This window comes from Crotalus tigris, unplaced genomic scaffold, assembly GCF_016545835.1.
Source record: "Crotalus tigris isolate CLP2741 ecotype Arizona unplaced genomic scaffold, ASM1654583v1 scf7180000018550.1270297659:1495590, whole genome shotgun sequence".
Classification (NCBI taxonomy): domain Eukaryota; kingdom Metazoa; phylum Chordata; class Lepidosauria; order Squamata; family Viperidae; genus Crotalus; species Crotalus tigris.
Window position 1 is genome coordinate 775,884 of NW_024097073.1, and position 121,896 is coordinate 897,779.

At 42.1% G+C, this 121,896-nt stretch overlaps 4 protein-coding genes across 14 annotated transcripts in view; 2 read left to right on the plus strand and 2 right to left on the minus strand.

Moving 5' to 3' along the window:
- The window catches only part of LOC120312977 (gap junction gamma-1 protein-like), an 11,413-nt gene extending 4,093 nt beyond the window's left edge, over positions 1 to 7,320 (plus strand). For 2 of the 3 annotated variants that reach the window (XM_039354394.1, XM_039354395.1), the window contains exons 2-3: positions 3,566 to 4,714; positions 5,610 to 7,320. In XM_039354394.1, coding sequence (XP_039210328.1) covers positions 3,583 to 4,714; positions 5,610 to 5,617 — 1,140 coding nt within the window. In that variant the 5' untranslated portion in view covers positions 3,566 to 3,582 and the 3' untranslated portion in view covers positions 5,618 to 7,320. The remainder of the gene's footprint in view (positions 1 to 3,565; positions 4,715 to 5,609) is intronic. The other variant, XM_039354393.1, reaches the window with a different exon arrangement.
- Positions 7,321 to 16,690: 9,370 nt separating this feature from the next.
- INHA (inhibin subunit alpha) lies at positions 16,691 to 21,536 on the minus strand. Its single transcript, XM_039354325.1, has 2 exons — positions 20,915 to 21,536; positions 16,691 to 17,979 (listed from the first exon to the last, which is right to left on the minus strand). The coding sequence occupies exons 1-2, from the start codon at positions 21,204 to 21,206 to the stop codon at positions 17,234 to 17,236; spliced, it is 1,038 nt and encodes a 345-aa protein (XP_039210259.1). The 5' UTR covers positions 21,207 to 21,536; the 3' UTR covers positions 16,691 to 17,233.
- Positions 21,537 to 28,994: 7,458 nt separating this feature from the next.
- OBSL1 (obscurin like cytoskeletal adaptor 1) lies at positions 28,995 to 105,474 on the plus strand. 6 transcript variants are annotated; one of them, XM_039354396.1, is made up of 32 exons: positions 28,995 to 29,248; positions 30,865 to 30,924; positions 32,270 to 33,347; positions 39,947 to 40,216; positions 41,607 to 41,867; positions 45,120 to 45,425; positions 46,763 to 47,038; positions 47,822 to 48,097; positions 49,314 to 49,586; positions 52,058 to 52,330; positions 55,323 to 55,595; positions 58,752 to 59,024; positions 60,033 to 60,305; positions 65,695 to 65,973; positions 66,430 to 66,702; positions 67,475 to 67,750; positions 70,007 to 70,282; positions 75,355 to 75,630; positions 76,779 to 77,054; positions 79,791 to 80,066; positions 87,081 to 87,356; positions 89,117 to 89,383; positions 90,428 to 90,697; positions 91,277 to 91,543; positions 92,742 to 93,008; positions 93,680 to 93,792; positions 94,036 to 94,189; positions 95,805 to 95,966; positions 100,847 to 100,951; positions 102,982 to 103,248; positions 104,106 to 104,375; positions 104,816 to 105,474. In XM_039354396.1, the coding sequence occupies exons 3-32, from the start codon at positions 32,306 to 32,308 to the stop codon at positions 104,821 to 104,823; spliced, it is 8,154 nt and encodes a 2,717-aa protein (XP_039210330.1). In that variant the 5' UTR covers positions 28,995 to 29,248; positions 30,865 to 30,924; positions 32,270 to 32,305; the 3' UTR covers positions 104,824 to 105,474. The 6 variants fall into 6 exon arrangements, with proteins under 6 accessions (XP_039210330.1, XP_039210331.1, XP_039210332.1 ...); XM_039354397.1 differs by lacking the exon at positions 90,428 to 90,697; XM_039354398.1 differs by lacking the exon at positions 70,007 to 70,282.
- Positions 105,475 to 106,745: 1,271 nt separating this feature from the next.
- TMEM198 (transmembrane protein 198) lies at positions 106,746 to 121,618 on the minus strand. 4 transcript variants are annotated; one of them, XM_039354403.1, is made up of 5 exons: positions 121,505 to 121,618; positions 114,316 to 114,566; positions 112,518 to 113,093; positions 108,422 to 108,609; positions 106,746 to 107,194 (listed from the first exon to the last, which is right to left on the minus strand). In XM_039354403.1, exons 2-5 carry the CDS (start codon positions 114,476 to 114,478, stop codon positions 107,048 to 107,050), a joined length of 1,074 nt encoding a protein of 357 aa, XP_039210337.1. In that variant the 5' UTR covers positions 114,479 to 114,566; positions 121,505 to 121,618; the 3' UTR covers positions 106,746 to 107,047. The 4 variants fall into 4 exon arrangements, with proteins under 4 accessions (XP_039210337.1, XP_039210338.1, XP_039210340.1 ...); XM_039354404.1 differs by lacking the exon at positions 121,505 to 121,618 and adding an exon at positions 121,208 to 121,492; XM_039354406.1 differs by lacking the exon at positions 121,505 to 121,618 and adding an exon at positions 120,281 to 120,373.
- Between the last annotated feature and the right edge of the window lie 278 nt (positions 121,619 to 121,896).

Here is a 121,896-nt window from a genome sequence, read left to right on the forward strand (position 1 = left end):
TGTTTCATTACTTCCAGATGACCCTGTTTATCACCCAAGTTTTCTGATTGCAGATTAAATGCAACGGGGATTAAATGATTACATTTGACTGTTTCTAGATCTGTAGAATAGATCATACCTACTGTTATAAGCTGTATGTTTAAATGTAGGTAGGATTTACACAGAACTGACAGCCAGTGAGCTCTCATCCTTTAGTAAGATAAAAGAAATTACATAGTTGGAGTTTTCATGCTTAATGCAGTGAAAAGCCTTCCCTTCCCAGGCACTTTAAACTAATTTGATAACTACACTGTGGTTACCCAGTTGTAATATCCAGTCACTATATTGGGAGATACATGATGACTCAGATATCTCTTGCAGTGATTGCACATATCAGTCGATTGAAAAGAGATTACTTTGGGTGGGGGAGGGGAGGAAGTTACAAGTGGAACTGAGATAAACTAGAACAGTGATGGCGAACCTTTTAGTGACCAAGTGCCCAAAAACTGCCCCCCCACCCTGGTCCCTGCTCCACCCTGCCCACTGGGCCACCCACCACTTCCACTGTCTCCCACAGATCATCCAGGCAGCCCAGCAGTGCCATGGCGGCCACGCCCTCCGCCCATGTCCCGCACCAGCATCTGTGTGCGATGAGGTGCAAGGATAGAGTCTTGTCCCCGCTGCCTGGCTACCATGTCCTTGGTTGCGCTGCTTCACATGGGCTGTGCCCAGGGGCGACTCCTCCGGGAGAGCTGCTGGTGAGGAAGAGGCCATGGGAGGAGGTGGGCTAGGGAGACAGTGCGTGTGCCCACAGAGAGGGCTCCTGGTGCCGCCTCTGGCACCCGTGTTATAGGTTTGCCACCACTGATCTAGAACTTCATGTGACTGGCAAAGTCAAGGGTTTTGATTGTCTTCTTGGTCAGGTCTCTACTCCCATCTGAAAACTTGTTTCACTGCTTTGGGTTTAATTCTCAAAGAGATTGATGAAGGTGATGGAAGCAATAAATAGAGCATTAGGGAGCCTGCTACCTATGATCTGGGCAAGCAAGCATCAGTGAAGAACAGAACTGTGCCCTAGGATTACAGTTACTGCTATGTGGCATCCTTTTATGGGTACCTCCCTTACTTCAGGACACATTCATTGTGCATGAGCACTGGAGCGTCATGCCCATCCCAGGCTACCCGGATGTGGCATCCGTCCAACAACTAAGACACGCTCACTCACAGAAGGAGCTTTTGCCAAACCTCTTTCATGGATTTTAGGGCTAAATGGACAGTGAAGGAATAGGAAAAAGAAAATTCACCCTTGCAGTTAATTGCTTCTGTCCAGTTTGGTTGACTTGCTTCATTCACATCTCTTCAGCCTTCTGTATGAAGTGTTGTGATGTCCACTTAGGAGTTTTTAGGGAGACGGTGTCCATCTGCACTTGTTCTGTGCAAAAAAGCATCTCCTGGTATTGTTGGGGAGAAGGATAAAAATAGCTGCAAGGGGAAAGATTGAAATTGACAGTGAATCCAGCCGCAAGAAAACTTAAAGGCACTTGAATTGTGGCTTTGTTTTTTCCTATAGAGACAATATTAATTTGGGAGAGGAAACTTAGGTGAGGAGTTGAGGAGAGGTGCCTTTTTCTCCTAGGTGCCATATCCCACCCAAGTTGGATCCCTTGAAGTTGCCAGTAGTGATAGAAGATTTTTCAGATACTTCATTTGACCACAAATTTGCCTTGAGCCGAATCTATGAACAGTGAGAAAAGAGGGAAGGAAAAAGCAATTGCTTTCTGAGTCTGTTCTGAGGGGTGATAACTTGCCACCTTTTAATCAATGTAGGGTAGTCAATATATGTTAAACTGGTAGGAATTCATGGCCAATTTTGTATTTCTTGTCTCTTTGCCTCTATAAATTCATGTGTTTCTATGTGAACGTGTGTGTGTGTGTTCATATGCATGCTGGTACATATTTAAAAAGTAATGTATTCAATTGCTGTGGAGAATGTATGGTGTTCAACTGATAACAGATTAGAGAGGTTTTCAAATTTGAAGTTAGTTTTTTAAGGAAATGAAATTAAGCTTGATGTCATCTGGCTTCAGTGGTTTCTAAAGGCCTGGGGAAAGATGGGGGAAAATCCACTTTCAGATCTGAGCATTTCCTCATCTTTTAAGTAGAAGTTGTGTTTGGATAAATATTGATTGAATACTTTGCTTCTAAAGGAAGTTTAAATATTATTTTATGACTGCATGATTATAAATAAAATTAGTCTGGTATTTATTTATTTATTTATGAGACTTATATACCGCTTTAAGTGCAAGCACTCTCTAAGCGGTGTACACCAGTAAGCAATGTATATATATATTTACATTGCCCCCAACAATCTGGGTCCTCATTTTACCTACCCCGGAAGGATGGAAGGCTGAGTCAACCTTGAGCCGGTGAGATTTGAACCGCTGACCTGCTGAACACAGTCAGCTAAAGTGGCCTGCAGTACTGCACCCTAACTGCTGCGCCACCTCGGCTCATATTAAAATTAGTCCATGCTGGTGTAGTTTTCTTGACAATGTGGAATTTTGTTTTTCAATATTGGAAGCTGTTTACTGTTAATTTGTTCCTGGATGTGAAGTTCAATGAATTTTGTGATTCTTGTTAAAAATCTCACATCATGTGGTTCCACTGAAGTCTTGTAGTTGGTGGTCTCATGATCTTATCCATTAAAAAAAATCAAATCTGAGGAAAAGGTTTGGGAAATCTACTGTAGCATTTGAATGCAACTGATTTGCCTTTGGAAAATATGTACTTGAAATCAAGACTCAAGAGAGCAAGTATTTTTAGTTCACGTACATGTTCTGAAGCCCATGAGGATTCAAAAAAAAAAGTTCAGAATCAAACTTGAATTTCCTGGGAAAGTTTTTTTTTACTAGCATTTGAAAAAAAAAAATCTTGAAGTTATTGCTTACAATAATATATAAACAAACAAATACTGTTTTGGATCACATGACTGATGTTATGTAATTTTGTTTGAAGGAAGGAAGGAAGTTTTAAAGTAGAATAGAAAAGCTACGTATTTCCCTCCAGATGTTAGAGAAGAGGCTATACTTGAATAGCAAGTGCTGCTGGTGAAGGCACCCATGCAGCATTAGACAAGTACTGTTGTTTCATCCCTGTTAGGGATTAAAATAAAGTCTTCTGGAATTGTGTTTTGTCAGAGAAGGCAGTAGACCAAAGATTCATAAGCCCCATTCTCTGCTGACATCACCCTGAGCATTTCTCTGAGATTCATCAACTCTGACATTTCTGCAGTTAATTCTTATTATTGTGGGCAGGGAGAAAGGAAAAGACTAGAAGGAAAAAATAATGTCTTTGTCCTATACGGATCATAAGGATCATAAGGCTCCCTATTGCTGTCGTTCCAGGATTGCTCTGTTTGTGTCCATGAGCGTTTTCTTTTTATTTTCTTATCTCAACACTTTATTATTTCCAGGGGTGGGTGGAGAAGAGTGAGGAGAGGGGGATCTTTCTCCTGACCTCTAGAGTGGAATGATATGACAAATTCCTCTCAGTTTAACCTTTTGCCTATTGTGTTTCTTGGCTGCAGGCCTACGCTGAGCCAAGATGAGCTGGAGCTTCCTGACTCGCCTCCTTGAGGAGATCAACCAGCATTCAACCTTTGTGGGAAAGGTGTGGCTGACGGTGTTGATTGTCTTCCGCATTGTCTTGACTGCTGTCGGTGGCGAGTCAATCTACTACGATGAACAGAGCAAGTTTGTCTGCAATACACAGCAGCCAGGCTGTGAAAATGTCTGCTACGATTCCTTTGCCCCCCTTTCGCATGTCCGTTTCTGGATTTTCCAGATCATTGTGATAGCCACACCCTCAGTAATGTACCTGGGCTTTGCACTGCACCGGATTTCACACCAACCTCCTCGAAAAAGCAGGGCACCTGTGGTGCGACATGGTGCTGCCCGGGATTATGAGGAGGCCGAGGACAATGGGGAGGAGGACCCCATGATCTTTGAGGAGATTGAGCATGAGAGGTCGGTAAAAGAGCCTGAAAGCCAGAAACATGATGGCCGCCGGCGTATCAAAAATGATGGTCTGATGACAGCATATGTGCTTCAGCTGCTGACCCGTTTAGTTTTTGAGGTGGGCTTTCTGCTGGGGCAATATATGCTCTACCAGTTTGAGGTTAACCCCTCCTATATATGCAAAAGCAGCCCCTGTCCTCACATGGTGGATTGCTTTGTTTCTCGCCCCACTGAGAAAACCATTTTCCTTCTCATCATGTACGCAGTGAGTGGGCTCTGCCTGCTTCTCAATATCTGTGAGCTCTTCCACCTAGGCTTTGGGGGGATCCGGGATGCACTCCGTGGCCTTAAGGACGATGCTCTGCCCCCAAAGCCCCAATATGCTCAGAAGGATCCCTCTGCACCCCCAACCTACCACTCTCTGAAGAAAGAGCCCTCCAAAGGCCAACTGGCCAAGGAGAAATTGGGTTACAGGGAAGAGAGCATGGCTGCCGAGCGTTACCCTGTGGCATCAAGACTCCCCAGCCATGAATTGGAGCGACTGCGTAAGCACCTGAGGGTAGCCCAGGAGCATCTAGAAATGGCTTTCCAACTGCAGCCGGAGGGTATCGCCAGCCCTTTGCGAAGTAGCAGCCCAGAATCGAATGGATTGGCTGCGGAGCAGAATCGCTTCAACTTGGCCCACGAGAAGGAAGGGGTAGCTTGTGAACGACCTAGTGGTAAGTGGGATGAGGAACAAGCTTTGTTTGGAGGTCAGTGCCAGTGTATTAGAAAAAGTCAACCATCGATGGGCAAGAATGGGACATTTTGGCAGGAGCCCTTATTCTGAGTCTGAATGTGGTTATATTTAAAAAGCAATTAGTGTGAATAGTTGGTTGCTTGGGGCTGTTAGCCGTTGGTCCACTTAGTTCTCTGAACCAAACGTGCCTCTAAGCTCTCTTTGCAGTGTGCCTGGGACACTGAACCGTTTTTCTCATTAAGTGGTCCTTCTTAAGATGGCGAGTGGCATGATGGAGGGGGAATGATTGCGGTGGTTTTAGTGGTGTTTTAAAAAATTGCATCAGTAATCTGTACACTTCTCAGAATTTCTCCTTTTTTTCCAAGTAATTTTATTAAAGACTACCAATAAAGGGGGAATATTTGTCGCTCAGGGTTGAAACGAGGAGTCCTTGGTGCTCTCTAAGCTTGGTTGTTGTCTTGCAGACGGGTCATTATCCAAAGTAGGTAACATGATGTTACCTACTTTGAGTAGTGAAATGTTTGCAAGACAACAACCAAGCTCAGAGAGCACCAAGGACCCCTCACTGAAGACTATAATGACAGTAGGACTTCTCATAATTTCTCCATGAGGTTTGAATTGCCAGCTGTTTTGCCTTTTCCATAGGTTCAAATTATATCATTTGCTAGGACAGGCATGTAAAGTCTGGCATAGAGAAAAAAAAAACATGGATGGATGCTGATGGATAAATCTTACCCATTGTATGGTGTGACAACGCAGAATCGGATATCCCCACAAAAGCTGGGAACCCCCAAAAAGTAATGAAGAGTGGGCAGCAGGATCTGTTCTTCAGGGATTGGAGTGAGAGGCTAAAATCCTTGTCTTCTTATTTCCAGGTCTCTGAAGCATTGGACAACTGCTTGTCCCACAGTTGACAAGAAGAAGTGGAGAGAACTGAAAGCATGTACATAAGTGCACATAAAATAAGCCTGATGTTTGGAAGTACCCTGATGGAAGAGTCGGGGGATGAGAATATGCTTCGATCCTGTTTCTATGGAAAGAAAGCAACAAGGCGATGCATATGAATCACCACTTCCCAGATCTGGCTGGGCGGGGCAGCTGTAATGATTACTTTCATAAGTCTTTATATGTGTGTCTTTTTATGGGGTCTAAAAGGGAAACTTTTTTTTTTTTTTACTTTTATACATGTTGTACAGGTACTGCTGTTCTACCAAGGGGGCATTTTGTCTTTTTTTTTTTTTTTTCCACCTCTTTCCAACGGTACTGGATTATTAGCTACATAGCAATTGCCTCTCCCTCTTTATACTTTGTGTTATTTCAGCTCACTGTACATAAGCGGATATCTCCAACTTCCCAGGATTTTGCACAGGATTCATCTGCGCACGTGGACTCCCTAATTTTTGGTTTCCTCTTCCTTGACCACCAGATAATGGAAGAGATTGGTGGTTGGGCCAAAGATAATTCTGCTGCATTCCAAGATGCTGACTTATGAGCCGCGTCTGCCTTCCTTGCCCTCTGTGGGGGGCTGTGCTCTGTTCCTCCTGAATGGCAGGGGGACCCAAGTCACGTTTTGAGTCATCTCAGAGACAGACATGTTTTTTTTAAATGTTTTTTTAAATGTTTTTTAAATATAATTTACCGGAACGGTTCTGAATTTTTGTTCTTTTATATGGATGTATAATATATACAGTTTATATATATATATATATATATTTGGTAAAAAGAAAGATTTTTTTATAGCAATCTTGATGTCTTGACTCTATTTGTAGGGGAAAAAAGTAATTAGTAAGAAGGTTTGCATAGTTTTATGGATGATTAGGATGTCTTGGTTGTACTCTAAAATCTCAATGAGAATTGCGAAAAAGATGTGGATCCCAGCAAGTCAATAAATAATGTAAGCCAGGAGAAGGCATTGTGTATTTGCAGCTGAGTTAAATCCTTAAAATATTTGGGACTTTCCAACACCACAGGACCGATGCATATATATTGTTGGAGGGTTAATAATTTGGCTTAATTTCCAGAAAAGAAAGTAGATAGGTTGTAACACATCAAAGCTTAATGCACCAATTTATCTTATTATCTTTATTTTTTTATAAAAAAGTCATGAAGTGTGCTATGAATTTTTGAGTAGGTTTATTAAGATGGAGGGTTTAATTAAGATGGAGCTGGGATGTTTTAAGAAGTGCCTTATCCTGGGTCAAAGTTTTGGCTAATTTAACAATCATTTCTCAAGGAGTGTTTTGCCAAAAACTGAGAGGAGGCAAAATTCAGTCACCTTATTGCCAGGCAACGGTATAAGAATATAAGCAGTGTCCTGTCAGATAGGACCTTTGCCCCGCCTTCAGCAGTCTCCTCACAGTGGTCAATCAACTGCTCAAGAAATCCCATAAGTCTCTCAGCAGGTGGCCTTAAGGGCAATAAAGCGGTAATCAAAGCAAATAGCCATTAATCTCCCTGACTTTCATGTACTGGTCCAACTGTTTTCTGAAACCAGCCAAGTTAGTAGCCAGCACACATCTTGTGATAGCAAATCTTAAAATATTGAATTATGTGTACTATTAAAAAAAATCCTTTTGCTGGTCCTGATTCTTCCAGTATTCAGTGTCTTCCTGACAGAGAGGAAGCAGGAAATGGGCCCAGACTGAAAAGCAGCATTTAAGGCATAAGATGTCGGTCCAAGATAGTTTTCTTGCAAAGTTGCTTTGAAATTGCACCTGTGGAAAACGATTGCCTTCCTTCATATGATGCCTGAAGCCAAGTGTCTTCCTGATGCTCTTTGCTGTGCTCTAGCTGAGAAGTGACGAGAGCATAAATCTTGGGTCTTCAAACTTGGCCCTTTTATGACTTGTGGATTTCAACTCCCAGAATTCCTCAGCCAGGCACGCTGTCTGAGGAATTCTGGGAGTTGAAGTCCACAAGTCATAAAAGGGCCAAGTTTGAAGACCCCCAGCATAAATGATTGTTGCAGGATTGTATTGAGCTTAGGGATGACCACTTATATGTTACCCATTTTAATCTATATATCTTGGGGGTTCTCAAATTTTGCAGCACCTAACTGTCAACTACAGGTTTCCACAGGCAAAGTGAGAAAGAAAGCTCAGAGTGCATTTTTACAATGCCCTAAATTTGCTTGTGCAAGTGTGATCGATACTAAATAGTTGTGCCCTAATAAGTTCCTGGAGCAACTTGCTTAGTTAATAACTTAACAGTCTCCCCTCATGGAGTATTATACAGGTAGTCCTCAATTTATAACATTTCATTTAGTGATTGTTTGAAGCTATGGCACTGAAAAAAGTGACAACCGCACATTCAATTGTTGTCCCTATAGTCATGTGATCAAAATCCAGGTGTTTTCTCAATCTGCTGTTTTGGGGATGTGTTCTACCAGCTCAGTGCTCCCCAGGAAATGTAGCTGAAATCATGTTATTTGGCAGTTATGGAAGTCCAGCACATCTCACGGACATCTCATTGTGGAGGCCAAATTACTGGAACTGTTCTCTCTCTCACACACCTTTATAGGGATGTGGCTGGATTGGGTTCTGGGCTTCATGCAAAGAGAAGAGGTGGGGAATTCAAAATTGTTTAATTCATATTTTCTTAAAACTACCTTGTGAAGGTTGGTCCATAAATTATTTCAGTATGCTATTAAATCTGAATTGGAATGAGCCTGCAGAGGAAATAGTGTCTGAAAATGAGAGAAATGAAGCCAGGGTTCAACTTACGTTTATAAACACTCTATATCCGTATATCACCTATATATCTACTGTACAGGTAGTCCTTGACTTACGATCATAGTTGAGCAGAAATTTCTGTTGCTAAGTGAGGCATTTAAGTGACTTTGATCCCATTTTACAACCTTTTTTGACACAATTATTAAATAAAACCACTGCAGTTGTTAAGTGAATCATGCAGTCATTAAGTGGATCTGCTTCCCCCATTGACTTTGCTTATTGGAAGTCAGCTGGGAAGGTTACAGAGGGTGACCACATAACCCTGGGACAGTGCAACCATCGTAAATCCACAAGCTTCCTAATTTTGATCATATAACCATGAGGATCCTGCAATAGACATATGTGAAAACTGGACATGTCATTTTTTTCAGTGCCATTGTAACTTTGAATGGTTACTACCTACCTACCCACCCACCCACCCACCTACCTTCCTTCTGCTTTCAACAAGGGAAATTTCACCTACGAGCCATGTTGGATCACACTAGATCAGGGGTGTCAAACTGCCGGCCCGTGGACCGGATATGTCATGCCGAAACCGCGCCCACCCCAGCTCTGGCAATGGGGAAAAAGTTGCGATACGTCACAACATGTCACGTGACATTGCGAGTTTGACACCCCTGCGCTAGAGGGTCTTCTGCTCCAACATGTAACCCAAGGGTCAGCCTATTGCAAATATGATCTCCAAGGTCCCTTCCAACTTTATTATTATTATTATTATTATTGATCATCGCACAGTCAGCCAGATGTTCAGACTGGATTTGGCATTTTGTCTACCTATCGAGTCCTTACCCAGACCTGGGATAGGCAGATGTGGAGGTTTGATGGTATTACAGATATCGTCGCAGGATGGAAGCAGTTCCTAGTAAGGCCGCCTTTTGCAATTGACTAATAGCGAATTTGTCAATGCCAATGGTGTTCAAGTGGTGCTCCAGTTGTTTTGGGATTGCACCCAAGGAGCCTATCACTATTGGTATTACCCTTGCTTGCTTTTGCCACCGTCTTTCTATTTCTATTTGTAGGTCTTCGTATTTTGTTATCTTCTCCAGTTCTTTCTCTTCTATTCTGCTGTCTCCAGGCACTGCCACGTCCGCTATCTAGACTTTTTTGTCTTTCTTATCGACAATTGTTAAATCTGGGGTGTTATGTTGCAGGTGCTTGTCTGTTTGAATTCTGAAGTCCCAGAGCAGTTTAATTTTATCATTTTCTATGACTTTCTCTATTTTATGATCCCACCAGTTTTTGCTTACAGGCAAATGATATTTTTTGCAGATCTTCCAATGCACCATTGTTGCTACTTTGTCATGCCGCTGCTTGTAATCAGTCTGTGCAATCTTCTTGCAACAGCTTACCAGGTGGTCCACTGTTTCTTCAGCTTCTTTGCATAGGCGGCACTTACTGTCTGTTGCTGTCTTCTCAATTTTGACTTTATGTGCATTTGTTCTTAAGGCTTGGTCTTGTGCAGCCAGAATTAGTCCCTTGGTCTCTTTCTTCAATTTTCCTGCCTTTTTTTAAAATAATAATAATAATAATAATAATAATAATAATAATAATAATAATAATAATAATAATAACCCCCAGTGAGGCACTACCTGAGGCACTACCTTGACGTGGTTGTGGGGCTTGTGTACTCTGAGGAAGATGAGAGCTATGCCAGAGGTTCAACCATACTGGACAGGTCTCATCAGAGGAGTCAGACAAAGAGTGTCTCTCCCATAAAAAATATGGTGAGACGTAAATTTCAGAATGCCATACCGGCTCGGACGTCGCCCGGGTTAACAAGGTCCGCACTAGATATTGGAGTTCCTGGATATCTGGTGAAAAATGGGTTACAGGACTCAGGACTGTTGGCTGAGCAACCAGGGCCAGCAGCTGCAGAACTACTGGAAGAAAAGGTGTTTACCCGTCGCAGATACACAGTGATGGAAAACAAAGAAATAATGATCTGTTACTACAGATCAAGTCCAACAAGACGAATTGCTGCTCAACACTGTCCGTATATATAGCCAAGATATTGTAATGGAGTTTGGCTTGGACAAATGTGCTACACTTACTATCAAACAAGGAAAAGTAGTGAAAACTGAAGGAATCAAGATGCCCCACGAAAATAACATTAAGAATCTGGATGAGGAAGAGTACTACAAATACTTGGGTATCCTTCAAGCTGACAACATCAAGCACACTGAAGTCAAGAAAAAGATTAGAGGTGAATACATCAAGAGAGTGAAGAAGATCTTAAAGTCCAAACTCAATGGAGGAAATACCATAAAGGCAATCAACACCTGGGCAATCCCAGTCATTAGGTACACAGCTGGAATGGTGGACTGGACTCAAGCAGAACTAAAAGCAATGGATAGGCAGACCAGAAAAATAATGACAATGAATCATGCCCTTCATCCACGCAGTGACATTGATAGACTTTATCTACCAAGGCAAATAGGTGGGCGTGGAATGCTACAAGTACATCAGATGGTTGAAGAAGAAAAAATGGCTTTGGAAGAATATCTGAAGAACAATGATGAAGATGCACTGAAATTAGTATATCAGGAAGGCTTACTAACTACTGGAGAGACCAAACTGGCCTACAAGAAAGACCAAATGAAGAACAGAATAGAGGCATGGGAAGACAAAGCACTACATGGCCAATACATGAAAAAAATAGCTGGGAAAGCAGATAATAATAAAACCTGGCAATGGCTAAGAGCAGGAAAATTGAAGAAAGAGACCGAGGGACTAATTCTGGCTGCACAAGACCAAGCCTTAAGGACAAATGCATACAAAGTCAAAATTGAGAAGACAGCAACAGACAGTAAGTGCCGCCTATGCAAAGAAGCTGAAGAAACAGTGGACCACTTGGTAAGCTGTTGCAAGAAGATTGCACAGACTGATTACAAGCAGCGGCATGACAAAGTAGCAACAATGGTGCATTGGAAGATCTGCAAAAAATATCATTTGCCTGTAAGCAAAAACTGGTGGGATCATAAAATAGAGAAAGTCATAGAAAATGATAAAATTAAACTGCTCTGGGACTTCAGAATTCAAACAGACAAGCACCTGCAACATAACACCCCAGACTTAACAATTGTCGATAAGAAAGACAAAAAAGTCTGGATAGTGGACGTGGCAGTGCCTGGAGATAGCAGAATAGAAGAGAAAGAACTGGAGAAGATAACAAAATACAAAGACCTACAAATAGAAATAGAAAGACTGTGGCAAAAGCAAGCAAGGGTAGTACCAATAGTCATAGGCTCCTTGGGTGCAATCCCAAAACAACTGGAGCACCACTTGAACACCATTGGCATTGACAAATTCGCTATTAGTCAATTGCAAAAGGCGGCCTTATTAGGAACTGCTTCCATCCTGCGACGATACCTGTAATACCATCAAACATCCACATCTGCCTATCCCAGGTCCTGGGTAAGGACTCGATAGGTAAACAAAATGCCAAATCCAGTCTGAACATCTGGCTGACAGTGCGATAATCCGTAATAATAATAATAATAATAATAATAATAATAATAATAATAATTATTATTATTATTATCGATCATCGCACAGTCAGCCAGATGTTCAGACTGGATTTGGCATTTTGTCTACCTATCGAGTCCTTACCCAGGACCTGGGATAGGCAGATGTGGATGTTTGATGGTATTACAGATATCGTCGCAGGATGGAAGCAGTTCCTAATAAGGCTGCCTTTTGCAATTGACTAATAGCGAATTTGTCAATGCCAATGGTGTTCAAGTGGTGCTCCAGTTGTTTTGGGATTGCACCCAAGGAGCCTATGACTATTGGTACTACCCTTGCTTGCTTTTGCCACAGTCTTTCTATTTCTATTTGTAGGTCTTTGTATTTTGTTATCTTCTCCAGTTCTTTCTCTTCTATTCTGCTATCTCCAGGCACTGCCACATCCACTATCCAGACTTTTTTGTCTTTCTTATCGACAATTGTTAAGTCTGGGGTGTTATGTTGCAGGTGCTTGTCTGTTTGAATTCTGAAGTCCCAGAGCAGTTTAATTTTATCATTTTCTATGACTTTCTCTATTTTATGATCCCACCAGTTTTTGCTTACAGGCAAGTGATATTTTTTGCAGATCTTCCAATGCACCATTGTTGCTACTTTGTCATGCCGCTGCTTGTAATCAGTCTGTGCAATCTTCTTGCAACAGCTTACCAAGTGGTCCACTGTTTCTTCAGCTTCTTTGCATAGGCGGCACTTACTGTCTGTTGCTGTCTTCTCAATTTTGACTTTGTATGCATTTGTCCTTAAGGCTTGGTCTTGTGCAGCCAGAATTAGTCCCTCGGTCTCTTTCTTCAATTTTCCTGCTCTTAGCCATTGCCAGGTTTTATTATTATCTGCTTTCCCAGCTATTTTTTTCATGTATTGGCCATGTAGTGCTTTGTCTTCCCATGCCTCTATTCTGTTCTTCATTTGGTCTTTCTTGTAGGCCAGTTTGGTCTCTCCAGTAGTTAGTAAGCCTTCCTGATATACTAATTTCAGTGCATCTTCATCATTGTTCTTCAGATATTCTTCCAAAGCCATTTTTTCTTCTTCAACCATCTGATGTACTTGTAGCATTCCACGCCCACCTATTTGCCTTGGTAGATAAAGTCTATCAATGTCACTGCGTGGATGAAGGGCATGATTCATTGTCATTATTTTTCTGGTCTGCCTATCCATTGCTTTTAGTTCTGCTTGAGTCCAGTCCACTATTCCAGCTGTGTACCTAATGACTGGGATTGCCCAGGTGTTGATTGCCTTTATGGTATTTCCTCCATTGAGTTTGGATTTTAAGATCTTCTTCACTCTCTTGATGTATTCACCTCTAATTTTTTCTTGACTTCAGTGTGCTTGATGTTGTCAGCTTGAAGGATACCCAAGTATTTGTAGTACTCTTCCTCATCCAGACTCTTAATGTTATTTTCGTGGGGCATCTTGATTCCTTCAGTTTTCATTATTTTTCCTTGTTTGATAGTAAGTGTGGCACATTTGTCCAAGCCAAACTCCATTACAATATCTTGGCTATATATACGGACAGTGTTGAGCAGCGATTCTATTTCAGATGATGTTTTTCCATACAGCTTCAGATCATCCATATAAAGGAGGTGGGATAGTCTGGCAGATGTTTTTGATGTTTGATAGCCATGTCCTGAGTTATTCAGTATTGTTGACAGAGGAAACAGTGCAATAACAAATAGTAATGGTGATAATGAATCTCCTTGAAATATTCCTCTCTTGATATTAACCTCTCCCAGCCTCTCACCATTGATCTGCAACTGTGTCTTCCATTGTGCCATCGATCTTTGCACAAATTTTCTGATGTTTCTACTGACTCCTGTTATTTCTAGGCACTTTATTATCCAATCATGTGGCAGAGAGTCAAATGCCTTTTTGTAGTCAATCCATGCCACATTCAGGTTGGTCTTCCTTCTCTTGCAGTTTTCCAAGATCATTTTGTCTATTAGGAGTTGATCTTTTGTTCCTCTGCTATTGGGGCGGTTTCCTTTCTGCTCAGGTGGAAAGAGATTGTTTTCAACTAGATGCTGTTGTACTGCATCAGCTACCACACCAGTTAGTAATTTGAAAGTTGTTGGTAAGCAGGTAATTGGCCTGTAGTTACCTGGTGTTGCCCCTTTTGCTGGATTTTTCATTATTAGGTAGGTTTTCCCAGTTGTTAGCCACTTTTCAATTTCTCCTCCTTGTAGTATATTGTTGAACTGCTTGGCAATGAGTGGGTGTATAACAGTTAGATGTTTCAACCAAAACCCATGCAGTTCATCTTCACCTGGTGCTGACCAATTTTTGATTTTCTTTGCTCTTTTTTCTACCATTTTTGTTGTTATTACTAGTTCTTTCATTTCAACTTCTGTTTTATTTGCATCTACCTCTTTTAACCAAGCCGCATCCTTGTTGTATTTCTTTGGGTTATCCCATATCTGCTTCCAGAACTGCACTGTTTCTTCCTTGTCAGGTACTGACTGATTCCTTGCAGTTTCTCCATTGATGGATTGGTAGAAACGTTTCTGATTGGATTGAAATTGGAGGTTCTGCCTATAGTTTGCAATTCGAGCTTCATATCTACTGATTTTCCTGGCTATAGCTGTTATTTGTTGCTTTATTATTTCCAGTGCTTCCTTGATCTTCCTTGTTTCTAAGTGGTATTTCTTGATTAGGTATTCTTTGGTCTTCTTGTTCTTCAGCTTCTTTTCTTTCATCTGTTCTAGCTTGCTTGCATGTGATCTTAACTTGCTGATCTTATTTTCTAGTCTAACCTTCCATTTTTCTGGTGCACTGTTTGTTTGTTTTTCTTCTTTGTTGATTTTGCATCCCAGGTATTCTGTTATAACTGCAGCTGTGCTGTACATTAGTTGGTTTGTTTCTTGCAATGAATTGGTGCTTATACTTGATATTGCAATATTTGCATCTTTTAATGCTTGTGCTAGCTGTTTCTTTGGAACAAGCTTCAATGCAGGTAGCCTTATTCTGTTGTTTTTGTGCTGTTCTAGATGCTCAGTTATTCTTTGTTTCAATTCTTTTATTTCTTTAGTTAGAGGGTTTTGTTCTTCCTGAGGAAGAGGTGCCTGGTTTCCAAATGAGAACAGTTGTATATCTCTGCTGGATTCCTTCACTGCCAACTCCCCCTGGTTTGCCTCTACATTCTGAATTACTTCTGGTAAGGCTTTGATTTCTTTGCCCTGGGTAAACCTTTGCAGTTCGTTCAATTCTGTTTCTGTGAATACTTTATTTCGTGTTATAAATCGGCGTTGATCTGCTAGTCTCTGTTCTGTTATTTCTGATTCTGGATGTTGTTCTTTCCAGAACTGGTGCATTCGTTTTAGATATCCTCTTCTTGTTGGACTTGATCTGTAGTAACAGATCATTATTTCTTTGTTTTCCATCACTGTGTATCTGCGACGGGTAAACACCTTTTCTTCCAGTAGTTCTGCAGCTGCTGGCCCTGGTTGCTCAGCCAACAGTCCTGAGTCCTGTAACCCATTTTTCACCAGATATCCAGGAACTCCAATATCTAGTGCGGACCTTGTTAACCCGGGCGACGTCCGAGCCGGTATGGCATTCTGAAATTTACGTCTCACCATATTTTTTATGGGAGAGACACTCTTTGTCTGATTCCTCTGATGAGACCTGTCCAGTATGGTTGAACCTCTAGCATAGCTCTCATCTTCCTCAGAGTACACAAGCCCCACAACCACGTCAAGTATTATTATTATTATTATTATTATTATTATTATTATTATTATTATTATTATTATTATTAGGGAGAGAGCACTCCTTGACTGCTGTTCACCCTTACAATACCTTTCCTACAAGATAGACCACAGTGGGGTAGCCTTCTGGCTGTGAATCTGTACCCTACTTTCTCACAGCTTTTCCAACCTGCCTTGCATTCTTTTTAAAGTATGATGACTAGAACTGCATTTTTCTGTGTGCTCTTCCATGCATAGAGGTTTTATTACTTCCAGCATAACCTACCAGAGTTGGGGACAGGAATAAGACAGTGCTTACCATGTAGTAAATTTGCCTCCTCAGTCCTTTGTTCTTATACCTGCAAGAAATATTTTTTGATCATCTTAGGGAAGGTATGGGTGATGTTCACCCGATGCACTTACAATTAATGAACCGTGGTTTATTCAAGTGAGGCTGGGTTTGCACTGCCATGCTAGGCTGAAATGTGGGGGTGTACAGGGATCTCTGAAATGTCAGGACAGTGTCATTCTGCGCTGTTTGTGAAATCCTGAAAGGGAAGAAGAATGGCTCCTTTGGGCTCTGTCAACAAACATTGCTTTCACTGAATTGGGCAAAAGTCAATGTCTGCCAGGGAGGGGAACCAAGATGAAGGAACTCTGTACAGTATTTTCTGTTCATCTGCCTTGGGAGCCATCTATTGACAAAACTTGGTATTACCTGCAGAATATAACCAGGCTCCAGAGTGGAGTTCAGTGGCTGACTCTCATCCTGTTGTGTCTGCTCTCCAATGCTATCTGGGAGCTTGAAGCCAAAGTGATCTTCTCCCCGGCTGCTTCCTTCTCTTCAACAAATACCTTGAAACTTATCTGCAAGAATTTACACTGAAATACCCGCACCTATACCTTTTCAGGAATGAAAAGTATTTTTTTCTGATATTCATTTAGTAAAGTGAGCACAAAGTGTCCCAGGAGTGGTATCTTTTTTAAAAAACAAACAAACAAACAAACCACTACAGAGCAGCATTGCCTTTCTTTTAGAGAATAAACCTTTTATTTTAACTGTCTTTGTTTTGGAAACAATTTTCTAATTAGGCTTTTACAATGATTGCTGATTAGGAAGCAGTTTCATAAAGCAAGGGGACTCCTACACTCTGGCCACCCGGCCACATTCTGATTAAGGATACTCTGTAGCTGCAAGCAGGGCTTCTGTCAGCCTCCAGACGCTCACCCCATCCTCAGGGCTTGTTTAAACCAATTGAACTTCTATTGCAGCCATCTCAATAGTGAAATTGAAATTTTCCTCCTTGGGTGGAATATTTATCCAGTGACAATATCTAGCTAATAAAATCTTAAGGGCAGATGAGATGTGAGTCCTCCAAATCTGGCTGCGAAGGCCAGTCTTCACATTGAAAAGATAAGGCGCTGGCAGTATTAAGCCTTGAGTAGAGGTGCTTTAGCTCTGGGTTCATATGAGGAAGATACCTTGTTGCAGAGGGAGTGAACAGATCTGAACAAGGCAATGGTTTTCTGTTAGGAGAGCACTATATTGCTAAAGCTGAGTTCTTGCTACATGCAGACACAGTCCTGGGTAATTATGTTAGGCACTGTTTCATACCTGAAGGAGTAGCCACCATCTGAGGTGGTACGGACCCTCAGAGACTGCATTGTGCCTGGCAAGGCAGCACAACAATTCTGGGAGTTGGGAATGTATGTGTGAGCGCCAGAACAATTTCCATGACAGTAATAAAACATAAAGCTGCTAGGATGCACGATCCAATTGTCCCATCCTAGTTCTTCAAAAGAGATGTTGATGGAGGTGCGGTGGCAGTTGGGATGGGCCACAGCATTGTGCTGGAACATTGCTGTGAGATTAGCTATGATTCTTGAGGGGCTCTCGGTCTGGTCCTGTGCCTTGGGTTTGGTGGTTGCCACAAGGAAAGGTATCTTTGCAGCATCAGCCACACAGGGGCAGCCTAGGCAACGAATGAAGAGCACAAACACATTCTGGAAAAGATAATGGAAGAAGGAGCTTCTAAAATGAAAGGCGGTCCAGCCCTCAGAAGCTGGCACTGCCATGGTAGCTAGTGGAACCTGGCCTTCTTCAGAGAGCATCAGTATCTCTGCCTCTGGGGAGGAGTTGTTGGAGGCAGCTTCTAAGGGGCTGCTCTGAACTACTACAGGGCCTGTGTAGAACCACAGCTGGACTGATGTCACCTCGTGACTCAGGATATGAATTGAGGATTGAAAAATGTAGGTGAAAACTCCCCTATGCTCTGGAAGCCCATCTGGCTGAAGTCGCTCACAGAGTACACCTGCAAAATAGGAGAGGGATTAATGGGTCTCAGCATTACATACGGTAGGCTACCATTTCTCCTAGCCTGGAAGAAGAAGTGAAGGAAGATGACTTTGTAATCTCCTTCCTCTGTGTATGTTTGTGTTCAGCCCTTACTTCATAGAGCATTTTGCTATTGTATTGATTTAGATCTATCACTGATTTTGCACATACCTGCTTTGTGTTTGCTTCAGCATTCCTTGACAAGACAATTGCTGGGTTTGTATAACTCACTAAGCATAATTTATTAAAAACCTTTTATATAATAAACCATAGTACCTGGACTCACATCTGTAAATCATTGTGTACCAGGCCACATTTCTGGCTTCACCCAAATGCTAAACTAAAACCACACAGATCAGATTATGGCTTTGCAGTTGGCTAATGTGCACCATTTCCTAGCTATCTAAAATGTTAAAATGGAAAGCTGATTTTCAAGATGCCCAGGTGCTGTGTGAACAATCTGCTAATATTCCTAGCCTGCTGTACCGAGGCAAGAGGTTTTTACAATGAGCATCTGGCCTTATTTTAGAAAAAGAACAGGTATTCACATCTGATGCTGAATAGATCTTAACACGATTGTCTTAATACTGTAGGTAAATATCTGCAATGAAGTTAAAGCTTACTCATGCCATGCCTGCAATAGAATGGCCAACCATGCAAATTATAAAAATTGGTGCCTGGAAATAACAGTATTCTTGTGACACATTTGAAATTGTCTTTATTTGCTATATTGAATATTGGCAAACTATTTTGTTCCTATTTCTGCATTCCGGAAACCAACTGATAACTCCATGTTGCCATCTCTCCCTCTCTGTCTCTCCCCCCCCCCCGCCGCCTTTCTCTCTCTCACACACACAGACACACACACATTTTCTCTCTTTCACCCAAAGTGGTCAACACTGATCCCCAAGAGTTGATGGGAGTATCTAAGGGATTGATAAATGTCTTGGATCAATAGGTGATCAATAAATGATGGAAGATCAGTTGGGGTCAATTAAGGTCTATGCCAGTCGTAGTCCTCAAGGTGAGGTGGCTAGTAGTGGGACAATATTACCTGGGATTGGATGGTCAGCCACCAGTGAGAATAGTCTTGTTTACTCTATTATTTATTGTTGTAGTTGTATTCATAATTATTCATAGTACTATCAGTAAATGTAGTATTTATTAAATTATTTTTATGAAATAAATATTTGGAGGTCAATGAACAGGTCAGAAACTTCATGAAAGACTCAATGAACTGAAGAGTTTGGGGACCCCCAATTATACCATCTACATTTATACCTTTTTTTCCCCTCGTCAGTTCAATTGTGTCTGATTCTTGAAGACTGCCTGGATAGGTCTCTGCAGTTTTCTTGGCAATGTTTCAGAAGTAGCTTATCATTGCCCTCTTCTTAGGGCTGAGAAGAAGTATCTAGTTCAAGGTCGGTCACCTAGCTGGCTTTCATGGCCAAGATAGGGCTGGAATCACAGTCTCCTGGTTTTTAGCCTGGTTCCTTAACCAAAATGGCTCTCCTCTATATCTTTATCAATACCTACACTGTATCTAGTTCTGTTCCTGTGTCCTTTGCTGTAGCTGAATATACTTTTATTAGGGCAGGTACAAAAAATTCAGCTCTTTCTTTTATTAGTTTAATAACTGGCTGGAGTTGCTATATGCTTATATTGTAGGAGGAGAGCAGTGTTAAGCTGTGATAGCAAAAAAATCAGGATGAAACTGATACCACCTGTTCTGACTTACCTATTTTATTAAAAGGCATAAGCTCATGCCTTTTAATAAAATTTGTTTTTCAGAAAAGATGCTACCAACCCTTTTCTGATTATATATTTATAATGTGACACAATAGCAAAGTCTTGCAGTTGCAGAAACTGAATCCCATACAATATTGCCTGACTTACTGTTGAAATTTTTCATCTGTATATTAATATATATGTATTCATAATGCACACCTGTATGTTAATACTAAATAAATACAAAATAAAGCACTGGGGAAGCTAGAGCTGCCAAAACTGGGCTGCCAAAATCTGGACAGCCACTAGATGGCAGAAAAGAGATACAGAAAACCACAATTTCTTTCTTCCTGTAAAATGGAAATCTGGAACTCAGATACAGCAACACTAGCAAAGCTGTAAAAGAATATGTGTATGTGCAACATCTCATTTCCTATTCAGACACAAACCCACGTCAATAATCTGGATTGGGGGAAGTTGAGATCTCGTTCAAAGGTATATCTTAAGGAGGCAATTCTACACACAAGCACCTTCAGAATCTAAAATAGTGGGTTTATGTTAGTGTAACAATAAGCTTAGGTTGCAAGTTCATTATGAAGTCACAGTAAAATATTACCTGCCTATTCTGAAGTAAGTCTCATTGAGTTCAGTAAGACTAACTCTCAAATAAAAAAATGCAGATTGTGGTTGAAACAATATACTTTATTATCTGGAAATAAGTCCAACTGAATCCAATTAGAGCTATATTTAAGGTCATATAAAGATCTCTGGTTAATTGTATTAAATTCAGTGGGACTTCTGAAAAACTAGAAAAAAAATACTAGGATACCTGAGAGCTCCCACATTCACGTCAGCTGGATTTGAATTGCTGAATCTAGCTTAAATTTCTGCTATAGCTGGAATAAAATCAAAATGTGTGTGTGTGTGTGTGTGTGTACATCTCTGGCATGAAGTTCACTGCTATATGATTTGATAGAATCATACAGTTGGACATGACCTAAAAGATCATCTAGTCCAACCCTCTGTCTGTGCAGGATCCACAACTTGACTTCACTATTTGTTCCTGCATCTGTTGAAATGGGTTAGAATGATAAAATAATGATTGCCCTGTCTTCATCAGGGCACTTTTTCTATTCCTTTGGTTTTAAATCTCCCAGGACCCCTTGAGTCATGGTTCTGCTTACCTTGGATTGGGAAGACAATCACTTGGGATATGTGTTCTTCCTCCAAGCTGCGAGTCTCTGTTGTGTCCAAGGCATGCCGTCTGTGAAGCCCCCTTCGTCCCTCTTGGACCTTTTCATTTTGGGGGACAGGACCAAGGAAATCCAGGAAATGTGCCTTGACTTTAGCCAGGATGAGTTGCCTCTCAGCATCCCTGTTGCAGCCAGCAACAGCAGCAGGACACAGCAAAATCAGCTGCAGGATCAGCATGGAGTTCATCCTGGTCCAGATATGCAGAGAGCCTGGATCCATCATATACAAGGGAAAGATATGCAGGATGTGTGAAGTTCTGGCAAAGAAAAAAAAAAGTTCTTGCCTGCAGGTAAGGGCTCAGGCTGAGGCACTGTTCCCAGGTATTGCTTGGTGGTTCAGAATGTGTGCAGGGAAGTTCTGCCTTGTAGATGAGGCTGTCTGGCTCTTCGGATGAATCTGCCCAGCTCCTTCTGCCTCCTGATTTCTTTACTGAGCCAAGCTGGGGCATGATGGCATTGAGACTATCTGTCACTGACGCAAATGTCTGCTAGCCATGAATATTATCTCCTGGGCAGCAAAAACACAGGAGACTGTCTGGAATGCAAGGACGGTGTTGCCTAGGGGACAGGACCTGGAGCAGAGTACTCTGGAGGAGAGATGGACGTAGTCCCCAAGTTGTCAACACGGGAGCAGTAACAGAGGGGTGATTCTCCTTAGTTTCTTATTGGACTGTCTGAAATTCAGGGCTGTCAAAGTGTTATTTTCAGTGGGGGCCTGATCATTCTCCTCCATCCCAGGCAGTTTTCAATCTAGCTCTAAGTCATTCATATAACATTAAATTCTGCATCAAAGACTTAGTGGGCAGTTTACAAATGTTTCACATATGTGCACAAGCTCACAATTTGCAATCCAGACACTTTCCCTCCCTGGTTCAGTATTCAAAAGGCTCCTCATGCATTGGAATGACCTTTAAACATATATTTGAAAGATATATAAATTCTACCTATGATCACACTGAGTAAGGATGTAATATGGGTGTTACAAAGCAATAAAATTGCTTGTGAATATAATGAGATATTTGTATGATCCTAAAAATGAAATGACACACATCTTAAGGCTGCCCTTTCAATCATTGCTCATGATTATAAATTGCCTCCTAGCCTGGCTATATAGGGTGTCTAATCCTAAAAGAGAAAAAAAAATATCTTTGGTTGCTTTTGTAACCCATTTTTTTATTGCCTCAGATTATTGATTTCTCTAACTCAGTACTGTACTGTAGGGCTAACATCCAGTTGCAGAAATCTGGATAACCAGACGACACCAAGCAGATATGTCTCTGAATTTCTCTGTTCCTATTTAGTGATCTTTTCATTTTTTGACTCAAGATACAAAAACCTTAAACTGGACAGGGTGGCCTAGTGGTTAAACTGCTGGGCTTGTCGACTGGAAAGTTGGCAGTTCAAGACCCGAGTATCATATGATGGGGTGAGCTCCCAATCGTGCCCTAGCTTCTGCTAACCTAGCAGTTTGAAAGCATACAAATGCAAATAGATAAACAGGTACCACTTTGGTGAGAAGGTAACAATGTTCCGTCTGCCTTGGTGTATAGTCATGCCAGCTACATGGCTGTGGAAGTGTCTTTGGACAATGCTGGCTCCGTCAGCTAGGAAATGGAGATGAGCATGGCCCCTAGAGTTGGACATGACTGAGTATGTCATGTCCGTTACCTTTTCACAGAAACTTTAATTATTTATATCACTAGTTTTTCAGTACATGAAGAAAGGTCTTTTTAATATAGATCTTCATCTGCACTGCCCAGAGTCAGGACCTGGGACTTTCAGTAGCTAGGAGCCTGTCTTCTTTTGTACTATATAACTGACTGAAAAGAATACATCTCTATATTATTTAAATGCACCCCACCTTTTTAGGTTTTTACCCAAGCCAAAGAGTCTTCTGTTATAGCAACTCCATCTGTCAAAGTTAATACAACTCTCAAAGCAGAATCTCAGTAACTGTTTTAGTCACCTTCATAAGGAGACGCAATCCGAATACAGCATTAAACATTTGGTACAATAATACACTGCATTTGGGGTAGAGAAGTTATTATTAAATCACCTTTATGAAGGTCCACAAAAGATAAATCTTTATAGTCCTTTTTAAATGTTGATAACTCAGATTACAGGACCTGGTTTCAGATGAGAAAAGTTTATCATATAATTGTGGCTATTTTAGTGGCAGGATCACAATCAGATTAGGCATAAGGCACCTCAATCAAATATTCAAAATAACTGAGTATGCTTATGCAAGGCCCAATGTACTGGCACCAGTAATTGAAACTTCTCTGGATATCCACCTAATATATGGATGTATGATAGATGGAAGGAGAGATGCTTTGGAAAAGATCTGAATCAGTATGAATAGTGCATGAGGAGCATGAGGAGCTTATGGATCATTTCAGTAATTCAAGGAAAACTATGCTTTTTGGTGGTTTCATTGATGAAAATTCATAAAGAGGGTTCTTCCTTGATCTGCATTCCTTGATTTCTCACTACAGAGTAGGCCCATGGCCTTCAGCCCTGAAAGTAAAAAAGAGGAGCTGGAAAGAGAGGAGATGGATGGTTAGGGTGAAATGCAGCCATCTTTGCTTTCTTATGCTCAGTTTGAGGTAAGAGAACCTGACCAAGACCCTTTGAAAGCACTTGCAAAGAGGTTCATGTATTAGGTCATCCAGAACAAAATAATATATTGTCAGCATAGACGGGACAATTAGACTGACGAGAAGAAATTAAATAATTCAAAGCAAATGAAAGGGAACCTACACTGAGGCCTGAAATATACAGCTGAAGACACAGGTTGGGAGATAGAACTCATTCCATACAACAGAAAAGAATCAGAGAAATAACTATATCCCGAATCATTGCCCTAAGAAAAACCTCAGGTGAAACATTAATAGTTAATTGATAGTTCAAGGTATCAGATGTAGCACAGAGATCTAATCAGACCAGCATTGAAAACAGATGGTCTGCTTTGGCCATGGCTGATCGTTAATAATATGAGTCATTGCTAGTTTGGTACAATATCCCATGCTGAAAACCTTAAATTTGTTTGTGAAATTGTTGATGGTAATGTGAAGAAGGAATTGAGAGAAAGCTACTGTTTTAAGGGATTGAATAAGAACGGAAGGAGAGACACCAGATGAAAACTGAAGGACTGTAGCTCTGTATGCCTTTTTAAATAGAGGATGAAGATAAGCATCTTTTACACTATGTACAAACTGGTTGAGATGCCTGGAAGTTGTAGTTTAACAAACCATCTGGAAATCCACAACTTCCCCTCCCTATACTGTAATAAATGAACAAATCATTTTTGACTCATTTTTTTCTCCACTGGGTTCTCTTTATCTAGTTTTAGGATATGTGGAGAATAGATCATGTTTTAAGACATATTTTTATAGAAATGTTGAAAAATCAAAAGGGTTCACAAACTTCTAAGCTCTATATGTGAAAAGCAACACTGATAATTGAACATTGCTACATGGGAAAGCTAACATTACAGTATTGGTAGTGTTCTCCACTTCTTTTCTCTTTAAAACTGTGTAAGTACCTCCCTGGTCTAGAGGTGCAGCATGAGGACTAAGAAAAGGCAAATAAATCAGTTGGCAGAGCAACACAACCCAATGGAAGCAGAGATAATAACTCAAATTATTCTTGCAAAATAGAGTTTATCTGCACTGGATTCTGACTGAACATGGGAGGATAGAAGCAGCTTTATGTTAGATGTTACTGCACCCTAAAATTATTGCCACAATTCAGGCAGGACCCGTCTTATGGTTCAGATAAGAGTTATGTGAAATAATAATAAATAATAATAAATAATCCTAGTTATGTTAAAATCTCTGGGCCCTTCAGAAAAATAAAGCAAGGGTGAGGGAGATGCAGATGGTGGTAAAGTTGCCTTAGGATTTTATTGCATCTAGTCCAGGGGTCGGGAACCTTGGCTCTTTTATGACTCATGGACTTCAACTCCCAGAATTCCTGAGTCAGCATAGCTGACAGGAATTCTGGGAGTTGAAATCCATGAGTCATAAAAGAGTCAAGGTTGCCAAACCCTGATCTAGTCCATCAGGAAGTAACAGTGGAATGACTGATTTCCTGGACACTGGTCAACAGTAACATCAGACAACACAGGTGTCATATGAACATGTTCCCACACAGTTTCCTCACCTTTTATACTTCCCTGAATTCAAAGAACCACAGCAAACAGCAGAATCAATGATAACACTCCCCCCCCCCCAGTATGTACAAGAAAGTATTAACATTTCAAAGCCACAGAGTCTGAAGTGGTCTTAAAGAGGATCAAATTCACAGAATTTGAAAATTGTTAGAGTGGAATTAAGCCATTAAATTCAATCTTCTGATCGTTGCAGGAATTCAGACAGAAGTATCCCAGAGATATACGCTCTCTAGTTTCCACATGAAGTGAGAGGGAGGGAATCATCTGCCTCTCTGGGCACTTGATTCCACTGTCATATTGTTCTTACTGAAAGATTCTCAATTTGGTGTCTGATGTTCTGTAATGTAAACCCAATATTTCACATCCTTGCCTTCTGGAGAACTTTATTACACGTGGCTTCCTCTTAAGTCTTAAGCAATTTGATATTATATCCCCCCTCTATCTTTTCTTAAGACTAATCTTTCTTATTTCTTTCAGTCTCTCTTCACAGGATTTTCTAGTTCCTTAATCCTCATTATTGGCTAAACCTTTCCAATTTGTCTGACTGCTGTTTATGAACAATGCAGATTATAGCAGTCGTTTTCTTTCTGTAATTTGGAAAGTATATATCTATAACTAATGTGGCTGAACATATAAGAAGTAGCTCTGCAGCCAAATTACACTCCTGACAAGCACATTCATAATCACTTTTTATATGTGATTTTCAAGCCAGCTACGTATCCAGTTAATTGTCATGCCATCTAACCTAAACTACCATGCTAATCAAAATACCATGGGATACTTCAAGTACTTTGCTGAAACCAATATATAACTGCATCCAGTTTTGGTCACCATGATGTAAAAAAGATGTTGAGACTCTAGAAAGAGTACAGAGAAGAGCAACAAAGATGATTAGGAGACTGGAGGCTAAAACATATGAGGAACGGTTGCTGGAATTGGGTATGTCTAGTTTAGTGAAGAGAAGGACAAAGGGGGACATGATAGCAATATCTCAGGGGCTGCCACAAAGAAGAGGGAGTCAAGCTGTTCTCCAAAGCACTTGAAAGCAGGACAAGAAGCAACAGATGGAAACTTATCAAGGCGAGAAGCAACCTAGAACTAAGGAGAAACTTCCTGACAGTTAGAACAATTAATCAGTGGAACAACCTGCCTTCAGAAGCTGTGAATGCTCCAACACTGGAAGTTTTTAGGAAGAGACTGGACAGCCATTTGTCTGAAATGGTATAGGGTTTCCTGCCTGAGCAGGGGGTTGGACTAGACCTCCAAGGTCCCTTCCAACTTTATTATTATTATTATGTTTATAGAATTTGCACCACTTATAATGGAAATTTGTATCTAATAAAAAAATCAGATAAGGCTAGTCTTGCAAATCCATGCTACAATAATCTTGATGATAACTGCATTCTTTATGCAATTTCTTTATTATTTGCTCTGGATTTTCCCAGGAATTTATGTCAGATGGACTGGTTTACAGTTCCCCGTATCATTGTTTCTCTTCTTTTTGATGATATAGATAACGTTTGTTCTCATATCTGTCTGATATACACAAGCAGACATTTTTTGTCATCTCAAACTACTTAGGAGGTTTTTATGAAAGAAAGATAATATAAGCCTGTTGCAAATCTGCGTTCACCTTAACACTTTGCTTGTCAGAAATGGTATCTTGCAGAAGAATCAGTTTAGAAATATCCTGACATTTTAAATTTGCTTGGTTTGTAGGATGTTTTTATTCAAATGTATAAGTTTTCAACTGCAGTCAAAGGTGACCCATTTTAAGGAAAAAAAATTATCCTATTGTGCTGAATGCAAAATCTTTCCTCATTTATCTCTCCTTGCAAAATCCATCTATTTTTTCCTGGCTATTTTTTTCTAGAGAAATTACATCTACGAAGCGTTGAAAAATATTTATAAATAATAAATATAAATTATTTATTGATAATACAAATAAATAAATATCCTGTCCTAATTCCATGCTTTGCCCCTAAACTGAACATTAACAGAATGCTGCTGGAAATAGGTTCCTTATGGGAAAAAAACAGAAAACCCCCCCCCATATCTTGAGGAACAGAGAAAGTAAGTTACAAATAATCCTGGGAAGAATATTTTGTTTTGGTAGCAATGTATTTGTTGATAAAGTTTGTAACATGAAAAGAAAGTGAAGGCTACAATTGACTGAATCTGTGAAAAAAATAACTATCCTTACACAAGTCAGTCTTGCTGAAATAGCAGTAGTAAGGTTTGTGTGGGGTGTGGATGTGTAGGTGTGAGTGGGTGTGATTTCCATTTCTGTTTTAGCTGACACTACCATCTCCTTGGCCATTTCTTCATTCCAGTCTTTGGTAATGAAATATTTTCTGCCACACTAGTGCAGCTGTGTGAGTTATAACTGGTCCACTTTCCTAATTATACAGGGACAGGGACACTCAGGAGGCTGAGATCTGATGACAAAGAATCTTCTAGTACTTCTTTTGTTGAGAAACCATGCTTGGTAGCAGCATTCCAAGCCTAAGGGTTTGCTGCCAATTTTTGTTACCACTCAGGGCATCATGGCAGGGCATCTGGGAAAGGAAATGGAAGTTCACAGACCCAGCAGTCTGATATGGAAGATTCAGGGTACCTTCCGGGGTAGGTAAAATGAGGACCCAGATTGTTGGGGGCAATGTAAATATGTATATACATTGCTTACTAACAGAGGGATAGAATCAAGATCACGTGAAGTATTAATACCACTCTTCAATGCCTTGGTAAGGCCACACTTGGAATACTGCATCCAGTTTTGGTCACCACGATGTAAAAAAGATGTTGAGACTCTAGAAAGAGTACAGAGAAGAGCAACAAAGATGATTATGGGACTGGAGGCTAAAACATATAAGGAACGGTTGCTAGAATTGGGTATGTCTAGTTTAACGAAGAGAAGGACAAGGGGGGACATGATAGAAGTATTCCAATATCTCAGGGGCTGCCATAAAGAAGAGGGAATTAAGCTATTTTCCAAAGCACCTGAAGGCAGGACAAGAAGCAACGGGTGGAAACTAATCAAGGAGAGAAGAAACCTAGAACTAAGGAGAAACTTCTTGACAGTGAGAACAATTAATCAGTGGAACAGCCTGCCTCCAGAAGCAGTAAATGCTCCAACACTGGAAGTTTTTAAGAAGAGACTGGACAGCCACTTGTCTGAAATGGTGTAGGGTTTCCTGCCCGAGCAGGGGGTTGGACTAGATGACCTCCAAGGTCCCTTCCAACTTTACTAATATGAACACCGCTTAGAGAGTGCTTGCACTTAAAGCAGTATATAAGTCTCATAAATAAATAAATAAATTGGTAATCCTTAGGAGCTGCCTGGATGGTCAGGTACAGATATTAGCCTGTCACATTGTGGTATGATACTGGGACCAGAATTTCAGGCCATTGCAGGCATACTACAAACTAATAAAGGAGAATATTTGTCACTCAGGGTTGAAAGGAGGGGTCCTTGGTGCTCACTGAACTTGGTTGTTTTCTTGCAGACTAAACTATGTAACATCTAGCACTGATGATGTTACCTAGCTTGGTTAATGAAACGTCTCTAAGAAAACAACCAAGCTCAGAGAGTACCAAGGACCCTTCATACTACAAACTGCTTTGAGATGGGGAGGGGGTGACCCTGTTCTTCCCCCTACTCCCTTGTCTTGAGATGGGCTAAGCCTGAGGCAGCTTCAGGGCTGAGGGATGCCTGCCTGTGCCTCCCTGCTGGGCTCTATACTTAGCCATGTCCCAGCCCCCTCTTATCAGCCCGGTCATGTCATCAGAAAGTATTTTTGGGGACAGCAGCTGCAGGCATTTGTAACACTTCAGCTTTGCTCCACTCACAAACGCCTGGGGAGCAGGCAGAAGAAGACCAGGGTGCTACAGCATACAAGGGGCAGAGAGCAGTTGGGGTGTATGAGGAAGAGTGGGCAGGCAGGCCCAGACTGATCATGGAACAGGAAGGGATAGAGAAGTATTGAGGAGAGCAATAGGAGTTTAGACTCATGAATGATTGAACAGCTGGACATCATCTGACAGGACCAGGAGAAGCAAGAACCGGTTGACTGAGAAGGCGGATACACAAGGTTAGTGAACCCAGAGAGAGAAGCAAGGGGTTCAGTTGGGAGACCCTTATTAGCTTGTGTCCCTATGCAAATAATGGGATTAGGAGAACCAAAGTTGTCTAAGAGGGTGTTCTGTATGCTTCTGAGTGATGAGAGCCATACAATCGATAACCAATCCTGGTTGCTGAGTAATGGAACAAAAGGAAAATAGACTTTGGGGTACCAAAGGAAACAGACTACAAGCATGGTCCTCCCATACCAGAAACCCAGTCTTCCTCTCCATGAAGTGGCTGCCATCCTGAGCAGCTTCTCCTTGCTGTTACCTGTTCTTATGTACCAAGAGCTTACAGGGGAATACTAGAGTCATCTCAGTGAGAAGTGGGGGAAAAAGAAATTTGTGTTTCATCCTGCTGGAATTCTCCCCCTCACTTTCTCCTGGAGAGGGGGTGGGTGGGCTGTGTGGCAGTGAATGGCAGCCTATTATCAGCAAACACTATTTAGAGCCTGATAAGGGAGGAATGCATGATAGGGCAAGTATGTTTGGCAGGCTGTGGCGACAGTTGGGCAACTGGATTCTCTCAGCACTGGGATAGCATTTCAGCAGGAAAGGCAAATTGGGAAGCCCCTAATTAAAATCTTACATTACTCTGTCCCTCATTAAGGGTACTGTTATGTTCGCAGGTTGGAGGCATTAAGAGGAGATGTATCATGTAACAACAAGCTTTTTTTAATTGTTCACTTTCACAACCAACAACAGCAAAAATGGCGTGCAGGCCTTTTATAGTGTCCTAGCCCCGGACAGCGTCAAACAATGATTGCAGAGGTTGTCTCCTGCCTTGCGCATGCGTGCAAGGCTGAAGACAACCAGTCTGGTCCTGGGCAGCTTTTGGTCTGCCCAGGACCCTTTGCAACATTTCTGAGCCTGCTGAATGCTTCAGCAGGCTCAGGACATAACAGGTACCCTGTGCAACTGTCTTAGTTCTCACTACTTAGTTCTCTTACTACACACAATCATACAATATTAGGAATCTAGTTCATGCAAACGCTTGAAAGATGCTGGGATGGTGGCTGAACTACAGATCATGCTTCCAATATGATTTCCTGTATACACAACATTTTTCATTAGACCTCCTTCAGGTCTACTTTGCAAATCAGAAATTTAGTTTGCATTCTTCTTTCTGGTGGATTGAACAGGTGCTGTGTTGAGATGGTCTAGCGCATGGGGTGGGCAACCTAAGACCAAAGTAGCAGATTAGTTAAAGGGGTTGGACTAGGACTGGAGTAATTCCTCCTTATTAACATCTGTTACAAGCCACAGTGATGTCAAAATGTTGTCCTGAACAATTTTGTAACCTTAAGTTACTTGTGGCATTTACGCAATATATCACAAGTAATTTGACTGAAGAGGTCACAATACTTCATTATGGAACTACTTGCTGATTTTAGGTCAATTACTTTCAGTTCAACACATTTCCCAGGGATGATGTGTGCAGATTTTTGTTTAAAAAAAGGAAGCCAATTTCCCATGTAAGTTGCCTTGAGCTTCCGGAAATAAGGTGGAATATAAATCTCAAAAGCAAGCAAATTAACAAATAATGTGGTCCCTCAGCCTCTTTTGTTTGTTTGTTTTTTTGCAGTCATTGAAATCCATCTGAACACAACTACTGAAAATCGACTGTATCATCTGACATTCTGAGGTAGGAGATACCTAAAAATGTAGTGTAACCCCTATAAAGTTTTAAAATGAAATACATTGGCTCCCTCAAAACCCGGCAAAACAAAAGTGATTTTAAAAAATGGCCCTGGGTGTGACATGTTAACTCGCTGACTCTGCCCTCATGGCAGCCCTCATCTCTCTGAAAACTAGGAAGTATAATTCTTGGGTAGCTTCCAGAATTGCCCACCACTCTGGCTACTAATGTTGATGAAGGTAAAGAGTGCCTTGACATAGCTGAAGAGGCATATATTGACAAAAGAGACAGCCACTTTTATGCAAACAGAGAATTGCACCGAAGGTGATAGTTCTGGCATAACCTTGCCTCATGCTACTGGGAAGCAGCTGCAAAGAGTTGAGCAAAGGAGACTTAGTTTCTCCCTATTTGTTATCTTATTTTCACCAAAGGATCTATTTACTATAGTCCAGTGATGGTGAACCTTTTAGAGACGGAGTGCCCAAACTGCAACCCAAAACCCACTTATGAATCGTCGAGTGCCGGGTGGGTGTGGCCCATTGGTTGGGTGTGGCCCATTGGGTGGGCGTGGCCCATTGGGTGGGTGTGGCTGTGGTAACGGCAGACTGGGTGGGACTAAAAAGTTCAATCAATCAATTCCAACTTTGCAAGATCTTTTTTTCTCCGCAAGAAATTGAAATTGACTGATTGAACCTTTTTTTTTTCCACACGGCTGCCTAAAGTGAAAAGGTTTTATAAAACCCAGCTGAGGGCCTAGGACTGGGGCGACGGCGCGCGTGCCCACAGAGAGGGCTCTAAGTGCCGCCTCTGGCACCTGTGCCATAGGTTCGCCATCACTGCTATAGTCCCATTTCCCAGTTTTAAGATATAATTGTCTATTAACACCATGCAGATTTGCCCAGCTCAGCTGAGATCAGCGCAATGCATCAAAATGTTAGTCTTACAAAAGGATTCTGTAAAATAAGAATACAGTATGTGGTGGGGTTATCCAGGGGTTACCATTTGTTGCAGAGAGGGCAGTGAGAGTAGTAGGTTGGAATGGCTCTGGACTTCCCTTGATAATAGTTGTGCAATGGCTTCACTAGGTGCCCAGCTTCCGACTTAGTCCAAATTTTACATGGTCAAGGCTGAGTAGCAGTGTGATTAAAGCCAGAGTTAGAACTTTATCCAGATATGCAGGAGAGAATGGGGGTGAAGTGTGAAGTGATTATGTGTGCCAAACTGAGCTCTGAACTGTTTTCTCCATGTGGTTTACTGTTCTCATTTCATCTTAAGTGAGGATAATGACCTCCTTCTTTCAACCCTTCCTCCTCCTCCAACTATAACTCTGCCTTGATCTGATTCTTTATAGGTCCCTGACCTGAGCTGTATCCTCCCTCGGCTGGCAATGGATGCTTTTGGTGGAGCTCCCCGATTCCTTACCTCTCCTCGTACTTTCTCAGTCCAAAGTGGCACAAATGCCATTCTGAAATGGCAGGTGGCCGGGGAGCCACGTCCCACCATTGTCTGGGAGAAAGACGGCTCTGTGCTGGAACTGCCCTCTGGCCGGATGCTTGTTGAGGTGAACGGGGATGCATACAGCCTGCTGGTCTCTCAGGCTGGCCCAGCAGACAGTGGCCGCTATGTGTGCAAAGCAAAGAACAGTGTGGGTGAAACCTACGCAGCTGCTCTGCTGAAAGTGGAGACAGAGTCTGAAATGAAACCTAATGGAGGTCTTGAATGTCAGCCGCCCGTCTTCCTGAATAGGCCTGTCTCGGCATGCGTGACCCGGGGAGAAGATGTGACATTTGCCTGTAGGGTCTCAGGGCAGCTTGAATGGGAAAAAGATGGACGCAAATTATCAGACATCTTTGAGAGTAGCCATTACAAAATGGATGTAGAGCCTGGGGACTGGCATTCTCTGCACCTCTATAACGCCCGATTGGCAGATGCTGGGGTCTATGTGTGCCGAGCACAGAACAGCTTTGGGGAGACCATGGCTGCAGCTGTGCTCCTGATAGACCCCATGCCAGGCCTTCCTCATAACGACCCATCTCAGGGGGCTCCCCAAAGCTGCCATTTCAAGAAGCCACCCGAGTCAAAAGAGGATAAGAGGCATCTACATCACCCTGCACAGATTGTGTTGTCTGAAGGCAGGCAGAATGGAGAAGTGCTTCCCAGCTTCCCCCCTACAAAGTCTTTTACTGTGAATGAAGGGAAGCATGCCAAGTTCCGCTGCTACGTCATTGGCAAGCCCAAGCCGGAGATTGTCTGGCAGAAGGATGGGAAGGTGTTGTCTGCTGGAAGGAGACATCTGCTCTATGAAGACAGAGAGGGCTACTTCATCCTTAAAGTGCTGTACTGTACAGCACGAGATTGTGGACTCTATGTGTGCACAGCCTGCAACACTGCTGGCCAGACACTCAGCGCTGTGAGACTCCATGTCAGAGGTATCCATCCAACGGGGAGGAAAAAGAGTGGGGTGGGGATGTGGGGATGCCACTAAATCTGCATAAGAACACATTGACCAGGTTCGCATATTAACTTTAATTGACCTGGATAAACGGGTTCTGCAATCCCAGCCATGTGGATGAAGTTAGTGGATGAAAATGGATGGGCAACTGTAAAGGAAAGAATTGTTTGGGGGACATGCCTGCCAATTACAAGAATGAAAGAAAAATATGTAGGCATTGCTTGAAGGGCATGCCAAAGCATAAGCTTGAACTAGTTTATAAACCAATCCAGCCCATGATAGATTAGATAACCACAAGAGGAATGGCCAGACCACTTATGAGAATGGGAACAGGCCTAGAGCAAAAATTTCTCAGATGGATCACAAGATGGGTTTCAGACACAGCAGGGAGCCTCTTCACCTTTATGAAAGTGGCAGGATGGCAAGCAAAAGACTTGGTTGGGTCCTGTTACTTACTCGCTGAGAGATCCAAATGGTCCTTGAGCTCCATTCTTGAGTGTACACTCTTTGCCAATAACAGTACCTATGAAATGCAGAGTGGTTTGGTCCATGCCAGAGGAGGTGGACAGCAAAGCTTTGCTCTCTCTCTCAAGGGAAGGAACATGGCACGTGAGATAGCAATCATTGATAACAAATTGGCTGGACAGGGTTCCTTCTACTTTGGGTTAGGAAGAAGTCTTGATTCTTTCATGCAGTGGATATATGTAGAATCAACACATGTGAATTTGGAGACCAGCAAGTAGGTAATAGTCTTCTCCATCTGCACTGATTCTGTTGTTGACTACTATGGCTTAGAGAAGGGAGGAAGGAGAGTTTGCTGGCCAGCCAAGTAGAAGATGAGTTAATGAATGTTCCTGGATTATACAGTCTGGAGATGGAGCCCAGTACAACTGAATGATCTTCTATGTTTAATACATGGCCCAGTTTTCTCTTAACTGTTTGTTCAGTATGTGTAATGGAAATATTATCATTGTGTGATGTACCACCAGCAATCAGAACAGGAGCATTTAATACTGCATCTGCTCTTTAGTTTGATAGGAATGGGCTACTTGCCTCCGTGCAGTGAATGTAATTTGATTTAATTTGATTATTAATTTAATTTATTTAGCCTCCCATCTCACAAAATGCAACTCTGGGCGATGTACAAAAATTATGAAAAGAAATATGCCAGCAAAGGGATGATAAGAATGGACACCTAGCAATGGAGCAATCTGATCATATATTCAGTTTGTTGGGAGCCCTGGGCCTGATTTTATAACTAGGTCTTTTGGGACTTCTGGAATATCAAAAGAGTGGAGCTAATGTAATGTAATTTCTGGGGGGAGGGAGGAAATATTCCATAAGGTAGACACCATGTCAGAAAAGGCAAGTTCCTGGGACCCACCAAACACAGACCTGCAGCATGCCTTCTCTGCCAGAACTTATGGGGTAGGCTAATGTAACCAGGGAGAGGCAGTTCCTCAGATAGTCTGATTCCATTACAATGCAGGGCTTTAAAGATCAAAACCAGTACCTTGAACTGGAAGAAGACTGGTAACCAATGCAGCTTGTGGAGTAGAGACATAACATGTGGTATTCTAAAAATGCACATAACTGCCCTTGCTGCTGCATTTTGTACCAGCTGAAGCTTCTGGGTACTCTTCAGGGGAAGCGCCATGTAGAGCCAATGCAATGTAGGCAATCTGGAGATGGCTAGGGCAGGAGTGAGTGTACGCAGTGTCTGCCCATCCAGAAAAGGGTACAACTGGTGCACAAGCAGCTGTGCAAAGGGCCTCCTAGCCATGACTGTCACCTGTCCTTTGAGCAGGAGTCATGAGTCTAGGACAGGGGTAGACAACCTTGGCTCTCTTATGACTCATGGACTTCAATTCCCAGAATGCCTGAGTCAGCATGGATGGCTCAGGAATTCTGGGAGTTGAAGTCCATGAGTCATAAAAGAGCTAAGGTTGCCTACCCTTGGTCTAGGTCTCTAGGAGGACCCCCAGATTGCTCACAGGGTCTGTCTGGGACAGTGCATCAGAGATGGCAAATCCTGGAGTCAGTGGGGCCCACAGTTCAAAACCCTCCAGCCTTGCGAGGGTTTGGCAGAAGCCCCTTGTTCCGCCTCGAGTCCCTCACAGCCTCCAGACATCGAGATACGACATTCATGGCTTATTTAATTTTATTAAACAATAGCTAAATCTACTAAGTTTTATTCAAAATTTAATTATTTTTTCCCCTGCATAAGCCTATGAGAGCCAATGATACAAAACAGCAGAACTACTCAACTTGCTAGCCTTGGATCTGGAACATATTTTTTTTTATTCAAAGCAGCTTATTAAATATTTGATACTGTGTTTTAGAAAAGTTTATGCAAAATTGCATTTAGTGTCCGATTTCAGACTGATGAGAGAGTGTTGTTTAAGACACGGCTGCTATTCAACCACTGACAGGCTCCTGAGATCGCCCCTTGCCTTCAGGACTGCCTCAGTAGAAGAAAGGATTCCAGGTTTAGCTGCTCTGACCTTCAGCTTTAGAACAAGTCTTCAGAAGGGCAGAGATCATAGCAGTTAAGAAGATGGGGAAAGACAAGAGATGGGATATTGATGGAACCGAAGGCAACTGGCAAAAGGAAAGAAAATAGGGTTATAAAAATGCTTTATCATTGTGTACGATATTGATAGATGGATTTCAGGCTCTTTGCTTTTCCAAGAGAGTTGCTTGGAATTCATGAACTTTGCAGAAGGTTCTGAGGAGAGCAAGAGGGGTGATAAAGCGGATGGACGGCCACGTGAGGCTCAGAAGAAGCAAGGTTTGTTTAGCCTGGAGAGGAGAACCACAGGAATCAGTTATATGTCAAAGGCTGCTCTTGGCAAGGAAATCAGCTGTTATCTAAACCTCTTGAGGGTCAGACAAGAGAGGAGATGGACTTAAGTGGAAAAAGAGGAATTAAATATATATTTTCTGCCTGTAAGAAGAGTGACTCAGTAGAACACCATACCCAGAAAGCTGGTAGCATCTGCACTCAGTGGAGCTTTTTTTTTTAAAAAAGAGGCAAAATATATTTCATGATGGGACCCTGTGAAGACAAAGGGAGGGAAAAAAATAGAGAAAGGATAGGGAGGGAGGGAGGGAGAGAGAAAGAGAGAAATGGCAGACTGTTAATAGAATAACAGAGTTGAAAGGGACCTCGGAGGTCTTCTAGTCCAACCCCCTGCTCAAGCAGAAATCCTATACCATTTCAGCCAAATGGCTGTCCAATCTCTTCTTAAAAACCTCCAGTATTGGTGTACCCCCAATTTCTGAAAGCAAGTGGTTCCACTGATTATTCTGTCAGGAAATTTCTCCTCAGTTGGTTCTCTCCTTGATTAGTTTCCATCCGTTGCTTCTTCTTCTGCCATCAGGGGCTTTGGAGACTAGCTTGACTCCCTCTTCTTTGTGGCAACCCCTGAGATATTGGAACACTGCTATGTCTCCCCTCATCCTTCTTTTCATTAAACTTAGACATACCCAATTCCAGCAACCATTCCTTATACGTTTTAGCCTCCAGTCCCCTAATCATCTTTGTTGCTCTTCTCTGCACATTTTCTAGAGTCTCGACATATTTATATATTAACTTATTTATTTAAATTTAAAATTATTTACATATTTAACTATGGTTTATTTATATTGATCTAAGAGATTTGTGTGGCCACCCATCTGCATCTCTGCATGGCTCATAACAACTGATGGGGCTGTATGCATAGCAGCAGAAATAACTGGGCCTCCAAAGCTCCTTTCAATGATTGAATGAAGAAGTATTTCTCAACCTTGGCATGTTGGCTGGAGAATTCTGAGAGCTGTAGTCCATACATCTTAAAGCTGACGAGGTTAAATATTCCGAATACACTTAAGCATTAGCCAACGGAGCTTTTGTTTATAGCATAGGCAGTGCAACCAGCACATCAGTAAATAAATATAGGAAATTAAGCTTTAGCTTGGCCTTCTCTGAGAAATGCTAATTTCCTGTAGGGTAATATTATCCAGTATCAGATGAAGTGGTGAAGGCAGGTAAACCTCTTCTACCTTATCTCATCTACACACTCAACATGCTATTTCCAAGGTGATTTTGCTCTTCTAAACACAGTAGACCTCTTGATGAATTCTAATTGTCACACCTGAGGATAAGAAAAGTCGCTCATTTGGGTCTCAGCACTTACATCTACTTAACCCTCAACATTCTTGATCCTGGAAATTGGAAGGAAAAAAATGGAAATGATTTCTAGTTCAATATAAAGCATGCTGCTTCCCACTCTGTAAATCTGGAAAGAGACTGACTACACCACAGGTGTCAAACTCAATTTTATTGAGGGACGCATCAGCATTGCGGTTGCCCTCAGGGGGCCGGGTGGGTGTGGCCAGAGAGGGTGCAGCCTACTGGATGGGCGTGGATGGAGTGGGTGTGGCCTACTGGGTGGGCGTGGCCAACTCTACATCTTTCTTGTCAAGGTTGCCTGTGGAGGCCTGGGCAGGAGTGGGACAGATCTGAGATTCTCTGGCAGAAGGGGATGGGACCAGGGCAAGTGCCAAGGCATGGTCCACTGATTGAGCCTCACTGTTCCTCTCAGGCCATGCGAGGGGGGGGGGCTTATGGAGCTAAGACTAAATGTGTTTCAGCATAGATGGCCACCACAGATTTGTACATTGGCTCCCAGCTGGCCTGCGCCAGGGCCAAGGCAGCGGGGGCCATTCCCTCACTGTTTCCAGTATGGCTTCTCGGGCCACATGAAACCACTTCACAGGCCGCATCCGGCCCCCGGGCCTTGTATTTGACATGTCTGGACTATACATTGTTGATTAAGGGAAGGGCTTCCGGGACGGAGGAGACATTTTTTCAGAAAGGCTTAAGCCTGGCGCCTCTTTTTTAGAAACAAAACCCCTGGGCTCAGTTGTGCCATCTAAACAACTGCCACCTGTCTTTTCAATGATATTTGACATGGCTCTTCCCTGCAATTTCATCTCTGCACTCTGATCCTTGGCTTGCTGAAGGGGTAGACAGGTGTCCCTAGCAGTGGGCTCCAAAGAGCTGACAGTATGGCCCTTGAGTGCTATAGATACCACATGCCACCTACTTAGCGCTCTGTTCTTGCTCAGAATAATCCTTTGGAGGAAGGCCACCCACTTCTACAGCAAACCAAGGCAGGGCAGGCATTTGCTCCATAATCCTTAAACCTTAAAAGTTAAAATTAATGGCATTAAATGTGTGTGTGTTCATATTCCTTTTGTCAGTTTAATGCAAAGCATTCTAAAAGAAAGAAAATGCCCCACCATTCCTTAAAACAATTAAGTTTACTCTTACACCCATCATCAATTTTTTTTCTTGTTTGATAGTAAATTATTAGGTAAAGACTATGGGAGATGGCTACAGCATTTGTTAGGAAGCGAAGGTATCTTTTTAAGAAAGATCCAGTATTAATTAAGCCTGTTGATTGCTCCTTGTGGGCAAATCCTACAGGGCTTAGCTGAGTTCATCACAGCTTCTCAGGAGGGACTAAACTGTGGATAGCAAATTCGTGCCAGAGAAACCCATAGGAAATGAGAACATGGATTTCTGGAGGTACAAGAAACAGTAGCATCCTTTTAAATAGGCTAAGAATGCTTTCTAATTTATTTATATTTATTAAGAATAATAAAAGATAAATCAAAGGAAAGAAAAAACTGCTTGAAACAGGGGAAAACAGGAAAATTAAGAAATATAATGACCTCTAACCTTCTTTTCAACAGATAGCTACAATTTTATAATCCTTCTTCCCTCTTAAATATAGAACTCCTTCAGCCTCTCATTTAATCCAAGTCTATCTTAATCTTCAAACCCATAAGCCATCACTTCATTTCTTTCTTTTTTCAGCAAAAATCCATATAAGACTTCCAGTCTTTCAAAAAAAAAAAAGTTTTTTTTTGTTGTTTTTTTTCCTCCAACCAAACAGCTTGGTTTTGCTGTTTTTGCAAGTTCTGACATTTTCACAATCCATAATGGGGACTTCACTGTTCTTCCATCATTGTGCATATAATAAAATCTTGCTGCAGTTAAATAGGCTAAAGGGGTTCTGACCCTGACGAAGTCGAAAGTGAGAGGGAAATTACAAAATAGAATCTGGGAAAGCTTAAGAGTTGGAGGAGAAGGGCTGGGCTAGCAGTTTAGGGAGTCTAGGGATAGAGGACTTTGTGTATACAGGCAGTCCTTACAACCATTCGTTTAGTGCTGTAAAAAAGCGACTTACCTATTTATGATCATTATAGCATCCCCATGGTCACATGTTAAAAATACAGATGCTTGGCAACTGGCATGTATTTATGACAGTTGCACTGTCCTGAGGTTACGTGATCACCATTTGTAACTGTCCCAGCTGGCTTCTGACAAACAAAGTCAATGGGAGAAGATTTGGTTAATGACCCTATGATTCCCTTAACAACTGCAGTGTCTTTTTAACCTCTATGGCAAAAAGGTCATAAAACAGGGCAAAACAACTGCCTTGCTTAGCCTCAGAAATGTTGGGCTCAATTATGGTTGTAAGTTGAGGACTACCCATGTGGAGCCTTCCTGGGTCTATCTTCCAGAACCCCAGCTACGATTCCAGGCACCTTTGATGGATGTCGAAGTGATGGAACATCAAGATGCCATCTTAGAATGCCAAGTGCCTCTAGAGACAATGCCTACAGCATGGTACCTTGAAGACAAGCGCCTGCAACCCAGTCCCAAGTACCTGATGGAGGAGCAGGGCCTACTAAGGCGGCTGACAGTGCGGGATGCCCGGGCCGATGATGACGGCATCTACTTGTGTGAGATGGAAGGCAAGGGCCGCAGCATTGGGGAGCTCTCTGTGCAAGGTGAGGTGTTTGAAATAATGTTTATCAATTTTGAAATAAATAATTAGAATACATTATCATAATTTTACATGCAAAGTCCTTCAGGTATTACACTTCGTACCTGGGCTCAGCAGTTCATCACAAGTCTGTACAAATTTAATCTTAGTTCAGCTCTCAGATCGATTTGACAGCATATTCAAGACATTACTTGGCTAGAGTAAAATATTTATTGCAGATCAGAGTAAAATCTCAAAAAACAACAGTTAATTGCCCCGAGAGCCAGAGATGTCAATATCTCTGCTCTTGAAATCTAGGCTTTCTCCTCCTGCTCTTCAGGAGTATTGAATATTGAGTGGGTTACTTGGTGGTTTCAGAAGAGAGATTTCTTTATTTAATGGATTGCCAGCCTCAGCCTTTACATACTGTACAATAGGATTATCCTTTGTTTGAAGAACCATCAGAGGACAGGGCTGTGTTTGAAGCTGTCCTTGGATATGAAGGCCTGTGCAGTCTAAACTCAATGCAATGATAAAGAATCCTATCAAAGCAGGAGCTTTGACGTTAGTAACTAGGCAGGAAGATTCAGCAGGCACATTAAAAAAAAAGCCATGTTATTAACATGATACAGTTGTGAATTCCCTGTGATAAACCAAAACCAGAACCTTGATTACATGTGGAAAAAGGCTCTGGTCTTTGCCATCCTAAGCAATTCACCATTGTGTTTCATGCTTCTATAGTACATCATAATGTACTATAAAACTCCAACATTTAAATGGTTACCAAGTAGGTATTCTCTCTATATAAGAAGACCTAACAGAGAAATATTATATATCTGTTATAATAATATAAATCACAGTCCTTCTTTTTGGCTGTTAGTAAATGGCCTACCCCCGTGGTGGCGAATCTATGGCATGCATGCCACAGGTGGCACGCAGAGCCCTCTCTGTGACCACGCATACCGTCGCCCCAGTCCTAAGCCTTCAGCTGCATTTTATAAAATCTTTTTGCTTTAGGCCTCCGCTGCCGTGTGCAAAAAAAAACAACAGTTCAATCAATCAATTATTCAATTTCAACTTCTCGCAGGAAAAAAAAAGATCTCACAAAGTTGGAATTGATTGAACTCCCACCCAGTCTGCCGTTACCATCACAGCCACGCCCACCCAATTGGCCATGCCCACCCAACTGGCCACACCCATCCAATGGGCCACACCCACCCAATGGACTAAGCCTACCCAGCACCTGATGATACATAAGTGGGTTTTGGGTTGCAGTTTGGGCACTCAGTTTCTAAAAGGTTCGCCATCACTGGCCTACCCTAATGTGGTAGTGACTGCAACATGTAATCCTGCTGACAGCTAAGTGGCATTTAGGTTTCCATTCTGATAGTAATTGAGCAGACTCCCTCCTTCAGGTCTCATTGTGAAGCGCTTGCCACGAAAACTGGATGTGATGGAAGGAGAAAATGCAGCCTTCTATGTGGAGACCCGGGAACCTGTGGAAGCACCAAGTTGGGGCCGAAATGGGCAAGAACTGGTTGAGGCACCACATACGCTCATCAGGAGCTTTGGGAAAACACATATTTTGGTACTGGTACACGTGTCACGGCATGATGCTGGAGTCATCACTTTCATGGCGGGCGACTCACAAACCTCAGCACAGCTTCGTGTCAAATGTGAGTAGAGAGTGGAAATGGGACTATTGAGGAAGGAAAGGAGGAATGATTATTTAGTTTATATCATGCTTTTCTGCCTAGGGGGTCATTCAATGCTTTTATTTGCTTTTGACATAAACATTATTCACCAGATGAGTCTCTTACTGGGGACTTGCAATTATTTGTCTTATCCTTTATCTTAGATTTAATGATGCCTGATATTTGGGACAAAGGAGGCTTGCCATATTATATTACAGAGATCTACAACAAATTTAGATTCATATTATGCTCAGTTATTTAGACTTGGCAATGATCTAGTTTGATCAGAGTTCTTTTAGAACTGATGTCAATCAGGACAGACAAATGAAATTATAGTACTGCCCTGTACTACTGCATTGTGCCAGATTGTTAAATCAATGTTTTATCTTTAGCAAACATATTTCCAAAGCAATCTCGTGCTCATGGATGCCTCTGCTTTTGCTACCTCCTAAACTGGCATGGACAAGTGCAAATTATGTCTGGCTGTACATCAGATGCTTTTTTTTTTTTTCAGTCATCTTATTTATCAGGCCTCTACTTGTGATCAGATTCCTGCTGATGACTTGTAGCATCAGCTGCTGCCACAGTATAGAAGATACCTGACGGTTGTCCTAATCCATGCTTAGAAAGAAACCGCTCAAAGGCCCATATAAACTGAGACATCAGTCTACTGAACATCTAAGCAATGAATGGAAGCATAGTAATAGGGCTCAGTCTTAAGATTACTAAAATGTGTTTGAATATTCTAGTTCTAGAAATTATCATCTACCACAATTGTTTTTTCTTCTTCATATACGCATTGTTTACAACAATTGGAATCTACATTCTCCTCTCCTAAGACCATAGGGTAAAATCGAATTTTGCAAGGTTATACTTAATGTAATTGATTTTAGAATCCATCAACAATATCTGATCTTTACATTTTCTTGAAAGTGACCTCAAATTAAAATTTCAGGGATCCTTTGAAAAGCTTGAGAATTTAGAAACATAAAGACCTGGCTTTTTGTCATTTATTTATTTATTTATTTATTTATTCATTCATTCATTCATGCCTAAGTCTCAGGTTCTTACTTTGTTTTTACATCCATCCATCCATCCATTCTCTCTTAGAACTGTTCATTGGTTCTAGGTTTCCGTGGTTCTGATTATCTACCTCAAAGGAGAATGAAATAACTGTTGGACAGCTTCCTCCAATGTAGTGTCCTCCATTTATGTAAAACTATAACTCCTATCACATGCAGCCAGAATTGCTGGTTGGGGATGATAGAGGAGGATTTCAGCCTAAAACAGCCTGAGGCATTGAACTGGAGGAATGCTGCTCTAGAATCTTAATGAGAGGGTGGGTGAGAAGGTAACAAGAGGAACTCTTAGCTAGTTGAATAGACTTCTCTGGTACTGCACGTCAGAGAACATATGCATCTGTTTTTCAGGGACATTTACATATGGTAGGTGTTCCATTTATATTTTTCCAAATGTAATGTTCTGGCTGGAGGGCTGGAGGGCACTCAAACAGCAAAGCACAGACAAGGAAGTTGGATCAACCAGTCAGCGTGCAGGACACGCACCTGTGCACAATGCACAGTTGGGATGTGGGAGGAGTTTGCATTGGCCCATTGGCAGCCATCTGCAACCAATGCTTACCTGACAACCCTTTTGCAGCGTAGGCAGTTGCAGGCAACTCTAAATCAGTTTTAAAGAGGTCAGTATCTGAGTTCAGTAAGAATAACTTTTGATCAAGAGTTCTTGTACTTGAAATGTTTTGGGAACAAATTCATCATGGATAGAAAGGTGTTCTAACTCCAGCTGTCTTTGTTATCTTTTTTTGCTGCCAGTCCAATAATCTTTCAACTTCTTGCTTCCTCAGGAGCACTTGGGAAGTTCACTTTATTGCTAAAATTAAAGTATATTCTGACAAACTGCATTCTAAAGGAAGCTGTCCAGTATTTGCATTTCTCTTTAATAATGCTCCATCCATTTCCCATGTTCAGTCAACATTCTATTAAAAATGATCTGCATACTTTAGTTTTCCTCTATTTACATATAATTTGCAGTCATTCTATTTTACATGCAAAATCAACTAACTCTGACATATTAATTTTGGAATTCATATGCCTCACTGCAGGATGCAATGTACCTATCATTCATCACAAATTGTTCAGTTTCTCAGCCAACAATATGGCAATGACTGCATATAAAATTAAATACACTTTTATGTCCTGATGAACATATTTAGAATGTCACCACAAGCATTTTTTTATATACTTACAGTAATACATCAGGCAACCTAGGGGACATCTCACTTCCTTCTGTTATTTCCTGCTCAGTGTTGAACCATTTGCTAAATCTTCAGTTTATTATCACACAAGCTTTACTTCTATCATACACTGCTATTATCACTTTTAGAAATCAGCTTTCATATATGTGCAACTCAGTCTACAGTTTAAACCTAATCATTTTATCATATGCTTCTTTAAATCAACAAACTATAAATAAATTTCTTTTTTTTACTTTCATAACAACTAACAATTGAAACTAGCCATTTAATTAAACGAATTATACTCAATATTAATTATATTATAACCACCTATATAGCTGTGAGATCGTGTCTCTATAATGTGGGAATTGGCCACTAAAAGTTTGCTAGTGAAAACTTGGGGGATCTAAAAATGGGGTTATGCATCACTTGTAGTTTGCATACTGCGGCACAGAAAGATTATTTTCTGCTTTGAGTCAAGCTCAGCTCCCGGTGACGGCATTCTTATGTCCCTGTAGTTTTCTTGACAACCATAAGGATATGGTACAGTTAGCTGCAAAGACTTAGTTCTGACACATTGTCTGAAATTAGGAATGGGCTGGAGGAAAGCTATTAATCTGAAAGAGATTCTTGTGAATATGGAAATTCAATGGGACGATGACTCACTTTTTGAAGAGACTGTGTCCAGCCTGTGGGTGGGATTCTACTCACAGAAACATATTTATAATTTCTGGATCCTCCTAAAGCCAACTTTGTCCCTAGATGCCAAGCTTAGGTTAACAAGCTATGATTAGTTATCTGTTTGGGACAGAAATAGTCCAGTCCCGGATATATTTGATAGAACAAATCTACATTTGATTGGCTATTGTAATATGTTGCACTTTGCAGATATTTCAGAAGTTTTAATTACTCCACAAGGTTGATGGGGATTAGGTGGTTATTGCAGGAAGAAGATAATGTAAAGGATTTCTTGTCTCTAGGTGCCAAAAGGATTCCACCAAGTGCACCCGTAGAAGTAAAGATGTGCACCACACGTAGCAATGCCGCTCTCCTGATGTGGTGCCCACCACCAGATCTGCATCATAGCCCACCAAGCAGCTACATCCTTGAGAGGCAGACTGTAGGAGAGGCTGAGTGGGTGCCTTGTCTAACCACTGATGTCGCTAGCATGGTTGAAGTTCCGGGGGATGGCGTGCCCCAGGAGGCTGACTACCGTTTCCGTGTATGCTCTGCCAATCAGTATGGGTGCAGTGAGCATGTGGAATTCCCAGGGTCCGTGCATCTTGGTAAGCCTCCCTGCTCCTAAGAGGTGGGCTTCATCTTTGCATAAGAATGGGTGTTTCAAGCATTTCTCTCTTCTGATTTTGGTTGCTTTGTGACTTGTCAACTGCTTCTTCCTCCTCCCGCTGCACTAGCTCACTAGTCTGCTTTTCCCAGCTGGCTGTTCTTTGCACCTTCTTACACATTCAGGTTGCTGAATGCCTTCCTTTTTGTTTTGTTTTTTGGAGTTTGAATTTTACTGGAATAATTTATTCTGTATGCTTGGCTTTGCAAACTGTGCTAGCCATGTGTATGCACCCACTATTGAATCTACAATCAGCAGGGTCTGTACAACTGCTAATTTTAAGCTTAGTGTTGTGGTTCCAGCTAATGAAACATTTCAAAGAACTTCCAGGCATTTATTTTCCTAAAAGTCTTTTATTGTTACAAAATGTCGGCACAGGCACAACGGAGGGATGCTAGGATCTAAGTTCTCTTCCTCTGAGCAGTTAAATTATCAGCATGTTCCTTCCCTAAATTAACCGTCATATCTCACATTATCCAATTAGTGTGAAGGTCAAATGTTTTCTTCCTCTTTCTTTCCTGGGCTTTACCCCCAACGCCCCTTCTGTTCTTTATTAACCCCATATTTACCAGACAATTCTGCATATTGTCAAAAGCAAGAATATACATTATTTGCAGCATTGACACTTAGATTTATAAATCCAAATGACTAGAGTCATCATAACACATTAGTCTAAAACTATAAATGTATGGCTAAGAGACTAAAAAATATGACCTCGATGGAGATATACTAGATCTGTTTAAACCTCACCACAAGAAGGCTAGAACTACTTTTGTTGAGAGCAGCTATAATCACCAGAATCTTGCAAGTTGCAAGATTTGGTAATAGATCTTGCATATCTCTGTCAAGATTCTTCTCTCTGCATAAGTATATACAATGTAGGATGGTTACAGCTTCAGCTTGCATGTGGTTACATGCATTGGCTTTTTTTAATTTATGTGTAGTGCGTATAAAAGTGGGCCTTGAAAGAAGTTCCATAAGAGAGAAGTTCCATAAGGTAACAGCCAGGCAAACAAGGTTTGAGTCTAAGACAAGAAAGTGGTTTATGAAAACGGTTCAAGCAGACTGCTCCCTCCCCCCCACCACGTAAAGATAAAAGAGGGAGGAAGGGAAGTATAGTCAAACTTGCAAGTTTTTGTTACTGTGGCTGTTCTAATAAAAGTAACCCTAGGCCTACATGGTTTCTTGGTCTGTTTCTTAGTTTCTTTAGTCTGTTTCTTAGCATGGTCTACCTTGTAGGGCTGACATTACTCTCCCAAACTTTGACTGCTCTTACAGTGCCTAGAGCCCATGTAAAAGAGGGACTGCAAGATGTGATGGTTTGTATCAATGAGGATGCCACTTTTTCAGTGAAGCTTTCAGCTCCCATGTCTGGTTGCTGGTTCCTCAGAGGGAAGAAACTGGCAAAGGAAGAGGAAGACCAGCAATACCACATCATACACAGTGAAGTGAACCACACATTGCAGGTCAAAAATGTGCAGTTATCTGCCAATGGCTCCGAAGTGCGATTTGAAGCCAATGGTGTGAAAGAATCGGCAGTGTTACATGTGCAAGGTGAGTTGTTAACTGGTCCCGAGAACAGATCAGTAATTGGAAACTCAGAAATTATTACATGTATTTATTTATTAAATGTATATGTTGCCCATCTCACTGTTGAAGCTACACGATGGTACCTACATTCTAAGAACAGAAAGAGGACAGAGTTATGGCTGTAATATAAAAAACAGAGATCAGCAAATCCCTCTGTTTTCCTGTTTTCAAAGAGTAAAAAATTAATCCAGACTGATGCTTGGATATAAAAGGCATTTTCCCCTAGTAGCAATAGCACTTAAACTTATATACCGCTCCATAGTGCAATCTGGAGCAATCTGGGTCCTCACTTTACTGACCTCAGAAGGATGGAAGGCTGAGTCAACCTTGAGCTGTTTGGGATCGAACTCCTGGCTGGAGGCACTTAGCTTGCAATACTGCATTCTAACCAATGCACCACCCTTGCTCATTTTATGTTTAGTCTAATTAGAAGTAACACCCATCCCTGTGGTTTTCAAATTGAATAAACAAAATACCGTGAGATCCAATAGTGTATTTCTATCTGAGGTCTGACTTGCCAAGCTGGTCCATGCTTTTCCCATGACTTGCTTGCAACTATGATGCATTTAGCTGCAAAGGCTGTGTGAGAAACTCGGTGTTTACATTTACTGTATGTTTGCCTTCTTTGAATGACAAATAGTGCAAAGCTTCAGGGACATTCCAGCATATATGTAAGAGTTTCCTAGGTGGCTTGGAAAATGGTCAATGCTTATGTATAGATTTTACTTGCAAAAGTATTGCTTTCAGCCCCACAGGTACATATTACTCCAGTGCCTGAGGCCAGGCGACTCCGAACCCTTCTTCCTGGGATGCCTCTGCTTCTGGAATGTGAGGTTTCCATGCCTGATGCCCCTGTCTGCTGGCTCAAAGATGGGAACCCTATAGCCTTGGATGATGGTGCTTGTGTCCAATCAGAAGGGTGCATTCATAAGCTGTCGATTCCCTCTATCCGCTCTTTGGACTCTGGGACGTATACATGTGATGCCAGGGACGATGCCATCAGCTTCACTGTGACTGTAGAAGGTAAATGAAAAGAAAAAAAAAAACACTTGATTTTAGCAGGGAGGTTTTGTTATGACCCAGATGGTCAAGGCAAGGCAGGCCTTTAGAGAGTCCTTTATTGCTCTCAATAAATGTTCCAGCAAATGGCCCTCCAACAACCAGTAAAGCTCACTCTCACACTATCCTGAAGACAACCACCCTCAGTCCCCCAAACAGCAGCCCCTATATTACAAAGTAAGTCCACAGAATAAGAGCACGCTCACAGGGTAAGGTCCAGGGTTCCAAATCCAGCCCATCTGGTTAAGTGAGTCCACGAGTCACACTGTAGTCCACAAGGTAAAGTCAAGGCACAAGACAAATGGCAGTCCTCAGGGCAAAGATAAGGTACAAGCAAAGGCAGTGCTAAAGGCAGAGCAAAGCAAACTGCAAATAGCAGTCCACAAGACAAAGGCAAAGTCCAAAACACAAGGCAGAAGGCAGTCCTCCTGGCTAGGCACAACAAGTGGCAAAAAGCAGGCTTCAAGGCAAGGCAAGATGCAAAAGGCACAAGTCAAAACTGGGGGAGTGTAAGCCAAAATAAACAAGTGTTCCTGCCAAAGACTCAGTCCCCACAGCTTCTCCTTAAATCACTCCATTTCAGGTGTTCCTTGTGAGGAGGGGCAGGGTGACCTTCTCCCAAATAGCCTCACAGCCTTTCTCTGAGCTTGCCTTCCCTTTGCTCTCTGTGGCCTTGCATTGAGTGGAGGAGGCAGCTGTTCCTCATCAGAGTGGATCTGTTGCCTATTAGCAGCACTGCCTGTCAGCAGCCAATTCTCCCCTGTGACTGTGAAGGCAGGTAGCTCTCTATCTGGTTGACCACTTCCCCCAATGCCTGAGGGGCCTGGGACAAACATGCCAAGGGAGATATGCCATCCCTGTGGGATGGTCCCAGTTCCAACTCCTCCTCCTCCTCCTCTGAACCAGGCTCCGATGGGGCCATGACAGGTTCATAGTGTGAAAGTACACCTTCTTTTATGGAGTTTAGTGCCAAAGATAAACTACTTGATGCTCCATAAGCTTTTGAATATAGCTGATCCCACATAAAATAATATCCATAGTTTTCTGCCATTCGACTATTAGAGTTTAGCCTGTAATCAGATCCTTTCTTTCCAAATCTGGAAATTCAGTAATGATTCTGAACTTGGTAGCATTTGGTTCTTTCACAATATTTCTCTCCCCCCCCCCCAACCCATCACAGAACCTCCTGTGAAGGTTGTTCACTCCAATTCCAAAGAAGCTCACAACTACAAAGTTGCGGATCGTGTGGTGCTGTCCTGTGAGTTATCCCACCCTGATGTCAGTGTGCATTGGTACAAGGATGGAGAAACTGTGAAAGAAAGCAAGGACCTCCTGATGGAGAACATAGGACCTCACCACCGTTTGATAATCCCCTCAGCCCGGGTTCCAGATACAGGGGAATTTGTATGTGACATTGGTAGAGAGTCTGTCTTTTTCAACATCATTGTTGCAGGTCAGTAGCCTCTCTAGATGACAGAAAACAGTCTAATTTTATCCTTGTTGTTGTTGTTAATTACGAAGTCGTGTCCGACCCATCGCGACCCCATGGACAACGTTGCTCCAGGTCTTCCTGTCCTCTACCATCTTCTGTAGTCCATTTAAGTTCACGCCTACTGCTTCAGTGACTCCATCCAGCCATCTCATTCTCTGTCGTCCCCTTCTTCTATTGCCCTCAATCTTTCCCAGCATTAGGCCCTTCTCCAGTGAGTCCTTCCTTCTCATTAGGTGGCCAAAGTACTTGAGTTTCAACTTCAGGATATGGCCTTCTAAAGAGCAGTCGGGGTTGATCTCTTCTAGGACTGACCGGTTTGAATGCCTTGCAGTCCAAGGGACTCGCAGGAGTCTTCTCCAGCACCATAGTTCAAAGGCCTCAATTCTTTGGCGCTCAGCCTTTCTTATGGTCCAACTTTCACAGCCATACATTGCAACTGGAAAAACCATGGCCTTGACTATACTTACTTTTGTTGGCAGGGTGATGTCTGTGCTTTTTAGTATGCTGTCTAGATTTGCCATAGCTTTCCTCCCCAGGAGCAAGCGTCTTTTAATTTCTTGGCTGCAGTCCCCATCTGCGATGATCTTGGAGCCCAGGAAAATAAAATCTGTCATTACTTCCATTTCTTCCCCATCTAATTTTATCCTAATTGTACAGTTAAAAGTTATACAAAAGAATTCTGCTAAAGTCATTACTGCTCTGCCCAAACTCTATGATTTGTAAGCGTCTATTGACTCATGAAAAATCTTGTAAGACTTGTGATACTTCAAAACTAAGTATTTCTAAGCAGAGTGCATTTTAACAAAGGCGTGGAAAAAGAATATATTTGCTGTATTTTTCGACTTCGTTTCTAATGAAAAACTTGCCTACAAAATCTATGGAAAAATGAAATAACTTGCTTTTGCAATGCTGTAAGCAAGGAGTGATTTCTAAAGTCAGGAGAATTTGTGCCTATAGATCTTAGCAACCTGGAGTCCGGTGCCCAATTTAAGATTTTACAAATCTTGGGCTTTTTTTGAAATGGCCTAATGCAATTTCCCTGCAGATGTGAGCTCTGAAATAATCTTTTTTACCACTTCTTTCTAATGGAAATGGTGTCTCTTTACCTGTGTGTGTCTGGGGGGGGGGGGGAGGCAAATAGAAACCCCTTCAGCCACAGTGTTGTTCTAAATCAGTGTTTCCCAAACTTGACAATTTTAAGGCATGTGGACTTCAACTCCCAGAATTCCACAGCCAGCGTTGCTGGCTGTGGAATTCTGGGAGTTGAAGTCCACATGCCTTAAAATTGTCAAGTTTGGGAAACACTGTTCTAAATGCTTAGCTTGAAGCTCAAGTGAAGCAGCTACTGCAAATGCCTGAAAGCCTTCCTTTAAAGACTGGTTACTTTGTTCCCTTTAGGTGGAAGCAGGTACTGTACAACCTCTTAATCAAAGACAAAAACTCCTGCAGGCAAAACCAAGGGAAAGTCAGGGCCGAGTGCTAATGTAATTTTTTTTACAAAAAAAAAAAAAAAGCATTTAACCAACTTCATCAAGAGCTCAAAGAGCCTTTCCTATGCGTTTTGATTCAATGTCTTTTTATGATGTGATACAAGAGCCAGGGGATATAATTTTGAACCCAGTGGATCTAAAAGCCTGAGGTTAATTTAATGCAAAAGTGTTCTCTTGCTTCAGGAAAGGTTTTTTGGGGGGCCTTTCTCTGCTTTCCTCACCATAGGCATACTCTGACAGCACTCTTTTACTGCCCTATTCTGATGAGGCTGCCTTTGACGTGTCCCCAGCCTTTGAGTGAGGACACTCAGTCGCTGCCCTTAGTAACGTTAGTGTTAAAAATGAACGTTTCTCCTCTTGTTCTGGAATAGTCAGATAGAACAGAAGCAGCTTAAGGATGCGATGCAAGTAGGCCCTGAGCAAGTTTCCACTTGCACAGATAGAGTGGTGTGGTAAGAAGGTACCGTAATCAAATGTAAGTTTGTTGGTTGGGTTATATTGGAGGGAAAATTTTGTGTTTATTATGGAAGAATGGTTGTTTAAAAGAAATATACACCTCAGCGTGGAGAAGATGGATAAATTACATGTAGAGTAAATATGGGTTAGAGTTGATATGGGATTAAAAAGTATTATTTAGATTATGAATAATTTTTAGTTTTTAATTTGGAATTGCTTATATTGTTATTTTTTTTAATTTGCTTAAATTTGTTTTGTATTCGAGTTAAAGCACATTATTGATTTTGTTATTTGTGTAGTTGGATAAGTTTATTTAGAATTTGCTTGTTTATTTGTAACCCTGTAACCAGCTCTGGGAAGTGAGGGGGGGAGGGAGGGAGGGGGTTATTTTAGGGGGGGATATTGTTAAAAACTTGTATAAAACTTTTCAATTAAAAAAAAAAAGAAGGTACCGTAATCTTCCCAGCACTTTTCTTTGTTCCACAGAAACTCCTGTCCACATTGTCCACTCCAGCCCTGAGGAAGCCCACACCTACCTGGTCTCAGAGCGTGTGGTGCTGGCCTGTGAGCTGTCCCGCCCCAACGCCCCTGTGCACTGGTACAAGGATGGGGGAAAGGTGGAGGAAAACCAGGGCCTCTTGCTGGAGAACGAGGGCCCACACTGCCGGCTGATCCTTGCCTCTGCCCAAGTTCAAGATACAGGAGAGTTTGTCTGTGATGCAGGCGATGACTCTGCCTTCTTCAACATCACTGTCAGAGGTTAGAAATAGCCCTTCTGAACATACCTTATTTATTTATGTAGAATTACTTCTCGTTTTTCAACTTTCTTCAGTTGGGACTCAAGATACAGTACGTGAGGTTCCCTAAAGCAGCTTTTTTCAACCTGCAGATGAATTACGCCTGCAATTCCTAGAAAAGTCAGCATTTCTGAGATTGGGGAAAGCTGGAAAATGAAATCTTCCTACCAACCGCTGGGTAGACAGCCCAGTTCTCTTTTGCTTTGGTAAAGAGACATTTTTTGGTTGTTTATTCCCCTCTCACAGGAGAGTTGGGATATACCTTTGTTTGTTTTATGTTACTTTTCTGGGTTTGTGATACTCGGAGGCACTTGTGATTTATTATACCTCAAAAAGTTGGTTTTTGTTCAATAGAATTGTGCTGACTTCAACTATAGAGATGAACTTTGATAAATATTAAATTAAAATTCCAGGTGTTTATCCTCATTGGAAGGACGTTCAAGAAAGGATCATGCAAGCTGTCCCAGGAAAACTCCTCTGGAAGTGCTGATTGTGCTTGTCTCTTTATCAGTCATGAGTACATGATACAATCTTATCTGATGCAGAAATGTGGCACAACATCACACTGTGCTATAAAGATGGTTTGATCCAGGCTAGAAAACTCTTCTAATTAATGACCCTCCTGTTATGAAAAAAATGGTCAAATGGTTAAAGCATCAGTCTAGAAACCAAAAGGCTGTGAGTTCTAGTCTTGCTGTAGATATGAAAGGGTGACTGGTCCATTCACTCACTCTCTCAGCCTAACCCACCTTATAGTATTGTTGTTGCTGTAGGGAAGAGGAAGGAGTATTACATATGTTTGCTGCCTTGAGCTATTTAAAAATAACAATAACGGTGGGATGAAAATAAATAAAATATCTGAAGCTGCATTATGCTGAGATATATTTTAGTCTGTCCAGGGTAGTGATGATGAGCCCTTTGGGCTTGGTATGTCAAAAATTCAGAAAATGTCTTCCTTGACTCTACTGGGATGTCTTACACACTCACACACATAGACACATACCTGGACAGACAGACAGTCAAAGGAGGCCTCCCCAATTCTTTCCTCTATTCTCCAAAAAAGGGAAAACAGTGGTTCCAGGAAACTACAGACCTATCAGCCTGACTTCAATACCTGGGAAGATTCTGGAAAAGATGAGCAACAAATCAGCGAACACCTAGAGGCAAACAAAGTCATAACCAAATGCCAACATGGGTTTGTCAAAAACAGATCATGCCAGACAAATCTTATTGCATTCTTTGACAAGGTGACAAAATTAATGGACCAGTGAAATACTGTGGATATAACGTACTTGGACTTCAATAAGGCATTTGATAAAGTAGACCACAATCTACTACTTGAAAAGATAGAAAAATGTGGATTAGACAGCATCACCACCAGATGGATTTGTGACTGGCTGACCAACCGCACTCAGCATGTAATCCTTAATGCATCTACATGGAGGGAAGTATGCAATGCAATATCCCAAGGCTCTGTCTTAGGCCTAGCACTCTTCAACATCTTCATCAATGATTTGGATGAGGGGATAGATGGGGAAATCATCGTATTTGCAGACAACACCAAGCTGGCAACAATAGCCAACACTTCAGAAGATAGGCTTAAGATATAGAAGGATGTTGACAGACTTGAACATTGGGCCATATCTAACAAAATGAAATTCAATTGTGAAAAAAAGTAAGATTCTACATTTAGGCAAGAAAAACCAAATGCACAGGTGTAATATAGGTGATACGTGGCTCAATTGTGAGACAAATCTTGGAGTCCTAGTGGACAATCACTTAAATATGAGCCAGCAGTGTGCTGCAGCTGCCAAAAAAGCCAACACAGTGCTAGGCTGCATTAACAGAGGGATAGAATCAAGATCATGTGAAGTGTTAATACCACTTTATAATGTCTTGATAAGGCCACACTTGGAATACTGCATCCAGTTTTGGACACCACAATGTAAAAAAGATGTTGAGACTCTAGAAAATGCACAGAGAAGAGCAAGAAAGATGATTAGGGGACTGGAGGCTAAAACATATGAGGAATGGTTGCTGGAATTGGGTATGTCTAGTCCAGGGGTAGGCAACCTTGGCTCCTTTATGACTCATGGTCTTCAACTCCCAGAATTCCTGAGCCAGCCATGCTGAGGAGAAAGAAAGAGGTTTCCATGCTGAGCCATGCCGGCTCAGGAATTCTGGGAGTTGAAGTCCACGAGTCATAAAAGAGCCAAGGTTGCCTACCCCTGGACTAGTCTAATGAAGAGAAGGACAAGGGGGGACATGATAGCAGTGCTCCAATATCCCTGGGGTTGCCACAAAGAAGAGGGAGTCAAGCTATTCTCCAAAGCACCTGTGAAGGCAAGACAAGAAGCAATGAGTGGAAACTAATCAAGGAGAGAAGCAACCTAGAACTAAGGAGAAACTTCCTGACAGTTAGAACAATTAACCAGTGGAACAACCTGCCTCCAGAAGCTATGAATGCTTCAATACTGGAAGTTTTTAAGAAGAGACTGGACAGCCATTTGTATGAAATGGCTTAAGGGGTTGAGCTAGAAGACTTCCAAGGTCCTTTCCAACTTTGTTACTCTTTTATTATTCTGCAGGCCCTCTGGAAGTCACCAAAGAAAGCCCTGCTCTAGCGGGGGCTGTGGAACCTCTGAAAATCAAGTGAGAATGCTAACCTGATTTTTGGAGACCTTGGAGGCTGTGTGAGAGCACTTCCCCCCCCCCCCGTAACTTTCAATAATTCAGAAGGCCTGGTGTGTCACTAAAAATGACATGGTGTGTTATAAGTTTGCCAACACCTCTCTAATGCAATATATCTTAAGCAAATTGGGAACTCTTCAGAGCTTCATACTGTCCTAACTAAAGACGCCAGGGTTTAAAATGGAAGTTTGTCAGACAAAATAGATTTACTGCTACTGAATTGTGGCCTTTTCCCCTCACATTTGTCGTCCTTTCTGTTCCAGAGCCACCTGTCCAAGTGGTGTGCTCCAATGCAGACGAGGCTCACACATACTGGGCTTTAGAAAGAGTAAGTCTGGCCTGTGAGCTGTCTCGCCCTACTGCTCTCGTGCACTGGTACAAGGATGGGAAACAAGTAGAAGAAACGGAGGGTCTGCAGCTAGAAACTGAAGGGCCTCATCACCGCCTGATCATTGCCTCAGCCCAGGTGCAACACACCGGAGAATTTGTATGCGATGTGGGAGATGATTCTGTCCTTTTCACTGTAACTGTTTCAGGTCAGTGTGATTTGACTTTTTTTCCCCTCACTTGAGGATTTAAACTGTATTTTCCTTGAAAAGGGAAACCACAGCAGGTGGTTACTCCCAGCTAAGCCTGGCTGACTCAAGCTGGGTTAGACATATTTCAGATTTAGATGGGGAACCACAGGGAAATCCTAGGGCTTACTAGGAAGCTGCATAAACAACCCAGATGAAGGGATTAAGAAACCATTTCCACTCTGTTGCTAAGAAAGTAATGTACAGTAGGTGTGTTGGGTCCACAAGATTTAAGTTTGATTTGAAGGAGACTACCTTAAAAAAAAAAAAATCTGTGGTGCATGCCACTTTAGAGATCTATTGTGTTCTGGAATTCAGACAGGGCTGGGCATTTTTGTAATTATCATAGTTGCATCTCTGATTTAATTCACCAGACTCAAGGGAGCTGATGCTGCAGGAAGTTTCAGCCATCTTCCTCTTTTCCCAGGCATTTAGTAGACATGGCTGAGCAGATTACAGCAGGGGTCATCTTCTTTAGCTTTCTCCTTTGAAATTGCTGTCATTTCTTTCCTACATTCACTTTATTTGTGGCTGAATCACGACAGATACTTTTCTCCACACTTTAGAACAGTGGTTCTCAACCTGTGGGTCGGGACCCCATTTGGGGTCGAACGACCATTTCACGGGGGTCGCCAAACAACACAGTCCGCCATTTTCCCCCCTTTTCCTTAGCTGTGCTACTCCCTTTTATTCTATTGGCTTTTGAAAGCCAATAGAATAGACTCTCTTGAATAGAGTATAATTCTATTGGCTTTCAAAAGCCAATAGGAATTGTCCAGGCTGTCTCTGCCCTGCTGAGCCTGCCAAAAGTCCCATTCTGCAAATGGTGCTGCACCAGTTGAGTAGTCCTCGACTTACGACCGGTTGAGTAGTCCTCGACTTACAACCGGTTGGGGGTCGCGGCATTAAAAAGGTTGAGAACCACTGCTTTAGAATGATGTGTTGGGTTCTTGGTGCTCCCTGACCTTGGTTGTTTTCCAGCAGATGTTTCCATTACCAGGCTCAGTAACAAAAAGGTCAAATCAGCTGTCATTGGACACAGAGAGATAGACCTCATTTACATGCCATTAATTGATGCAACCAAAAGTCAAGGAAAGAAACAATCAGCTCATGACGCATCCTCCCCAGCAACTGACACCCAGATAAGCAGGAAGTAGCACTAGATAAGCAATCAGGAGAAAAGAACATCCTAATCAAGGAACAATCAAAGAAGAAACCATGCTCCAACAGCAAGACTGGCAGGGCAAGGTATACAGTATATATAAACAGCCACTCTCCTTCACACTGATGGTACTACTATCTAGCCTGATTATGAGACATCTGCAGGAAAAAAAACCAAGCTCAGAAACCACCAAGAATCCAGCAGTTCAACCTTGAGCTGCATAGATTCTCTATTATTGGGGCTTTGATTTGTTGAAAGAGTTGGATGGACTGTTATTTCATGAAGGTTGGTTTTGGAGTGATAATTCTGTGGTTTCTCTGGATTTGTGGCTATGGTTTAACTTTTAAGGTAATCTTTGCTGTGTCAAGTGAGACATTTGGGACTTTTGTTGTGGACATCCAGTATCTGGAGCAAGGCGACCTTATGTCAGTAACTTCTTTCCTCATCCTTGTGGGTCAGGACTACTGGTACTGTGTAAAGCACTCTTCATAGGGCTGTTTCTGAAGACCACATACCGGTAGAAGCTATGCAGCGAGTGGTCCAGAATGCAGCAACCTGTTTTTAGCTTGTGGATCTCAATATTAGCATAGTCTGAGACTTTCCCTGACTTTCTGTTGGCTTCTGGGTGCAACTCCAAGGGCTTATTTTGGCCTTAAACCCTTTTATGGCTTAATGCCAAGGTACCTGATCTACTGACCTCTCCAGCCTGATTCAATCCACCTCAAAAGCAAACCAAATAAAAGAATAACTTTCAAAGGAGTTTGTTGGCAATTCTGCATAACTGACATAGAGCTAGATTGCCTGCCACATAAAAATTACATTGCCATAGGGCTCAACTATAATGAGGTATCTGCTTACTCCATTTATTCCCCATTTATGTAATAGTTTTGTCATACTAAAAACAATCATTCATCGGATCCAAATTTGAGGGATCCAGATTTATTCTAGACTTTTTGAAAATCTAATCAGATCTGTGCAGAAATGTCAGCTAGTCTTTTTATTCAATTGGACTACCAGATCCCAAATATTAAAAAAGGTCAGATTTGCTTATTAATTTGCATATTTTATTTAGCTCCAAATATCTTCAGTGCCCTGCATTCATCATTGCTCCATCTCTCAATTTTATGTCTACCTGTCTGCTCTAGATTACTAATCACTCTGAGCCATAATGACAAGCTTTGCATGACACTTAGGCCAGGGAAAATGGAGATAGGTAGCTTTTGATTCAGCATGTTGTAGGAACTCAGCCCTTACCTTAATAGGTTGTCTAAATCAGATTTATTTGGGTGTAATGTATTCTGACAGTGCTGCAGTAATTTAAAAGTCCTTGTTAAGGGTTAAGCATACTATGAGAACACATTAAATATAAGTTGTTCAATTTTTACTCAGAATGTATGCTTAATTGTGTATAAATTATTTATTTATTTATTTATTTATTTATGAGACTTATATACCGCTTTAAGTGCAAGCATTCTCTAAGCGGTGTACACCAGTAAGCAATGTATATATATATATTTACATTGCCCCCAACAATCTGGGTCCTCATTTTACCTACCTCGGAAGGATGGAAGCCTGAGTCAACCTTGAGCCGGTGAGATTTGAACCGCTGACCTGCTGAACATAGTCAGCTAAAGTGGCCTGCAGTACTGCACTCTAACTGCTGCACCATCTCGGCTCTTTTTTATAGTTCGTAAATAATGATTTACAACAATACAGGAACCCTACCAACATGTCCTATACTGGGTTTCAAACTCATTGCAGCAGGCATCTCTTCTCTTATACTGATAAAAAGCCAAACTTGTAGATAGATAAATAAGCTTAATTTGCAGCAAAACACTTCCATTTCAATTCCAGGTGTGTGCGCGCATGTAAGTAAGTTTCAGGGAAGGGGAGAACACGTTTCATAGTCCTATTTCTACTGATCCTCATTCATAGAACGTATTCTCTTCCCATAGACCATCCCGTGAGGATCATACACTCCAATGACGAAGAGAGCCACGCCTATCAGGTTGCAGAACATGTAGAATTGTCCTGTGAGCTTTCTCGTCCTGATGGCCCTGTACATTGGTACAAGGATGGAGAAGAGGTGGAAGAAAATGAAAGGCTCCTGCTGGAGAGTGAGGGACCCCACCGTCGGCTGGTCATTCCTTCAGTTCAAGTACAAGATTCTGGGGAGTTTGTGTGTGATGCAGGTGGTGATTCGGCATTCTTCAACATTACCGTCACAGGCAAGAGAATTATTTTATCTTACTGAGCAAAGGCCATCTTCATGTTCTTTCATTTCTTCCCCTGCCAAGTACCTTCTGGGGGGATTGGCTTACAGCTCTTAGAATTTACACTTCACAGAAACAAAATTTGTGTTTGGTTGGGAGTTATGGAAATTAAAGTCTAGTGCATCTAGAGGGCCCTGGGTGATGTGAGCTGCTGCACACCAAGTTGTTTCAAAGGCTCCATGGGTGCATTTTGGTCCGAAGAAGAGCTGAATTGGTCCCTGGTTCACTTATACAGTGCCGTGTTTCTGATGAATGATTAAACAGAAGCACATAGGGACTTTGTAAATGAGCAGAACAGTTGTGCTTTCCATGTTCAGTTCTTAGCTTCAGGTAATTGGTGGTCACTCAGAGATATAATGACTATGAATGTAGGACTTGCACAGTAAGCTATTCTGCGTCATAAAACAGCCTATCTTCCACTGGTTATCTAATCCTTCCACAAGACTGTTTATGTTAGGTGCCCTGCCCGTCACAACAACCCTTGTCAATTAATATCACAAACTGATTATGCCTTGTGAAAAGCAATTCTTCCCTTTGTTTTCTCAAGCCTCCTGGTTCCTAATGGTTTCAGAGAGTGAGCTTCATTTTTTACGTTATGGGAAGGGGTGAATATTTTCTCTAATATTTTATCTCCCTTTCCGCTTCGCACAAAACAACTTTCAGAATACAAACATTGCCCTGGTGCACCAATTCCTCTTTCCTCCTGGGTTTTGTTCTGGTGCTTTCTACTCAACTACAAAGGATTGCAAGCAGGTTTCCCCCCCCCCCAGGTATTTTGGACTACTGTTCTCATTAACCTTTATCAGTACGGCTATGGATCAGGAATTGTGGGAACCGCTTTGAAAAAAAATATCTGGAAGGCACTGGATAGTCTTCCACCAGTGGGAGCCATTTTCTCTAATCTATAGGTCCAGAGTGGCTCTGAAACTCATTCTGGTTTCTCTATCTCCCTTGCTACTGCAGAACCACTTGTGCAAAGTGTGCAGTCCAATGCAGAGGCTGTTCATGCTTATCAGACCTCGGACCGTGTGGTGCTGACCTGCGAGCTGTCATGCCCCAATGCCTCTGTCCAATGGTACAAAGATGGGGAGGAATTAGAAGAAGATGAAGACTTGCTGTTTGAGAGTGAAGGACCCCACCGACGACTCATCCTTCCTTTAGCGCAAGTGCAAGATACTGGCGAGTTTGTGTGTGATGCAGGTGGTGACTCTGCTTTCTTCAATGTTACAGTTGTAGGTCAGTAATGTACCATGAACTGTCCTTTAGGCCAGAGATCCCCAACCTTTGGGGCACCAGGGACTGGTTCCGTGGAGAGAGTTTTTTCCACAGACCGGTGGGTGTGTGGTTTTGTATTCTGCCTGCATCTCACGCATGGGGCTTTGCTTGTTTTGTGGACCAGTTGGTGGCATGCCGTGGCCCGGCACTGGTCCATGGACCGAGGGTTGGGGACCCCTGCTTTAGATCCATTATGATAAATTAAATATATTTGCTTTGAGTTACACTGGAAGCTTGGTTCTGATCTGCCATTCAAAGGAAACAATGCCAAGCTAAACATAACCAGTTCTCAACTTATAACCACCATGGAGACCAGAATTTCCATTGTACAGCAAGGTGGTTGTTAACTGAGTCACACCAATCTTACTACCTTTTCTCCCCATGGTTCTTAAGCGAATCACTTACGGTTGCTAAGCTAATAACACAATTGTTAAGTGAATCTGGCTTTCCCTCCTTGACTTTGCATGTTGGAAGCTGGGTGGGAAGGCTACAAATGGTGATCACTGATCACATTACCTGGGGACAGTGCAACCGTCATAAATACATGCCAGGTGCCAAGCACCCGAATATTGATCAGGTAATCATGATCCTAAGTGTGAAAAATGGTCATGTTACTTTTTTTCAGTCTCATTGTATTTTCAAACCATCACTAAATACAGAAACAGGTAGTCGAGGATTACCTGTATCTATCCATATACTTTTTTTTTTTGAGGGAATGGGAGGAGAGGCAGAATAATCAACCATTCTCATCTGCTGAAGACATGTATGAAAAGTGCTGCAGCAAGAATAAAAGGGATAGATTCAGATTTCTATTAATTATGCCTCTAAAGAAGGGGAGAGCAACAGGAACAGCAAAGGCCTGGGATATTAACAGGAGGAATTAAATAGTCCAAAGAGAGGTTCTGAGGCTAGTAAGACAATTGCTTACACAACCCCAGTAAGAATCCTGAAGTGATGTTTTGATGTTTGCACTTCAAGTTGCCAAAAACAGCTTCCCTCACCTCACTTCCCTCTCCCATTTCTCCCTTACCTCATACTGCCTGACACGATACCATGTCCTTCTGCTATGAAATCCTGTTCTCAGGAATACATATTTAAAAAGCAACTATTTTTAAATGCAGAACCTGTTAGCTGTAATTGAATAGTCTTAGTAAGGATGGCAATTCTATCTTGGGAAGCCATACATGAAAAAAAAAAAAAAGAATCCAGAAAGGCAGAAAGCTATGCATGGAGAATGTCTGCCTGTCCATAAGAAGGAAAGTGTTACAGCACTGCCAGGAGAAAAAAAGATTAGTCTGTTGGTGCCCTAGCTGGTGTAGTGAATGAGGAAGATGACCTTGGTGGAGATACAGCATGCAGGAATTATTATCTAGGCAAAAAGGAGCTGAAATATTTGTTTAAGTTCAGAGTAACTGTATCACATTTGGTAGTAGCTCAAACAAAGACCTCCCTAATTCACTGAACTACAACAAGGAGGAAGTACAGCACAATCGGACTTGCACAATTCTTTTATTATAGCCGTTCGCAATGAAAACACTTTTAGCCTTCCTGGGGAGTTAATTTCCTGGCTGGTTCTCCTTAGTGAGGCTGACAGCTGGGTAGATTGCATAGTCCCAGCCTCCACTGAGATTGATGATTGCATTTATAGCCTCCTGTATTTTGCCATGTTCAAGGTGGTATATATGAGGGTTTCCCTTAACGTTTTCTCTATAACAACAACTCAGTGAGGTAGATTGAAGTGAAAGAAACAGACTAACCCAAAGCCATCCAGGGAATTCAGTGGCTGAGTGGAGACCTGAATCTGCATTTCCTCCATTCAGATCTTTAAAAAAAAAAAAAAGAAACTTTATAATAATTATCAGAATAGCACTGGCACTCTTGGTTCCCCTCCTGGGGCTCCTGGTTCCCTTGCAACTTGTTTAGATCAGGGGTCCCCCACCCCCGGGGAACCTAGTTGGAACTGGGCTGCATGAATGGCAAGATTGGCGTGCATGCATGCAGCTTGACTTGCATGAGTGTCAGGCCTGCGCACATGCATGCACAGCTCGACTTGCACAAGTCCAGCTGCATGCTCATAAGCATGCCCGCCAGCCTGTTGCTTGCACAAATGAAGCTCTGTGCACGTGCGCCCCGGCCTGCTGCTCATGCAGCCCGGTTACCCTCTCCCCCCCCCCCCGCTGGGCCACCAAGCCACAAAGGTTGGAGACTGCTGGTTTAAATGGTTCTGCTTTTTACCTATTCTTTGGAGTAAAAGGTAAAGGAGCCCCTGTGGATTTTACTCCCCTAGTTGTTGCTGACTCTAGGGGATGGTGCTCATCTCCATTTCAAGGCCATTGAGCCAGTGCAGTTCGAAGACATTTCCATGGTCATGTGGCCAGCATGACATTACGGAGGCTGCTATCTTCCCACCAAAGTGGTACCTATTCATCTACTTGCATTTGCATGCTTTTGAACTGCTAGATTGGCAGGAGCGGGAGCGAGGACAGGAGTTGACTCCATCATGTGGCACTCAGGTCTTGAACTCAGGCTGCTGGCTTTCCAGCAGACAAGCCCAGCATCTTAATCCATGAGCCACCACACTACCCCATTCTTTGGAATGCAAAGTATATATTGCATTGCATCTGCATATGTGGTTCTTGTAAAATAAGGATAACTTTAAGGAGTGGATGCCTAAACCTGCTTCTTTCCTGTTCCGTCCACATTGTTTTTGCTCTGTCACGATTTCTGAATCACAAGCAGGGCTAGCACAGTCCTGAGCTTTAAATTGCTTTAAGAGACCTTCAAGCTATAGAGCAGAATCAAAATACTTTCAATAAAATAGCAGTTAACTGTGATCCTCTCATGAGTCATCCAAGAATCTGAGACAGAGAGAGCTGGAAATATTTACATGATATTTACTGAGAAATTTAAATGAAAGAACAATGTGTAATTGAACATGTATTGGAAGATAAAGAGATATTCATGAGAAAAGAAAATTAAGAAATATGAAAATAGCCGAAAGGAATACAATTTGTACATATTGTATTTCTTGCCATATCTTTGTGGCCTCGGAGAGACTGAAAATTTTAAATTAAGAGCCTGTCCTTCCAATGTTTCACTATAACATCAGATTTATGCACAACAGGGGCCTGGTATCATTCTCCATAGTTATGGCACACGCAAGGGCCTGGCTGAGGCTTTCTTGTGTCAATGGGGGTGGTGTGGTAATGCAACGTCTTCATCAGACTCACACATGAGCTTTCAGAGACCAGCACCAGCTGCCCATTTACACAGTGGGGTGGCAGCTTTACTCCCAAGTCTGTTATCAAGGAAGAGCCCAGTTCCAAATGCTTGAATCCCCTTAAGTCTCTGAAGGTCAAAGCAATGGAGACATTTCTTGTTCAACATCCCACCCAATCATTACAAAGGTGCATTTTTCTCTAAAATCTTCCCTCCATCTCCCAGTTGCCAAGCTGTGTGGGGAACATTGGCCTTTCAGGCTTAGTGGGTTGAATAGAATGGGAAATGGATGGAAAGATTTGACTAAAGGTCATATCCTTGAAAGTGCACATCCTCCGGCACTAAATAAAAACAAAACCCCAAAGTTTTCTTCATCTGTGGTCTCTAGTTCCTATGTCTGAGTAATTGTGCCTTGATTCAGCTTCCTATGCCAAGTCTTAGTTGGAGGAATTGGAAGGTGTTTTATTTCCCATAAGCAAGCCAAATTTTTGCTGCTTGCTTTCCAGGGGCCACACTCCTGCTCTATTGTGGTCTAGTTATATATCCAAACACAACTTACGGGCCAAGGTAATCTCTAAATGAACTTGCCCAGTTTTGTGACTGTGCAGCGTTAACATATTTACTCAACTGGCTCAAATCTAAATAAAAGTACTCAGACTGAAGACATATAGAAAAATAAGTATTGGTGTCCACAGCAGGCATTCTTTATAATGAACAAATTATTAGTACAACTAGGGCTTTAGTTTATTGCAAAGAAGAAAGGTAAATTCTGAATATGTTCAGCAGATGCAAAAAAGGATCTCATAGAAGTAGTTGGTTTCCAGCAAGGATTCACTAATAATTATCAGGGAAGAAGAGTTTAGATCTTTAGATATTCAAGGAAGGCAAAATGTCTGGCCAGCTGGCTAATCTCTGGGAAGTGCTTGCCTGGTTGTCTGTTTAAAAAATTGGAAAGGGACATAGAAAGGAGATTTAAAATCCTGGAAACTAATCAAGGTATTAGGTTTACTTCCTATGGGATTCCATTTCTTCCAAAGCTCTCAGCTGAGACGGGGGATGTTCTGGAAACATTAATAGGAGCAGTGGGGATTGCTGATGGATGATGTCTTTATCTTCCAACACAAACTTTGTGCAGCCTGAAGTTTTTAACGATTGTCAACAGATGTACTTCTCTCTCTCTCAAATTTATAAAGAGCATATCTTGAAAAATGTATAGCTGTAATAAAGGTTGAGAGGAAAATAAAAACTAATGATAAAATAAGTCCTTTCCTAGTGAATATTCATCAGAGAGGAGAATTACAACACACATAAGAGTGATTGTAGCCAGATCTAAATTAAATTATTTTTTTGCATACTGCTCTGTGTAGCAATTCTTTATTCAATACCCATTTGATTGCATATTATGTTTTCATTTTAGCTTCTCAGTAAAGTTAATTTATACTTCTTTGTCTGTCAGATTCACGAGTTTTCCAAGAAGCTCCTCATGGAGGAACTGAGATTAGTTTTGGATCTTTTCCAAGATACAATTCACAGAAAACTTTTGGTTCAACATTATAAATTGCTGTAACATGAGCTACATCCCACTCAACTGTTCTTCTAGTATAAATTGTACTCATTGAGAAGGAGAAAGGGAGGAGGAAGGTGGAAGTAACAGGCATTTGGAGGAAGTTTTATTTGCCTATTTTATATATATTAGCATCCAGTTGTCAACCAGAGATATCAAGCAGTCTGCATGGAGGCCACAACACCTTGGAGGGAGCATAACTCACTGTGTGTTCACTGCTAGGATTTTGTTCTGAAATCTGAGAATTAGAAAAATACTGCATTCATAAATATGGGCAAAGAATGTTGAATGAATGCATTAAACTCACTGGTGCAAATTCAGATTTGCAGATCAAATATGGCATGGCCAATAATCAGATATGGCATGGCAGTTATAATTCAGCAATATGGTGGAAACCACAGATTTCCCATTCTTGCTGTATAATGTTGGAGCATCTTTTAACAATGGAGGGAAGTCTATTAGCACATTTTTGCTTAAAAAAAAAAAACCACGTTGAGCAAATCTGTCTAATTCACTCAGACATCACAGACCACAGATTCTTTGCCCATTCACAGTGTATCTCTTCAGCTCCCAAGGTACATATCTCTCCAGTGCCAGAAGCTCAGTGCTTCCAGACTATCCTGGCTGGGATGCCACTCCTTCTAGAGTGCCAAGTATCCACGTCTGATGCCTCTGTCCAGTGGCTCAAAGATGGAGATCCTGTGCTGATGGATGAAAATAGTCTCATTGTCAAATCAGAGGGCTGCCTTAGGACGCTTTTGATTCATTCAGCCTGCCCCCTGGACTCAGGAACCTACACATGTTGCACAGCTGATGAGACAGTGGACTTCACTGTGACTGTGGAAGGTGAGTAGAGACAAAGAAATGAAATAATATGCATGAATAAAAGAATAGCTCTGATACTCCCAAGTGAAGAGGCAGCATCTTGGATTACTGCTGAGTCTCTTCTGCCCATCACCAACTTAGGTCCTGGACTAAATTTTTCTCCTTAGTATTGGTCTCACATCTGCTTCTTCTGTTGTTCCGTTACCTTCTCACCATTTTATTGCAGCTGATCCCTAAAGATTATTTCTGTTTATTGCTAGGCTGCATTACACCAATTTTGTCAAGCAATCATCAGAATCTCTGCTTTTCACTTATACCTAGCACATGTGGGGTGCAGTGGGGACTGATTCACCCTCTCCTTGTTATATCAGAATTAGTTAATTTCTTTTGCATGGTAACATTTCCTCCTAAACTCCACTAACCTAGCTCATTTGGGAAATGTGATATTCTATGCTGTCATGGACTTTCCTTTTGCAGAGGTCCCTGTTCGTGTTGTTCAGTCCACTGCATATGCAAGTCACATCTACCAGGCCTCAGAGCGTGTGGTGCTATCTTGTGAACTGTCTTGCCCAGATGTTGCAGTTTGCTGGTATAAAGATGGGAAGGAGGTGGTGGAAAACAATGGTTTCTTGCTGGAAAATGAAGGATTCCATCATTGTCTGGTCATCCCTGCTGCCCAGAAACACGATACAGGACAGTATAGGTGTGACGCTGCTGGAAATTCCATATTTTTCAATGTCACCATCACCGGTAAGGAATTCTCTGGGAATTTATCCTACTGCATATATTTTGTATTCAAATAAATAGCACCAACCCCATTTGACTTTGCAATTGTGGGCTGTTTCCTCTTTATACTTCCAGAAGGTGCTCATATCTTGATGAGAGGAAGCCACATCTGGAAAATTTTGATTCCAGCATTTTTGGTTGTTCTTTTGTTTCCCAGAATACTGTTAATTGGAGCACCTTCAAATAGGAAATGGGAAAGGACAATCCTGTCCTTTAGTGTGGGATCTTGATGGCAGTTTGGGCTGAAATTGGAAGGAAGTAAATGCCATAATCATCATTAAACACTATGACATATATTTAAATCCAGATACTGCGGGAACTATTTCTTTTAAAGAAAAGTGCAGTGAGGGAAGGCAATTATTAGTCGCGAAGCAATGGCTGGAATGTTCTTAGTGCTTCCTCCATGTTTCATTTTTCTGCTGACATTCTGCACCCCATCAACACATTCCCTTGCACTGTTCCTAAAATCTAGCAAGAGGCGAAGTGTATAGTGCTAGATAGTGGCAATATAAATAATAAAATAATAAATTGGAAGGGGCATTTCTCTAAGTACATCTCTCCCAAAAGTTGCTCCTCTTCATTTATTATTTTGAGTTAAGCTAAATTTATATTATCGCGCATCCTGCAAAAGGAACTCCAATATGAATTATTTAAATGCATGTACAGTATGTATGGTTTGCTCTTTGGCACAGCAAGGTGGCCTCCTATATATTCATGCAGTATGTTTGTCTACCAGAGCCTCTGGTGCAGATTTTGCAGCCAGCTGAACGTTCACTGGAGAAGCAGGTGCAGGAATTTGACTGCCTAGAGTTGAGCTGTATAGTGTCCATTCCTGATGCTCCCGTGCGTTGGTTCAAAGATGGCCTGGAGGTGGATGAGACACACAACCTGTTGCTTCAGGCAGAAGGTGCAGAATGTCGTCTGGTGATCTTGAGGACAAGTGTGGAAGATGCTGGGGAATACATCTGTGAGACCAAGGATGAATCTGTTTCCTTTGATGTCACGGTTTCAGGTGAGCTCTCCGGCCCTGATTCTGCAGTTGTTAAATTAATAAATAATCCAAAACTTAACCTGACCCAGCACTATAAATTATAAAACCATCAAATCTGCAAAAGCCTACCTTAATTTAGCTAATCTATAAATGCACTCTTTGTGTCCTCCCACTCCTGAATCTGGGTCTATACTCCTGCTTCTACATTTACCCCAGTATGGAATGTCTTTTCACAGCTATAGCAATGCCCATAAACTCCTGCAAATTGTATTAACAACAGGACTGAGCTTAGTGTTACTAAAATTATGGAGTTTCCCCTGCTCTTTTTAAGAAACTTACTTTCTGGTTGCATGCAATCAAATATAGAATAAATATTACGCCATTCGTATCCAAACCTTGCCTTTTATCAGTTATGATGGGTGGGGTGGGGTGGAGGAGAATAAGGAAAATTGAATGCAAGGAAAGGTTAACTGAGGTCAGAAACAATTAGCAACTGTGACAGCCAAGTATGAAAGTAACTTATATAATTGGACATTCGGGCCTTATTGAATTTTGCTTAGAATACATCTCTCCCCTTAATTTAAACTTATTATTTGGCTGCACAAGTAATAATAGGTTTTGGGATAAATGCTGCAAGTATAATACTGACTACATCTGGGTCAAGCGATGGGAATTTATTTCCTAGAGTGGCCAATCAGATATCCTAAGAAAGCCACACAGCAAGACGGGAAAGCGGCAGTAACTAATTGCTGCCCAGATTCTATAGTTTCTGGTGTTGGAAATGGGATATAATGAACAACTTCCTTCTTGAATTGATTAATTAAGCCTTCTGAATTAGGACAGGTCACTACATTTCATGGAAAATAATTCTGTAGCATAACCAGGCAGATATAAAGAAATGCTTCATTCTGTCATTCTGAATAGTCTTCTCTTCAGCTTCATTAGATGATTCTGTAATCCAATAGTGACAGAGACTTATCTACCTTCCCCACACCATGCATACATTTTACAAATTTTATCATGCTTTCTTTCCTGGCTTTTTGCCTAAAATAATAAAAATAAGGAAGATATCAAAGTTAGAATCTTTTCTGCCTAAACAGATAAGCAAAATTGCTGTGAAAACAAATCTTGCTGCTATAAAAAGCAAAGGCAGAAAAGATTGCTATTAAACGTATGCATGTATTGCATATATTTACAGTGTAATTGATTTGTTCTGAAATTGGCCACTGTAGAGCCAACTATTCTTGGAGAATCCCCATTGACTAAAATTTCTTTAAATTTTAAAACAGTACTGAGACACTCAGGTTTGCTATGTAATATATGAGATTTTGCTTGTTGAAGCTTTGACTAAAGCATAGGGCTGGAATGCTTTGCTGAATGCTTGCCCCCAAATAACAGTAAATGCAGAATCTTGAAGATGCTTGGTAAATAGCAACATTTTGCATACAGTAGTATTTATCTTCACTATTCTATAGAGTGGGCAACATATATAGAATTAGCATGTGGATCAGAGAAAAAAGCTTGTGTATAAACTGCTAATGTGAAGATGCAGCATAAACATCTAATGTCATACCTGGTTTTATGAATAGAGCTGCAGGGAAAGGATTGCAAAATAGTGCTTTAAGATAACAGAAGCTCTTTAAAATGGGATTTTAATTATTAGTAGCAAGCCAGGGTGACCTAATTTGGGGAAATTGAGCCAAACTACACACATAGAATTATTGGCTAGAGTGGGGAATAAAATACCTTGGAAGAGGAGATATTTCAACTTGAGGGCATTTTTATTTTTACATAGGATATATAGGATACTTCATATATAAAGATACACAGAAAGCACACAAACAGAGCAGCTGCAATTAATCACAGCAGAAAGAAGGAACCTTTAAAAATTCCTTTCCGCTTCTTCAGAAATTCTCCTCTTGCTAATTTCCTCTCTATAGAGAAAAATAACAAGATAGAGAGGAATCCTTGAAGCACCTACGTCAACACCATTTTAGGTGGAAGGGAGGATCAATTTTCAGAGTGTTTTTCCAAAAGACAGAAATAACATCGATTGTCTTCCAAGCTGAGAGCAAAATGGAAAAGGGAATGGTCACAATTTACCTATACAAAAGATGGATCCCAGTCTCTCCAAGGCTTCCCCTCTCTCTTCCCAAAATTCAAGGTTTTCTTGCTGCAAAGGTATTCTCTGACCTATAAACGTTTGCAGTTTTTCCCAGCAACAGCAATGTTGCCTGTGGCCTCTTCAAACCTGGGCTACCTGCCCTCTCCTTCCAGAGCCCCCTGTGAAGATCTTGCAGCCGCGCAGGACTCCCTCTGTCCTGAGGGCCTCACCGGGGGAGACGGTGACTCTGGCCTGTATGCTCTCCCATGGGAATGCGCCTGTCCACTGGGTTAAGGACGGTGTCACAATAGAGGCCAACAGCGGCCTCATCCTGGAGGAAGAGGGTGCCCGGCGGTGTTTGGCCATCCCTGCAGCTGGCCCAGAGCATTCTGGGAAATACATCTGCCACACTGCTGATGATACCGTGACCTTCACCGTCCAGGTGTCTGGTGAGTGCAGCATTCAGGGAAGTTGGTAGTGCTAGGGAAAGGAGCTGAGAGCATACTACGGGGGGTGGGTGGTTGTTGGGAGAATTTGTCTAACATGGGTTGAATTATTTAGATATACTATTCTGTGTTGGTTCTTAGCCTCTTTTCTCAATGAGTAGATATTCCAAAGCACCACTATACAGATCTTGAGCAAAATTGCCCCAGAGCTTCTGAAAAGCAAAGGTCTATCCAATCTCCAGAGTTGGCATACTGGATATAAATATAATTTATCTTCTAATTCAAAGAAAGTGTTCTTTGATATGCAGGAGAGGCAGAAAGCATTACCTCCGACCCCTAATTGTCCAAAGAAGCTAATATTTCTAGGTCTGCAATTGTTTGGTGACAGACTGTATAATGAGGATTGGTATGAACACCATTCGTGAAGCCATCTTGCTGCAGGCATTTCAGTGGCCCTCAGTATTGACTTCCGTTAGCCAGGAGAGGATTATTGGCTATTCTGTTTGCATTCTCTTTGAGTTTTCTGTGTGTGTCATTACAGTGTGTCCTACCACTTTTATGTGCATCATGAATTAACAAGCAACCTTTGCCTTTTTGTGCATACCATACCGCCAGGCTAATGAGGCATATGTAAGATGCTAGCAAACGTAGAGTGTACATGGCAGCAAAATCTGTCAGAGTGTGACAGCACAGCAAAATTGCATTAAGGGCTTTTCCCTTAGCTCGGCTGAATGAAATATTGACTAGGAGCTGGGAAATGTTAAAGGCAGCCTCTTTAGGCCATACACATAGGGCGAACTTTCTGGAAAACAAATTTTATCTGTCTCTGAAGTGAGGAAGAAAGAGAACGCAAATAGATCTTCCAAAACTGGTGAGGGTGGAGATTTTAGAAATTTGCATTGCATCAATGCTGGTTTGTGGACAACGTAGTGATATTAATGGGGGAGGCTGAGGCCCAAGGAGCAAGGAAAAAGCAGCATCTGGAAATGTTTTATATTTTCAAAAATACACAGTTTATAAAAGTATGGTTGGACCAGATAAAAACTTTCCGAGGTCCTTAGCCAAGAGTGTGGCAGATGGAAGGAATCTGAACTTTCCCATGGCCAGATATTATATTGAGAATAGGAGGAAATTTAACCCATTTTCTAATCTGCAAAGTGCATCTCATTCACTTGCAAATTCTGGTTTTAGGATTCTTGTAGGCTTTTTATGGTACATAAAAATGCTTAGTTCAACTTTGTCTGGTAGATGCAGGAGATGAGAGGTGGCTTTATCTGTTAAAGTACAAAGCTTTATCGTACATTCCTTTGAAATTAAATTTTTAGTTTGGTAAACTTTCTAGGAATTCTGAGGATAGCATAGTCACATGTGGTCCACTCTCCCTTCTGATTAAAATCCATCCTTATAATGTAGTATTGTATATTTATTAAATGCCATTATTGGTACTTGGACAGCTGGCATCAGATTGCTATTTTCCTACACAATGTCACACAACTGACGTTTTCCTGCCTCTTGGCTGCTTCTGAGGAATCTTTGGCTAAAGAAAGAGCTGGGATACCCAAAGAGTTGGCTAAGTGAAATAAATTCATTTTCTGGCAATTTCTTTTACTTGAGCATGCCTATGCTTTCTTGAGAGAGAAAATTGGATTTCCTCCCCTGTGTACAGTTTTATTTAGAGAAAGTATTATTAATAGAATAGCTGTGTTTTTTTTTAATGGAGATCTTTGATAAAAGCTCCTGTATTTTTAAACTGGGGTATGTACAGCATTGATTCAGAGTTTCTGCAGAATGTAGCTTTTGGTGTCAAAAATCTTTTGTAGGTCAGGGCCTGCCCTACAATTGGGCTAAGTAAGACGGTTTTCTTGAGCAGTGCAATTTAATTGTCACGAAAGCACAGCTGGTCTACTTACTGTTGTATTAGTTTGGGTTCTTAGACACAGTGCCAGAGTAACTTGAACAACTTTGTTTTGTACACACCTTGATTTGAGAGGCTGGCATGAGCAATATTCTTCTTTAGATAGCAAAACATCTGGGATTAATCTGTTACATTTCCGTACATCGCTTTAAATAGCAGTATGTAAGAAGCATATAAGAAGAGTAATGGAAAATACTTTGAGAAAGTGATCCTTGTTTCAAGAGAATGACCTCTGTTGCTTTGGCTCAGTTGGAACTTTATCTGGCATAGCAGCTGTAGGTAAGAATGTCCTAGCTGGGTAATTAAGAGAAGAGAAAAAAACCTACAACACATTTTTCAAATAAGCTTTGAACAAAAATACAGAGAGGTGTCTTAATTTCCTATTGGAGGAAAGAGGTTAGCTCCTACAGGAGCTGAATGAATTTAATCCCAGTGGGTCCTCGATAAAAGCCATCAGTAAATTGCTGTAGGTTTTTTTGTCCTGTAGATGGAGCTGGCTTTGTGGCAGGCTAGGTTGCTGATGTGCATTTAATGCAGTGTTTCCCAAACTTGACAATTTTAAGGCATGTGGACTTCAACTCCCAGAATTCCACAGCCAGCAATGCTGGCTGTGGAATTCTGGGAGTTGAAGTCCACATGGCTTAAAATTGTCAAGTTTGGGAAACACTGATTTAATGTATTCAGTGTGTAAGTGATGAGGAAGGCCAGAAGACAGGAGATATTGTTTGGTTCTGATTTTGCTTTTCGTTGTTTGAGAGGAGGCAGGAAATAAAGTACAGTACAAAGTACAAAAGGCTTTCTTCCTTAATCCACCATCTACACAAAGATTGTATAACTTGCGTGATATCTGTGTTGCTTTGGAGAAATGCTTGCTTTCATAAACATTTGCTATGGACATTTGGGACTTGAAGACTTTTTCTCTACTACAAGAGGCATTTGTAGAAAAGGCAGGGAAACAAAGGAAATCTGCAGACTCGGGGATGAAGTATCCTTCAGCATTTTGTTCTCATGAGCCGAGGTGGCGCAGCAGTTAGAGTGCAGTACTGCGGGCCACTTTAGCTGACTGTGTTCAGCAGGTCAGCGGTTCAAGTCTCACCGGCTCAAGGTTGACTCAGCCTTCCATCCTTCCGGGGTAGGTAAAATGAGGACCCAGATTGTTGGGGGCAATGTAAATATATATATACATTGTTTACTGGTGTACACCGCTTAGAGAGTGTTTGCACTTAAAGCGGTATATAAGTCTCATAAATAAATAAATAAATAAGACAAGTGAATATTCTGGGATGCTTAATGTTGCAGACCTGCTGAAAGTCTATGAGGACCTTTGAATGGGAAATTACTAGGGAGCATCTAATAAAAGGGAGATGCTCAATTTAAAGAGCGCTTCAGTTGGATTTACAGGTAGTCCTTGACATACAACCATTTATTTAGCATCCAATCAAAGTTACTATTGAAAAAAGTATCTTACAACTGGTTCTCACACTTACATCCTCACAGCATCCCTACAGCAGGGATGGGCCATTAATTTTCTCAAGAGGCCACATGAGAAACTGGGACTGTTGTAGAAGGCCAAACCAGTAGGGCTGTGAAGGTGCGTGAGCCCGCACACAGATACACATTCAAAATAAAAGCAATGCAGTTGTATTGTGTGCATGGCGTACACTCATTTACATTTGATTCCTAATTTCTGATGGGCCTCATGCGGGCCGGACAGGGACAACCAAAGGACTGGATGTGGCCCAGGGGGCCATAAAATGCCCAGGTCTGCTCTTCCGTTACATGAACAAAATTGGGATGCTTGGCAACTAGTTTAGGACAGTTGTAGTATACTGGGATCATGTGAAGCAAAGATAATGGGGAAGGCGGACTCATTTTTTTGACTGTGTGATTCACTTAACAGAAAGGTCATAAAATCAGGTGTGATTAACCAACTTGCTTAGCAACAGAAATTCTGGCCTCATTTGTGGTCAAGGACTACCTATATAACAGGAAAGTGAAAGCTATATGGATAGGATGCTCACAGATACCTTTCTCTTGCTAGCTTTTCTGTATAAACTATGATGTGATGTTGGAAAAACAGAGTGTGGTCCCAAATCACTGAAGCTTTACAAATGACAATGCCCACTGTTTTATTTATGTTTAAGATACCAATGTCCAATTGACTTCAGCAGGTCTGTCTACATGCCTGTTGATTCCAGAGGACAATCTTATGACATACTCTTGTTAGAAAATATTGACTAATCCTTGTTACCGTATATTTCTTCCCCAAGCTCAGGAAGCCCTTAGTGCAGTGGTGGCGAACCTATGGCACGGGTGCCAGAGGCGGCACTCGGAGCCCTCTCTGTGGGCACATGTGCCATTGCCCCAGCCTTGCCTCCGCCCGCAACCCCCTCCTCACCAACGGCCCCCCTGGAGGAGAGTCGCCCCTGAGCATGGCCCACACAGAGCAGTGCAGCCAAGGACATGACAGCCAGGCAGTGTAGACAAGACTCTGCCCTCACGCCCCAGTGCGCAGAGTTGATGCTGCGGGGTGTGGGCAGAGGGCGTGGCCATGGCGCTACTGGGCTGCCTGGGTGATCTGCGGCGGGCCCTAGAGGCGGTGAGTGGCCCTGCGGGCAGGCAGGGTTGGGCAGAGTGGGGGTGTGGCAGGGGGTGGAGCGGGGGTGGGGGTGGGCAGGGGGTGGAGCAGTGGTGGGACCAGTTTTTGGGCACTCAGTCTCTAAAAGGTTCGCCATCACTGCCTTAATGTTTCTCTGGGAAATGAAGGCTGGTTCTAAAACTGGCTGACAATGGTGAGAATTGTAATCTAACACAACTGAAGGATAATAATAGGAGAAATCTAATCCAGGTTCTCCAAGCAACATGTTCTCTCAGGTCAAGGTCAAGATCAAGTCTACCTTCAACTACGCATGGGTTTGTCTTTAGAGTTGATCTCTTAAGTCGGATATCCCTTGGAGATTAAATCCTCAGGATAAGCTCCTCACACCATTCCAATTTCTCTTAAATTGTGCACCACTTAGGAAACGTTTTATGTAAAATAAGAGAGGATTAAGATAGGAGGATTGCTATTGGGTTAATCACAATAGCGTCCCCTTCATTAAGATAGCACTTAAAATTAGAACAGGTGCAGAAACTTAACTAACATTGTTTGTACTGGCAGATCCTCCAGTTCAAATAGTGGGACGAGATGAGCTACAAACTCACCACCATTGCTGGGTTTCTGAAGACCTGGTGCTCTCTCTAACACTGTCTTGCTCCAAAGGAGAGCTGAAGTGGTACAAGGATGGGGAAAAACTGCAGGACACAGAACGTTTGTGGTTGGAACAAGATGGAGCACGACATTCATTGGTGATTTCAGCCGTGGAAATCTCTGATGCTGGGGAGTATCTGTGTGACAGTGGTGATGATAGCCTCATCTTCCACGTCATGGTGGAAGGTAATGTCTGAGTGTGCGGGGTGGAAGGGAAGGCCACTTACGGACAAGTTCCTTTTATGAACACATTGCCTGGTTTATAAAACAAGAATGTCAAGTGTAACATGGAAAGACCATTATCTTCCAGCTTCCAGATTAGTTCAACACTATTTCAGTAATCCATATTCAGTACAAGAAATAAAAAATCCAGTAAAAACTTGTTCTTCCACTTACATTTGAAGAAGGCCAGCTTATTCATAGTCACTAGCTTTGTCTCTTCTTTTTGGTAACAATAGTTGTGGCTGCTATTTTATGAATGGAATCTTAGAGGGTTCCTCATGATTCATAACCCAGAGAGTGCATGTTTTGGCTACTTAAAGTCAATATGATTTAATATCTTCTCAGAACCATGCCTGTACATTTGATTTATTTATTTATAAATTGCTTATACTGCTTCAATTTAAGGAGACGTTTAAGAGGTAATTATTCTTTACACAGTTTCATTTCCAGCACCTTCTGAAATCCCACTAATAAAACACAGTGTTATCATTCAATGCAGAGCTTAAGATGGGCTTTGATTCTGTTGTTATTTATAGTAATTACAAGGCTATAGGGAGTTGGTTGTTTATAAAAGAAAGTTAAAATTTAGCATCAGGAAATGCTGGGTATTACTGAGGTACATCAAGTTCAGAAACTACACAACACCTTGTTTATTTAATATAAAGCCTTCCACTTTTATTTGTTGTGGAAAAAGGTAACACAGTTTATATAGGACATGGCTGTGGAGGTTGACTTGCCATGAGGGCAATATTGCCTCCTGCTTTAGAGATGTTTGTGTCCTCTGCACAACAGTTCCCCTTTTCTCTGAAGTGACACCTAGGGGAACGTCTTCCTGCCATGAAGCTTCTTTTTTTTGGGGGGGGGGTGTCCATTTAAAAGACTCTGATGCTAAATTTTGGGTTTAGCTTGGGTGGGGAACTAGGGCAAGCAAGCTACATATTTTTAGATCCTGAAATAAATGACTTTCAAGAGCACGTCCATTTGTCTGGTCAGCTACAGGACACTGATACTTTGTGAAGACTGGCAGGAGGCAGCTTGTGCCATTCAGCTGGCTGCCAAATGCTGTCTGGGCCCTGTTTTATGACAGTGTTTTCTTTTTCTTGGTTTCCAAGAGCCTCCCATCTCCATCGTGGGAAATGCAGGGATGCCAGAGCACCGCTCCTTGGCAACTGGAGAAGATTTAATCTTGACTTGCGAGACGTCTTCACCTACAGCTGCTGTGCGATGGCTCCAGAATGGCAAGGAGCTAGAAGCGGGCAAGCGCATTCACATAGAGGCCAGTGGAAGGCACCAGCAACTCATCATCCGTAGTGTCACCTCAGGGGATTCAGGCTCTTATATGTGTGATGCAGGCACAGACCAGAGGGTGACTGCCGTAGAAGTAGCAGGTGAGAGAGGTTCAAGAGGAACAAAATGAAACACCAGGGAGAGGGTGGAAAGCACAGGGAGGCACAAAAATGAAGTTTATGGGGGACAAGCTGGTGTAGAGCAATGGCTAAGTCTGAGAGGTTGAGCAAGAAGTTCTTGGTTCAATAGTCTCCTCATTTCAGAATTTATAAAGTGTCATAGAGAAGCCATTTTACACTGCTGACCCATGAGCTGCATTGGCTGCCAGTTTGATTCTGGATGCAATTCAAAGTGTTGGTTATTATCTATAAAGCCCTGCATGGCATGGGTCCAAGTTACTTGAGGAACAGTCTTAGCCCAATGGGACAGGACCACCCCTGGCAGAGGAAGCATGCTGTGGACCCCATTGGTCAAGGAATTCTGACCAGTGGAGTCCAATAGAAAAGCCTTCTCTGCCACGGTTCCTACCTTTTAGAACAGCAATCCCCAATCTTTCCAGTTTGGCGGATCAGCAGAGGTGACGGTGGCGGGAGGGGGGGGATAGAGGGGATAGTTTTGTGCGTGCGTACCACTTTAACAAATACAGCTTTCTACGCATGCTCGCCCACCATTTCCATGACCTGGTTCCAAATGGGCTGCAGCCTGGCACTGGTCCACAAACCAGGGATTGGGTTCCCCTGCTTTAGAACATCTTGTCTTTGGGAGTGAGATCTATCCCCCTCCCCCAACCTTCCCTAATGGCCTGAAGACCTGGCTCTGCCAGTTGATCTGGGGCCCAAATGGGAAAGTATCATGCTGGAGGTGGCTGATGCCCACATTACTGCCCACGTCCCCCCCCACACATTCTTCTCCCTCCTCTCCCATCTTTTAATCATAATTGTTATTAGAGAGTTATGCATTTATTATTTTACTGCTTTAACATTGTCAGCCACCCAGATTTGCCTTGCAGCAAGATGGGCAGTAAACAAATTTAATTAATTAATTAATTAATCTTTCATCATCAACCCTGCTGACATTAGTAGGGCAATAATAGCTACCTGATGGCTGATACAGATAACTGACAAAGTATAGGTTAGTCCTCAACTTACAACATTAGTTTAATGACCATTTACAGTTATGATGATGCTGAAAAAGTGGCTTCACTGGTCCTCACCGTCGTACTATCCCTACATTGATCAAAATTTGGGTGCTTGGCAGCTAGCATCTATTTGCGATGATTGCAGTGCCCCAGGATCATGTGATCGCCATTGGCAGCCTTCCCAGGGGGCTTCTAAGAAGCAAAGTCAATAGGGGGAAGTTGGACTTGCTTAATGACCAGGGTAAAAAAAGTCATAAAATCCAGACGCAATTCACTTAATGACTGCATCACTTACACATGGAAGTTTTGTTCCCAGTTGTGGTTGTTAATGAAGGACTACCTGTATGTATCTATTTATCCCCTAAACTATGGTTCAAAGATATTTGTTAATTTTTCTTCATGTCCCCATGAGGCTGTCCTTGTCTCTTCTCTTTCCCATAGCCAAGGTGTCTAAACCATTTTTAGTTGATCTGATGTTAGGATTGTGCTTTCCATTGTCTCCTATTAAAAGACTTGCTATACACTAACTCTGTAAATCACTTAGAGAGGGCTGTAAAGCACTATGAAGCGGTAGATAAGTCTAAGTCAGGGGTCTTCAAAGTTGGCCCTTTTATGACTTGTGGACTTCAACTCCCAAGTCATAATTTGGGAGTTGAAGTCCATAGGCATGCTGGCTGAGGAATTCTGGGAGTTGAAGTCCACAAGTCATAAAAGGGCCAACTTTGAAGACCCCTGGTCTGAGTGCTATTGCTATCAGCATGATTTCTGTTGCTTGGTGAAGCTGCCAGAAGGGGGCTTGGGACCAGCCTTCCACAGAAGTAACTAGGATTAACATTTGATTGATTATGTCATCACACCTTGCCCCCATCATAGACAGCCATGTTCTGGGTGGAAGAATGGTTCTGTCTCAGAAGCTGCTGAATCCCTTTGCTCAGAATGTTTCTGAATTCCTTTGGAGACTGTGTCTGGAAGGATTTCCCATCTCGTCCCAGGCTAGCCCTTTGCCTGCTCTCCGTTGGCTGTAACTTGGACAGATTCTTAGACCTAGAAAGAAATTGTGGGGGAAGCACCAGGACAGATGCTTTGAGGAGAAGCAGAAAATAACTAATCAGTCCTTGCCAAAAGATGAGGTTGCAGCAGAGACAAGGAGCATCTTTTAGCATCTAGGTTTAGATTCTTAATTAAAAGCTGTTTGTTTCTGGAGATTATAGAGAGGAAAAAGAGTAACAGTGGTGGCCTGCCACGGGTAATGGAGATTTACTCAGTTTCCCCAGAGTAATATGAAGAGGCCTTAAGAAGAAACTGGAAATCTTTGTATTCCGTATTTCCAGTTCTCCTCCTCCTCCTCCTCCTCCTCCTCCTCCTCCTCCTCCTCCTCCTCCTCCCCCTCCTCTTACATAGTATGAAAATAAATATTACTTATTTTTAGCATATGGCAATAATTAACAGAAGGAACTTCCATTGCTGCTGCTGCTGCCTGGATATGTTGAATTAATATTAAAGTGATTTCAATTCTTTTCCAGAATGGTAATAAAATAAGTGTCCAAAAAAAGAAGATGTAGCTAATCTCTTTTTATAGTTTCAGAAAGATTTATAATGTATTGTACTTTCTTGGTAGCCCAAATTTGTTTTCCTAATTTCTTTTAGGACAGGGAACATATCCAGCTTTGCTTAACAGGGAACTCTTTTTTTCTCTTAGCCCCCCCTGTGTGCGTTGTGAATAAGGATGATGCCCGGGAGCCTATTGAAGTCCAGGAAGGAGAGAATGTGACACTGGTTGCCCAACTTTCTCAAGAGAAGACTTGTGTCCAGTGGCTCAAGAACAGACAGCCTCTGTGTCCTGGGCCACGAATGATTATGAGCAGTGAGGGGCTGGTCCACAGACTAACCATCCAACAATCTGAGCCATCTGATGGTGGCATGTTTAGCTGCAATACTGGAGATGATGAAGTGCATTACACAATAAATGTACAAGGTAAGAATGCCCACCTTAATTTCAAGCCAGATGCTCTAATGTCAGGCCTTAGAAAAGGGGAGGAATACATGAGGTAATGTGATGAGAGAAGCATGAGTCTGAGTGTGCTATGAAATATAGGATGGCCCCTTGTCCGGTGGAAAGGGAGGAAAATACTGGGTTAGAATGATGGGGCTGAAATAGACTTGACCATTCCTTAAATATTGTCCCTTCTGAGATTCACACATATGAGATTCTTTGCCTGCCCGGAACTTAGAAGCTTTTTCTTGAAGTTTCATTCTTCTCTGCATAACAGATATGCTCATAGACTAAGCTTCTGCTACTACCCTCAAGTTTTTTTCAACTGTAGTAGCAATTGGTTTGGCATCTCTGGGATATTGGCCTTTCCCTTTCAATGTGTTTCTATTATTACTAATTTTACTTATTTTTATTTTGTCTGGTGATCATCTGCTTACAGCATTTCTTGTTTCACTGAAGCCAATTTGTGTGATTTATGGAGACAAGAGATTCTGTGGTATCCTTAGCCTGCATAGCCTCAAAGCCCTCCTCCTGTAATTGCCAATGTTGTCAAGCTTACTTTCTCCCATTGATATGAACTCTGCCTGTTATGCCAGGAGAGGAACGTGTTGCAGATCCCTGTTAATGTTTCCAGAACTTTATATGATCTACTTCTAAAAGCTACTCTTCTCACTGAAGAGCAACCCTTCAAGAACAGGTACTGAAGGCTGCTGATTCAGGACCATCTGATGCATTTACCTCGAAGATATTGTGTCCATCCCTCAGGCTAATTATATCTTAGGCAACAGCCAACATGCCTAAGTCAGCCTCAGAAAAATAATTCACAATTGACCTGGAACATGAAATTCTTGTCCCCGATGAAGTCTCTGGAAGTCTCTGGATTTCTGCAGTTGTTTAAGAGATCTGTTCCATTCAGGATTTGCATGACTATTGTCCCTCCATATAATAATAATAATAATAATAATAATAATAATAATAATAATAATAATAATAATCCCCCAGTGAGGCACTACCTTGACATGGTTGTGGGGCTTGTGTACTCTGAGGAAGATGAGAGCTATGCCAGAGGTTCAACCATACTGGACAGGTCTCATCAGAGGAGTCAGACAAAGAGTGTCTCTCCCATAAAAAATATGGTGAGACGTAAATTTCAGAATGCCATACCGGCTCGGACGTCGCCCGGGTTAACAAGGTCCGCACTAGATATTGGAGTTCCTGGATATCTGGTGAAAAATGGGTTACAGGACTCAGGACTGTTGGCTGAGCAACCAGGGCCAGCAGCTGCAGAACTACTGGAAGAAAAGGTGTTTACCCGTCGCAGATACACAGTGATGGAAAACAAAGAAATAATGATCTGTTACTACAGATCAAGTCCAACAAGACGAGGATATCTAAAACGAATGCACGAATTCTGGAAAGAACAACATCCAGAATCAGAAATAACAGAACAGAGACTAGCAGATCAACGCCGATTTATAACACGAAATAAAGTATTTACAGAAACAGAATTGGACGAACTGCAAAGGTTTACCCAGGGCAAAGAAATCAAAGCCTTACCAGAAGTAATTCAGAATGTAGAGGCAAACCAGGGGGAGTTGGCAGTGAAAGAATCCAGTAGAGATATACAACTGTTCTCATTTGGAAACCAGGCACCTCTTCCTCAGGAAGAACAAAACCCTCTAACTAAAGAAATAAAAGAATTGAAACAAAGAATAACTGAGCATCTAGAACAGCACAAAAACAACAGAATAAGGCTGCCTGCATTGAAGCTTGTTCCAAAGAAACAGCTAGCACAAGCATTAAAAGATGCAAATACTGCAATAGCAAGTATAAGCACCAATTCACTGCAAGAAACAAACCAACTAATGTACAGCACAGCTGCAGTTATAACAGAATACCTGGGATGTAAAATCAACAAAAAAGAAAAACAAACAAACAGTGCACCACAAAAATGGAAGGTTAGACTAGAAAATAAGATCAGCAAGTTAAGATCACATGCAAGCAAGCTAGAACAGATGAAAGAAAAGAAGCTGAAGAACAAGAAGACCAAAGAATACCTAATCAAGAAATACCACTTAGAAACAAGGAAGATCAAGGAAGCACTGGAAATAATAAAGCAACAAATAACAGCTATAGCCAGGAAAATCAGTAGATATGAAGCTCGAATTGCAAACTATAGGCAGAACCTCCAATTTCAATCCAATCAGAAACGTTTCTACCAATCCATCAATGGAGAAACTGCAAGGAATCAGTCAGTACCTGACAAGGAAGAAACAGTGCAGTTCTGGAAGCAGATATGGGATAACCCAAAGAAATACAACAAGGATGCAGCTTGGTTAAAAGAGGTGGATGCAAATAAAACAGAAGTTGAAATGAAAGAACTAGTAATAACAACAAAAATGGTAGAAAAAAGAGCAAAGAAAATCAAAAATTGGTCAGCACCAGGTGAAGATGAACTGCATGGGTTTTGGTTGAAACATCTAACTGTTATACACCCACTCATTGCCAAGCAGTTCAACAATATACTACAAGGAGGAGAAATTGAAAAGTGGCTAACAACTGGGAAAACCTACCTAATAATGAAAAATCCAGCAAAAGGGGCAACACCAGGTAACTACAGGCCAATTACCTGCTTACCAACAACATTCAAATTACTAACTGGTGTGGTAGCTGATGCAGTACAACAGCATCTAGTTGAAAACAATCTCTTTCCACCTGAGCAGAAAGGAAACCGCCCCAATAGCAGAGGAACAAAAGATCAACTCCTAATAGACCAACCTGAATGTGGCATGGATTGACTACAAAAAGGCATTTGACTCTCTGCCACATGATTGGATAATCAAGTGCCTAGAAATAACAGGAGTAAGTAGAAACATCAGAAAATTTGTGCAAAATCGATGGCACAATGGAAGACACAGTTGCAGATCAATGGTGAGAAGCTGGGAGAGGTTAATATCAAGAGAGGAATATTTCAAGGAGATTCATTATCACCATTACTATTTGTTATTGCACTGTTTCCTCTGTCAACAATACTGAATAACTCAGGACATGGTTATCAAACATCAAAAACATCTGCTAGACTATCCCACCTCCTTTACATGGATGATCTGAAGCTGTATGGAAAAACATCATCTGAAATAGAATCGCTGCTCAACACTGTCCGTATATATAGCCAAGATATTGTAATGGAGTTTGGCTTGGACAAATGTGCCACACTTACTATCAAACAAGGAAAAATAGTGAAAACTGAAGGAATCAAGATGCCCCACGAAAATAACATTAAGAGTCTGGATGAGGAAGAGTACTACAAATACTTGGGTATCCTTCAAGCTGACAACATCAAGCACACTGAAGTCAAGAAAAAGATTAGAGGTGAATACATCAAGAGAGTGAAGAAGATCTTAAAATCCAAACTCAATGGAGGAAATACCATAAAGGCAATCAACACCTGGGCAATCCCAGTCATTAGGTACACAGCTGGAATAGTGGACTGGACTCAAGCAGAACTAAAAGCAATGGATAGGCAGACCAGAAAAATAATGACAATGAATCATGCCCTTCATCCACGCAGTGACATTGATAGACTTTATCTACCAAGGCAAATAGGTGGGCGTGGAATGCTACAAGTACATCAGATGGTTGAAGAAGAAAAAATGGCTTTGGAAGAATATCTGAAGAACAATGATGAAGATGCACTGAAATTAGTATATCAGGAAGGCTTACTAACTACTGGAGAGACCAAACTGGCCTACAAGAAAGACCAAATGAAGAACAGAATAGAGGCATGGGAAGACAAAGCACTACATGGCCAATACATGAAAAAAATAGCTGGGAAAGCAGATAATAATAAAACCTGGCAATGGCTAAGAGCAGGAAAATTGAAGAAAGAGACCGAGGGACTAATTCTGGCTGCACAAGACCAAGCCTTAAGGACAAATGCATACAAAGTCAAAATTGAGAAGACAGCAACAGACAGTAAGTGCCGCCTATGCAAAGAAGCTGAAGAAACAGTGGACCACTTGGTAAGCTGTTGCAAGAAGATTGCACAGACTGATTACAAGCAGCGGCATGACAAAGTAGCAACAATGGTGCATTGGAAGATCTGCAAAAAATATCATTTGCCTGTAAGCAAAAACTGGTGGGATCATAAAATAGAGAAAGTCATAGAAAATGATAAAATTAAACTGCTCTGGGACTTCAGAATTCAAACAGACAAGCACCTGCAACATAACACCCCAGACTTAACAATTGTCGATAAGAAAGACAAAAAAGTCTGGATAGTGGACGTGGCAGTGCCTGGAGATAGCAGAATAGAAGAGAAAGAACTGGAGAAGATAACAAAATACAAAGACCTACAAATAGAAATAGAAAGACTGTGGCAAAAGCAAGCAAGGGTAGTACCAATAGTCATAGGCTCCTTGGGTGCAATCCCAAAACAACTGGAGCACCACTTGAACACCATTGGCATTGACAAATTCGCTATTAGTCAATTGCAAAAGGCGGCCTTATTAGGAACTGCTTCCATCCTGCGACGATACCTGTAATACCATCAAACATCCACATCTGCCTATCCCAGGTCCTGGGTAAGGACTCGATAGGTAGACAAAATGCCAAATCCAGTCTGAACATCTGGCTGACTGTGCGATGAATGATAATAATAATAATAATAATAATAATAATAATAATAATAATAATAATAATAGTAACAACAACAACAACAACAACAACCACAGCAATAACAATAACAATAACAACAACTTTATTGTCACTTTGAATGTACACCAATTGGCATACATCAAAATGAAATTTCATTGCAGATAGCTCTAAAAGTATCACCACCTCTGATATACACTCCTTGTTCGTGGCCAGCTCAAGTTTCAGAACATCCATTTTAGTCTCTAGGGAGTGAACGATGGCAAACAGGATAGATGGAAACAGAGCTCCATGTGGATTAGCCCTCAAATTAGCTTGTATTCCTGCACAACAATCTTGCCACCTTTCCTTTTTCTGATCCTGTCCCTTCCACCTTTTCCTTTTCTTGATTTTGGCTTAGATTAGCACTTCTTCTTTCTCCAGCCTAACAGCCACAGCTTCCCGTTTTTTTTCCAATATTAATGGCCCTCATGGTGACAAATTTTCACTTGCACAGCATTGCCTGCCCATGCATGGACAATTGACACATGGTGAAAGCATCCTATTTGAAATGGGCAATATATTCTTGATTAGTTACAGATTTCAGAGCAACATCAAGAAAGTCCATTTCATCTCTTCCTACGTGATTCAGTTCATTGGATACGAGGAAGGATAGAACTTTTCTCTCATTGTACATTTCTGTCAGTGTCTCACAGATCCTGTCACATGCCCGATGCATACTTGGCCAATCCTTCAATTGCTTGGACATATAGTAACAGCTACTTTTGTTACTTTGTTCACCCACTTGCATCCATTGCAATTCTGATGCTTGCCCTTTATTCTAGAGAGGCAGACATTCAGAGAATATAGCCGTGTGTCTTATCAAATTATTCTGTATAAAACACCTGTGATACTCACCATACACTGGTTTTCTATGTAGTGGATTAACTTCAATATCATTACGGATGTACCTTATCGCTAGCTAACTTTTTTTTTGGGTTTAGATCCATTTGTTATATAAATATTTCATGAAATACTTCCTTTGTTTTACTTACTTATATCTTTGCTGGTACCAATATGGAACATGTCATTGTTCCCATTTGTGCTAATGCAGAAGCCATTTGGCTACTTTTGCCATTTGTTGTGAAACCCTGCATTCTTAGTAGCTGTAACTTTAGGCAGATAAAATAGATGTGCATCCTACATATAATATGCACTGAAGCAGAGAACAAAGTTAGATTGGAATTTTGATATTTCTTTCCTGCCGAAGTCCTCCTGCTGGAATCAAGATATCTTGCTAGCCCCACCCTCACACCAGCTCTTTGAGGCTGATGGAATGGACTATTCTTGTTTTGGATATCTACAGAATGGTTGCTGTTTATTTGTGTCAACTGATTGCTTTCTGGGGAAACTGACATCCTTCTGTCTGCTTTCAGGGGCTCAGAAAAGTTTAAGTTTACACACTCAGAAACTTTTGAAAAGAATTATGGCTGTCATAAGGCTCAGTTATGGTTTGGTTAAGTATCGGTGCCTTCTTGCTAACTGGGGTTACTCTAGGAGAGCCACAGCAGCCACTGAAGCTTTTCTTAATCACGTTTCCACACTTGGGAACAATTATCCAACCCAACTGTCTTGAACTTCCTTCCTGGAGATATGGAAGAGCTTTTTTCTGTAAACCGCTACCTTCTCCAGATAATAAAGCTGCTATTATGTCTGGCCCATGTGTTAGTCACAGAGACCATGATAAAGAACTTTGAACTGTGATTTTTTTTTTTTAGTGGTCATATGTGAATTTACCGTATTTTCCGGCGTATAAGACGACTTGGTGTATAAGACGACCCCCGACTTCGGCGCCGATTTCCATGCCTAAAAAGTCGTTTTATACGCTGGAAACTACTGTAATTTCTGGCGTATAAGACAACCCTCAACTTCGGCGCCGATTTCCATGCTTTAGAAAGTCGTTTTATACGCCGGAAAATATGGTACATTATCCATCCCCATTTAGTGCTGATGACATGTATGACATCTATCTGTTTTGACAATTGCTCTGTTGATCTCAGAAACCAGAGATTAGCGGGAGTCACTTCTTTTAGTATGTGTGGTATGCATATTCTGGTGAATCCCCCCCCCCGAAGAATCTTTAACTTCTGAAATACTCTCATGAACCACAAAAAAGTAACCAGTTACTCTCCAGCTACAAGGTAGAGTTTTGATGATGCTCAAATGACATCTGTTAAGAGAGAATAGAGACAGAGAAAGAGACCAAGTAGCAGCTTCTGGGGTCACAATGGTGGGTGTGAATCAGAGGCCTTGCTAAGTGTTCCTTGCTTTCTTCAAGTCTCTCTGCTCCTTTTCTTACTCTAGAGACCCCGGTGCTGTTCGTGCCAAAATCAGAGCATCCAGAGAAGGTGCTGGTCCTGGAGGGGGGCAGTGCAGTGCTCTCAGCCATTGTCTCCAAGGAGTCAGTTGTGGTCAGCTGGGAAGGACCCCGAGGGAACCTGGTGGCAGGGGAGCACTGCCAGCTGCGCAGAGAAGGACGGGTCCACAGCCTCTTACTGAGTAACGTAAGCAAAGCTGATGCCGGAGAATACATCTGCCATTCTTCTCATGACCAGCTGCATTTTGAGCTTAGTGTGAAAGGTAAGAGATCCGTGCAGAAGCTGTTCACTGTCCTGGCAATTCAAGAGGCAATCAGATATCGGCCCATCGCAATGGTCCTGGGTAGTGTGGTCATATTTGGTCTTTGGGAATGTGCCAAAGGTCCTGCTCCACAAAGCAGGAGATGGGATCTATACTCAGTTAATTTTTCTTCTTGGTTATCAGTTTGGGAGGCTTTCAGAGGCCATGGCCAATTATTTAGGGACCACCTGTGACCCTAAGCCCAGGGCATCAGGTTGGCATCTTTATCTTATGGAATACCTTAATAAATAAAATACAGCCTGCTCAAGATGGATGATCATAGTCAAAAAGGAATGAGTTTTTCTGTTATATTAAAACAAGGGTTTTGCACCCTGTATTCAGCTCTGGGAAGGAGGGGGGAGGGTTATGGGGTGGGAGGGGGGGTATTTTATTGTAAAATGTTTATAAAAATTTTCAATAAAAAAAAAAGGGTTTTGCAAGGCAGAGAACCTTTCGTTACATTCAGCCATGGGATGAGCCATACTGGTCAAAATTCTCCCAGCAACACAATCATAAAAGGAGCCTGTCAAATTAAGGATCCTATATATCCCAGCTGGACCTTCTGTCTCTTTAGCTTGTTTGACTATGGAGACTGTAGATCTTCTAATCTATCAGACTGGTTAGCTTTGTTTGCAAGAGGGGGCCTTGTGATCACGCAAGACACAAACTTTGTCTACAGCATGGAAGCTTTAAGGTTAATTTCCCAACCTTTTTGATGTGTTGCTCAAGCAGTTGGGAAGAGGGGAGGGTTTCCTATTATTTCTTCAGTAGTTCTTGCTGTAAAAATGTGTGGCTGTTTTTTGCAATAAGGGAACTACTGGCAGTTATTAGCTATGAGAGCTAAATAGACCATTTGTGTGTAGAGGCAATATATTTCTAATTGGCATATGTTTGTGGTCAAGCAGTATTTCAACTGTTATAGTCTACTGAGAGACTTTGAATACGTCTGCCTGGTCACTGTTGAAACCTAATACAGGGTGAAACTCACCCCTGTCTGATTCAGTAAGGTTGTTTTTGTTCTGGGGTACACAATAATGTTCAGAATTCTCTTCTAGGTGCACCAATAATTGACCAATAATTCTGGATTTTCATGTATGTTTGATGCAGTTAGCCGGGCTTTGGAGTAACTTCAACTTAGTAGCCAAATATGCACTTTGAATCTCTAAGTCTCAGGTGTATTTGTTGTCATCTTTTGTTAAAAAGATCCCGGGGTGCAGAAGCAGAGAAATACTCTTTCCTGAAACTTCATTGTGCCAGGCAAAATAAGTAGGTCTAAGCAGTGGTGGGATTCAAATATGTGAGCAGCCGGTTCTCTGTTTGGATGCTGCTTCCGGAAGTCTATTGTGGGCCTGGGCAACAAAAAATTAGCTACCGGTTCTGCTGAAGTGGTGCGAATTGGCTGAATCCCACCACTGGATCTAAGCCTGTGAAGAGTATAGCCATAGCCCTTGGAGTAACTGACCTTGAGAAGAGGCAGCGAGGATTGTCCTTTTTGTGGACTCTTTTCTACTGTAGATATGTTTGAGCCAGAGTGAACTGTAGTCATGGGGCCTAATAGTTTAGAAAGAGAGCAAACTAGGACTGTGAAAATCTACAAAAGTGGTGAGTTGTGGATGCATTGGAGATTTCCAGTCTACTCTAAACTCCCAATAATTTGACTTGGGTTCTGCCAGTTGCCAAGATCCGATTCTCCTAACCAAACTATTCTTTACCTACCTCAGAACTGCTGGTGAAGTTTGTTCGGGGTCTCTCAGATGTGACAGTGCTGCAGGGTGACACAGTATTGTTCTGGTGTGAATTGTGCAAAACCAAGGGTGATGTAACATGGCTGAAAGATGGGCAGGAGCTGGAACCCAATGAACACCTGGAGATCCGAGCAGAGGGACGAGAGCGTTCCTTGACACTCAGCAATGTGAGGGCTGAAGACGCTGGCGAATATTCATGTGAAAGCAAAGATGACCGTACTTTGGCTATTCTCACAGTCCAAAGTAAGTTCTTTGGAGAAGTTGGAGAGCAGATACCTTGCATGGAAAAGGTCTAGTTTCAACTTCTAGTATGTTTAGGTACAACATCACGTTAATGTAAAGCATCCTTTGGCCCCACTGATTAAAAGAAGGCAGAGGTTGTATGAACACATCCAGATCATATCAAATGGAGGAAGAACATAGTCTTCCTTAATTAGAAAATTATTTAAATAGTTCGTATTTCATAACAGCATGTACATGCTTCCCAGGCTACGGGGTAATTCTATTATCCTCTGTACATTGCTACACAGGTAGTCCTTGACATATGGCCACAATTAGCCCAAAATTTCTGTTTCTAATGAGACATTTGTTAAGTGAGTTTTGGCCCATTTTATGACCTTTCTTACCAGAGTTATTAAGTGAATCACTGCAGGTGTTAGGCTACTCACATTGTTAAGTGAATCTGGCTTCCCCCTTGATTTTGCTTGTCAGAAGTCTGCAAAAGGTGATCACATGATCCAGGGACACTGCAACCATCATAAATGTGAGTCAGTTGCCAATTGTCTGAATTCTGATCACATGACCCATAGGGATGCTGCAATGATCATAAGTATGAAAAGGGGGCATAAATCACTTTTTTTCAGTGTCGTAACTTTGAACAGTCACTAAAGGAACTCTTGTAAGTCGAGGACTATCTGTACGGTGGGTGGAGCTGATGTCCACAAATATGCAAAAATGAATGAGATGAAATATAGAAGGAATGAAGAGCAATGAAGCTAAGCTTCAGTACAAAGAGGCAAATCTGGATGTCCTAAGACAGAGGTCTTCAAACTTGGCAACTTTAAGATTTGCGGACTTCAACTCCCAGAATTCCTCAGCCAGCCAGGGCTGGCTGAGGAATTCTGGGAGTTGAAGTCCGCAAGTCTTAAAGTGGCTAAGTTTGAAGACCCCTGTCCTAAGAGATTAATTCCATGGTAATACCATGTGGGTGGTACTCTGGGGATCTTCTATTGGATTGGTTCTGGGTTAGCAAACTCCATCTAATCTGAAATGGCACCTTTTTCTCAGTCCCTAGGTTGGTGGATATAATTTCTGAGCTGCACAATTTAACTGTGTTAGAAGGGGATGATGCCACCTTCAAAGTGGTGATATGTCCAGATGATGTCAGGTTGAACTGGCAGCTGAATGGACAAGATGTAGTGAATAGTGAGCGGTTGACGCTAACCAAGAATGGGTTATGCCATTCCCTCACCATACGACAATGCCGCTTGAGTGACACCGGCATAGTCACCGTCCGTGCGGAAGGTCTGTCGAGTTCAGGCAGACTTAGTGTGCAAGGTAAGAGGAAGGGCAACACCATGTATGTTGCTCTTTGATAAATGCAGATACTTGGGCAGAACTACTGTGCATTAGTGATACTAATTAGTAATTAGTAATTCTGATTAGTTAGAGTTTCAAGGGGGTTATCAGCTAATGCCAGGGCTGTGTCTTTTCTTGTCTTACAAATTCCATGCTAAGAAAATATAAATTCTTTACTCAAACTAACATCTCTGCTTACTTAGTTTGCATAATTTATGCTGTTTCTTTAGCCGTATAGGGAAGATGATAGAATCCCTTTTGGAAATTCTACTTTGACTTCCCTTCCTCTTTGAAGATTTATCTAGGCACAGCATGTCAAATTTTCAAAACGTTATCTCTACTGAGGTTCTGAACTTGTTCTTTTTATAAAATCAGTGCTGGGGTTCTGAGTCTTCTAAATTCTATGTTTGTAAACGTGCCAAACGGACTCAGGCCTTGGGAAATAGCCTTGAATCCTGGCTTGTCTCTCTGTAAAGAGGGAGGGATGGTGGCCTGGGAATGCGTTTGGGTTAGAGATGTATCAGCTAATATTCAACCTCTAAGCATTATTTTTTGCAGAGGCTCAAGTGCTGTTTGTGCAGACATTGGGTGATTTGGCGGCTGAGGAAGGGCAGGATGTTCGCTTGGAAGTGGAACTGAGCGTGGAGAGTGCGGAGGTGCAGTGGATGAAGCAAGGCATCTTACTCCAGCAGAATCCAAGATACTCCATGGAGGTACAAGGACCAAAAAGGGCTCTTACCATCCACCACATTGAGCTTGCTGACCGAGGCACCTATCGCTGTGAGAGCCTGCATGATCGCACCCAAGCCAGACTGAGTGTGGAACGTAGGTCTCATTTCTATCCTGATCTTGTTTTCTCTCGTAGTTGTACATTGTAAATCCTTGAGAGAGGGTTGGTGTAACTTTTCATCTTAGGGTTTTTTTTTCCTCCACTGACATCTCTGTTGAATGTGAGAATTCCTTTAACAATGATTAGCTGAATATTACCAGTTGCTTGGGAAGCTCTACCTGCCTAATTAATTTAAGCCTTTCTGTAACCCTAAGCACCCATGCATTCCATATTCAGTTCCTCTGATTCTTGTTTCATTTCCATCCATTTTTTTCCCTTTCTTCCCAGTGCATGTAGCTTTTCTTCTCACTCCCTTCCCTTCCCTTCCCTTCCTTTCCCTTCCCTTCCCTGTTTATGCTAAAAGGAAAGATAACAGTGTCTGAATGTGTGTACTTGCATATTTCTGGGTGTAAGAGTGATTTATGCATGAGTAAAATAGCTTGGCATATGCAGATAAGAAATCAATTATTTTTTTTAATAAAGTACATTATTTTACAGATACTTATTTTCAACTAGTAATTTTTAATTCAGTTCCTGCAATCACTTTTGTCCTATCCTTGCCTTTTTGGAACCTGAGCTTTAGCAGTTATATACCTAGTGGCCAAATGCAGTAGAAGACACTGCATAAGACTGTTGCCTTATATACACAATGTTCACTTGAGTTAAACATGATTCATGGTGACATGACCACATTGCTTGCTTGGCAACAATATGGAAGTGAGCTGCCATTGCCGCCTTCTGGGATTTTTTTTTTTTTTAAATATCCCAGTTTACCCCAGAGTCCTGGAATTTCCTCCTGGTCTCCCTTTAAGTATTAGCCATGTCCAACCCTACTTAGCTTTTGTGAGATTCATTAAGATTACCCTAGTGTTGACAAGCTTCTTGTGAGGAAGAATTATCTCGAATTCTAGTTCAGCTAGTTCATTCTGATAAATGCGCTGAATCAGTTCAAACCCTTCCACTCTCTTAGCAATAAATGTATGAGTATGGATTCTGCCCAAGTAGATCAGAGAAACATACAATTTTCTTGCTAGCAGGAGTCACATGAGAAATATCCTATGATTCTTTATCTGCTGAATTAGAGTCTGAATACTGTATACACATTTCCTGGTAACTTGATTTGATTTGTAAGGAGCAAATAAACTCCTTTCATGACAAAACTGGATGTATCACAGACTTTTTTTTCTTCTCCAGCCCGGAAGGTGATAGTGAAGAAACCGCTGTTGGATGTGGAGACATTGGAAAAGGAGACAGTGACCTTTGAGCTTGAGCTATCTCACCCCAATGTATTGGGGGTCTGGACACGTGATGGCATCCGTGTGAAGCCTAGTTCCACCTGCCAAATGAGTGCCACTGGTTGTATGCACAGCCTGACGCTGCAAAGGCTCACACTAGATGACACAGGAACTGTGGCCTTCACTGCTGATACTGTGAGGAGCTGTGCCCGCCTTACGGTCCGAGGTACTGGACCAGTGGAGGGAGAACTGCAGAAAAGCAATGTTGGTGCTGGAAATAATGTAGGAGAAAGCCACTGCGATCATGCCCAGATTGTAACGTCCTGAAGGGCATCTAGCTGGCCACTGTAGGAAACAGGATGCTAAATTAGTTACTCTTTGGGTTAATCCTATTTTCTAACAGAGTTAATGTCCAAAACTCAATGTACCTGCAGAGCAGAGCAATTGATAGCAACAGCGGTGTGGGAAAACTGGGCATGGGAAGTAGGACAGGTACTGTAGATAAAATAGTGTCTTTCAAACTGAGGATAAGGGATGCAAACTGGTGTGGTTTGCCTAAGTACCGTCTCTTGAAGATATTTCATCTTTTTAGTCTCCAAAATGGTGCATCTTCAAGCTACTTGCAACTAACTGTATTTAGAGCCGTGGTGGTGCAGTGATTAGAATGCAGTAATGCAGGCTAATTCTGCTGACTGCTGACTGCCAGCTGTTTGGCAGTTTGTTCCTCACCAACTCAAGGTTGACTCTGCCTTCCATCCTTCTGAGGTTGGTAAAATGAGGACCCAGATTGTTGGGGGCAATATGCTGACTCTGTAAACCGCTTAGAGGGGCTGTAAAGCACTGTGAAGCGGTATATAAGTCAAAGTGCTATTTCTATTGCTATCTCTATCCTTGCAGAGCCACCAGTTACAATGCTGCGCTTGCCCCAGGACTTGGGAATTCCCGAGACAGGCTCAGCAACTTTTGAGTGTGAACTATCACGACCCATGGCTGAGGTGAAGTGGTACAAGGTGAGAGTATTACCTCTGTCAATGTCCCCACTTCCTTGACCTTCTCTATAGCTCCAAGAATGGGCTGTCCTGAAAAGTCCTCTCGATTTATTCAAGGGAACCTTCTTGATTAATGTGATCTCCATGTTCCCTCACTCCCCTCTGTGTCCTCAGAACACCTGATAGCTGCCCTTAGTCTTTTCTCCATCGTTCCTTCCTCGGATCTAAAACAGGCCCTGTTCTCTATGTTTTTAATTCTCATAGGATAGCAAGGAGATCCAGGTGAGCCCCAATTGCCGCATTTATTCAGTGGGACGTCGGCGCCTCCTGCAGCTCAACCATTGCAGCCTTGAAGATGCTGGCGAATATATATGTGATGCTGGTGACTGCCAGGCTTCTGCCAAACTGAGGGTCTTTGGTATGGATGGCTAGGGCTATGTATGAGAGCAGAAATGAGGGGGGCAAGGCTTGGGATGGAGCTCCCCATACAAAGCATCCTCGTCTATCATGTTCTGGATGAAGGCAAGGCCCCTTTGGCTTTACCACTTCCCTGACTTTTGCCTCTGGCGGCCTGGAGCAGGCTGGTGAACATCCAATGCCCAGTACACTGTAGACTTCTTTAGACTTTCAAGGCTTGTACAGAAAGCTCGATGGGAAATAAGAGCCAATGAATATTTAAATGGGTTTTAGAAGAGATACATAATATACGGTTATTAGCCCAGTCACTAGATAGCATCTCCATGCATATGCCTGAAATGGACAACTTCATGACCCATTAAAATAAACACTATTTCCTGGAAACATCTGCCTGGCCATTCTTGGAAACAGGCTATGAAATAAGGATTATTTTGGACATTTCCACTCAGAGACAGCAATTTAACTGAATACTTGTTGCTGAACATCAGTGTTGCTAGAGAGCTGTTTTTTCTCCCGTCCTGCTTGGGGCTTCTTAAAAGTAGCAGGTTGGCCATTACAAAAAGCAGAACGGAACAGTAGATGAATGTTTCTTTTGATCCAGCAGGAGAACTATATTAGACTATATTAGCCCCAAATCAGAGAAAGGTTGACAGCATTTTTGTCCCACCAACATATTTTAATAAAAATCATAGCTTTTGTGAACTGCTGCTCACTTCATCGGGGTGCGATGGCTCAGTGGCTAAAGACATTGAGGTTGTCAGCTGGAGACAGTGCAATGGGGTGAGCTCTCATTAAATTGCCCCAGCTCCTGCCCACCTAGCAGTTCGAAAGCATGCAAATGCAACTAGATTAACAGGTACCACTTCGATGGGAAGGTAACAGCATTCCCTGCGCCTTTGGTGTATAGCCATATAAGTGTTTTCCACAACACTGACTCCCTCAGCCAAGAAATGGAGATGAGCACAGTGCTCTAGAATTGGACACGACTGACAGGGAAACCTTTACCTTTACCTTGTTGATTTCAGCAGATGTTAAACTGATGGAGGATTTAAACATTCTTGTGGGATTTTGGTGAAATAAGAATGGAGAAAGCCTGGGTATGCAGATGCAGGTCACATGAGACAGACTACAAGTACCTCATCAATCAGCAATTGTAATGGGATAAAAACCCATTGTGCTTGATAAGACCGTCTGAGATAGCCTGTAACCTTTTGATGAATGTGAATTTTTCAGCCTCTCACCCAATAATACTGGCAATAGCGTATTGTAGTTTACCATAAAACAGCCATTTTGAACTCTTATTCCGGTGCCCTAGGTGGGTAAAATGCTCTCCTATGATTTTCTCCTTGATCCAGCAGAGTTCTTGCTATGTTCCTGTGACTAGATTACAGTTGTAGCTCTTACAGTCTTAGAAAATGTGTTTGTTTCTCATCATGAGTTTCGATATATTTTTCATAGCTGACATCTGTTTGTACTAGTGACAACTGAGGGAGTACCACGATCAAGAGTAGAGTTTTAATTGAATACTTTCAGGGAACCCACATGAGTCTACACATCACTTTTGTAAAAGCTTTTCAATTCTAACTGCATGGGCTTTCTCACCCCCCCCCCCATAGAACGTCAGGTCCAGATTGTGCGAGAGCTGGAGGATGTCCGTGTGCAGGAGAACGAGAATGCTGTCTTCATATGTGAGGTCTCCCTAGCAGAGGTGAAAGGTGAATGGTATCACAATGGAGAGAGGCTCAAAATCACCAGCACTGTGAAAATACGGCAGGAAGGTAAGTATACCTTTCATTCTTGCCATGGCAATGGATATGAGATTTCTTGATTAGAATACAAGGGGGAAGATAGATAAAAAAAACAATAGATGACATGAGACCCTAGCTTGTACAGAATAGGATAAACATAGCTGGAGTTAAACTGGGCTTGGATTGCACTTGTGACACGCTGACCCAAATGGGCCAATACTATTATCATTAGCAGGAAATACTGTGTGTGGTATGGGTACAACTAAGACTGATAACATCTTCCTTGCTGTACTAAAATTTGTATGTAAAAACTAATAAAATCAAGATGTGCAGTGAAGATTATGTGAGGTCCATCTAGTGAAGATCCTGGATATGGTAGTTGCAACTTGGAATATAAAGAGATAAATTATAAAGAACATGAACTGATGAAAGAAAGAAGGTGTGAAAAAAATGTAGAGGCTGGCCTTAGGGAGTGAAAGAAAACAATGAACCATGAAGGAGATAAAAAGGCAAGTCACCTCTGGAAAGAGGAAAGTATGAGAAAGACACTCAAATAACCCCATCTTCATTTTATTTAACTAACTTTCAAGACTCTGGTATTCTAACCTACAACAATAAGAAGGAAGGAAGGAAGGAAGGAAGGAAGGAAGGAAGGAAGGAAGGAAGGAAGGAAGGAAGGAAGGAAGGAAGGAAGGAAGGGCCTATGGAACTAAGATAAAGAGAATGGGTATAATAGATTAAGTTTTATGTAGGCATAAAATGTGCATATCATATTTTTGCTTTCCAGTAGCATTGAGAAATGAAGAAATCAAAGAAAATCTACTTTATACTTGTTATTTTAGACAAAGTGAAAAGGTTTGAATTATGGAATGTTGTCCACAAATATGGAGCTTAAAGTTAGTTGCTTATTGTAATAGGAGCAATGTATCATGGTGATAATGCACACTTCTGAATGAATGGAATACTAAGTAAATGTTTCAGCAGTACCCAAAGACTAAAACAACAATGTGTGATATTCCCTCAGTTGTTTCATGTATATATGGATAAATGCATCTGTGTGCCCGACAGAAATGAATCTGCCTATGAAAACAAAACAAAATAAAACAAAAATAAAAATATTGGTCTTCTAGAAGAGCAATAGACCTATTATTACCACCTTTAATTTATTGGGCAAGATGGAGCTTATAAGTAGATCAACAGATCATCTTCCTACTTCACCCTGTCCCCCATTCTGTCAACTAGGGATACTTTTGGAACCATCTCTTCCCACAGGATTTGATTCATTTAAAGCATTTTTCTTAGATGAAACTGTTGGTTGTGGCTCATTTCTGTGAAGTGAGAGAGGTTGAAGCCAGGCAGTGTTGCTTCTCTGGGATGGTCTCTTATAAGGAGCATGATTAGCTCCACAAATATAGCCTTCTGGAAGCTCATTAAGCCCAAGTTAATTCAGGGGTTAATTGTGGCACAATGGGAGTTTTGTGTTTTGGCTTTAACATAACTTTAACTTAAATACATCATGGATGTTTCATTGTTGTTTCATAACTGCTATGAACTGCCAAGAATTTTGAGATGCAGCTTATACTTAAATAAAATAAATAAACGAATATATCTTTTTCCAGTTTCCTAGAAAAATGGCATTTGCTTGGTGTGGCAGGGACAGTTGTACACTGAAAGGTGGTAAGCTGCTCAGTGAATAACAGAAAACAATGTGTTGTTCTTCCAAGAAATACATATTTCCTTGCCAGAAACAACAGCTAAATGGCTGTGTGAGTCAGGTGTCCGGTCGGTTTTGCATCGCCAGTCAAAATATCCATGGAAAGCAGTACCCAATAATGACCAAACGGGGAGGTGGCATGTCTTTAGAAACTTAAGTGGCCAACAGTTGGTGGACAGATCCTGATGCAGGGTCAGATACATCATTATCAGACACATCGTAGACTGGACAGAAACTTTTGTATGGGGCAAAAAGAGAAAACACTTCTGTGACAGTGAATCAACTAAAGCAGCGGTTCTCTACCTGTGGGTCGGGACCCCATTTGGGGTCGAACGACCATTTCACAGGGGTCGCCAAACAAGGCTGTCTGCCATTTTTTTCCCCTTTTCTTTGGCCACGCCCCTGGCACCCAGTGATGTATAAGTGGTTGGGGGTCACCACAACATGGGGAACTGTATTATGGGGTCGCGGCATTAGAAAGGTTGAGAACCACTGAGCTAAAGGGAGCTCTGGATGCTTTCAACAGGCTGTGGTTGACAGAGAAACAATGTTATGAGGATATGTCCCTTAAAAATGGTTAGCAAAATGTACTCATGCTATGATGTATGGCAGATGACAACTTGCCCATAGATTAAAAACAAATTGGGGAAAATGTCAGCTGAGCAAATAACATACCCTTCTATTTCAGATTGTAACAATGGTAGAAAATATACTTAAAAATCTGAACAACCGAGTGCTCCAACTACTATTCTCAATTTGTTTTTTTACAAAATCGGCTTCCAAATATCTGGGGTAATACCTGGGGAGAAAGCAAACTGGGGGGACAGAGAAGAGCCTGAGAAAATATCTGAGTGGCTTTTCTTATGATCCTTGGAGGGTAGTTTGGCTGCTTAAAGAATGAAGATAAAGAAATAAAAAAGATAGATCAAAGAGCCAGCTTGAAATTAGTCTCACTGCATTAAATACAAAGTTATAAATATTTTCAGTCCTCAGGGTAAGCTCCGAAAAATTAATTCTGCACATTTCAGTGAAGTCAATCAAAATGAAGAAAAACAACTTTTGGAAGAGCCCATGACAAGGCCGTATTTGCACACTGCTCATAGCCCAACAGGATAGCATAACAAATCAAGATACGAATGAGCAGCTTGCTGTCACACATAATTTTGCTTACCACAATCTCTGCAAGCTTGCATGCTCCTTTTGCTTGGTTCCCGCCTCTTCAAGGCAGGTGATCATTACATCAATATACAGCCCATTCACATAACTTCAATCCTCATACGAATGGGGTGCAAACTTCCCTGCTTCCAGTTTTCTATTTAATTATTGGAAGAGAAATAAATTAAAGACATAGTTAAATAACAAGACATGGTTAAAACAAGCCAGGATGCATAGGACAACCTGATTTTATGTGATGATTTCTTATAAAGCATAATTTCTCCCTGAGAATGGGTTCACGTCTTATTCTAAACAACAACAACCCCCCCCCCCGCATTGTAATTATTATATGCAAAGCGGACTTGTGATTAAAGAACCCACTGCTATTGCTATGAAAAACATCATGTTGGCCCCTTCTTAGCTTGTGATTCCTTCTGTAATGGCATGTGGGAATGACCTTGAAAGACAGGAGGAAAAGCCACAGACTAGAAAACAGATAAGAGGCAGCCTGGCCGCAGAAGCAAGGGGGACATGGCAACGTCTCAGAAGGGACCCTCCCTGATTTCTTGGGTTGTACAGTAAACGATGCAGAAGGAAGTCCTATTTCAAATTCAGTTTTAACCAAGAGAGTAATAATCTAACACTGAAGAAAGGGGACAGAGATGGAGTGGACGGTTACTAAATGACAGAGACTCTCTACTTCAGACATGTCAAACACAAGCCCCGGGGGCCGGATGCGGCCCGCGAAGTGGTTTCATGTGGTCTGCGAAGCCATCCTGGAAACAGTGAGGGAACGGCCCCCATTGCCTTGGCCCTGGCCCAGGCCGGCCGGGAGCCAATGTACAATTATGTGGTGGTCATCTATGCTGAAACGCATTCAGTTTTAGCTCCACAAGGCGCAAGGAATCAGCCCCTGCTGCGTTGGCCCCGCCCCCTAGGTGCATGCTGGGGAAATGTCACCCTTTGTGAGGAATGAAGAAATACATCATGCCTTGGCGCTTGCCCCGGTCCCACTCCCTTCTGCCAGAGACCTTCAGATCTGTCCTGCCCAGGCCCCCCAGGCACCCTTGACACGAACAATGTAGAGCTGGCCATGCCCACCCAGTAGGCCACACCCACTCCATCCACACCCAACCAGTAGGCCGCACCCACCCTGGCCGCACCCATCCAGCACCCCAAGGGCAACTGCAATGCTGATGTGGCCCTCAATGAAATTGAGTTTGACACCCCTGCTCTACTTTCAAAAACATTTTATCTCCTATTGGGCCTATCAATAATCATAATGGCTCCCCCCCCCCCGCCCCCTGATTTATGGGAAGAGATATTCAAAGGAAGCCAAGCCTTCCTTTCCATCCAGGAGACTCTTTTTCCAATCTCTGGTTGAAGTATTGACCTTGGAGTGGCAATGGGGGTGGAAGCCTCTGTCCTCCAGCTGAAAAACCTGCAAGGATGGTGAAAGATGTCTGCTCTTGTTTAGGAAGTAACCTTGATTGGGAGTGGGGTGGGGAGTGAAAGCAGCATCTGCTAATCTTCAGCCTTGGCTTGGAGCAGTCTCCCAATGTACAACGCTTCTCTTTTCTTTCTGATTAAGTGTACACCTAGCTCTCCCTTTGGTGACTTCCTACCAGTTCTTACTCTGTGCCTTGATTTAAAAACAGCAATGTAGTGGGGGGATAGGATCACATCATAGGCAAGCACTACTGATCCATGCGGTTGTAGCCTACATTTATTGTATTGTAATAGGAGGGGATTTCCTCCCCCCCTGGATTTGAAAAGTGTGGTTTAACAGCTGGGAAAAAAAACAACAAAGGCTATGCTGTGATCCTTTGAAACAGCTGTTTACTAATACAAATGAATCAGTGTTTGTACACCCAGAAAAACCTTTCATTACTTCTGTGAGCAAGACAGAGCCCTTGCTTCCAGCCACCAGTATCCTGGCACCCTCTTTCTTTTTAGGGCCCCTCATAAACTCTCACATGTCTCTCCTTAAGAATGCAGAAAACCTTATTTTCCCTTTTTTTCCCCTCCCCATCACCCCAAGGAACCCGCCACTTCCTGCTTTTGACCTCTGTCCACCCTGAGGACACAGGCCAGGTCCGTTTTGTGGCCAAGAGAGCTACTTCAGAAGCCAGGCTGGAAGTGGAAGGTAAGGAAGTTACTTCTCTGTTGGATCCGATGTTAGCTCTAGGGCGAATTGGGTTGGGCTCAACAAGCAAAGGAGTTTGTGCTGGGACAGCAGGTATGCTGATCCTGATGTTAAAACGCCTCATAAATCAGATCAGATAGATAAACTCAATAGGAATAATTTCATAACAAAAACATATTTAATCAGAAAGATTACTTGCATTCATGACGGTTGTTTCTGACAATACACCTCAGTTCATCCCTATAGGTGAAAGAATGATGCTCTCTCTCCATACCATCTTTATAGCAGAACAGGCTTATCAGGTGACATCTGATGGCCCATGCTTCTCTTTAGACAAAGACATTCCAATCTGGCTTGTGTCCAGGAAGTCTCCCAATACCCTTTACAAACTCCTCCCACTGACCCATCAACGTGGGATGACTGACTAGCTAAACTACATTTCCCATAATCCATCTCTTAAGGAAACAGCACTTAACCCAATAAATGCCAGATATTCTAACATACTGATACATGCTCTCTAATTAGGGTTACATAGAGCTATATGATTCAGAACAGCAGGCCTGTCTCTTTGTAGGGAGGGGAGCATTACTACTATACTTGCCCCAATCTGCTTTGAGACTTTTCCAGGGCATGCCATAAGACATACACTTCAAAAAACCATGAGCAGAGCAGGACAGAAACAAAATTTTGCTTCCTTTGTTCCTATGGTCGGAACTAAGTGTAGTTTAAGTGTTGGCTCCTTGATCTCATAGTTAACAATTTATCCTTTCTGGTACATTAAAAATGAAGGTCTGTGGGAAGGAAGACCCCAGATTGTGCATCTCCAAGTACTACATAATGACAGGGATTTTATGTTTATAGGCGGCTAGACCGGGCCTTGTGCATCTGTGTGCATGTGAGTACAACCAGGGAAACTGTAAAGATTGGTGTGGCTGCTTGGGAAAGACTACATGTGAACATAGAAGAAAAAATTAAAAGCACATTTGTAGCAAACTGCTGTCTCCAATAATCTGCTTTGCTTTGATAAGTCTAGAAATTGTATTTATGTGCACAGCAATGTTTTCACATGAGGGTAGAATTACTCATATTTCTTCCATTTCTATCTCACCACTATATAATAACTCTGTGGCTTATTAAGGGATAAAGAATTATTAACAGAATAACAGAGGTGGAAGGGATCTTGGAGGTCATCTAGTCCAACCCCCTGCTCAGGCAGGAAACCCTATACCATTTCAGACAAATGGCTGTCCAGTCTTTTCTTAAAAACTTCCAGTGTTGGAGCATTCACAGCTTCTGGAGGCAGGTTGTTCCACTGTTCAATTGTTCTAACTGTCAGAAAATTTCTCCTTAGTTCTAAGCTGTTTCTCTCTTTGGTTAGTTTCCATCCATTGCTTCTTGTCCTGCCCTCAGGTACTTTGGAGAATAGTTTGACTCTCTCTTCTTTGTGGCAGCCCCTGAGATATCATGTCACCCCTCGTCCTTCTCTTCATTAAACTGGACATATCCAATTCCAGCAACCGTTCCTTATATGCTTTAGCCTCCATTCCCCTAATCCTCTTTGTTGCTCTTCTCTGTACTCTTTCTAGAGTCTCAACATCTTTTTTACATCGTGGTGACCAAAACTGGATGCAGTATTCCAAGTGTGGCCTTACCAAGGCATTGTGGAGTGGTATTAACCCTTCACATGATCTTGATTCTATCCCTTTGTTAATGCAGCCTAGAACTGTGTTAAGAATTAAGGGGGTTGAACTAGAAGACCTCCAAGATCCCTTCCAACTCTATTATTCTGTTAATTATATTTATGTAACAAAATGAAAACAAGAGTGTCCTGTTGCTATGATGCATCATGATGAAAGGGGTGGAGCTTATTGACATGATTCATTTTTCTCCTTTTTACAAAAGCCTCAAGATTCTCAGGATGTCTCCTTGTGTGCAGGTTATTCAGAATTTATTAAATTTGCAAAAATGGGCCAGGGGTCAGGAGGTGAAAAGCCAACTTCTCAGAGACTTTGGGCCTGCTCTTTTTACAGCATTGCCAATTCGTATTGTGAAGCCACTTCGGGACAAAACTGTACTGGTGCGTCACAAAGCCACACTGGAATGTACAGTGTCTCAGGCTCGGGGACGTGTGCGCTGGTTTCGGGGTGACACAGAGATCTTTGCTGGGCCTAAGTATGAGATCTGCAATTTGGATTGTTACCGAACTCTGGTTATTCACTGCGTGGAGCCTGCAGATGAAGGCCTGTATACCTGTGATGCCCTGGATGATCATTCCACAGCCTGCCTGCTAGTGGAAGGTAAGGGTGTGAGTGCAGTGAAGAACAACAGGGAGGGGAGATGGCATACTCCAAAGAAGACAGTGCCATGGAGAAATGATTAGCAGGAATTGCTGGCCCGCAACAGACTGAGAATGCCAAAGAGGCAGAAGTGGAGCTAAAATTAGAATAAGGGTTGGCAACCTGGAGCTGCATGGCAGAAAGCCCTCTTTGCCAACCTCTGGTGCCCTATTGACTTTGCTGTCACATATTGGTGATGCTGCCCTAAACTTGGTATGACTTCTCAACTTTTGAGAGAGCAAATAGATGACAATTGTAGCAGAAGCCTTAAAACAGGATTGACAACTTTAAATAAATAAATGTATGAAGATTTCCACCACCACCACAAGCATACAAAAAACCCCTCTCCCTCCTCTTTTGCACGATGTTATTTACTTTCTGCCATTATTCTTTCCATTGCAGTCCTCCAAAATAACAAGCTGTGCAGCCTCAGCCATCAAAAGAGTGCCTGGTTTAGAACCTCACACCAGGGTGCATCTTTTGTCATATGCTCAGCTGAGTTTGCTTTTAATACCTAGACTGAGCTGTCTTTTCATACAAGAACAGTAATCATCCTTTCTTCAGTTTTTCACCTTTGCCTTGTTATTCTAGCTTTAACACGATGGAGAGAGCCACATTTAACACGATGGAGAGAGCCACATAAGTTATAATGTAACTTATAGTTACATTATAAGTAACAAGCAAGAGTCTAGTTACTTATAACTAGACTCTTGCTCATCCATAGCAAATTACCCAGCAATCTGTTAGTCTACTTCAGCCTCCTTCTTTAGAAAATGATTGCCGAGTCTATACATTTTTGCTGTTCTCTGCCATTGCAGCTGAAGGAATCCAGGTGGTCCAACCTCTGAAGAACGTGGAAGTGATGGCTCCCTCCGAGGCTCAGTTTGAGTGTGAAATATCTGCCCCTCCAGAATTCACTCCCCAGTGGAGTCTCAATGGGGAGGAGCTGCAGCCTGGCTTGCAGCTGCAAATGGAGAGCATGGGACACCTCCATAAATTGAGGTTCTGCAGGACTAATCCTAATATGAGTGGGATGGTGAAGATTACCATTGGTAATGCCCGGTCCAAAGCCCATCTCACAGTGCGAGGTAAATATGTCTGATGTGTTTGGATGGGGGCAGGGAATATGTGAAATTCATTAAACTCTCTTTTTACAACCCTGTGATATACCTGGCTGTAAGATTAGTCTTGAGCCTTGGGAAATAATGTGAGAAATGGATCGTATCTTCTATGGCCTGCATGTTACCGTAGACCTACTTGGGATACTGATCAAAGATGAAATGGGCTATGCACTTGGCCCAACAAAAGACTGAATTCAGAGTGACAGTCTCTAAATTTGATGTTGAACCACTGTTCCTAGGATTCCTCAACACTAGCCATGCTAGCTAGGGTTGCTAGGAATTACAGTTCAGTAACACCTGGGTAACTCTAGATCCCTCTCTCTGGGAATATGCATTGGAGGGAAGTGGTTGAATGGTTCCACCATTAAATTTGTCTGAACCTTTGCTTTTTTTTTTTTTTTTGACAGAGTGCTAGCATCAGGAAAATCTTGAGTCCAGTAGAGCCAAGTTTAAGCTTGGAAAGGCAAAGAAACAAATTGGACAGCTGTATGAATAATCACACACAAAAAGACAAGTCATCTTGTCTTCTTCCTCTTCTGCATGACATGGGAAGCACGTTCTGCTTTATTAAATGTTCTTAAGTCCCAATTTAAAAAAAAATATTGTTGCGTTTGGTTGATGTAATGATCTGCTGGTCCTGGATCAATGGGGAAAAGACAAAGCCCTGGAACTGTATTACCTCTAACTTTATATATTCTTCAATGGGTGTAATTTAGACCAACTGAATGGCCAACTACTCTTATTTTTTTCTCTCTGCCCAATAAAACTCGCTTCCCCACATAGATGCATTGAAATCATGGTATGTACTGCATTCTCCTCTTCTCCCAAGTTCTTCATATAAAGCTGCAACAGACTCAACAGAAGGCTGTATGCTTAGAATATGTCCATGGTGCAGTATGCTTTTATGTGTATTATCTGTATTTCTAAACCCCATTCCTTAAAGAAGATCTGAACTTAAAAAGAGAAAGGTTTTCCTTTGGAGGAAAAACACAAATGGATAATTTAAAGCAATTGTCTGGGGTGTGTTATGCTTTTACCAATAAAGTAGGAAAACTTCAAAGGAAAACTTCAGAACTTCAAGACTGCTTTTTAGATGTATCTGCAGAAAATACTGTTTTAAGATGTGGATTGACTTCATTCTCCTTCCAAATGAAGCCTTAATTCATCTCCAGTCCTATCTCCATATGTAACAATAGCTTGGTTCGAGTTTGATGCTCGTAGCACATTCATTAATGGAAACACAACTCCTAAAAGGCTTTTTTTTTTTTTACTTGCGCAGCCACAGCCCGGCAGCGTTTGGCACATATACAAAAAGAGAGAGACAAAACAAACAAGAGTGCAAAGTTTCTGGGGTGACAACAGTGATGATCAGTGACAGACACATGCAGTTTCTCAATGGAGAGAAGCCTTGCTGGATCCTTATCTGTCTCCCCTAAAAAAAATAGCTGATGAATCCTGCCCCCCACTTCCAGTTTCCTTAAAGTTGGAGACATTGAGCCCCAGAGACAACATTGGAAGTCCAAACTGAAAATGTGGGAGCTGCTAAAGTTTGTCCAGCCATGCAGAGGAAACACCTCTATCACTGTTCTCCCTTGGTTTCATGAGATTAGATAGGAAAGCATGATTTGGACCTAGGACCCTATTCCCTTTTCCCTATCGAACTTCTGGATCTGGCAAAACTCTCCAGTCCAATTCTTGGTCAATAATAAATTAATACAAATAACTGTCACAAGACTATGTACATGTGTTCCCCCTCTCCGGCTCCATTATTACCTCACACTCTTGCCAGCATCAGAAGTGAAGAGGGAGGGTATCCCAAAAGGTTTGTTGCCTGGATACCAGTCGCTTGTCCGTATCTTCTCCAGTGCCACCACATGCACACAGACTCACACTCACGCTTGCATACTTCAACAGTGACAAAGCCCAGCCCAGGTTGCCAATCCCCACCCTCCTCCCCTTCTTCCTTGAGTCTCGCATTTAAACGGAATGCCAGGCACTGGTATGGGCAAGGGGCCCGGGGCCACAGGGCCCCATTTCCCTGAGCTGGCTAGTTCCCACCAGACTGGAGTGAACTGAGTCATAAGCTTCCACTAACAGTACACAATGGCACCTGCGCCCTGAAGCAGTCCTTCAGGTCAGTGCATGCAAAGACAATCTATAGGGCAAGGAAGTTGTGGCAAGAGAACACACAACCATCCAATAGTCCTTCCTCTTGAGGCCCGCTCCAGAAGGGATGGGTAAGAAAAAGTTGCCATTGCTTATTGTGGGGGTTGTTTCAGATAAGTAGTTCTTTCTTGAGTGGCCTCCCCTCCCCCCACCCCCCCACCCCCCCGCAAGTTCTTGCATTTCACATTCCTGACCCGGGTGGATTACAGCCAGATCTTGCTTCAGCCCTTTGCCCTCAAGCACCTGCTCAAACTCCTTCCGCACCCCTTGTTGCATGATGGCTTAGAAGCACTAGGAAGAACTCTTATGTTTAGCAGTTTGAGAAGTGTTGAAATACGTCTGCGCGTAGGCCGCAAATAACCGGTGAAGAATGTCCTCAAATCCTGGCGGTGACCAAGATGCTAGTTTTAGCCACCTGGCTTGGCCGAGGTGACCACAGGAGACAGCACTTGTATTCTGGGGAAAGTGCTGGCCTATACTCGCATGGCAGGGCCTGAGCCGGTAGTCAGGGGCACAGTGGAGCCACAGTCGTAGTCTATGTCAATGGCAGCGTGAGCGTTGGCCAGGAGGCTGTTGAGAGAGGAACCTGTCTGCCGTTCTCGGAAGCTCTGTATGTAGCTCTGCGGGAGAAAAAATTAAGAAATAATTTTAAATGATTAAAAAATAATAAAAAAAAATACTCCCCATTTCTCGCCAAAATTTTACCATAGGGAAGAACTGGCTTTGCTATCTTGCTCCAAAGTGCTTTGGATAAATCCAGCTTCATCTCCTGGTCTGCTTGGGAGAAGGCATGCATAACCTCTGAGCTATTACTAATTATTACAGTACTGCTATCACCCTCTATAGCTGCACTCATTTACCACTTTAAACAAGTTGCTATTTGCTGCATTTAGGTACCGTGCCCCAATAGCAGGAGAGACAGGGCAGCTTGTCGTAAGAGAATAAAAATTTGTCCCACTTAGTACAGATAACAAAAGCGTAAACCAACATTGGCTGGCATAATTTCAGAATCAGAATAGAGCTGGAAGGGACCTTGGAGATCTTCTAGTCCAGCCCCCTACTCAAGCAGGAGACCCTATATCATTTCAGACAAGGGGCTGCCAATCTCTTCTTAAAAACCTCAAGTGATGAAGCACCCACAACGTCTGAAGGCAAGCTGTTCCACTGGTTAATTGTCCTCACTGTTAGAGGAAGTTTCTCCTTAATTCCAGGTTGTTTCTCTCCTGGAATTGTGTTTATCCTTATTAGATGGAAAGTTCGCTACGTGTACTTTAATTTGGGGGAGGGGGGAGTTCCTTATGGCAACACTCTGCGCAAAAGGCAGACATTCCTTTATGGTTAAAAATAAATTTTGAAGAATTAGACATTTGCTTTTCCATTCCTATCTTCCAAATGCAACCACCAAAGCCACAATTGGAATATATTTTCTCTGAACATCTTCTCTTTATATACGCAGCTCCTCGATTAGTGCGAAGGTATCAATTCATAGCCAGCCAATGAGTCTGGGATCTTCCCATTTGGTTTTTCTCCCCTTACATCTCAAAAGAAATTCCAGCTAAATTGCCTGGGGGGGGGTGAGAGGGGGAGAAGCATGGAAAGCAGTTGATGCAGAAACGCATCCATGCTGCAAGAAAAGGGTATTGAAAAAGTGAAGAACCAGGAGCACACTGTGAAAATACTTCGCGAAGAGCGAACAGGATGGTGGAAATGCAAGGGGTCTGGAAGGAAAAGAATGAGAATGACAAGCTCATTTCCTTTAGGAGCTCCTTCCACACCCTTAATGGCAATTTTCAGCTGAGATTCCTATGACCCTACCACTCTGTAGGAAGACCCTGGCATTCACTCACTGGGGAGAGCACATCCCCATCAAATCGACGCACAGGATTAGGCTTGCGGCGGTAGGCCGGCTCAGGCGGGTGGGCCTTATGTTGCAGGTGGGGGTGAGGATGTGGCCGCTTTTTCTTCTTTTCTTTCCGCTCTTCCCGCTGCTTGATCCGCATCAACTGCACACGACGCTGCTGCCGACTGATAATCACTATGGGGGAAGAAGAGCATGGCGTGAGATCCCCGCAGGACAAAGCGCTGGCCCCAGTGAGGGGGTGCAGCCACTTCGAAAGTTCTTTATCGTGGATTTCTTTTTTAAATGAAAAAGCAGAGTTGACATCCCACAAAAATTAGGTAAATTTGTGATTGACACAGGCCCGGAGGCATTAGTTTGCATGACTGAGGAAAGGGCTTTTATTCCCATAGGTTGGGGACCAAGTACTTGACTTGGTGGGTCTCCCTAAATGACTAGCAAAGGTTCATCCTAGATAGGTCTTCTACATTCACGCCGTAATCTCTAACCATTCTTAATGAAATTATAAGGGGAATCTTTAATGAACTGTTTGTATGCATTTAAAGTTCAGGGAGAAAAAGTATTAGGGATTTACATGGAGGAAATGGATAGGAAAAGAATTAAGCATATTCTGCTGTCACTAGTATCAGCTGCATTCCCCTAAAGTGGGTTTTTTAAAAAAGGATGACAAGTTGCAATTATAGCAACTGGCACGTAATAATGGGGCTTAGTTCTCAAAGGCAAATATATGGTCCTGAATAAACTCTGAATAAAAGTTTTAAAATAGTAATTGATTAATTACTGTAATTAATCAGTTAAGTTTTATTCACATATTAAAGTTTGTTTCAGATTAACTGTTGGGTACTTATGTGAGGAGGACTCACACATATTTCAGAGAAATGGAAAGTAAAAATGGCATTTCTTCCATTTGATGCCAATAGAAAGCACACATATTACCTTTCAGAATGAAATCAGTGTGGCCTTCTTCTAACAATAACAGCCCTTGGCAACTGACCCTGAGAGCATTCAGTTGACATTCATGTCAACATGCTTTTATAGTTGGATTTTGCGTAAATCTTATGGTCATAATAATGTATATTGGCACAGACATGTTGCCATATCAGGGAACATGACATAATTCCAATCTTATTTTGATTGTTTATCTTCAATTTATACCCTGGCCTTTATTCCAACTCTCAAGGTAGCTGGCAACAATTGAATTTAACATTACAAAGTCAAAAATTTAAATTTAACATTGTAGAAAAATACAATCCAGGGCATTAAAATCATTCCTCAAATAATTAACAATTAAAACTTAGTGAAAGATGCATTTTTATCCACTCCCTAAATAGGAGAGACTGGGAGTCATTTAACTTTTTGAGGAACACATTGTTTAGCTCTCAAGAGCCACACAAGGCCCTTTGATCCATGCTCAACGGTAGGGCTTCAAGCACCAGAGGGGCATCTTCAGAAGACCCTCAAGAAATTTAAGAAAGTGTACAGGTTCATGTTAAGAAAAGCAGATATTCAAGCCCTAAAAGTCATTTTAGGATTTCAGAGGGCTACAGTAACATTTTGATTCACACCCCTCAGTAACTAATAGCACACATACACCCCTGTGAAGTGCAGATCTTTCAATATAGGCATATATAATATGATCCCTGTTCCTTGCACAGGTGAGCAGTACTTGCTGTGGTATTTATCACCTGTTGCAATTTATGAACACTTTTCAATGGCAATCTCAATGAAATGCATCACATAGCTAAGTTGGGTTGTAACCAAGTCATGAATAATTTAGTCTGCCTCCAGAAGGGCTGCAGTTACTGCACTGGTCATAAATATGTAAACACACCTGCACTACAATCACATGAGGGACAAAGAGCCACCCAGCTGTAAACCTGCTCTTTCTGGGGAAATGCAATAGTATGCAGAAAAAGCTTCACCTCAGTCCTAGAATCCTCTTTGTGGAACACCACAGGTCAATACGATAACTTAAATGCCAAATGGAAATCCCCCAGCTCCACCTTCTGGGTACTTCCCAACAGTAAATATTGGAACTATAAATCAGGGCCCAACTCTTTCAGTTACTCTAGAAGAATAGTGTTGTTTATGGTATCAAAAGCTAAAAGATCCAAGACAGGGGTTTTCAAACTTGATCCTTTTATGACTTGTGGACTTCAACTCCCAGAATTCCTCAGCCAGCGTGCCTGGCTGAGGAATTCTGGGAGTTGAAGTCCACAAGTCATAAAAGGGCCACGTTTGAAGACCCCTGATCCATGAGAACTGGCAGGATCACATTCCCCCAAATAGTTTCTGGCACTGTTATGTAACAATATGATATTTTATTTCACCTTTAGAATCATAGGTTCTCACTCCCTCTCGAAGTATTTGTTTCCTTTGGACAGCTTTAGCTAGATTCTGATTTTGCTATATATAAAATAATTCAATGGTTAATTTCATTTAATCTGCACCAGACAATTCAGTGTCCTCTAGATGATTACAATCTCCATAATCTGACCCCTGGCCAGGGTTGCTTTTATTTTTAAAGAAGGAACAAATCAAGTATTGATAGTAAACCAACGCAACAATATTACACTTTTATGGACGAACAGCAAGTTTGGGCAGCCTGTGAATCACATGAGACATCCCTTCTTTTTAATTTACCAGTAGCCTTAAATCACACTATCAATATTTAGTAGCAGTATCACATGATTTTTTTTATATAAAAAGTAAAGCTGAAAATGAGAGTGCGGGTCTAATTTTGGACATTGTTGGCATTTGCAGAATTAAGGATGGGAATTGGAGCAAACGATCTCTGAAAAGCAAAGCACTCTCATCCCTATAGTTTTATCTTCTTATCCTTGAAACATGGCTGAAAATCGGTTCCAAAATGGTGGTCTGGTAAGTATCTAAATGGACCAGGAAGGCTTTAGGATTAGGATGGGAACAATTTGCCTTCCTGAAGGGTTTCACTATTATTCCCACCCTTTATCAGTCAGGAGTATGTTGTAACTACATGACTGAAAATCTGTAAAATGCGTGTGAAAAAGGTGGGGCTCTCATCATATGATTGCAGCTGCTATTTTGACTTTTTCTGCTGCCCCCTCATAGTTGCTCTGTCATCGTATCATCAAATGCCCTCCAGTGGCCCTCCAGAAAATCAGGAAATTGTGTTGTGCCCTCCTAACCACTCAATCTCTCCTCACACCTAACCAAGCTTTCCACATTCAGGAACTTGAAATGATTTACCTCCCTAGAAAGCAATAGGGGACAGGACAAACCTGTAAAAGACAAAAACTGGAATAAGGAAAAATTGCTATGTAATCTCACAGCAACCATCATTATGCTGTAATGAAGAACATAGCTGTAAAGAGAAAAACTTGATGTATTTGAGAAGAGTCACAGGAAGCACAAATGGAGAGGTGGCCCTCCAAAAACTAAGTAAAGATACAAGAGAATCCTTTGGTTCTCTTCTGTTCTTTTGCAATCTTGGAAGAAGCCCTTCAGGTATGACATGCAGTGGGCCATACCTGTAAGAAGCATTGCTTGGGCTCTATCAGTGCCACTTCTTCCTTGCTTTTGACAAAAAAGGATGATAAGCAATTCTTTTTTGTCTTGGGGATAACTTTAATAAAATCAGTGCCAGATGCTGTTATTGGGAAGTCTACGCCCAACCCCACCCATCAGAAAGCTTTGATCTTTTACAGGAACACTGGTATGATGCCAGAATGACCAAAGACTCATTACCCAAATTAGCTGCTCTAATGTTCACACTTTAAAACTCAAAGAAAGTAGCCTCCCTGAATCCCACCATCAAAACGTTTGGCAGGGCTACCTGCTTTTATCCGGCTGCTTTTTGTGATGCCAGCTGTGATCCTAGTAATGGTTGGAGGATAGGATGTGGCCTTAAAACTGGAAAAGTTATCCATTCTAAATGTAGGTCTTAATGTATGAGGATTGTTGTTGCTAAATAAACCATGGTTAATCAAATACAATATGCAAGACCAGTCAATACAAGGCAAATCACTCATAAACCTCATTTAATCTAAATGCTGATTTGCTTGCTTTCAGCCATTTTGCTCTCCACCCTATGAGACCATACTCACCTTCAGTGTGTGAGTATCCTTCAGCTGTGACTTTCCATTGCACCAAGACACCCAAAAATGCCAGGACAGGCCAAGTACCCAGGATGACCCAGCTGTACCAGCAGATGGGTCGGGCAGGTGCCACCTTGACACGCTCATAAACATACTGCAGCAGCAAAAAGAGCTCAACAAAATAGTCAGCAGTGGCAGTCATGACCGCACTACCGAAGACAGCAGTCGAGAGTGTGGTGAAGAGGCGCTGCCATTGTAGGGTCAGGACAGCACACAGCATGCCCACCCCCAGCAATAAGCCAATGGGAATCCAGACAGTAGGAGGGTGGTAGAACTGCTCCATCACTACCAGTGCAGCCACAGCTAGTAGTAGCCCCAGCAACAGCCCAACCATGAAGAGCCCGACACTGCGTACCAACATGGTGACTAGCCCACAGAGCACACCAATGCCCAGGCCAATGCCCACAGAGGCCTCCACGCTTAGCTGAGTGTCCAGCACCCGCTCTTTGTAGCACAACATGAAGATGATTACTGAACCAAACATCAGTCCAGTCAGGAACATCACTGCTTTGAAGCATCGGTATCCTGTGGAAAAAAATGAAAGGAGAGTGATAAGGGGGATAGGTTGCCCAAAGCAGAATGATTCCCATTTCATTTGGTGACCTGTGTTGGTGAGCATTTGTGTTATGAGAGTTTGCATGTTCTCTTATCACACATGCACAACCTTTTATTATGCATTATTAGGGGATGTTTGGGGGTTTAAAAAGAGGACTTTATATCCTTTACTTGACTATTTCAGATCCTTTGTAATATGTAATTGGAAGCACAGAGCTGTCACTCTGAATGTTTCCTTCTAGGGCTTTTTACATTTAGCCAGGGACTCAGTCAAAGAGTTTGCTATAGTTAGGAATGTAGCCACAGGAGGATATTGGCTAGAGCAGTTCAGATATTAGCTAGAGCAGTTAGTACTGTGTTCTATGTACTAAATATACATTGGTTATGTTCATGGAACATGGCTGAACCACTCTCAGCCAAGAGACTATTTTATATTTCATTTTATTCCATTTACATGGCCCCCTGTCTCAAACAAGTGACACTGGATGACTAACAAAACGAGCAAAAAAAATATAAGAGATACAAATAAATGAACAATTGACAGCTAAGATAAAAATAGCAACTTTCAATACAACCACCTCATCAGCTTTGACCACACCTGTGAACACAGCCACTTATTTTGATGTGTAGATAGCCACAACTCAAAAATGGCTGAATATGTCATGCCCAGTTTTGTTGATTGTAAAGTTCTACTAGCTGTATCAAAGGAGGCTGTCCCTTTCTTCCTCACTTCCTGTGTTTCAGGTGTGTGGGGACTTTCCTACCCCTCCATACTTTATAGCAGGGTTGCCAAACTGCTGGCCCGCAGGCCGGATGCATCATGGTAAAACTGCACCCATCCCATTGCCGGCAATGGCAAAAAAGTCACGATATGTTGTGACACATTACGTGATGTTGCGAGTTTGACACCCCTGCTTTATAGCCACAGAGCATGTGAACTTTCAGTGAAAGAGAGACTAGGATTAGTTAAGTGTGGGTTAGAGAGCTGATGCAACACATTTGCTCCTTCCCCTTTGATCAGTTAAGTTTGTCATGCTGCATAGTAAATGGAATGGCCCATTAAAAGGTCCCAACAAAACACTGAAATAATACATTCCCATTGAATCCACATGCTGTGCCTTTAATTGTCTTCTATAGAACTGGAGCAATCTATAAGCCATCCTCCCCAACAACACACTCACGAAACACTCACCAAAGAAGCAATAGATGATCCCAAAGAGGCAGCACATGGCACATACAACTGACGGCACTACCTGATAGCGCCTCTCAATCTCCTGATCACAACTATGTGTCTGGTCTTGGTCTGGTTCATGTGGAAGCAGTGGGAAACGCAGAGACTGTACAGTTGACGTCATGGCTCTTCAAGGCTTCTGTGGCGATGTCAGGCTCCCCTCTCCCTCCCAGTCACTTGTAGAAGATATTGCTTCATGACTTAGCTTCCATCTGTTGAGAAAGGATAGGAAAGGAATGGTGAACCTCAAGCTTCTGGAAGTCCAGTGTGGTACACTTGATAATACAACCTACCATAGGCTACACCATCTCTGAAGGAAGAGCCAGCAACTCCTTACACCCAGGGCTATTCTGCTAGAATTTCATAGGGCTTTAAGGAACTCCCACTCGGTCATCAGATCATCACTCCCACCTAACTCCCGATTCTCTCTTCGGGCAGGAGATTTTCACAGCTCTGCTAGAAGCTGGGATCTTCCTCATGCAATGCATGCATGCTCTGCCACTGAGCTAAAACAACCCCTCTTTTGTAATGGCTGCAAGAAGCAACTAAGAATCAGAATTAAACAAATGACATCAGAGTGAGAAACACCCACCAGCTCCTAGAACTTGAGCCCAGTCCAGCAAATGTTACAGTCAAGCAGAAGCAGCTCTCTAGAATGTTGGCAAGACGTTAAAGGGGCCAAACAGACCAGATAACTAACCCCAAGCTATTTCTGTTCTTGTAGTTATTCAGAAACTGGCAGATCCTCCTCCTTTATAAGAACCTTGCAAAGCCTGCTGGAAACTGTTTTATATCATATTCCATGACAGAACAGCTCAGGGCAATTCTGGAAGAAGGGAGAGCTGAAAAGGAACAGGGCAAGAAGTTTCCAAATTTGGAAGAAAAAAAAAAGTGGCTATAAAGAGAATCACCACCGTATGGTCTCTATAGCAACAAAGCTAAGAACAGATGATACTTTTAACAACATCCCCCCACACACACTTCCAACCCCCAGTCTCTGGCTTAAAGAACTGAGGGGTAAGGGAGTGAGTCATCAAAGGGGGTGTAGCAGTTCAGAAAAAGCATCTGTCAAAGGCTGACTTGCATTAACCCTATCGGTGCGTATGGGCTGTTCGAGTCTAAGGCTAAGAACAGGCTTAAGTGTCTCAGGCAGTCTCTTCTCATATTTGTGTTTACTGTTTACCACAAGAGAAGAACAATAAAGATAGGTGGCACAAAGGACAAGAAGAATAAAGTGGCTTGAGTTTAAAACCAGACCATGCAACAGCCCACTTCCTGCCCTGTTTGATGTATTATAGGCTGCAAGGCAAACAACAAAGCATGGCTTTGTTAACTATTTCCTGCTCATGAAGAATTTGCCAACCAACCAAAATATTACGCTGAAGCAGCCCACGAGCCCTCCCCGCTCTAGCCTTTGACAGCTGAAAGGACAAAATCATGAATCGACCATTCATCTCAACCTGGATTATTGTTTTTGCAACCCATTTCCAGACAGCCTCCTTCCACATCTACCCACCACCCACATGGACACATAGAAATCCTTCTGCAGCAATGCAATCATTTGTTAGTATGGAGGGGGAGGAGCACTGAAGGTGGTATAGCTCACATGCACACAAAGAGGTCAGCAGCCTAGGAAAGACCGAGACCTCTTTCTATCTTTTCCTGCCCGCCCCCACTCCGCTGCTTTTATTCTCTCCCTCCTTCCCCGTAGCCAATGAAAACCAGGACTAAAAGCATATCCTCTTCTGATTGGTGTGCTCTTTGTTGCTAAGGCAGGCAAAGCATTTTCTGATTGGGTTCTGTGAAATGACCAACTGACTGCTTTTTTCCCCCCAGGGTTGCGCTTTTTTTTGTTTTTGCTTTGTTTCAAAAGCTCCTCATCACCTGGCAAGAATTTGTGGATAACAGTTTATGAAATTATGAAATCAGCCTTCTTTAACAGAGTGTTTGTTGGGTACATGGCTAGGAATTCCGGGAGTTGTAGCCCAACACATTACATCTGGAGAGCACCACATTGGGCATAGCTGGATGAAACAGTTATGCTTTATTCTTCCTAGGTTTCAGGGTGAACAATATGTATCTCTCCATATTGGGGAGACTGAAACTTCTGTTATCTTAATACACTGACAAGCACGGGACGTGAAGTTTAGCATCATCTGGTGGGCTATGCAAAGCCATTTTTGCTATTTAATTGCTACATGAGCCCTTATGCCCTTATGATCAGTTCAGTGAATCATGCCTAGCAATGACCTGGGTCGTGGGTTACAGTGGCAGTAATTATTTTTACAGGGAAGATAACATCAAAGCTACTGGAAAGAAAAAATCTCTTTGAATTTCATATTATATTTTTATCTAGAGGTAGTAATGTGAAACTGCCCAATAATCAGTTACCTATCACATAATTAAGGATAATGAAAGTGATCTAGGAATTCTGGGTGAAGATCATGTCAGACCTGCTTAATTCAAAGAAAATTCTATTGAATGTCTAATTCTGCTTAATTTAATATCTTTTCCTTGATATTTTATCAACTGAAAGCTCTATCTCTCCACTAATATTTGCTATGGCCCCTGCTTACAAACAAATCTGCCTAGAAATAAATCAGGCTTTTCAGTTGTGACCCCTATTTAATGAAATATTCTCCCATCAAGATGCAAACTTTATCTTACCCAGGTAATTTTAAGAGAAATCTGAAATGTGTAATGTAGATATACAGGGAATCACTCCCTTATATTTCTGGAAGCTATGCTGTGAAAATACATGTGAGAAGTGAATAAAAAATGAAAGGGCAGAAAAAGGTCAGCTGGATTAGATCAACAGTCTATTGAATCCTGCAATAAATTCTTACAGTGGCCAACTAAATGCCACTAAATCAAAGCAGGACAACCAGGACATAAAAGCAATAGCTCAGCCTGTAGTTCAACCTTAATATTTCTTATTCATAAATATACTCTGAAAATTGCAAGTTGCCGTGAGAATAGTAGAATCAGAAGATCTAGTACCCATACAAAGTTTATGCCAGGATCTCATGTTGAGTCTCTTAACCAAAGAAGGGGCTTGTGTCCGGTTCTTATGAATGTTTATATACAAGACACACTGCATCCAGCAGGGCCTAATTCTAAACAACGTGCACACAATACAGAATGAATAAATACATTTGCTACCATAAAGGTTCCACAGAGGAAGTTCTAATAAAATATGCAGGATGTTACACAAAATTTCACAATCTGAGAATTTTCATCATTCAATTGTGGTGGAACTTAGAATTACCTGCCATCATTGGTCTAACCCAAAATGTGGGGAATTGAGTCTCCAATAGAGTACTGTGTTTTCTAGTCAACTCCTAATCTGTTTTTCCTCCCATAGCACAGCTTTTTTAATTCTTCTCATACCCTTGGTAGCTAAGTTTCCTTTTTCTACATGGTACTGTTGCCAAAGGAAGAACCTACCTCACAAGCTTGCTGTGGAAGAATGGGTGGAGGAAAAAATATTAGGTATGTTTTCTGCCTTGAATTATTTATAAAATAATAATACAGGTAGGATATAATAAATAAATCCATAAATCAATAAAGTAGCTCACAACAAACTGGGAGTCCTAATACTAGTTTTTGTCGATCTATAGTACCTGGACTGCAAAACTGGAAATAAATCCAGGCAACCACTGGATAGAAGCAAAGCAACACATAAAACTGCACGACTTTGCTACCATCTAGCTTTTGGTGGCAGAAAAGTCATGCAGTTTTACACGTTACTTTGCTCCCATCTAGTGGTTGCCTGGATTTTTGAAACTCAGGTTGTGATAATCCCAATTTCTAGTATGACCACTGGTACTTGCTATATAGAAGAACTCTTGGTCCATATTATCTTGTACAGTATATATACATTAAGCAAACAAGATTGTGCTCCTGATTAACCGCCCACATCTCATGCTTCACTGGGAACAAGGAAATTCACACTTAACACTTCTTAGTATTTGATGTATTTTAATGGTCTACCAAGACAACTGGAGAAGAGGTGCATGACTGACTAGGCTGACTGTGCTATGTGTTCTAGGCCAGCCAGTTCAGCTTATTTCCTGGAATTGAGTGAGTCCCGACTAATCCTCCTCTGCAGTGACTGAAGGTTCAAGTTCTCACTTTCCCATGGCCTCCTTCATAAACAATATTCATCCCAGGAAACTTTGCAATTGCAAACAGCAGTGAAGTTGATCCTTCCTTCCAAAATATATGAAGCCAGAAAGGAAAGAGGAGAAAGGAAGACTGTCTCCATACTAATTTCTGAGAGTCTATATCAGGAAGATTTGAGTAGCTCTGCAAATCACTTTTTTCAAAGAGGCATGGCAGTCAATACTGCAATCCCAAAGTACATGCAACTCAGGTATTTCAAACAAGGTTTTAGGTATGGGAGAGAGAGACTGGTCTCACATGGAGACATGGTAGGAATTGGACAAGAAATTGATGGTGTGAAAGTGTCATTTGCACAACCTGGTTCTGATGGAAGTAGTTTCTTCAAGGCACAAACTTATGGCTCCAAGCTATTTGTGTCTTAGCAAACAGTGCCAGGGCATACCTTGTTATGCTCTGCAAATGTTTCCTGAAAGCTCATAAGATCTATCTATGAGGAAGCAAATCATCTTCTTTTTCTTCCCTCTGGAATTATTCTGGCAGCTTGCTGAAAAGCTCCTCCTGAAATAATCCTATTAACCTGGGAGCAACCCAGGGTAGTGGTACTATGAGGAGCAGCTGCAGCATGGGGGCCTATGTGCCAGATGCTCTGCAAGCAAGGAGACCCCAGAGCTCTGCTTTATGCTATAACAAAATGCTGCTGTGTTTCTAGAAAGGCAGCAAAGAACGTATGTTTGTTTGAAAAGGAAAGCATGGGCTTGAATGTTTTAGCACTAATTTTGTGCCTGGCATTAAACTCAATCCCTCCTTGCATGAAAGATAAGCAAGCTATAAGTATTTATGGTAGCATATCCATATAAACACACACACTTTACACAAGGAAAAGACTATGGTCACAGGCTACAGCACTCCCTGTTACTTAGAGGCTTTTTTTGTCCCAAAATGATTAGTTCAGGATTACCTCATTAAAGCAGTTCTCTGTGGCTAATTTCTCATTATCCTATAGCTAATAGTCTAGTGGCTGGGGGGGGGGAGGAGCTTCAAAGATAGAAGTAACTTTATCAAAGCATAAATTGATTGCTTTGGAAGACAGGATCTTTTGTAACTGAATCCATATTACTCTATTCTATGCAAACCTCATCCTAAAATTTTCCATATAGCAGGACCCTTTCCACTGCCCTGCATCATCCAGCTTCAAAAGCAACCTGGTACGTCCCATTTCATAGCAAAGTCATATACCCTCTTCCATCCCAGATATTTTCAGAAAGAATGTTTACAGTTGTTAAATATACTGAATCTGTCTAGTTGAACATGTAGAAGTTATACCTGTGCTAGTCCCTATGCTGACTACTATGCATCCAAATGAACTAGTTGGATTAAAACAGCAGTCACAGTAGTGCAAATCTTCTTTCCCTTCTATGGAAAAATAGCATTTCATTGACGCAACAGAGAAACTGGTTGTAGCTTTAAAAGTAACACTTCTATTATAACACAACCTTGTAGTCAGAGTCCACTGTATCAGATGCACAAAGTTTTATCATAACTGCCGGTATATACCATATAAACTCACACACAGTGCTAGTTTTGAAAATTATAAAGTTAAGTCATTGGGAGCTAAATATGTCTATATTATCTATATTTATCTGTCTATCTGTCCATCCATCCATCTCTATCATCTATCGGAAGTAGGCAGTGGCAAACTATGCCCATACTGTTGCCAACAACACAGCATCATTTACCAACTTTAAGTTTGTCTTTTCTTTTTTTCAAAAATAACAGAAATGCAAAAACCACAAATACTAACAAGCACTTTCTGATTTGGTTGTAAAGTAATTGGGGTCAGTTAGCTTGATAAGATACCCCTTTTGCTTTGTCTTCCTAAGGAATCCTGTTTTGCTAATTGTAGTGGCCTTGTGTCCCCTGTTTCTTCTCGGTTTGCATTTCTTCTCTGTCTTCTGTTTATCACCAGACCTGGCTGTGTCCATCCATTTATACCCCGGGCTGCTGCTCTATCGGATTATCAATATAATGCTGTCATTAGCACAAGCCAGATCAAGATGCATCCTTATTTGGGGTTGGCAGACCACATAAGGGAAGCTGAAGGGTTGCTAGGATACTGAGCTGCAAAGACTTCTGGGAGAACCCACCAGATTCCCTTTGTTTGGGATGAGAGGTCCGCCGGGAATCATGGGCTTGGGAGCCCTATAAAAACTGGAATACACCAATAGGGCAAGGGTTTTCTTTCGAAAGGGGCCAGCATTGTTTCTGTCCCCCACTCAAGGGCTGTGGGCTTTGTGGCTGTTCTTTTAAAGCTTAGCCTTTGTTTACCCAGGGCAAAGCTAATTCAAAGAGGGAAGAAGGTAGTGGGTGGGCTGGGCTTTTACTACTTGATCCCTCTGGGTGCTATGGCTAAGCAATACCGGTCGGGAGAATAAGGTCTTAGGAGCACACACGGACTCCCTGAGGATTTAGCTTGCAATGGGGATCACTTTGGGGGGATCTGAGCCTAGCCTCTGTGGCGGACGACGGTGAGCTTGCCTATGATCCGAAAAGGGCCAGTTGTGTGCATGGATGTTCGGGACAATATGCAGCAGCAACCCCCCCCCCCTCCTCGTCCGCTGTTCTCTCCCCTCTCCAGGGCTAGCCTGCTTAATCCCGCCGGTGGCTTCCCGCGAACTGACACCGCGACGACGGGCATGCACTTCACCCCCTGCCTTTCCAAACTTCTTACCGTTGCCCGAAGCTGTCCCGATGGAGGAAGGAAAGAGAATCATGGCTCCCAGCGGCTCTCTTTTCACTCCTGCATTAACCGGCGCTCGCGGGGTCCCGGAGAGCAGACGCCGCTTTGTGTTTCCTCACCTCCCTTTCACCGAGTCCCCTCCCGTGCTCCTCCATCACGGGGAGAGTCCTCCGCCTAACCCTCGGGGGAAGCGGCGGGGGACGTTTCCCTCCCCTCCTACACTAAGGGGTGCTGCTGCAAGAGAGGAGGCCCCAGCAATCTTCCCCCTTGCCTCGGTAGTTCTCTTACCTGAACGACCCAGGCTCGAACCCGGAGCGCCTGGCTCGGCCCGGTGCTGAGGGACAGCTCCGCGTGACGTCACGGCGCAGTCTCTCTCTCTCTCTCTCTCTCTCTCTCTCTCTCTCTCTCTCTCTCTCTCTCTCTCTCTCTCTCCTTCCTTTCCTACTTCTCTTCGCGCGCCCTCGCGAGACCCGGAGAAGAAAGGTTGGCTGGGGCCAGGCGCGCTCGTCGCACAGCAGCCGGGCGGTCTTTGCCGTTTCCCTCTGCCTGCTTCCTCTCTTTGAGGTCGTCGCCCGCCCCCAAGTCTCATCCTCCCCCCCCCTTATCGCTTGGAGCACACGGCGGCGCCGCGGGGGAAGAGAGCGAACGTGTCACACTCGCCCTTCGAATCCCCCCACAGG

Excerpts from the sequence above, each read along its gene's own strand:
- INHA (XM_039354325.1), bottom strand. The coding sequence starts at position 21,206 with ATGATGGATCCAGGCTCTCTGCATATCTGGACCAGGATGAACTCCATG. Across the intron at positions 17,980-20,914 it reads GATTGTCTTCCCAATCCAAG|GTGTACTCTGTGAGCGACTT; the intron begins GTAAGCAGAACC and ends CCTATTTTGCAG.
- OBSL1 (XM_039354396.1), top strand. The coding sequence starts at position 32,306 with ATGGATGCTTTTGGTGGAGCTCCCCGATTCCTTACCTCTCCTCGTACT. Across the intron at positions 67,751-70,006 it reads CTTTGATGTCACGGTTTCAG|AGCCCCCTGTGAAGATCTTG; the intron begins GTGAGCTCTCCG and ends CTCTCCTTCCAG. Across the intron at positions 95,967-100,846 it reads TGTGAAAATACGGCAGGAAG|GAACCCGCCACTTCCTGCTT; the intron begins GTAAGTATACCT and ends CATCACCCCAAG.
- TMEM198 (XM_039354403.1), bottom strand. The coding sequence starts at position 114,478 with ATGACGTCAACTGTACAGTCTCTGCGTTTCCCACTGCTTCCACATGAA. Across the intron at positions 113,094-114,315 it reads GATCATCTATTGCTTCTTTG|GATACCGATGCTTCAAAGCA; the intron begins GTGAGTGTTTCG and ends TTTTTTCCACAG. Across the intron at positions 108,610-112,517 it reads AGGATACTCACACACTGAAG|TGATTATCAGTCGGCAGCAG; the intron begins GTGAGTATGGTC and ends CTTCCCCCATAG.